This window comes from Cynocephalus volans, chromosome 3 (genome assembly GCF_027409185.1).
Source record: "Cynocephalus volans isolate mCynVol1 chromosome 3, mCynVol1.pri, whole genome shotgun sequence".
NCBI lineage: Eukaryota > Metazoa > Chordata > Mammalia > Dermoptera > Cynocephalidae > Cynocephalus > Cynocephalus volans.
In genome coordinates, this window is record NC_084462.1 from 48,616,325 (window position 1) to 48,760,503 (window position 144,179).

Genomic DNA, 144,179 nt, shown 5'->3' on the forward strand with positions numbered 1-144,179 from the left:
ATATTCCTATAAAACAATAAGAAAAAGACCACCAAGGCTGTAGAAGAATGGACAAAGTATATAATCATAGAGTTCACAGAAAAAGAAATACAAAATGTCCTTAAATACACATTTTTTTTAAAAAAAAGCATGCTTGCTCTTACTCATTAAAATAAGTACAACTCAAAACCACGAGATATCATTTTCCACCTTCTAGATTATCAAAGTCAAAAAATTTACCATCACTCCATGTTGGGGATGGAGGCAGGTAGCTTTAGCAATATCTATTAAAAATTTAAACATACAGGCTCTATCACCCAGCAATTCTACTTTTGGAAATTTATCATGCAGATGTACTGACAGGTGTGTGCAAAAAAGTATGTATAAGAATGTTCACTGCGGCATACTGTGATATACCAAATTACTTGAACAACTTAAATGCCTATCAAAAGGGATCTGGTTCAATAAGTCATGACAGAGGGAAACAGCGTAATACAAAGCAGCTGCTAAAATGAATGAGGCAGCTCGTTCATGCATCGATAGGAAATGATCTCCAAGCAGGCAGCCACTGGTATGAAACAATACATTTACACCTTGGTACTTACATACACATAAAATATCTCGGGAATAGTACACAGTGACCCCCTGGCATTGATTCCCTCTAGAAAAAGAAACTGAATAACTTGAGGATGGAATGGGTGTGAGAGTTTTAACTTTTTGAATTTTATACCTATTAATAACAAATAAATACCTTTTCAAGGAGCAGAAATTTAAAAAATACAGCAAATGAAATACAAAGACAAAATAGATGGTGTTTCCTGATACATACACCCTAATCTTGGATGTGTTATTTGGAAGAGTGAAATGAGCTTGAACATCCACACTTTCACCTGTGTGCCTTGTGACAAATGTTCCTTTTCGTACTTTGGACAGCCTACTATTGATAAAAAGGTGTCATAAGTAATATCGGAACAGAGCAAGTGGACCTTGTTAATTCATCACATGTGTTATTAAACTTAGAGCTTTCCACCTCTGTATACCATAGCAACGGAGTAGAACAAAAGACAGGCTAACTACAAATTCCAGCTCCATCCACTACTTCCTAGCTGTGTGACCTTTGGCAACTTTCTTACCCTCTCTGAACTTATTATATTCATAAATAAGAGGAGTCCTTTTACTTAGGACAAGAGTACTAAAGAGATTATGAATTTACAGTACATCACTGGACATACAGCTGTTCAACTTTGTGGCAACACCCAAGAGGAAAATGTCTTTTAGTTTTCTGCTTTTTGTATTCCTTCTACTTACCGAAGTTAACGTTCAGATATTGCCAAGTCACTTTGCTTTCTTAGACCATTATTTTTCAAAAGTCATAATGAAAGCATAGATCCTTTCTTGGGGTCTAGCTTGGACTCAGGCACTAACTTTCAACATGATCTTGGGAGAGTCACTCTCTCAACTTCAGTTTTTTTCATCTGCAAAAAATGTAATAATTATAATTATATCATTTTTCTTATAGGGTTGTAAGTTTCAATTGCATCTGAAAAAGCATATTCACACATAGCTATGGAAAGTCAAAGCCTTTTAATAAATAAGCCAAAGTAACTGACTTATCTCATATGGTAAGTTAATTTCACAATGAGTAACAGGCTGGGGACATTTTGCAGGGAAAGTCAAGCAATACACACTCCACCATCCCTATTCCTGAAATAAGCACTCTTGCAGCAAACAGGCTACTCTTGCAAAGTCTCCTTTACACACTGATGTACATTCCTATTTTAACAGGTAATTGACAACTAATTGTGTAGGCAGTTGTCTTGTAGAAATCTAAACAACAGCTGCAATAGGTCATGATTGGATCTGGAGCCCATAGGGAGCAGTGACAAGGGAGGAAAAAGAAGATCATGATTATTCTCTAGGATTCACAGCCCACAGATGCACAAAGGACACTAGGGGTGGGGAGTCCAGGACCCTCCTGCTGCAAGGTGGTCAGACTAGTTTAAGGGAAATTTGAACAAGGACGACTTTGGTCTTAACTGGGCAGGAAAGGTCACAGCCCATGACAGCTATCAGGGAGGGCTGAAGGCCAGAGTGCAGATGGTCTCAGGTGACTGAGCAGAGCCCTAGGGGAAATTCTGTTATATTTTATTTCTTATCTAACCTAACTGGATCTTTTGCTTAGTCTATAAGCATATATATTTTACTACCTAATACAGTTGGTTATCTGTTAAATCTCCACATTTAGTTACACTGCACTCAAAAAACTAATATGAGATTATTTTCATATTAATACTTTGCCACTGAGAGTCACTATACTGCATCGACTTTTTAGGGTAATCCTAATTTCAAATATAGTATCATTTGACCCCCTGAATCATCAAGATACTTTAGGAATTTTAATACTTGCACAGCTTCTGACTAGATTAATTAATTCAGAAAGCATTACCTTAAAAAGTGTATGTATGTTACAAAAATCTCATAAAAGAATCAATGTTTGAAAAATATCTAGTTACTCAAAAGACCACCAACACTTGCTTTTCAGCTTCAAATGTCAATGGGTATGTCCATGTCCCATGGTCTTATTTACCTTGGAGTAGAATTATTTGGACAACCTCCCACTATAGAAGCCCACATGATTGGAGCTGCAAGGCTAAGCCTGCTGAGTACAATACAAGAAGAAAGTAAAATTTTTCCCGTCGCTCCTGTAAGCACTATTCATTGTGCCTGTCAATCAAATCATTTAAAATGTCCCATTTTGTTTAATTATTATGTTTTATCTTAACATCAAAATGAGTACAAGGGGCAAGGGAAGAAATGCATGTTACAAGAGAAATACTCTTCACCAAAATTACACATGAGGGAAAAAATACTCATGCACCTATATTTTGGTTCAGAGAATATTCCAGACGGTAGCCTGAATGAAAGTGTCCAAAGTTCATAAGTTAAGGCAGCGGCCGGAATGTCAACACAGCCTGGAAGGACTGTGAATGTCAGGATAAGCAGCAGGCCTTTTTGGATGACAGCTCAATGTGAAACAAAAAACCAGCCTCCATCCAGCTCACCCTGCAAGGGTGTCAACATCAGAAAATGTTCCATCACACAGCTAGTAGAAGCACAGCCTGATGGACACCAAGCCTGACCTTGCTTCCCAGGAGACATTCCCTCCAGGTCATGGGTGAGGGAGACTGGCAAGGGTCACTGAGGGGGGCTTGCAAGTACAGCTGCTTGCTCAGAATCCATCCCCTAATCAACAGGACTCAGCCTCGAGGGGTTGTCATGCCAGCCCTTTCACTCGCACTCACTGAACAGGCGAAAAGCAAAGCCCAGAGAACACTCCCGTTATTACAGATCCAAAGCTGTCTGGAATGAAAGCACCAAGGAGAGGATTAAAACAAGGGTCCAGCTTGGATGGGGGAGCCAAGCTAGCTGGTTGTGATGAGCCATACTTGATTCCTTTATTGCAAAAAAAAAAAAAAAAAAAAAGAGCTCTGCTAAACAGTGGTGCAAAGAAAGGAAGAGATAGATGATGGATGGATAGATGGATGGACAGACAAATGGGTATATAGATAGGTAGATAGATAGAATGATAGGTAGTATATTTAGTTCTATAGCTATGCCTTTATATCTGTAGTTATATCTGTATCTCTCTTTTTATACATGTAGCCATGCTTGAGGCCCTCCAACCCAGGCAGTGGCTTAAGCACATTGACCCCCTTTTACATGATCAGAGATGTTTAACTTCCCTAGTTGATTGCTTCAGGATGAAATCCTGCCTAATGACTTCCTGTGATATGCAGAATCCTGCAGGGTCCTGGAGGCACACACTGGACTCCCTAGTTTATTGGGTAGCTGGCGGCTGCTTAGATTCAGGGCAAGGGCAGTGACACTTTCTGTCTCTGGAAAAGGAGCCCTTGGCTGCACTGTGCCCTGTGCCTTTAGCAGGTATCTCAGTGTCAGAGGTATTAAGGCTCATGATGCTCTTTGCTTCCTTCTGTCTGTATCTTCCTTCTTGCTGCGCACACCAGCCCTCTTTCTCCGCACTTCACCTCTCCCTCTCATTAGATTTATGGTCAGTGACTACTAGGTGGCCTGGAAGTGGACATGTCAAGCTGAGCCTGCAAAACTAGCAGTTTGTGACCTCTTCCAGCTGGAAAGAAGTAGGACTTGGTGGTGGTCCTTCCATGTGGAAAAAAGAGATATGTTTCTCATACATTTGTCTAAACCGATTACACACATGTAGGTAAATTATTTTTGACACCTACTACATTTGTCCTGATTTGTTGTCCATCGTGGAAAAAAAAAAAGAAAAAGAAAAAAATTAGTAGGGCACGATCACATGCAATTCTACATATTCACATAGGATTCAAAATTAGAGGAGTCAAAAGAAACTCAGGTCAGAGCAAGTTGCCCTGTTATACTTTCTGTATTTGTGTTCTCTGTTTAACAATAAGAATAACAGCCCAAATGGTTTAATGGTCTAGGGGCTACTTATATCTTTCTACATGTTTTGATTTCTTAAACGTTTAGTAGAGCAAAAAGGTAAGTGAAACTTATCAGTAAAAATGATATCGATAATAGCTAATATGTATATAATCTCATGGGGACACAGAGTAGACCCCGGCAGCAGACCCCAGAGTCTACTCCATTTAAATACCACTATAATGTGTACCATTATTTTTACTGATTGGTCTGGGTAAAGCATCAATCTGAAGCCTCCATTGTTTAGCAGACTACTAAAAGGCAATTACAAACTAAAGCATATGTTTTGCTCATTTATTTTCATTTTACTCATATTGTAGGTAAAAGGCATTAGCACTATTTTACAAATGAAAAAAACTGCAGTGAGAAAACCAGTGAGAGACTATCCCATAATCAAGACAGGGACATTTTGGATTAGGATCTTTGAATTTAGTTGCAATTTCATGTAAAAGAACTAATTCCATCTTCTTGCCCTGAAACAGGAAAGAAGAAAAGGCCAACTTCTTGTTATCAAAGCAATAATTTTGTAGGAGAAGGATCAAAATAGAAGGAAAGAGAGGACCAAACTTGACATAACATAATGCAGCTTAAATATCTCTTAACGATAGACTTCCAGCAAACTTCATTCCCCTGGGATCCTAAATTTGAAAACAGACTTAAGAAAGAATGTTACTGTGAGAACTTTAATGAGTAGAAAACTTTCTTGATCCTATAAAATCAAAAGAACAAGTTTCAATCATCTGACCAGTGAAGACTGCACTGGTATAAATGTGAACAGGAAAGAGAAATATTCCCAAATAACTGTAGGTAGATAAGTACCTCTGCTTTGACTTTGAGACAAGATTCTTTCACTGCCCTACTTGTTTGTCACTGAAACTGCCTGCATTTCTCAGGTTTTGAAACAATGAAACAAAGAGTTAAATGACCTACAGCCTGGTGATGGTAATGACAAAACTAGTTAAGAAGAAACAATATTGTTACTTCATTTGCAGTATGCAGAACAGTTACTTAAATCAGCGTAACAGGTCACCTAGAGAAATGTGTACAAACTGTATTCTGTGGAACACTAATCCATCAAAATATTCTAGAAAAATATGTTGCTGATTGCAGTACATTTAGGAAATGCCATACACTCTTCTTGGAATCAATCCATTGTGAACTACTCTTCAAAATTCAAAGAGCATGTTCAACATCCACAATTATTATTAAAGTAATATTAAACAACTGTTAAAAGCTCTAAGTCCTGTAGTAAAAGGAACTATAACTTTCTTTTAAAATTGTGTTTCTAATAATAATTTTTTTTTCCAGTTTATGCCCATAGACATCACACCCATTCTGGGAAAGTCTTCATTTGGGTGGAAAGAACACTGAGGTAGAGAGGTTTCTCCTTTCTCCTTCCTCTTCTATAATTGTTTTACTATGAGGATCCCCTCAAGCTCATAATAGACTTCCTTTCTATATGCCAGAACTTACAGGGAAGTATAGTTTGTACTGCTGCTTCTGTATCTTTGGATCAACCTGGGCCACTTAAACATTAAGCTGCCCATGGTAGCCCCAACCCTAATATTTAGGCACCTCAGGGCTATTGATTTAGAAAGTTCTGGACCTTCTGGCTTTGATCCTGCCTCGAGTCTCTGCCTCCCTTTCTAGAAATATTTTTTCCCAGTTGCTGGTCTTTTGCCTTTATTTGCCATCCTTGATCCAAATTTGCCCTTGAACTTAGGTTTGCTCTTGATGATTTGTGGTGGTTGTTTTTCTGCACCTAGGCTTGTTTCTATCCTCTCTGGCTTTGACCATGTCAAACCACTGTTGGCAACTTGTCTGATAAAACCTCAGGTCCAAGATCCAACCATAGCATTGCTCTCACAATCCAGTACCCATCTTGAAGTAGAATCAGACATTACTGTTCCAATCTGGAAATGAAATTACTGCACTAGTCATCTGGAGAGATATCTGGGTTTATTATGACTGCACGTATAGACAGCACTATAATGCTAAGCACAACACAGCTTCCCTAGTCCTCAGTTTATTTGTCTATAAAATGGTGACTTTCTCACCTAACTTTCTACAGCACAGGAAGGGCAAAGTTTTGCTACACAAAAGCATTTTCTTTTATTAACATGTGTCTTTGCCCTCTTCTTCTAAAGCTAGCTGTATACACACACACATGCATACATGTATATTTAATCAAAATATGTGTGTGGCTCTAAATAGTTTGCATAATGTGTCACACACACCATTTTCATTGAATTCTAATAAATCCAGGTGAAGAGGTGAGGTAGAGACTATGATGGCAAATTTCCAGATGAGACAACTGAGACCCAAAGAAATTTAATGAGTTGCTGAAAGTTGCACAGCTGGTAAGAAAGGGGCTGTTCTGAGACCCCAGTGTCCTGGCCAGCAGGTGATTTCTTTGACCTCCTCAAGAAGCAGCACATTCCATCCAGGGCTGGTGACCTGGTGATGTTCTTCAGCAAAGCAGGCCTAATTACACATTTTCCACACCATGCATTCTTTCTAAAGAAAGGAAAGATGATCGCTAAATATACCACTGCTTCCTCCCAGTCAAAAGGAATGCAAAAACAAATGCCTCCTCCTGACTTTTTCATCAAAAGCTGCCTTACCTCTAAACACCCATATGTTTGAGAGGTAGCAGGTAAGATAAGTCATGGTTTATGAATGCCTTACTTTGGGAGGTAGAAATAGAAAGCCAAAATGATCATTCATTCATTCGTTCACTGATTCATTCAATACATACTGTAAGCTACTCTGTGCCATATGTTCTTGCAGACACTGGTGATACAGAGAGAATCAAAACTTAAAGCTTTCTTATTCACATAGAGCTTACTTTCTTGTGGGGAACCAGATAATAAATATATAAATACACAAATAAATGAGATGAATTTTTATATGAAGAAGTCTAAGAAGAAAACATGACAGCATGGTGGAGAGAGTGATGTTTGAAGGTGGTGGGGGCACAGCAAACATCACTGACGAGGAGGCTCAGGAAAGGCCTCTGTGAGGCCAACAATTTAAAGATGCTGCTTGGAACCTTCCAGCCAAGAGAGAGGCGAGTAGCAAAGAAGAGTTGGACCTGGTATTAGCTAGTGTAGGCTCAAGTTCACCACACTGGACTCCTACAATTCTGGGTCAGAGAGTGATTTTCTAAGTTCATCTGGAAAAAAAAATCAAAAAACATCTATTAGAAATTAACATTCATAGATGGCAAACAGCTGGGAAAAAAAGGAGTTTTGGAGGAGAGAGGGAAAATAGAGGCTGATCTTATGTTCTACATTTGAAAATCTTCCACTTTCACTGTTCAAAGGGAAAGAGCAAAAGGGGTTGGTGATGGTCCACACACCCAGCAAAGCCAAGGTCAATGGTGGATAACTCTGGACCCCATTAAGCACGCTCTTGTTTATATACTTGGAATACTGACTGCTGAAGAGTTTTAAGCTATTCAATAAACGTCTTCTGTCATGTTCATTTTCAAAAGTATATAATTTCCTATGCAAACTGTAACATACCAACTTTCAAAGGAAGTTGCTGTGGGTAGGTGGTGATGGCACTGTGTTTCCTAACTGGTGATTAGCAAATTTATTGCATGATAAACCATTTTCAGTGAAGCTTTGAAAAATAAAAACATGCTTCTTCCTGAGTAATTAGTTGCTCTTTACCGCCAACAAACTGTAATTTTTATTCCTTTTACACAAGCCCATTTATTAGGAGAGAGAGCGCACAAGCATTTATGCTTTTGTGTTTATACTGCAAAGAAGACATGGCATCGAAAACCTGCTATGAGAATTCTGAATGCCGTTATATTTTAAAATCCACATTAATTATAGATCCACTTATTCTTAGAAAAGACAGGAATTGCAGCAGGGTGGCGGCAGGGGGAGGGATTCTTGTATAAATTGCCTCCCAAGGACCCCACTGAAATTTCCATAACATTCACCACATGACACTGATGTGTGAAAATTGACATGAAGATTTGAAAATTGGGACCGAGGGAGCCCAAGCATAAAATAACTTCAATTTTGTGCTCTCTCTGTCTCTCAGAGGAATAACGCGTAGGACTGGCCAACACAACACAAACAAGTGAAGGGGGAAAAAAAATCCGGGGAGAAGGATAGGAGTTATTAAGGAAAAAACACACTTCTCACTCACAGAGAGAAAGGATGATCAATGGATTTAGTCACAGAGAAATTCAAGCAGAAAATTGCTGCTGTTTTTTATCTGAACAGCAGAAGGTTTAACCAAACCAGAATTCTCAAGTCTGAGGAAGGCATCTACAACTACCTGTGGACAAAGGAATGGGAGATGGGTCTTTGAACCAGAGGAAAATGGTCAGGTCATCTTATTCTTCAGTTATATAAAGATCAGGTTTTTGATAGAGAAGGCTTTGCATTTGAAATGCCCTAGGTCAAGGCTAACATCCATTACAGCCCAAAATAGTTTCAAAGTATATGAAATAAATAATGAGCTCAGTTCCAATGCCTGCCCTTGAATGAAAATAATACCCCAAGTAGTATGTAAAATGAATGTGAAAATGGTACACAGTCCATGGACAGTCTACCTTCCAAGAATGACAAATGTAAAATCATTACTGACAAAATGGAATGTTCTAGCAATTCCTCACCTGGTAAAAATATTTAAAGAGCAGCTCATATCACACTATTTGGACACTTGAACAAAACAGAAGGGGGAAAAAAAGACTTTGGCTGTCCTGGTTTACTTCTGATGGCAGGAAAATTGAGAACTCAATTACCTAAACTGTATAGTTTTGAGTAAAACATAGCTGCCCACATTTGGGGAATCACTTCAAAGAATGTCATCTCCAACGTCAAGATTTAAAGTCCTGTTAGAACGCACAGATTGTTCTATGTAAACAGGTACCTGCTATTCCTTTGAGCTAGAGGAAGTGGAGTAAACAGTCTAAATGTCCTCTAGAAAAAGTTAAAGTTTGTGAATGCTCTAATAAAGTGTAAAAGCAGATTTGGGGAAAAAATTAATGAAAGCACTCACCCCTTGGTAGTTATATGACTTTAGGCAAGTGACTTAATCTCTCTAAAGCTCAATTGCTTCAACTGTAAAAATAAGAAATGAACAAAAAACCCTACTTCAAGGTGGGTTGGGGGGAAAATCAGATAAGGTTTATAAGGTTTGCATCCTATACTAAGTATTGAATAAATATCAGTATTTTATTTCAATATAACTCTATTGACTACTCCCAACACTTTCTACAACCAAGCCAATAAAATCCCTTAGATTGGCATAGTATTTTAGAGTTGGCATACTGTTTTTACATTTATTTCTTATTCACTTGATCCATGTGTATTTCTTTTCTTTTTTTTCTTTTTTTTCTTTTTTTTTTTTTTGATCCTTGTATTAATTAGGGTAATACTAGCTGCCGTGACAGACAAACCCTGAAACTTTACTTTTGCTCTTATAAACATCCTACACAAGTATTCTCAGTTGGGACCCAGCCTTCTTCATGGTGATTTGTGGACCTGGATTTTTAACACATGGTTTTATTCCTTTCTTGGACCTTCGAACCTCTGTGTTCAGCTGACATTTGGGGAAACAGTAAGGAAGGCCACTCATGGGAAGTTTTTCATTGGTTTGTTTGTTTTTGTTTTTGTAAATCAAATTTATTCTGACTTTGAGCCTTAACTCTCCCTAGGGTAAGACATTAGATTTCAGTCTTGTTTGAACTGTGCTCCATTTCCACGCGGGTCCACACAGATCAGGGGAGTGGGATGAAAGGGCCTCTGGTCTATAGACCATCATCGTGGTGGCTAAAATTCTCACTGTTGAAGCTCATGAGGTCTATTTGAAGGAGTGTGGCTTTACTGCTCTCCTGTCAAGCACTGACATGGCGTCTTTGGCTTCTGTTCCCAAGTCACCTCTCGTCCTGTTCAGTCCACTCATGGGAGGATTTTCATTGCCCACATCTTTCCATTTAGATTGCATTGCCTATAAGTCACATGACCCCATCAAACCAAAGGGAAGACTGGCAAATGTCATGTCGTTCTGTGCCTGGGAGCAGCGAAACAGTCTCTGCCCAAATCTTCCTCCTGACAAGCCCAAGACCTACACAGAGTAAGCATCACTTCCTATTTTAGATATGAGTGGAATTCCGAACAGTAAGATGACTTCTCTGAAATCACAAAGACTCGAGCCTCGTTTCTTGAGTCATAGTTCTTTGATTTTCCTTCTACGCCCCTCAGCTTCGCAGAGAGAGAAAAGCTGGCACAGTGACGGTCACCAGGGATGGCTCATGCTTTCCTCTCACTCTTTTCTCCCACCCTCAAGCTCCCCAGGTCTCTTCAGCCAGGGAGGAAGAAGATGTGAAGACTCCTTGCCAGCAATATTTCAAGCACCTCATGTCTTACTTATCCCTCTGGCACTTGTATTTTATGAGAGCTTAGACATGCTTAATCATTAGGGAGGCCAGCTCTTCTGCCCACTGAAAGGAACTGCAAGCCAGCTCACCCATCGTGGAGGTAGAGGGGACTTCTCTTTTTCCCTTTTCCGGAAGAGTAACTGCTTCTCATTTCTCCCACATATTACAATCCCCAGAGGGACTGATGCACAGAAGTTAGTGACCAGACTGTTCCACCCTCCTTTCCCCCAGAACTATCCAAATATGGGGGAAAGAGCATATGCGTTTTCTAGAGGCCTGGAGATCCATCAGACACAGTTTTGAAAATGTACTAGGAAATTGCAAGCCTTTGTGGAGAAAGGCTAAAATTATCATCTCGTTAGGGCTTTAGGACCAATAAAAAGAGAGCAAAAAAAACTTCTCACACCTGTGCAGGAGAGACGTCCTCTTTTCTCATCTGGAATAGTTCTGAATAAATATTCCGGTGGTGTAAGGCTAAAGGCAACACAAGTTTACTGCTAAAGAGTCTAAGTTCTTTTGCCCAAAAGACAGTTATTTTCTTTCACCTCAAACAACTTCAGGATATTGCCCCGGGGCCGTGGGAGTATTTTGTTATTTTCTGTGTGAAATGTTCTATTCTCTGGTGGATGTGGGGAGATTGTATTACTGTCCACTGATTCCCTTAGTTGACACAGTGAGCTGTTCTGGTGACCTCAGCACTCGGGGTTGCATCCAAATGTGGAGCTTTTCGGCTGGAGGACCAAGGCAAAGCACGGATAGTGGAGGAGGCCACTGAAAGGCAAGGCACCTGAGCTCCTGAGCTCTGCAAGTCCAGGGATGGGTTAGGACACGTGTCTGTTGGCTCGAGTCCTGAAACACAGGCTGATATGCTGCTTGGCATAAGTAGCTGATAAAGCTCTCATAATTCATGCCATTTACCACTCAGGGGTCACCAGGGATTGAATCACATGAAATACGACTTGGTCTCAACTGAGTTCTCTGCAGGTCCATATAAATCTCCTTCTCGTGGTGAAAATAAGCTGGAGTGAGGACAGAGAAAAATTTGGCATTTATTTTATTTTATTTTTTCAACCACCATTAGAGCCCTGATACTTTTTCGAAGCACAAAAACTTCTAGAGAGGGATAGAAGCTATGAGAAGAGAGTTATGGTCTCAGATTTCACCAGAATGACTCTCCTCTGGGTTCATTTATTTTTTACTTTGTGCTGCATTAGGTCTGTGATTTTCCCTAAGATGATGATCTACAAGACTGGCTGTTTGCATGCTCTGGATCTCATTTATTAGGAATTGAGGTATGTAATGGTGAAAAATAGCTCAATGGGTTTCCTCTTTCTCTGGGGTATCTCCGCTGCAGCATGGCTGGCTGCACACATAGTCCACGCCGCAGAAATAAATGGAAGGGAAACTGGGCTCAGGATGCCAAGTGTGTGAGAGCCTCCTCCGCAACTGCTGGAAGTCTGCGACAGCCCCAGCTCCTCAGCTTTGCATGGGACTTGGACACACGAACGATCTGAGGTCATTATGGTGGCGTCTGCATAGACACATGTGAGCCCAGGCTTAGTCGTTTATTTTCTTGAAGGGGTGTGTGTGTGTGTGTGGTCTCAGCTCATAGGTCTGATGGGAGCAAAGCAGACTCCTCCACCTCCCAGTCTGTGAGATGCCTTTCTCAAATCACCTTGAGGACTCGCCAGCAGTGAGTGGAAAATCCTTGAGTGCTGCAGAGAAAACATTTTAAAGACTGAGTGGGAAGACAAGACTTAGAGTTTGACCTTTTAAAAGCTCTTTTTAAATTGCATTAATAATTTATACTTTTGCATTTCTAGCTATGTAAGAAACACCATTCTTCATTGACAGGCTTCCTCAAAACGTTTGTCATTCCTTTTTTCACATTGATATTCTGGAATACTGAAAGAGTGAAATGACTCCTCAAAGTCATGTGGCAGGTGCAGAGCAGAACTCCTGCACAACTTCTTCCAGATCCTTGTCTCCAGTCATTGCTATTGATCAATATTAATGTACTATCACTATGTGTTTAGCTTTTCTACTAGGCACTAGGAAAGTAATGCTTTTTTGCAAGAAGGACAAAGTGTTATGATATAGACAACTAGTATGTTCTGATGCAATCTGTAAAGTTACACACTAATGCATATATACATATGCAGAAAAGATAGGTTGTGAGAGCATGAGAAATACAGGGCCTAAGGCACTAATCACCCCTGTGTGCTATCACTGGGCGAGGCATTCTGTATTCTTTGACTCACACAGCTTCAGGGAGCCTCTGAGATGCTATGGGGATGTTATGAGGCCCATATCACCAATGAGAGAACAGAATCTCAGGGAAATTAACTGATTTGCAGAAAGCCCCAGTGCTCATCAGTGAGAAAACCAGAATTTCCACCCAAGCTGTGATGCCACACTACCTGGCTGACTCACAGATGCACCTATGGAAAAGGAGAGAGAAGGAAGGACAGGCAGCGAAGACTCCTCCACAAACCATGACTTAGTAAGGAGCACTAATGCTCAGCAATCCTGCCCTGCCAGGAGCCCAGGCTGCATGCCTACACTCACCTGCTCTTTGTTTTTAAAAGCCAGTGGAAACCCATAGGGTCATGTACCCTTGAACCATGTAACCCTTGAACCACAAAACCTACAGGGTCCACCTTTGTGTTACAGTTGAGGAAACCAAGAGCCAAATAAGTGAAGTGAATTTTTTGCAGAGTGGTATAGATGGTAAAGAAGTTAAGACTAATATCTGGGTCTTTCTGAGGACAAGCTGCTTTCTGCTCTTAGGAGGCTGAGCAATGGATTCTGCTATCTCTTCAGGTGCCAGGGTTGACTCCACTTTTCTCAAAGGTGGGGTGGGAGTTGGGAGGTGATCGATCTTCTTCCTTTACCACTCCACCACTCACATAAGACCCACGGTGAAGGGGACAGCAGCTCTGAAGAAGGAAACTCATAGATGAGTCAAGGTTATGAGGCATACCGAGCTTCAGGGAGAGACCCTCTGAAAGTTCAAGACCTTTATTGGGAATGCCGGCTATGTTCTCCATCTGATTCAAATGCAATTCTGTACTTGGTTAACTTCTTAGGTCTTATCTCCTGAGTAGCTACTGCCAGATAGCATGCCTGCCATCAAGTTGCTGCACAGGTAGGTAAGTGATACCTGGGGATGGAGAATGCTAAGCCTCTGACCTTCTGTGGCATTTGCAGATAGGGAGCACATCCATCACTTGGCTTCTGTCAACTTTCTCCTTGGTCAGGATGCACTGCTAAGAAAAGTCACAATGATGCACTGGTAACTTTAGCCAAGGGCAGTTTTACCTCTGAATACCTTAGCAGTTCCATAGTAATAATTTACTTTGCAAATTTTTAATCCTGATATTTTACCAATTCCCCACATAAACTGCATGGGGTTTCCTCTGTCTTTGAACGTTTAGTCCAGAGGTTCCCAATCTTAGACGCACATCAGAATCCCCTAGGAAGATTTCAAAACTTCTCATGCCCGCACAGATTTCTGGGTGTGGGGCCCAGGCATCAATGGTTTTTAATCCCTCCCAGGTGAATGCCCTTGTGAAGGTGAGGCTGAGAACCATGGTTCCTGTCCTAGCTCACCATCGTAATCAGCATCACGTGTGGAGGAAAAGGAACGAAGCATTTTGTGTGTGTGTGCAGACAGGCCAAGCATTTTACATACATTCAGAATTCACAGCGTGTCTGTGACATAAGCTTTATCATCCCTCTTTTCAAGTGAGGAGACTGATGCTCAGAGAAGTTAAACCCTCCACTCAAGATCACACCAGACGGGGCAGACAGCACATTCAAACCAAGTGCTGCTCAGTTCTCCCAACCTCATATTGGGTTTCTCTTATGTAAGGCCTCTAATGTGGCGCCTGGCACACAGTATGGAAATAATATGTGTAAAGCCCTTTTTTTTTCTTAATCTTAAAACTGTATGTTTTTTTCCCTATCTATCCTGAATAATTTTGCCAGACTAACCTCCCATTAGCTTAGTTCAATTATAATAACTTTAGTGGATAAAACTTTGAAGATTTTCCTTTTCCTACAGTATCACATCTAAATTTCTCTACCTGATGTTCAAGGACACATTTTATTTTTGTGTTTAATATCAGGATTCATTCAATATCTCCAAATATACAAATAGCGTGTATTTCTCCATGAGTCTATTTAATATTCCATGAAAATGCCCTAATTTTTCCATGTCTCTTCTCTACTTTTCAAATCCTATAGATGATGTAATTCAACAATCAGAAATGATTTTATGAGTTATCAATGAATCGGTAAAATGCCTGCATATAATAATGAAGTGAAAAAATAGCACCAAAAAGCATATAAATACCTTGGTTCTAATTATGTAACATAAGCATATGTATACATACATTGCATATGCTATTTTATTTGTCTCTATAAGCATACATTTTTATTTACACACATATATGCCAAATAATAGTAGTAGTTGCGTCTAGGTTATAGAAAAATTCTTACTTGCTTCTTTTTTTTTTTCAATTTTCTAAGTTTCCTACAAGCTTTTACAAAATAACTTTGTCTGATTTTATTGTAAAACTAAATAAATCCAGTCTACATTCCAGACACAAATATGGCCTTTCTGTAAAGTCTTCTTTGACAACCAACATAGCTGGTTGATTTCCACTTCTCTGAAGGCTTAGTGCACTCAGTACATACCTGGCGTATACCTTAGATGTTTTTGTGTTTCTCATGCAGAATTCATTCTATTGCCTGCAACCACTCTTCCCTGATTTTGCTTCAGGGGTCCTGCCATTCCCCCACTTGCTCTAGAGGAGTTAATGCTACTGTCTGGCTCCAGAATTAAAGCAGGTGACCTGGGCTAAACCAATTAAACCATTTTATTCATAGGGCCACAGAGATGGATCCATGACCAAATTTAGGCCAACAAACCTCAATCCCAGGACTTTTGTTTAATTATCACAGGTAAACTCCCCCTATATCACTGACTTCAAAGCTGAGCACGTGCAGCCCCAGGAGCTGCTGGCAGCCTTCTTTCCACCGTGAACCAAGAGCCAAGAATTGAGCCACATTGTGGAAGGCAGAGCATGAGGCAGAAAGGGACTAAGTCCTTGCTGAGTTGTGTTTGAGCTATAGCTTCTCTGAGACCAGCAGTGCCTAGGAACTGTTCTCTTGTGAAGCAATCTACTGCCTTTACTTTTTAAAATTCACTCCATTGGGTTTTCTGTCGCTTTGCAACCTGTAGATTTCTACCTGATATACTACAAACTCCCAAAATGTTTCATGTGTGTGATTTTTGTTTTTACAACCAAGTTGGCCTTCATTCAACAAACATTAATTAAGCATCTTCTCACAGCAGCCCAGACATCAAGGCCTGTGTGGATAAGATAACCTGGCCATCGTCTTATCCTGAAAGGCCTTGAGGTCTTGGCTCGTGGTCTTATATCTCTTATTGCACAGAGCTAAATCCCTGTAGATGCTCATGAGAGCTCTATGAGTACAGAAAATCTCAAGGACTCACCTTGAGTTCATTTAATAGGAGCTGGAGAGCATATATCTTCAATTTCAAAGTTTGCTTTTTAAATCTGACAATATAGTTCTGACTTACGACCTACAGATACCTTCTAGTTTTATGGATTATCTCCATATTATTTATTTATTACCAATGTTAATTTTTTACATTCTAAGATGTCACAGAGTAGCTGGGAGGAAGGGAGAGAGGAGAAAGGGGAAGGGGACAGAGTGGGAGGAAGAGAAATGGGGGTGTGTGGTCAAGGCCCATGACATCCCCCTCAATCCAGCAGGGGAGCCCAGGGGGCTCCATCGTGGCTGGGCTGGATGTGGATGTTGGGAGGTGTGGCCGAAGCCCTCACCACACCTCCACCCCAGGAGCCCAGGTGCTTCCTGTGGCAGCTCAGTGGTCGTCACTGGACTGAAAGTGGACTTTGGGGAGGGGCATGGCCGAGCCCCTTGGCCCTTTCCCCTTTCAGGCTTGGGAGTCCAGGGGTCTTCTAGCTCTTTTAGGTTTTATAGGTGTTCTTTGGTGGTGTTAGACCCATAATGGTTAATATCAGAACTGTGATCTGTGGGCTTTTTGTGTTTTCTTTCAGTTCTGTGTTGGATTATTTGCTTTTCCCACCACTTAAACTCTGCACTGGAACTAATTTGCTGTCCTTTGCTTACTTCTAAAATGGGGGAACTTCCTGTGGGGACTAGTACTTGAGCCCTGTGGTTGACCTAAATTGCTGCTTTGCTGCTGGTTCTCTGGGGAAGGTTTTTTGTGCGGTTCAGGTTTTAATTGCTGAACTTGTAAGCACTTATGGGTCTTGCGAGGTCCAGTACACCTGGGTTGTGTGGAAACTTTGGTCGGGCCTGAGTCTTTTCAGCAAACTGCATCCCTGCAGATCTATATTCCTGACCAGTCTCCACTGAGTGGTCCTGTGCTGACTGGGGGGCAGATCAGCTGTCCATGCTGTGCTCCAGTGTTCCCCTGGTCTCTGCCACTGCCTACCCACACTCCAAACACTTCCCATGGGGCAGGCCATCCACTGGTCCCTTGTAACGACTCACTGGCCTCTGAGTGACTCCTTTTCTCAGTTGTCTGTGGCCTTTGCTCCTATGTGTGTCCATGGGAACACTGTTAGTGGTTTAACTGGCCTAGGAGCCACCAAGGCTCTCCTCTCTCCTGCAGTCTCCAAGCATCTTCATAGGAAGGGCACAGCTGTGGCTTTTGCCAGCTCCTGCTCAATGTGCTCACCAGGGCCTGGCTTGAAATGGCCGGGGCTTGAAATGGTTGGAGTGATCCTTTCTTTCTTTCATCATGGCCTTTCATGACTTCATGAACTCCGTTAGTCTCTCCTCCTCTTCCCCTGAGCTCTAGCAGCCCCAGCTTAGCTGTCGTTGCTTCTTCATAGTTGTAAATTGGTTGATTGTGGGACAGGGTGACACTGGGGACTGTCTATTCCACCACCTTGATCAGAAGTCTATCTTCATATTATTAATATTTTCTAACAAAAATATGTATATTTCAATGACTGATGGCATAAATAATGTTTTTGTTTACTTTAACAATAATAATATTACCAATTTTTTTGCAATCATTTGCTCTTGTCTTTATATAATCCAATTTAGTTCAACTTCAGGAAGGAAGGAGGGAGAGAAGAAGGAAGGAAGGAGAAAGAAAGAAAAGAGAGAGAGAAGATAAAAGGAAAAAGAGACTCAAATGATCTTAACCACAAAAGCCCTCAGAAATACACTAAGAGAGAAGGAGATGAACAACAAATTCTGAAAATGATCTACGGCAACAATGAACATTTTAAAATTTACTTCTAACTTCAGAAAAGTTACATCAAATTAACTGTAGGCTTGCAATCCAACCCAGTGATCGTACCTCAAATTTACTAATCTTGGCAACTGAAAACAAAATTATAGGGTAGGAGCAACCACATAGAGCAACCCTTATTTGTAATTATCGTAAGTGTGGGACAGAGAAAAGCATCCGTGCCAGCTTTCTAAGAACTCATTCTCAGCCGAGAGCACCTGGGGCTAAATCGTGGCTGGTTCACAACATGCTGCTGAATAAAAGGCAGGCACAGAGCAGAAAATTCACCTTAGGAAACATGCTGGACACAATCATGGGTCTGACTCATGAAAGCATTTCCCTCCTTCCCCAGCTATTTCCAAAAGCAACCTTCACATTTTTCAATGGACAGTGTGGTGCTGGGGAAGGAGTGGGGACTTCACCTTCAAGCTGACTCTGACATTTATCCCTTTTAGACCATTTTCTAGCCTGTGACCTTCAGAAAACCCCTTAACCAACCAGGTCTCGTTTTCCTCATTTGTACATTGGAGGAGATATCAACTATCTCACAGATTTATTGGAAGATGAAATAAATAAAGTTATTTTACTTTTCTTTTATGAGGAAAAGTAAAGATGTATATCATGGTTTCTGGAAATTTTCAGTTCAAAATTAAGTAAATGAGTCATTTCTTGGAGTTGAATAGGAAAGAAGTCCAAAGATTAAACTTCTATCCAGGCAATATTACTCCTGGGAGAACTATTGTCTAAAATAGACATAAAGATGCCCACAAACTTTCTCTGCCCAAGTCTTTCCAAGAATATTCAGGAAGCAGTGAGACAGAATTTAGTTTAGGTACATTGCTGTGGTATTAGGATAAGAAAGGGATTTAACATTTTCTACTGAATCCCAGCTCATGCCAGGTGCTATGTTAGGTGTACTAAACACAACTTTCCTTTAATTCTCACCAGCAACCCTAGGAAGCAGACATAATATTTACATTTGCACAGATGAGGAAATTGAGGCTCTGATAAATTAAGTAACTTGCCAAAATTAATGTACCTTTTAATGATAAGAACTAGGATTCATATCTGGATCATTTTTAAATTAACTCTATGATTTATGCCAATATCATAAATATTTCTATAAGAGTCAGACTTCAAAATTTCTTCTGCATCAGTCTGCTTGGGCTGCCATAAAAAGCTGGGTGGTTTAAACAACAGAAATCTATTTTCTTACACCTCTGGAAGCTAGGAAGTCTAATACCAAGATGCCTACTAATTAATTCAGTTTCTGATGAGGGCCCTCTTCCTGGCTTGCATAAGGCCACCTTCTCATTGTGACCTCACGTGGTGGAGAAAGAGAGAGTAAGCTCTGTGGTGTCTCTTCTTAAAAGGACCCTAATCTTATCCTATCACATAAGGCCTTGCCCTTAGGATATTATTTAGTATTAATTAATGAACTCCTAATAAGCTTTATTTTGATATACAATGATCTTGGTTGTTAGGGATTCGACATATGAATTTTGGGGGACACAGTTCAGTCTGCAACAAGTATTTTGAATGAGTTTCCATTGCATACATTTGTTTTGGGACTCTGTACTGTGTTCTACCTCAGATATTCCCATTCCTCTTCTCAATTCAGTGAGTTACTAAATTCTACAGAAAATTCCACTATATCATCTGTCACATTATTCTATCTCCTTAGGTCCAACTTTCATCACTTCTCTCTTTGATTACCAAAAAAAAACATGCGACAAGTTCCTAACTGGCAGGCTTCATTTTCTCAAATGCATCTATCAGGTAGCCACAGCACAGGCCTCCCAGCTCAGATTCTCTGTTATAAGACTGTTCAATTGCTTAACAAATAAAACCCAAATCCATCCACTGGCATTCACAGTCAGGGTCCATTCAACCTTTTCGAGTTTATCTCTTCCTTCTAAAATTCTTTCCCTTCTCATTAATATAACTTGCACCTAGTACTTGCAAATCATTTATTGGCTTATTCAGTTATTTATTGAGTAAGTATTGAATGTCACTAATGGGTCCAATGGTGTGCTAGGCATTGAACTCCCAGTAGTGAATAATGCAGACACCAAAGCTACCCACTTGGAGCATGTTTGACCAGGAGTCAGAAATTAAGTGATCTCACAGGAATTGCTTTCATTCATACAAAAGAACTATTATTCCCCAAGTCCCAGCTCAAGTTATATCTTCATTAAAGTTGTCCCAGGAGAAAGCATTTGGAAAATACATATTTGATAATGATCTTGTGTTCAGAATTTATAAAACTAAACTACGGGAAAATAAAAACCACCATTCTAAAAATGAAGAAAAGATTCGAACAGACACTTTACCAAAGAATACAAATAGATGGTGAATAAGCCCAGAAAAAGATGCCTCAAATCATTCATTATCAGGAAAATGAAAATTAGAAGCACAGTAAGATGTTACTATGCACATAACAGAATGACCAAATTAAAAGACTGGCAATATGAAATGTTACCAAGGATGAGAAGCAGCAGAAATGCTCAGACACTTCTGGTAGAAATACACAACGGTATAACCACTTTGTAAAATAGTTTGCAAGTTTCTCAAAGGGTTAAACATACACTTATCATATAACCTACCAGTCTCAATCCCAGGCATTTACCCAAGAGAAATGAAAACATATGGCCACATAAAGACACACATGAATATTTAAAGCAATAAATTTTATTCACAATAGCCTAAAACTGAAAGGTACCCAAATGTCCATCATCTGATAACTGGATCAACAAATTGTTGTATATTCAAACACCAGAATACTGCTGATCAATAAAATGATCCAAACTACTGATACAACAACAGGGATGAAAACCAAAAGCATTATGCTAAGTGGGAAAAAAAAAAAAAAGCCAGAAATAAAGACTACACATGATTCCATTGATTTTATATTCTAGAAATGGCAAAAGTATAGTAATAGAAAGTGACTATCAGGAGTCAGGATGTGGACAGAAGGCATTCACTGCAAACAGGCACATGGGAACATTTTGGGGTGATAGAACTGTTCTGTATCATGTTAGTGATGGTGGTTACACAGCTATATATCAAGTTTTATCACTTCTTTCTCATTTTCTTGATTAAATTTGTAGGAATAAAGCCCATTTTAGAGAAGTTACATGATGAAGGTAGAAATAGGAGACACACCTTGATATTTGCCTAAATGAGAATACACTCATATGTGTTAATCTCTGTTAAACTTAACCTCTCCTTTCTGAGCTCATTAGGTGATTGAACCATGTTTATCCCTCTTTACTAGCACCTATCTGACTTCCTTAGAAATCATGAGTATATTTTCCCTTATGTCCGTGAGTTTATGAACCCCCAAGTTAGAAGGGCATGTCCCAGTAACTTTCATAACCACAATATCAATAGAGAATCTTGCACACAGAGTAGGCTGCAGTCAGTGGCTGATAAATTCAATTGGCTGTGCTCCACAGCTGTCACCTTTCATGTTGAAACCAAACCTTAACTCTGCCAAGTTGGAAGGAAACTCTTATATAACCCTCCAGTCTTAAAGAATCACTACCTTTAAATTCCCGAAACGCTAGCCTTCTTTTTGGCATTTCTCTAAATAAAGATTTTGGCTGAATGACCTTCTAGGAAAGACCAGCTCTACCGAATTCAAAGGGTAGAATGAAGCAAAAGTCAAGGGAGAGGGGAGTTACCTGGAGTCCATGGACTTTATGCCTTGTGATTCTAATGAGAGGATATGAGAAAGACATGATGTATACTCTTATATAATGAACAACTAAAATACAAATTAATATAGTTCTACTTTGATATGTGTATCAGGAGGTTTTTATAGTAGGGGCATGCCACAAGTGGACACATTGCACCTTCTTTTTAGAATGGTGTTGATGTTTTCCACTCAGAAAATACAGAGTTGTTATATAAACTGATTCACTTAACAGGGGCTCCTTAAGGATAGGACTGTCTTATTTGTCATGACACTCTCAGAGTCTCCCATGATATACAGTAGGCACTTAAAAATGTTTGCCAACTAAACAAACAATTGAATGAATATGTCAACTGACACATAACCTGCCACTGAGAAGCATAAAGCCTAACACTGTGTGTGCATACTCTGAGTCACTGAGACATGATGAGTGCAGTGGATTGAATTATGTCCCCCCAAAACTCATTGAAGCTTGAATTGCATCCCCTGAGTTTTATGTAGTAGAAACTTAGCCCCCACTGTGACTGTTAAGAGGGTGGGAAATCCTATTATGGTAATTAAAAGGTGGAGCCTTTAAGGTGATTGGATTGTAGGACTGGGCCCTACTGAATAGATTAAAAATGGTGGTCAGGGCCAGGGTTCTGAGGGCTTTAAAGGAAGAGGAGAGTCTGTCTCTCTCTTGCTCTTGCTCTTGCTCTGCTCTCTCTGCTTCCACCATCTTGCAATGTGAGATCCCTGGGTCATCGTCACCACCACCAGATGGACTTTGGACTTCCCAGCCTTAGAAACGGTAGGCAATAAATTTTGTTTTCTCTGTAAATCACCCAGTTCCAGGTATTTTGTTATAAGCAATAGAAACAGACTAATACAATGAGGTTTACGTCCTCCTGTTTATCTACACTGATTTCTATTCACCTGTATGTTTAGTTCTGGGCAGGGTGTATGGGGTAGAGATTGCCATGGTGGAAAGAGACAGTTAGCAAGAAGACTCAGGAAGAAGGAGGAGTAGAAGGTACAATATTTATTTAGATGAGAATATAGAAATTCATTTTTATTAAACTCAAAAAAAACACGCTATGTGTTTATTTGACTTTGATACTAGAATCATATCCAACTTTTTCTCTGTAACATCTTCTAGAATAGGCCAAAAATCTTGCTAATTCTAATTTTGATGGCTAATACTTACAAAGCATTTGCCATGAGCCAGGCTCTGTACCAAAGTTCCAGTCTTCACAACAACCCAAAAAAGCAAAGCCCACATGGCTTCTCTTTCCTTCCCTACCTTGTTTATCCAAAATAATCAAATGTTCTCTAACAATGGAATCCAAACAGTAATTTTTCTTCAGCGCAGAGGCCATATGAGAAATTTAAAACAACTTTCAATTCTAGGTGATGTATTAAGATCCACATTACCTTTGTTACCACAGACCTCTTATCCATACAGCTGTAGGTTAGTTTTCAATGCTCTCTGGTGATTCAGTGAATCCATATACTCTCCTGTGTCCTTAATCTGAGTGGATGGTGGCCTTCCATGATGCATGACTCTACAGGGTGCCACTCAAATCCTAGTTTATGGGGATGGTACAGCATGAAGCTATACAATGCACAGCCTGGGCAGTATTCAACACAGCAGCCCTGGGTAACAGACCTGGATTCTCTGCTGTGTTTTCTTTTTACAATCTGTAGGAATTTGTTATTCCAGTTCTTCATCTGGTAATGTAATCACAATAATATATAAACTTCAATGATTGAACATCCTGTGCCAGGTTACCTGGCTGGCATTATCTCACTTAATACATAAAATAACCCTAGAAGTAAATACAATTATTACTCTGATTTTACAGGAAACCAGTATATATGGGTGGCAAGCTGGAAGTACTTATGAAAGCCTGGAGTAGAACTTGAGTATTCTTATTTCAAGCCCCAATATTGTGATTGCAAGTAATCAGGCATTAGTTTAATATGCTCCTTATAATTCTTGGTCCTGACATTCATTACTTTATGCATTTTCTTAGATTGCTTGAGTCATTCATTCGGGCTGCATGGGAGCAGTTGCTGGGAGAAGCCTCCTTTCTTTATGCTGGACTCTTGTTTTTAAAAAATCTCATCTCAAAGTGAATGATGATGATGAAGCCTCCAGGACGTTAGAGGCTATTGTGCTAGAAGAGGTCATCAGGAGCCAAAACCAATAAAGCACAAGGAGGAAGTTTGGTATCTATGAACCAAGCCCTCAGCAAGGATGTGAAATTGTCAGGTCAAACAAGGACTTTGCTCAGCTAAAAAAGACTCACCCCCCAGACACCTGGAAAAGTTTTTCTACCTGGCTTCTCCTTGATAGAACTTTCGGTCTTTGCCATTGATTTGCCTCTTTTATTTGTTTTGCAGATATTTCAGCTCATGTTACAAATATGACTAAAGATAGAAAAATATCTCTCTCTGCTCCTAGGCATTCATTTGAAGTCAGGTGTTCTTTTGCCCACTTCATGCTAAATTTAGCTGATTAGTCAATTCAGACTACATTTGTAAGGGGTTAGAACCACAGCTTCTAGGGTACTTTTTTTTTCTTTTGTTCCTCTATAACTTTGGAGTTCAAGGATGTGAATATTGTCAAAATGCTTGACCTAGAAAAATAGTCAAGGTAATGCTCTATCCTGCTGGTTGGATTGGGGTGATAAATTACACCAAACATTCTCATTTTGCTTCTAGGACTTGGTGTTTCAGGCAGAAACTGGCTTCTTTCTCTTGCTACTGGCATTTTAAATTAAAAAGAGGATGATACAGCTCAAGGCATATTAACACTTCTTAAATGGGTCTTCTAAACTACTTTATATAATCAAAGGGATAGAAGTATTTTTTTTTAATGCCAAACAAATTAAAGCTAAGCAGAGCTGTACAAGAACTGGAATTACAACTTGGAAATGCAGCAACACAACTTAGAAATTTTGTTTTACTCAATTATGCACTCTGCATAGGTATTTTTTATTGTACCAGATATTTTCTCAAATGCTAAATCTAATTCTATAAGAATGCCCAAATCTACATACCATCATTTTAAGTGTCTACTGTTTGCATGTAATTAATAGTTTTTTACTACAGGATTAGGGTCTCAAATTTGCTGCCCAAGGGCCAAATCTTCCCCACTGGTCAAAGCCAGCCTACAAGCATGTTATGATTTGCCCACACAGCTTTTTTATACAAACAAAAACAAAAGATGAACTAACTTATATAAATCTGGAAACTGCATATACATTTTGGGTCTCTAGCTTTTCATTTTAAAATGAAATGGAGAGCCTAGCTATACTTGGATAGCATTCTTGCATCTGAAATTATTCATTCAACAAATATTTCTTGAGCACATACTGTTTTCCAGGGACTGTGTTCTAGGTGCTAGGCATAAATCGGTGAGGAGAAATAATTGCAAGCAAACATTCCTGTCCTTATGGAGTTTCCATTCTAGTGGACATCTATCTAGAGAAGAATAGTGGCTTTCCAGGGAAATGGGTCACTTTTCCCCACCATCATTTCACTAGTCTTACTCCTCATGCTTTCTTGGAATTTTTTTCACTAATTTGTGTTACCTTTCTACACTCCTATTTCCTAATTTCTGAGTTTTTACAGTCTCATCTAAGATGACTTATGCAATACGAGTTCCTACATAGCAGATCCCAGTAGTATACAGAGAGGCAGCCTGGTATGGAAGGGCACAGATTTTGGAGCTGGACAGCAAGGGTTAACACCTTGGCTCTGCTTCTTACAAGCTGTATAAGTCCATTTCTGTTGCTTATAACAAAATACATAGAAATGGGCAATTTATAAAGAAAATAAATTTATTGCTTACAGTTTCTGAAGCTGGGAAGTCCAAAGTCCAAGGAACACATCTGGTGGTGGTGACAGTGGCCCAGGGGTCTCATATTGCAGATGGTGGAAGCAGAGAGAGTAGAAAGAGAGACTCTTTTTGCTCCCTTTGTGAAGTCCTCAGACCCATGCCTCGACCACCATTATTAATCCATTCACTACTGCACGGCCCTACATCCCAAGCACCTCATCGAGGCTCCACCTTTCAATTACCATAATAGGATTTCTCACCCTCTAAACAGTCAGAGTGGGAGCCAAATTTCTAATACATAAAATTTGGGGGACACAATTCAAGCTTCAGTGAGTTTTGGGGGGACATAATTCAATCCACTACACAAGCTTTATAATCTTGGGAAAGTCGCTTAATGTCTGTGCCTCAGTTTCTCCACCTGATACATAGGGATGATAATGGTCACTAACTCATGAGGATTAAAAGGGCTAATTCTTGAACATGCATAGGAAAGGGCCTAGCACATGGAGAGTGTTTATCAAATACAGACTTTTACAATTATAGAGAATTCTTTCTATCTTTTTCCAGATAAGTTCAAGGGAATAGAAGCAAGACACAAAGCCAAGCTTTTCACTGTAGGATTATTGACTAAACAAGTAGCCTTCTTCAGACACCTGAGATACACACTCTGATTCAAATATTTCATCATTACAAAATTTGAATACTTTTATATTCAAATAATACATGGTCTTCCCACCAATAAATTCATAATATTTGAGAACTAGGCTTTTATGATTAGCTAGAGAATTTTGTCATAATTATAAAATTATTAGCTGTTTTCATGACTCAATTTTCACTTAGGACTTAAATGCAGTATTAACTTGCAAACACTCTCTGATGCACCCCAGCTGGCACATACCACGTTAAAAGAGGCCATTTGCTTTAACAAATAAGCAAAACAACACGAAACAAAAAGCCTTACTTTTCTCTTAAGTATATCCCTTCCTCTCCATTTCTTACGTAGTGTCAATTGTCATCAGTTCAAATTCAACCCAGCTAAAAAGCATTTACTATGTCAGACTCTGCTAGGTGCCTTATCTTAGTTCAACTTCACAGGGATCTTTATCATTATGTCCATTTTCTGATGAGAACAATGAAGCTCAGGGCAGTGATGTGACTCATCCAACTGCACACAGCTTCCTGTAGCAGTGTCAGGCTCTGGAGCCCAGTCTCCTAACTCTGAATCCCGTGTCCCTTTCACTGCACTCTGCTGTTTCCCCCAGGGTTGCTATGGGCATTGGTCCTCAGAGTGTGGCACCCAGACCAGCTGCAGCAGAATCATCTGGAAACTTGTTAGAAATGCTAAAATCTGAGAGTAGGAACCCAGGATCGTCTCTGCTGACCACCCTGAGTTCAGTCTCTCTCCGTCTGGGACACACCTGTTTAGCCCCGCCTACCCCTCTGCTCAGAAACCTGGAGTCAGTCACATTCCCTGCTTTGTGAAGGCCAAATTGCTGTCAGTTCAGCATCCTCCTTACTTCTACTCTAATCTATGTTTATCTTACATCTTTCTGCCCTCAGGCTGATCAAACTGGGCTGCTTACTTTGCTATGAAATGTTCACAGTTTCACCATTTCTGTGTTTATAAATATATTGCTCTTTCATCTCTATTGTCTTCTCAAACAACTCAGACTCCACCTGTTCCATTTAGGTCCCATTGAGTGCTCGCATTGGGAACTCCTATTGAAGCGTACTCAGCAATGGGACCAGGGCCCTGTCTCCCTCTGCAACCTCAACTCCTGACACTCCCCCTTTCATTCTTTTGCTACAGCCACGCTGGCCTTCCTCCTGTTCCTGGAACACACTGACCTATGTCTTACTGTAGACTCCTTGAATTGCTTTTCCTCCTACTTGGAACACCCTTTCCTCAAATCTCCCCATGGCTGGTTCCTTCCCATTATTTAGGCCTCGACTCATAAGTCATTTCCAGGAGAGGCTGTCCCTGACCTCCCACTCTACTCCCTAAGCCCCAAGCCTTGCGCTTTTCTCAGTGTTCTGTTTTATTTCCTTCACAACGCTTGTCACAGTCTGCATTCATCCTATGCATGTAACTACATGTTTGTTGTCTGTCTTTCCACAGCTAGAAGTAAGCACTCTGCGGGCAGGTACTGTAATTGGCTCATTCTTGACTTTGATTCCAGTGCCTACAACAATATCGGGCACATAGGAGGTGCTAAGTAACTATGTGTGCATGACTGAATGAATCTTCTAGAATCTGCATCACACCACTGGACCATTACTTCAAGCCTATCTTACCACAGAGCTGTTTCCATTTTCAGCATTCATCCTTGTTTCCTGCCCCTGGATCATGAGCTTTTGAGAGAAGCAAACCTGCCTTCCCACAGTAGAACACTGGAATAAGACCAATTTGTTGGTTTTCACATCTACCTTTTCCAAACTAATTTTAGTGCCTGTTTATTTGGTGCCCAGAATCAAACTGGGCAGATCACCTGCATTGTCATGAGCCTATTTAATCCTCATAAAACCCTTTGAGATTATCTTCGTTCCTGCCTCTTTTAGAGGCAAAGAAACCAAGGATCATGTGGGTAGGAAACATACTTGCTCAAGATCTCACAGCCAATAATGCTGAGGCTGAGATTGGAATCCTAGATCTGCCTTATATTTCCATCTATTTCATTTACTTTGCAAAAACGTTCACCTGTCTTACATTATAGTTGTAACAAAATGTAACAAAATAGAAATTTTTAATTAAATCAAAAGAACTGGCAAAAGAACAGTTGAGGAAAAAACATAAGAAAACAAAAAAACCTAGCCCTGCAGATTGGAAGCATTAAATATATGTCTGACTAGTTCTAAAATAGCAATGATCAGTTCACAATAACATCATGTGGGATCTTCTCATTGTTCCAGTTCTGGCAGCTTGTACCCCACCTTAGTTCACATCATCTACACCAGGAAGGTAATCCTACTGGAAGAGAATTGCAGAATGATAGCTCCTATGCCAGATCTTTGCAAACAATGGTAAAACCTTGTATTTATTTACTGCTTCCCAATGTTAAAAGCTTACATTTATTTACTGCTTTATTCACTGTTGACCTCTGGGACTTCAGCTTAAGAAGATGAAGATGCAGCACTTCATGGATGAGAGAATGGAGAGGCAGTGATACTACGAGTCTGCCTAAGATTGTGGCAATGCCTGAACATTCAGCCTGCTCAGTTCTGTTGCCTCCTTATTAAATGTTCTTTCTACAGCAAAACAGAGAACTGGTCCTACTGACAGGTGCTTGGTGGAAACTCTAACGCACCAGCACTTTATGAGGCCCTTTGGAGCAGTGAGGGCCAGACAGATCTAGGCTAAGCCACTGAGTCCCTGCACCTTGCATCTCTCTCTTCTCTTTGTCCTGCTTGCCTCAGGTCCTGATGGCTGACTATTGTTTCTTGGCTACATTTGAGACACTTCCACTGCTCGTGTGCCAAGAACATCCAGTATTTGGCATTGACTTCACCCTATTCCCCTCTGGTCTCATGCACTGCATGTTAAACCTGCCTCTCTGACCCATCTCCTCCAGCTTTTCCAGCTGCCTCATTTCCTCTTGCTCAGCACTGCTCACCACGCTTTATATCTCCATGTCTAAAATGTCTTACCCTAGCCTTTGCCCATCATGGAATCCTAGAGTCACACTCTGACATGCCAGTGATTCTACAGTGACAGCAGAATCCACCTCCTAGTTACCTGGCTGTCACTTGACTGAACAATAGTAGCCCTTCGTCTGTGGAATTATTGCTGGTAAATGGTGACAAATTTAAAAACCCAATCACAGCAGAGACTCATAAGAAAGAAGCATCATATATTAAACTTTTCAACTTAAAACCTATAAAAATGAATCTCTAATTTTTCAATCTTTTGATTTAGAGCTGAGGCCTTCTCTCTTCACATGGACCTGCTGTTCAGAGTTCTGCATCGTCATTCTGCATAAATCACACCCATTAAGCAGCGTACATGATTTTCAGTTTCTACAAAGTAGAAGAACTTAAAGACTTGCAGAGCAATCTCAGAAGAGAATCCATCTAAATTTTAATGATCTTTCCCAATCTTATACATTTGTCTAACTCACACCTAATTTAACAGCAATTACTTTTTAGTAAATCGCCTTCATCAAATCTTTCCAAAGCATTCAACTTAGTTTTCATAGACACAACATCTTACTTTCTTCTAACACTAATATTTCACCAGTTTACATAATGTTTAATGAAACTAGGCAATTACAGTAGCAGATGTGTCTGGATTAAATAGCAATGGTGACAAATACACCTGGCTCTAGGAAAACTTCCAGCTCCATGGGAAGAAGCAGGAGTCCACGGGTATTCTAGTGAGCAGCATACTGCCTGGTGGAAAAAATTGTTCACCAAGGTGTCAGAAGGGACGGGAGTACCAGTGTCTTATGGTGGGTCTGTCGTAAAAGTGGAGGCTGGTTACAAGAGGCAGGTGGCTATGGAAAGGTTTATCTCTTTCTGTCATAGAATCAGAAGATATTGGCAATGCTAAGAAGACTTCAAACAGTTCATATAATTCAGATTTTCATCAACAGTCTTTTTGGTAAAGTCCATGGCAAGTTATTCTTCCAACCTCTTCAAGTATACTCTCAGAGACAGCTTATGTACCAGCAGAACAGCCTATGTTGTAGTCGGACAGTTGTAATAGTTAAAATAGTCTCTTGAATAATGAGTCAAGAGTTTTTCCCTTTTTTTTTTTTTTTTTTTTTTCCCCATAGATGGAGCAGCTGCCAGACCTCATCTCCTCTTTTTCTTTCTCCTCCGAACACATTCTAGTTTGGGGTTATTTATTTCCCACTTGGAGCACCTTGCCCAGAAATGAAACCATTTGGCTCAAGACTGATGAACATGAGCAGAAGGCAGAAGACTCTTAGGACATTCTGCTTACATTCATGTGCCTTCTTACTGTATTCACTTCCCTTTTTAAAATAACTGCATCAGACTTTTGTCTCATATTTAGCTTTTGGCCAGCTTAAACTTCCAGATCTTCACCTGAATTGTAGCTGAAATATTATTAGTTATTTGTTTTCCTGCCCTGCTTTTCTTGTTGCTTTTCTTGCCACTGATTTTTAGCCAAAAGTTTATGTGTGTGTCAGTTCATCTGAGGCTGATGAGGTTGTGTTCACTGTTACTACTGCTCTGATGATAAGAACACCTGGTAAATGTTGAGTGGTTATGATGTACCAGGCACAGTTCTAAGCAATGCCCATGTATCATTTTATCTTCAAAACAATTTGTGAGAAAATACTGTCAAAAGACAAAACTACAGCAAATTTAGTTTAAAGATTTTAATTGGCTTTTATTTGCAATTCCAGAATTGGGTTACGCCTACTCTATAAAATAGTGTGAGTGTTTCAATGAGCTAAGCAGAGGAGGTTGGCTTTAGAGGCAAAAAAAGAGCTGAAAGTTTAAGCAGAGAAGAAAAAGCCAATCAGTCATTTCAAAGTTACTTTCCTCATAAAGGTTAAAGCAGCGGGGACTTCCTTATCATGGAGGCTAAAACTGGCCTGTTTGAGGATTTGGCTGTTATCTCTCTCACTCCTTATTTCTTCTGAGGTCAGATAAACAACTTAGTTTCAGCTCAGTGACACAGAACTTCAACATGAGTAACTCCATTTTGGTTTGGTCTTTTGGTCCTTGTACAGGAGCTCAGTTCAAACCAATGGCCTCTTATACATTTTTTTTTTTTTAAACAGTGCTATTTAACATACTCATTTCCCAGCTGAGAAAACTGAAGCAAAGACTATTTCAGTCTATTACTCAGGGTCACTCATGTAGCAACTGGTAGAACCGGGGTACAAACCCAGGCAAGGTGGTTCCAAAGACAGGGCTCTTTACTAGTAGATGAGTCACTACATCATGTCTTCATTCATCTGTCTTCTTAAATAGGCCTTTATGGACTGTGGAATAAAAACAACTTTCAAGTACCTTGCATTTCTTCAGCCCAAAAACCGGTAAACATTTTCCAAACATACCTTTATGCTCATTCTATCTCCTCTATTTTCTACTTGTTTCTCTGGGGGAAGATCACACATGCGGGTTCCATTATAAGGCACTTCTGCATTGAATGGATCTCAGGTGGGGGTGCCTCATAGAGTGAATAGGTGATGTGCTCTGGGGCCAAGGACACTTGGGTTCTGGCCTCACCTCCTTCTAGCTATGTGAGCTCAGGTCCTTAATTTGCTGACCTTTATCCTTTTATTTAAAGACTATGGAAAAGTCTACTCATCTGCTCAGACTTTTGTGAGTATCACATGCAATCACGTTGGTAAAACCCTTAGCTAAAAGCAAGTTCTGCAGCTGAGTCTCACACTCTTCCCTCCTCTCCTTCCTGATAGCAAAAGACACTCCCCGAATGCAAATATTCTCACAAAGATCTGAGATATGGAGAAATGCACTTTACTCTTTTGGAGAAAGAGGGTATGAGCTGTGACAAGGTAATATCACAGGCGGTTCTCTGGAGGAAAGAGAAGGTCCCATGTCCCCTGGCCACTGCTCTGCAGGGGGAATGGGACTGTGCACCTGACTGGGCCTGGGCAGCTGGACCCGCTAGTGTGGGCCAGCTCCTCTTCTGAAGTCAGCCTGCCGAGAGCAGGAGAGAAAGGAACACTTTGTACAACTCGAAAGAATAATTAATCATCTTGGCAATTACTTCAGTCTCAAATCAGCTTCCTACTGAGCTCCCTGACACCACCTCTCTTAATTTCCTGGGACCAGCAGTTCCACTTTCCTTCTTCAGGCGGCCACCAACCAGGGAAGCAAATTAAGGACATCTTCCTATAGCCCATTTGAGCAGATTTTATCCAAAGAAAATGACAATATTAATAGGTAACTGATTTTTCACTAATGACAAAAGACTCCCACCAAGAACCTGGTTTGTGTCCAATAATGTAATCTGATTTTTTTTTTTTCTTTCTTTCTTTCTTTTTTTTTTCTTTTTTGGATATAGGTATTTGTCTTCTGGAGGTGAATTTCTGTCCTTCTCCCCTTGTATAGCAACTGGATGCAGGCATTAAAAGCAATTAACGACTTTAGTTTATACTAATACTTCATTTAGATATCATGGAAGACGCCTTAAAACTTATGAATTTCTGAGGATTAGGGCAAAACAAGTGTTAGAAATTTGCATACAACCTTGCAATAATTTTAAATCTGGCCATCTCTCCCACAGGCCACATGCTGTGAGTCCAAGAAGAGAAAGTAAAGGGTGGGTGTCTCGGTCCTCCCTGAGGGAACAATCCTGCTCCTGTTCTAACTTTTTACTTTCCACGTGGTTTATGGTAGCTCTGTCATGTTTATCCCTGGGACTTGAGAACAGGGTTGGCTTATTCTGTTTGTACTTGTACTCGTAGCCTTATTTCTTAGACACTGCTTAGTACTCATATTTTAGCTTCTCCCATGCCTTCTAGACTGCTCAGGTCAGCTCTAGTCTCCATATTTTAATCTTGGCATTTACCTGCAACTGGGATATGCTCTTGACCTTTCTGGAGTTCCTACTGTTGGTACTTTATTGTTTGTTGGCTCTGTTTGGTTTTAAATATCTATTTGAAATGTTGCTGTTGTTTCCCTTAGATGGATTAACAAATATACTGAAATATAGTGAAAGATTCTTTATTGGTCTGTGCTTGTATGTTTGTTTTCCTCCAGCTTCAGTATCTTTCTTTCCTTTCATCCATATTGTAAAAGCAGGAAGAAAAAGTGGTGAATCTTTAAGTTAATATCAGCAAACTTCACCCTTATGTGTTGCCTTAGAGCCAATAAAAAAGTTTTCCAAATTCTATTTTGGAAATATGACAAGAGCTTCACTATTTACACAGAATCGACAAAGCTTTGTTAGTAGATTACCCTTTGCTGAGTTTCTTGGCATAGGTTTGAGTAAGGGGGTAGCATTCTCGGGTAGGCCTGTTTGTGCTCTGTACATATGAGGTACTGGTGCTTCTGTATTTGGCATTTAACATTTTCCAAAGCACCTTCACACTTATAATCTTGCCTTTTTTTTATGCCCCAAATCAACATATGTCTAGACATGGGAGGGCCTCATGTGGCAGATGAGACAGAAAGAATGATTGATCTAAAATGAAAAGTCTTTAGTTCAAACCATGGTGTTATGATCGTGGGTGAGAAACTTGACTTACCTGGGCTTCAATGTCATGTATAAAATGAGCAAGTTTAAGTTCTCTCAAGTTGCATTCAGCTCTAACATTCTACTCTTGCTTGAGGTCACTTAACCAAATTTTGGCAGGGTCTGCCTTAGAACTCTGGTGTCTTCATCCCTAGTAGCCACCCTTGCTATACCAGACCATATTATTACTATCAAGGTGGAACCTGTTGGCCCATGAGTGGAGGTGCTGAAGAAGTTTAAGGAGTAAAAGCATTGAAAGGAAGGATGCCAGGGGAGAGAAGGGAGCAAAGAGGGAAAAAGAAGAGAAAGAAGTAGACTGTAGACCAGTAGTTATGAGACAAGGTAATAAATGCTATATATGGTATTATGGAGACATAGAGAAAGGGAAAGTAATTCTTCCTGGAGAGAAGAGAGATGCAGAAAGAACTACAGAGAGGAGGGGATAGTTGAACAGTATCATGTTTCTAGGCACAAGGGAGAGGGTGAGTAGAAGTAAAATAATATAATAATTGATGCAAGTACAAATAACATCTATACACTTTGTCTTTTATTCTTTGGTTCACAATAAGGAGAAAAGTCATTTCAATGGGGGAAAATACCGTAGACATGCACAAAGAAAAAAAAAATCAAAAAAACCCCTCTCTTATGTAGTCTATGTTTACAGTAATGAATACCAAGAATTCATATTCATAAAATGGGCCCTGGGGATCTGTAAGACCCTACATTATCAAATAAAAAATCACTCAAGTTCAGTTTACACCAATTGCTGAAGCAGGAAAGTGGATTTTTTCATTTCAGAAAAGAATTTTGTTGGTAATGTTAATGAAAACAAAAGGGAGTTTTTCTTAATAATTGATTAACGATAACAGCAAAGTTCCAATTTATCTGGACAGCCCCATTTTATAAACATTCTGGATAACTCATATTTTCTCTCTGTATAAGGTGTCTTAGTTTGGGCTGCTATAACAAAAATGCCATAGCCTGGATGATTAAACAACAGAAATTTACTTCTCACAGCTCTGGAGACTGGAAGTCCAAGATCAAGTTGCAAGCAGATGTGCTGTGCGGTGAGGGCCTGCTTCCTGGTTAGCAGATGGTCATCTTTCTGTCATATCCTTACATGGAAGAGAGCAGAGAGAGATTTCTGGGACCTCTTTTATAAGGGCACTAACCCCATTCATAAGGGTTCCACACTCATGACTTAATTTTTTCCCTAGTTCCATAACATTGGGGGTTAGGATTTCAACACATGAATTTTGGGAGGATACAAACATTCAGTCCATTGCATAAGGGTACACAATGATTTCCAGTAAGAAAATGCAAAGGGTTGTAAAATTGTATCCATCCACTTAATCTCGTGTGAGTTTTATGAGATGGTTTTTACTACTGTTTTCCATCTTGGTGTGGAAAGCTCTCTTGTTCTAAATGACTTTGACAAAAACATTTTCCTGGTGACTGTAAAGAGATGTTACCCAATACAAGAAATACAAATGAGGGTGTCATGGGTGATCAGGCTGGGCTGCTGGCTGGGCCAGCCAGCCAGATTGCACAGGGTTCAGATTCAAGGACCTAAAACCAGGGTACGAGCTGGAGGACATAAAGAAAAGGAGGATTAAGCAAGAGCTTAGTCCATAAGGAACACAGAGGGTGAACACCAGGTGCACAATTTAATCACTGAGTTCAACCGCGATGATGAGGAAAGAGATGAAAACAGGATTGGTTGTCATTGAAAACTCTGACTCCAGCCCTGCACTACCTGGAATCAAATCCCTGGCCAGCTCATACTAGTGATACAACTTTATGCAGATTTCTCAATCTTCATAAAGCTCAGTTTCCTCATATGTAAATGAGAAAAATAATAGTGCCTACTTCCCAAGTTTTGGGGGAGGATTAAATGAGATGAAGCATGCAACGCATTTAGCTCGGTGTCCAGCATGCAGTGAGTATGTAATAAATGTTAGTGGTATCATTAATAAATGGGACACAAAGTCAGGGATTTAAAGCAAGATTGACCTAGAAAAAGAGAGGGAAAGTAAGTAAGGGTAGGATAAAGCAGGGGAAACTAGGCAATCACATCAAAGAGAACAGAAACATACAGAGCAGCCTGATAAGTCCATCCACTCACTTGCTGTGATAATAATGATAACAACAACAAGAGCCATCATTTTATAGCCTCGACTATGTGCCAGACACTGTTCTTAGCACTTTACATATATTAATCCATTTAATCCCCCCAACAACTTTATGGAGTAGGTACAAAGAAGCAGCGTTGCCATTTACTGAACTGCAGTTAAAGTCCAGTCCTGTAGCAAGAAGGTTTCTGTGAGAATATTGTCCAACTATTATTTTTATTTAGACATGTATCTTTAATCCTTAAAGGAAATAATCACCTAGGGATGGAGACCAAAGAGGTCAACTTAAAGTTTACTTGAACCACTTGGTATTAAAGAAAATACTAAAAACTTTCCACAAATAAAACTCTCCCTGATAAATGGCTTGAACAGAGAGGCCATGAGACTTCTGACTTAGTAGATGAACTGGACAAAAGATAGATAGCACAGCCGAATCTGGAGTTCCGATCAAGTTCTGTTCCTTAGACCCTGCAATGCTTGCCAGGCTGTGCATTTTATTTCATCTGATGTAGCTGCCAGAGTTGCCCAGGAATCAATGCCAAGGCAAAGAGAACACTTTTAAAAGAGATTTGTTGAAATTCTGTTACAAGGCTCTATAAACAATTCCTGTCTCCTTCCTGTATCCTGTTATAAATTGTAATCTATATTTTACCTACTGTACAAATATCATTATTCTTTTGAATAATATTCTCAACATCTTCACCTGATTGCATTTAAATACTTTTTGGCTTATTATTATGTCTTATCTATTTATTATTTTTTTTTTTTTTACTTGTTTGATTTGGTGGCACCTTTCCCCTTTCAGTAATCAGATGACCTCAGATGCCCTTTGAGTCACCTCCCTCTTATTCGCCAGTAGTTGATATCTCAATAAGATATCTTTTTTAATAAGAAATGAATGTGAAGTGGTTCGTAAGGTGTTTTTAAGGTTCTGGTAAAAATTGTAAAAAATAATAATAATGATGCTGTGGATTGATTGAGTTGTGTCCCCAAAGTTCATATGCTAGAAGCTGAATTCCTACTGTAACTGTTGAGGGTGGGAAATCCTATTATGGTAATTGAAAGGTCAGGCCTTGAAGAGGTGACTAGATTGTGAGGACCGTGCCATAGTGACTGGATTAATAATGGTGGTCAGGGGCATGGTTCTAAGGGCCTTAAAAGAAGAGCACACGAGAGGTTAGTCTCTTTCTGCTCCATTTTCTGCCACATGAGACCCCTGCATTGCTCTGAAGCCACCACTGGAGAAGACCCTCACGGATGTCTTCCCTGGACTTCAGACTTCCCAGCCTCCAAAACTGTAAGCAATAAATTTTGTTTCTTATAAATTACCCAGTTCCAGGTATTTTTGTTATAAACAACAGAAACAGACTAATACAAATAAGAATAACAAAACACCTGCTTGATAATGGTGACATATTTGGCTTAATGATTCTGTTGCCTTTTATCAATTTTGAAAATTTCACCATTGTTTGGGAAGGTAAATATAATTGAATGCCATTATCCTGTTTTAGGATAGTAAGAAAAGTAATTACACTTTTGCAGATATAAGAAAAGGGCTAAATATATGGCAGAAAAAAAGAGAAAGGTTTAGTTTATTTTTGCTTATTTAGACTCAGATTTTTACTTCAGCCACTTTTCCAGTCTTTCCAATACACCACTTTATCATCAGCATTATGCTAAAGTATTGGCCACAAATTAAATGACAATTAGGATGTATCTTTCAAGACACTAACATATCTGGATGAAAAATGAATCATCTCAATGTATTGTCTAAGGGATGCCAAACACGGAAATGGCTGGGAACAGCTCTGATGTTTGGTGTCATAGAAACAAAACAACCAGTGGATAATTCAATTGTTCACTTTTCAATGGGATATTTTGGCATTGCAGGGACCTCCTCAATTCACTTTCCCTTTAGAGGGCCTTGAGCTGGGATTTTAGCTGTCAACTATTTTTCAGGTCTGCCTGGGGAAGTTTGCAAATCCAGAGCTCCTTTCTCATGAGTGGGCAAACCTCAGAAGTCCAGCAGCAGCATGCCTCTTCTGAGACACAAGGATTTTGCCTATTGCCACGATGATGTAAAGCAGACTCACCAGCTATTGTGTTTATTTCTCTCTGTCTCTGTCATAGACACACACAGTCACACACGCTTATGCATGTACACAAGTCATCACATTCAGTTTCTACCTAACCCTTACTTAGGGGAAGCAGTCAATGTTAATTGGTTTCAGGAGCTGGTGAAAATCCCTTAGAGGATTCTGAGATAGATACCACAGGAGACCATTATCAACTGCTGTGGGTTGGGTGATCCCAGCCCTCTTACTAGTTATGCCTTGAAGGATCCCAAAGCAGTTCAAATGGTTCCTTTAGTCCTACAGGAGATGCCAATAGAAGTGGGACAGACAATGATGCCTCTGCACTGGCCCTCCCCCAGTCCTTTATCTAGGCAGGATCTTCCTCAGGGGACACCCTTTACCGAATCCACTTCCAAGTTTGTCACTGGGTCTGTTGGTGGGCTGTCTCCGCTTGCCCATAACTCCCCGGTCAGACCCCTGCATTGCTTTGGAATTCAGTATTGCCTCTCTCAGACTTGTCTATCATCTTTGTAGTCCCCCCAATTTTCCCAGTGTGTGACAACTAGTCAGTCTTAGTGCCCTGTACTGAATGCTTCTCTACCTCAAGCTGATGCATTTCCTTCCTGGTAAGTTTCAGCACCAAAGACACATTGTGTGTACACGTGCTTCTGCCTACTGTGCACACTCCAGCACAGCCCCATCTGTGCTGGCTCAGTCCTGCTTCCATAAGGAGCACTTCGTTCCTTAAAGGTAAGAGTTCACCTAAAATGGCTGGACAACGGGGGCAGTTGATATCATAGCTGCTGAAAGTCATTAAAGAAAAGCTCTTGCTGAATTGCAGATCTACAATTCCCTTTCAGAATCCCTAAGGAAGCTTTTGTGACATCTTTTATCACTCATTCAACAAGTAATCTGAAGGCCTACCATGTGCTAGGCACCAGGCGGAGAGCAGTGATGGGCAAAACAGAAAGAAGATCGCAGTCTCTATTTTTCAATAAAGTACAAAAATGAACACTGCAACTGTGGTAAGTTGTGTAGAGAAAGGTAGAAGCACAGGGTGAGAGGTGAGGGGGGCATCCTTCGGGCTGCCCTGAGGACATGATGGTTGAGCCCAGGATTGAGGAGGAAGGAGCTCACTGGAGGAGAGGGTGACCTGCTTCTTTGCTGCAGGGAGAAAGGGATGGAAGCAGCAAAGGTCCACTGGGACATGTTGGGAGGGGCTGGGAGAACGAGAAGGAAATCTACTTGAGAACCACGGTGACCGCTCCGGACCTCTGTTCTTCAGCAGAAGGAAACAGATAGTCAGGAACACCAGTTTTAACATAACTTAGGACAAAACTGGCCACCTGGGAGTCACCCTATAAATATTTAATGCTTAGTTAGCCTGCACTTAAAACTTTTCTAAACAATCCTTTCTGCTCAAGTTTCCATTAAAAGTGAGAGGCAAGTTGCATGTTTGGTGGGTGCAGCCACCAGAGCCTTATGCTGGTAACTCACAGTCCTGCATCTTCTACCTCAAAACATGAACTTGCATAAAAGGAGCTGTCAGGGCAAAGTTCAAATCCCAGCTGGTTTAGGAGATGGCATGAACCAGGACTGTCCCATGAAAGAGCATGCTCTGAAAAGAGGATGACAGGGAGCTGCTGTCAGTGCGACTGGGATCCAGTCAGGGTTCCCAATCTCCCCCTCCTGCACAGGCTGCTGTCTGCTAGCACGCAAGGTCATGTTGGTGCTGACTTTAATGGCCATTTCAGTTTCTCTCTCGAAAAAGATTAAAGTTTATTAGCGGTGCATTCTGATTTTATTAAACACTGAGTGGCCACTATCAGAAATTTCAGGAAATGAGGGGAATGTAGCGTTCGACACAGTACAAGCTCTTTTATGTTTCTTTTTCTGCGAAGGGGTGAGTTAGGGCTTCCAAAAGGGGATGAGGCAGTTTTAATAATAAAAAGAAAAAAATGAAAGGAGAAGGGGAGAAAGGTGCCTCAGTTGTCTCGGCAGCTGATCAACAAAGGAGCAGTCGCGAGCTGTAACCTCCTAGAGCCGCAGTCTGGAACATGACACATGTCAGCCTATGATAAATGGTGCAGAGTGTGTGCAATTTCAGGCGCAATGCCCTTGAGATGCGCAGAACCCTGATCGCAAATGTTATTGTTAAATTAAACCTTAAAGGAAGGATTGGAGAGGGGTGGCGGCGGGGGATGTACACACACACACACACACACACGCACTCGGAGAAAAGGGGGAACAAAAGGCAAGGTGAAGAAATAAAACTTTCTATTTTTCACCTAATTTTAAAAAATGCCCTGAAACCTGTCCCAAATATGAAACTTCTGTTTGCTTTTCCTTCATTCAGTATTCTGAATTACTCTGAGTGGCACGGCATAGCTAACTTATAGGCTCTGGTTTATATATGAGTTCTGTTCTTTTTACTCCTGTTTGGTCACCTTGCGGTGCTATCCCCCCATCCTGTGTTGGCATTCCGTTTGTGAGGCACACGTGGCGTGTGTAGGTGTGTGTGTGGTGTGTTGATCTAGCGCTTAAGTCTGAAAATCTCTCCACCCATCCCCCATCCTCCTATGCCTAGGCTGACTCACTTAATGAATGAGGGCAAGGAGGGAAAGCCATGCTGGAGGAAGAGGACATGAGTCTGAAAACTGTTTAGCTATGAAGGCTCAAAGTAATTAATGACATGAGTGACCTAAAAAGTTACTGGAGAGATAACAGTGGAAAATCCACAGAGGTAAATTAAGATCGGAAGAGCAAACATTAAGAGTTGGATTGTTTTCATGGAGAATGAAGAGTAAAAACAACATGTAAGATTATTGACTGAGCATCTTTATCATGTGGCCATACCTGTCCATCACAATCCAGAGTTCCCCTCATGGACTGAAGTGTCATTATTGATGTACAAGTGATTGGAGAAAGGGACTGGCTAGTGAAGAGAGGCATGGGACTGTGTTCTGGAGAGAATCCATTTCAAAGGATTTATTTACTTTTCCTCTCTCCACAACACATTTAGATGAAAGAATGTTTAGTGGGGGGAGGGGAACCCAAATCACAAAGACAGGGCACCCAAGGCTTGTTTTGTGCATTTTGGCCAAGGGTTGCCTAGCATCTTTGAAAACTCAAATCCTTTTTGGGTCTTTTGAAAAAGTTCACCCAGGTTTCTTGTTATTAAAGAAAATAAACATCAGACAAAACAGGACTTTATCAAAACTATAAATAATTCAATGCAGATGGATTTAAAAAGCAAGCAGATTTTCAGAGTGTGGAGCACTGCAGGGTTTGGGTGGAAACAGAAAGGGAATATAAACAGAAAAAAAGAAATGAAATTATGAACTTGTTGAGGAAAATAAATAGACACATAAAACTAATTGGAAAGAAAATAAAGAGGAACACTCGGAAAACAAGGCAAGCTTCCCAGAGCTCTGTGCAGCGGCATGTTGCCTGTATTCATTGACTAAAGTCATCCTCTCTGAAAGCATCTGTTGAGTTTAGGCACCAGAGCAAAAAGGGACAGGACCCTCATTTTATGTCAAAGAGCATGAAGCCTGGTGAGATTGGCTCTGGCTCAAGTTATTGTCAAAATTGTGGTCCGGGTTGCTCGTCCAGTGCTTTTTCTACCATAGTGCACCGTCAGTGGAGTTAACAGAGCACCTCAACTAAACTTAAAACCCAACTCACTCTGAACCCAGTACCAATTCATCAAGCAATAAAACAGTTTCAATGCTGTAACTCCTCTACTCCTTAAAACAACACTGCAGGAAATTCCAAAGCCAAAGGAAACTGAATCATGCATTTAATCAATACCTGTGGAAAGGATCAAAGGGGAGACTGGGTGTCTGACGATCTTGGAAGAAGTTACAATTTTATGAATTATGCAAAAGAAAAAGCTTCAGCAGTCACAAGGTTATGGATTTCCTCATCAAACCATCCCAATGCTGCTTTGCAGGAAGGAAGAGAATTAAGGAAAACTAGCAGCCAAAGCTTTCCCAGGTGAAGCAGAAGGCAGCCTCTGATTATTGCCCCATTAACTAATGTCTCAACCTCGTTTCACTCATGGAGTCCTGCTTGCCCACCTCGCACTAGCCCCTGTAGATATATAAAGCTCACTGACAATTCTTTATTGACTTACTAAAGGTGAATTCATCAAGTCTCACACTGAGTTATGTGTGCCAGGTAAGAGCAAAAGAGAAGTGTGGGTTTTTTTCAGGCAATATTAATAAATCTTCAGTGGAAGTCATGAATGGGATGCAAACTAGTTTGCAAAACGTGCAAAACTTGTTTTTAATCAGTCAATAAAAATTTTCCACTCTGTTGCAGGAATATTGCTTTGGTAGCTTCTAGTGATGGAAAATAAAAAATTCCAGCAAGAACCTGCCTTGTATCACACAGCTATGGCCAGGGGTCACATGGTACGAACATGACCACTAGGGCCTCCCCTCTTTATCCTGGTTGTTCTCAAGGAAGATGTGATCACACTGAGTTGGTAAGTGAGCCAAGAGGTGTCTACTAGAACTACCACACCACCTCCTTTCATCCTCTGGAGAGTCATAGGTTCAAACATTCACTGTAAAACACTGTGAGAAGTAACCAACAATGTTCTAAGAGAAGGGAGAACAACACTTTCTTCCATAAAGTTACCATGTCATTCTACCTTACTTCATATGTAAGTCATTTCTTTTCCAAAATCATAAGGGTAAGCCTCCTAAAGATTGTTGATACAAAAACAATACAGTCCACGTCCTGATTTATATGGCGTATAAGTGCTATTGCCATCCTTGGGAGCTTCCCGGCATCTCACATTTGGAATCTCAGATCCAGTCTTCCAGGAAAGCCAGAGTCTCAGGAGGGCATCCTCTCTGCTATAAATGACTAGGGTAGTTGCTACTAGCGTTTTTTTTTTTTTTTTTAATTACACATTTGCAATCAACTCCAATTTTAAAGAATCTCAAAGAGCAGCCATACCTTAACACAATTTAGAAAGCCTGGTAGTACTGACATGTGTATGCACAGTTTGAAAGAGCAGGAGAAGGGAACCTCACCAGGAGCAGCTATTACATGGTCATGACTGGAATATCACCCACCCTGAGTGAAGAGCATCCATTATAAAAAAAAAAAAAAAAAAAAAAAAAAGAGAGTTTTATTTTTGTCCCGTTGTTTTTTGTTTTTTAAAAAATCTATTTCTTAGCTCCAGTCCTTTTTGGTGCACTGCCAACATTGCTGACTAAATCTACAGCCAATCCAAATTCTACCCACTTAAATCAGCACCATAAAAACTTTCCTCTTTTAGGAAAATGGGAACTCGGCCCAGCAAGTAAAGGAATCAGTTCTGGCAGATAAGAAGCCGTTCAGAGTGGCCTTCTCACCGGGTCTCCAGGCTTCAAGCTCACCACTTGATTGTTATTCTTATTTCCTATAAGTTAATGCTCTGCCTATTTAGCATTGGTCATAAGGACCTTCATTCTCTAGTTTCTACAACTTCAACTTCCACCAGTATTCTTTACCAATTCTATCCTCTGGCCATAGGGAGCTTCTTTCTTTACAACAGCTATCATCTGTCTAGTCTCTTTCCTAACACTGGTTGCTAATACTGAAATGACTCTTCTGTTACTCATCTACCAGGAGAAGTTCAAGTTATCCATAAAGAACCTCCAAGATGTCTTGATCCTTTTGAGTCATGACTGCCTGCCTCCCATCTTCCTTTTTTCTCTCCTGCAATATTTATTGAGCATCTACTATGTTCTAAACATAGTGCTGGGTATTGGCTATACTAGTTAGTGGAAAAATGTGAGCCTTGTTCTTAAGGAAACTGCAGTCACCTTTGCTTCCTGTCTTCCTTCCATACTGCCATTGTGCTTGGATCATTCCATGTTAAATTAAATTAAAATTATTTACTCCCACATCTATATTCAAAGGACACAGTGTGCACTATGTGGACCCAAACTATGCTTGATTCAACTCCATAGTTTCTGTATCTGGTACAACATTCACTACAGATTTTTTGTTGCTGTTTTTAAATCTCTAATGTTAGGAGAGAGAAGGGAAGTCGCACACCAAATTGATAATAAGGAAGGTTATTCATAAACAAGATGATGCACAGTAAGGTTGACAGGATTGGCTGGGACATGGATTACTGCAGACTCTCTTCCCGGGCTCCAGTACTGGCTCTCTGATTGAAAGGACAGTCCCTGCACCCCAAGAAGGGGTCCAGATGCCTTGGCTCAACTTCATAAACTCTGCTCATTCCTATCACTCCACGCTGCTGCTGATGGCCTTACATTATTAGTGTTGACTTTCAATTAGTGTCAGTTTTCCAAAAATAATATTTTCAGGAAGCTTCTATTCAGATTCCAAAGAGGCTTGCCACTGAGATGAAAATGTTTGGAGAGATTCCACCACCCTCAAAGGAAAAGCTTAAATAAAAGTAAACAAGCAAACAATACACATCTTTCTCTTTCAGAATGAAAAAATATATATAGTTTTCTTTCTTATTATTGGCAATATAAAGCTGATGTTTTATTTGTTTGATTCTATATGCTGATTTTATAAAATCTGGTTATGATGTGCAAAATGACATTCCCATTTAGACAAAAGAAATTTCATCTAAATTGGATCAAGAAAAAAGCATAAGCTTATTTTGATTCAAGAAACAGCTGAGAAATTCTTTTATATTTATACTTATAGTGTCTACTTAGTGTTGAAAATTCAAGGAAAATTCAAGTGAGGATCCATACAGAGGATAAGGAGAGAAGAAAATGTGAGTGTGTGGTATATACATACACACATATATACACAATACACATACACAGATACATACACATATATACACATACACGTTCATATACAAAAATGAGTATACTTTTCCAAGCCATGGAAGAATAGTAATGCTTTTTGGTCAGATTGCTTTTAAAAACTTTTGAGAGGACACAGTGAATTTAAAGCTGTGGATTAAAAAAAAAAAAAAAAAAAAGCTCTGGATAAGTCATGAAATGGTTTATTTCGTTTTCCCTATGTTACCAAATATGTACCTTATTTTCAGTCATGATATTAACTTATGCTAAAATTTGATTATTTAGAGTATGTGTACGTACATATATATAATCTTAAATTCAAATATCATAAAAATTGAGGCTTTATTTCCTCCACCATATCATAAATTTCCTATCATAAATTTTATACAAGGCCCTAAAAGGGATACTTTATAGTTATGTCATATATGTATGTATATTGTTTCAGGGTATAAGACTATATACAAGACTGTCGCTGTAGACTGAATGTCCTCCCCAAACTCACTGAAGCTTAATCCCCACTGTGACTGTTGAGGGTGGGAGATCCTATTGCGGTAGTTGAAAGGTGGGGCCTTGAATTGGTGACTGGCTTGTAGGACCATGCCCTAGTGAATGGATTAATAATGGTGGTCATGGGTGTGGTTCTGAGGGCTTTAAAAGAAGAAGTAGTGAGGAGTTAGCTCTCTCTGCTCAACTATTCTGCCATGTGACATCCTGAGTCACTGTCACCACCAATGACGACTTCACAAGATGTGTTCCCTGGACTTCGGATTTCCCAGCAATAAATTGTAAGCAATGCATTTCCTTTTCTAACAAATTAAAGTGAAATGAAAATGAAAAATTTCATTTTCATTTTCTGAAACCGTAAGCAATAAGTTTCATTTTCTAACAAATTACCAAGTTCCAGGTATTTTGATATAAGCAACAGAAATGTACTAATACAACCCTTTATTTAAAGGGGTTTCCCTGAAGAACAAATAATAAGAGTTACAGAAAATGGGTTTGTACCAGCTTAAAAGCAGGACATCTGGATTTTAGTTCTACCCTTGGCATTGATGCTTCTCTCATTTTAAGTCGTCTTTTTAGTCTCTCCAACCTTCCATTTTCTCCCGTGCAGCATGAGTTAGTCCTCTAACCATACCCTCTTCACCAGGCTGTGTGAAGATAAAAATATTCATTGACAAGTATAAGTACTTCCTCTAGGCTAAACACTGTGCCATAAGCTTTCATTTACTTTCCTTCTTCACCTTGACAGCATCCCCCAGGAAATAGCTATTATCATCATACCCATTTTACAGATGACCTTAGAGAATAGTGAGGTAAAGTAGCTTGCTTGAAAACAGCAGAGACAAGCTTTGAAATAAGTTCTGTGTGATCACGGAGTCTGGACTTGCCATCATTACACAGTCTATATTGCAAAGAAAAGTGTATACATTAAGGCATTTCAAAGAATGTAAGCACTAATCAACGTGAGCAAGATGTCAGTGGCAACCTCTGTTCCCACCGTGCACTTGGTGTCACCAGAAGACAGCATTATACTTATTTTAAAAATTTTCTTTGACAAGGAGAGAGATTCTCCATGATAGGGAGACATAGTTGCTCATTTGATCTGTGATGCCTGAGGTTTAGGATGGGATTTCACCCTTGCTACAAAAAGCACAGCTAAAATATAAAAGCTGACAAAGATTGCATGTTAGATACCCTTGATTTCATGCATTTTTGATATCTCCATAAATGAGTTGATTGTAATTCTGGACTTTAATTCTGAAACTAAAGGCTTTCTCTTTGACCCAAAGCACAGACGAGGGCATCTAGTGCTGCCTTTTAAGAATTTGAAAGGACCTCTGGTGCTGCACATGAGTGCAGTCTACAAAGACATTTAACTGCTTGCCCTGTGTGGATCCTGGGCTTCCAAGCTACTAGCTTCAGCTATCTAAAGACACAGCTTCTATGGATGCCAAGCCTTGTAAACCATCTTCCCAGAGTTATATAATTATCTCCTCCAGCAAAAAGACAGCCTTATTAAGAGTTACATCTCCTCTGCTAGCTTCTGTGGTTCTCTCTGAAAGGTGCACTCCTCTGGCTGGAAAGAATGATTCTGCAGAGTGCATGATAAGGGAGGCTCAAGGGTTTAGTGGGAGAAGAGAGAAAGAGTGTGACTTGGGTCATGCTTATCTTTGAGTCCAAGTAACAAGAGCATCTTTATGACACTTTTTTTTAGGAGAAGTTAGCTTGGAAGAATTTTTTCAGAATCTGAGTTTCTTTTTGTAACAATAGAGAACCCAAGTACTTAGCATCAGTGGAAGATATGGTTAGATAGGAAGAAAAACCTGGTGACCTGCACACCATGACCGTGACTGGAGCAACATGGGAGTGGGCATGTAGCATCCCCTCCCTGGTCTAACGCCTGCTAGTCCTGGAGTTGCATAGGTCAGCGTTGCCTCTGTAGGAGTGCACCCAGTCTCCTCGTTCCAGGAACTCATGGGCTTACAGTTAAACATATTCTAAAATGAAAAAGTACCTGAAACTGAGATCATCCAGTCCTCTTTGTTGTTTTGTCAACACGTCTATGATCTCTTAGCTTTATTAAAGATCATGTGGGGTCCACATGTGTGCAACTGAGTTTCCAATGAGAAGAAAGGAAGATTCAGAGGTTCACTCCCAGTGTTGCTACAATCCTAGGATCCAGGCTTGGGAAGTTTGGGAAGAAACTAGTGCTTTTTTTCTTCCTCTCTTTTTTTTGTTTTGTTTTGTTTTGTTTTGTTTTGTTTTTCTTGGCCAGTCTTTTTTCCCATCTCAGAAATAAAATGATCTAATCAGTACTTTGGGTTTAAATACATGTCAAGGCCAACTGAAAAGTCAATGCCTCTGTTCTCATTTTCCCCTTCAAAGTTAGCCTCCCCTCTGTGCTTCCAAAGCACTTTGTCCCCAGGAGTCCTAAAGCATGTCTAATATGAATATGTGGTTATTTTTTGTATTTTCATCTCTTCCAACAGAATGTGAGTGACCTAATGGACAGAAGTAGTCTTATTCACCCTTCCTTGTGGATCCAGTTCTTAACCTGATATTCATCACATAGTAGTAATTCAATAAATCTTTGGTGAATAACTGAGTGCATTTATTAATCAATCTGTACATAGTCCAATCTGGTGAGAAATTATGTTGAAGCTCATTCTTTTATTCACACATCTTCCATATATAAAGTCAGGTAATAAATCTCTAAAATTTATAACTACATAGAATTGATTAAAATTTTAAAGTACTTTTAAAATTTATTTTATTTATTTGTCATTGACTCTCCTGCTTAAATCTCAGCCAGTGAATACTGGGATGACACCTAGCTGGGATAACACTTCTGGACCTTAAAGTGCTAACACATAGCAGATGCTCAATAAATATTTGTTAAATGAATGAGTAAATCAGGGAGTAAACAAGTTCATTAATGGGACCCAGTAACGAATGACCTCGTGAAAGGCTACTGCTGAGAATGAGAGGACTCGATGGGGTTTCTTCTAGCTGCCTGAATACACAAAGACTTACAAATTAATTTTGTACGAGAAGGTTTCAGGAATACCGATAGCTTTTGAATTCCACTTCTGTTTTAGATCTTCTGAAGGCACCATAGAAACAGGAGAGGAAAATCTTGTTTGGTCTAAGACCTGAAACAGTGCCTGGTACACAGTAGGTCCTCAATCAGCATCTGCTGCCTAAATGAATGACTGCTCTGAAAGTACTGGATTTTACATGGTGTGTTGTTTTCTATTTCCAGCCTAATCTGAAAGGCCATGTTCGTCAATCCCAGTACCATCCATTCATGGTATCTTTTGCCTGTTATTGTCATTTATTGAATCCTCCTACCCATCTCTATTTTATCTTCTATGAGTAGATGTGAATTGAAGAGTGGCATAGACTTTATCTACTTCCTCCTAATGATTGTTATTAATAGACTATTAAGAAAATGTTTTGAAAATCATCCTTTTCCTGGGGGCAGATATCTATCTAATCATAGGGAAGTGAGCGTCAGGGTACAGTGGCGCTTGGTGGTCTCAGCCCGTCAAACGAGTCTGCATGCTAAATCATTCCATTGTCCATAGTTCTCTGTTAGGCCCAAGCTATTATTACTTGAAAAAAGAGAATCTAGAACCAGGATTTCCACACTTTCATTTATAGCACAGAGGAAATGGGGGAAAGCATGTAGTTCCACAGTCATGTTCAAACAAAATCTGTCTATAGAGAAGAATACCAGGGATTGCCTGTGTCTTTACACAACAGGAAAAATTAACTCCAAATACAAGGTTTATTTAAATTTCTTAGAAACTTTCCATTGTTTGGAGAAATAATCAGATTCATAAGATATGCCACAAAAGTGTGCTACAATCAAAGACAGGGCTGGCTTAAATTCCTGTTTCTGTCTTTTTTAAGATGAAGGAATTTCACTCTCCTGAGCTTCATTTTCTCCTTCGTTAGAAGAAGTAAGTTACTATTCGGTAAATTTGTCGAATGGGTTAAGAGTCAAAATATCTCCAAGAATGTCCAGCACAGGTTTAATTCACCACCCTTCCCTTAAAAATTAGGAATCACTTTGATAGATTCTGATACATGTGCTGAAAGATTCTGGTAGGTGAACTGGGAGACATGGCTGATCATTTCAACAAGGATTAAGTAGAAGGAGAATTAGAGAATCAGACAAATTTAGAGACGATCAGAATCTAGAGGTTTACAAAAATTTTTTAAAAATTAAATATTGTACCTACTGCACATCATATAAAACAAATGAAGTGAGGCTGCCGTGATGGAAGCAGAGGAGAGGGTTCCAAAATGCCAACATTCGGGCTTCGTCCTGTCCCTTCAACCCAAAGCTTGTCCATCCACCCAGGAAGCCCCTCCACTGACCTTCAGACACCAGGAACCACCGAGACTCTTTCACTCATGTAATGGGATCCTCTGCCTCCCGCAGCCCATTGCCAGTAAGTTTTGAGACTAGATGAATGATTCAACTGGCTTTAAATGACTTGCCCAAGGCCACTGAGTTAATTAGTGGCACAACAAGAAAGAAACTCAGTTCTCCTCACTACCGATCTGACACTTGCAATCCTGCCATACTCTACGAGTCTGGGCAGGCTATGTTTTGCTCCAGTAAGAGTGATACCCTCTCAGTGGCTTAAATCCATGATTTATGTCTCACTCACATGACATTTCCATCTTTTTAGAGTAGTGACAAGGCTCTTCTCTACCACGTCCTCAATCAAGGAAGAGGTTCCATCACTGGGCATTTCCCACTGTTACAGCAAGGGAGAAAAAGATTTGGAGAGTTAAGCACTAGCAACTAGCTGCCTTTGCACAAAGAAGACACATATCTCTTTCCCCACGTGTCATTGGTCAAAGTCAGTCAATGGCCACACCTAAATGCAAGAAGATGGGTGGTGCAATACCAGACAGTGAGGAGAAGATCACGGTGGACACTATGCCACAGTTGCTAATCAGCACAGATGTCTTGTCTTTTAATTTTATGTTCTTTTAAAAAGGAATTTATTTTTTAATTGAAATATACTGATTGGACATATTTATGGGGTACAGTTATATTTCAATACATGTATACAAGGTGTGACAATCAAATCAGGGTAATTAGTATATTCATCATCTCAAAGCTATCATTTCCTTGTGATGAAGACATTTGATCTCTCTTCTAGCCATTTGAGAAAATTACAATCAATTATATTACAGCTTTATATTATGGTATTAAAATATAAATGTATGTCTTAAGCAAAGTTGTAGCATATCTATGGAATTATGTACACACCTCATGACAAGAGTAGCCACATCATGTGATGTCCGAACCAATTTAAAGGACTTTGTTGACCCCAACCTCTATGGTCCCAGAAGAACAGTATAACTTGGATGCTTGAAAAGAAAAAATATATAAACAATGACTTTTTTTGTAGTCTATGCACTCTTGTACAGTGTCATCAGTAGGATTACTTTGGTTGCAAGGGAGAATAGCTGATTTTAACTAACCAAAGGGAAGGGAAACTACTGAAAGGCTTTCAGGAACTCAAAGGATGGTGGGAGAGACACACAGTCCTCCAATGTGGCTGCTGTCATAACAAGGCATATACCTTGTGTGACACAAGACAGTCTCAGGTTAGGAAGCAAGAACCACAGTCAGACTTTTGAGCTGTAACAGTGTACTAAGGGCCAGAGTACAATGAAACCCACCTATTTTCCATCTCTTTATTCCTCTACTCAAGATTCAAATTCCAGCGCAAGAGCTTCCGGTTATTCTAATTATGCCCCTTGGCTAATAGAAAACTGTTTTCATTGAGGAAGAGGAGAAAATAAAGGAATTTTTAAGTGAAAACTAATATTGGGAAGCCAAAAGAACACAACAAATGCTCACCACACGTTTATTAGGAAGTAATGTACCTGTGCATCCAGAGGTACACACCTGCCCTTCCCAGCACAGGGCTGGTCTCCCTCTGACCCAGCAGCTACATTGGCTTATTCCATGGCTGACCACACTTGAGCTCAGCTTCTGGTTCCCTTCCTATAATATCAATTCAAAAGCAGCTTTCTAGCTTGACCATCTCTCTCTTCTCTTTTCTATTGCAAGCCCCCAAATGACTCTTTATACTTACAAACATATGTGTGTAGACTCTACAATAAAAGGGGAAAAATACAGACAAAAGTTCTTTTGAAGGATTAACCTTAATTAAAACATATTAATAGAGGAAACTTCATTGTTCCTATTTCTGTTCTTATTTCACCAAATCGAACTCTACTACGCAGATATTTCTCTAAAATAGACCTCTCAATGAAATTAAAAGAAAAAGAATCTCTTCACAAAATGCAAGTTCCGTGTTATTACAGAGCATTTTTTCCCTCATTTAGATTTCTTGCAATTCTTTATTCCATAGCAGAGATATAGCTATTTTGCAGTTTGGGCTTGTCACTATGTCAAACCACATATGCTGATTTTAAGCTCCCTTATATATATTTGCCTAAATAAGAAGTATACTTGAGTACAAAGTTTCTCCTAGAAATTTCTCATAAGATTAACTGTAGGGTAAAAATCTTCCTTTTATACTTTTAAAATTATCTCCATCATGATTGGAATCTAATAATGAGTAAAAAATTTTAAAAATACTATTTGATGATGAAAGAAAAATCCAAATAGAAATGATGAGAGACTCTTATGGAAATACCTATTTTTAAATATCTGGGGTGACTTTCTAGGTCTGAATTCCTCTTCTAAACCTCAGTCATCATCACACACTTGTTCTAATTATTTGAAGTATCTTCTGGGAAAGACTAGAGAAGGTACTTTGGGTCAATATCCAAAATTCTCTGTAAGATTCTTTAAAAATTATATTTAGATATTAATTACCAACTGCATTAAATGTTAAAGCAAACCAAATTGCATCTATCAATATCTGTCAATTAATATTAATATCTATCAATCATACGTGCATGCTTCTCTTTACTTCTCACCAACAATGAAATTTCAGCTGTACTCAGTGTTACAAGAGAAACTTCCCTGCGATCAACAGTTTCTCCTAAGTCAGAGAACCTCTATTGTCTTTCCTCTGGTAATAAATGATAATAATTAAAAGCAAATACACAATAATTAGTCACACTAGGTTTATCCATCTGGTGTACCTGTCTCCTATCACTGTGTCTTTGAACAGATGACAAGCAGCATATTGCAGCACATCCTGCTAATGGGTCTAAGTGGAAAATGGGGAGGTAAAGAGGTCACTGAAAAAAAGGTCAGCAGCAAAGAAAAGCACATTATTCTCTTTTTTAAAAAAAAGTGGTCATTGACCATTTAGCTATGTATGCTCCAGAAAACATATGTGCAGCCACAAGATAGTAGTAAACTAAAGAAGCTCAGCAGGCCTGGGAAGGTCTGTAGATAACATTAATTTCATTGTTGTTTAAATCACAATCATTGCAAACATCCTCCTAGCCACTATTTATTGCTTGCTTACTATCTGCAAGGTACTGTGTTCCATTTTAAAAATATTTTTCCCTACTTCTGACAATCTTGCAAGATAGGTAGTAAAATCATCTCCAATTTCTAGATGAGAAAATTGAGTTAAGGAGAGATTGAGAAACTTCTTCAAGACCACATAAGTACTGAAACAAAGATCAAAGGAGAGACATTTTTGGAGGATTTAACAAAGTATATTGAAGCTGCTTGTCAATCAATTATTTTACTTGAAGATTGACTTTCAATTGCTTTATTTTGGGGGGGAAGCCACATTTTTATGCACAATATAGCCTTTCAGAGCATAAGTTAATACAGCCATCAAGCCCTCCAAAAAATATAATGCCAAAAGTAAACTAAGTTGTATCAATGAGTAGGACACATTATGGATTTCACTGGACATGACTATTAAAAGTGCATTACAAGTGAATTCTTCTTTCTTTGCAAATACGAAGGAAATGGTCATTCATGGTAGCTGTTGTGTCTCACACGTACTCTTCAGGGAAGAGGAACAATATTACTCAATTTGGCAGCTGCCTCTATAAACTGAGAAATACCTACAGTATCTCTTCAATTCACCTACCATTCTCTGTATTTGGTTCATGTAACTCCAACCTCTATTCATGTAACTCCAACCTCTATTCATGTTTTCAAGATTTGAAATGCCCTCAATACACACACCCATATATACAAGATGAGCTGTCACTTGTCACTCTATCTATTCACACTCTCTGAATTTGTCATTAACTTCCCAAAAGTAAAACAAGAAGGTTTCTATCAGCTTTTTTTCCAGAAGGGAAGATTAGGCTATTAACGATAATCATCTCGTGTTGCCAGTGTCTCTCAAAAAGAATATTCTTTCTTCATCGTCATAAGGAGATCTGCGCATTATCTGAGGCCATGAGATGAGAAGGGATAAAAAGGTGTGGTTGGATACAAGACTCTGTGGGAATAAAAAATTTCATGAGTACATGTTTAAAATAGCTGGAATGAGAATAGTACCTCCACTTGCTCAGTATTAGAGGGAAATATGAGAAAAACAAGATCAGGGTTTTGCAATCAGTGTAAATTGTTATTCACCACCCATTGCTGAGTCTTAGCTAGTCTTTTGAAACACGGGGTTCTACAGAGGCACCAGCACCTGTTGCTGACTGTGCAGTAACAGCCTCCCCATGTAATCAAAGCATTCCCATCTGTGGTGAAATTTCCCAATTTTTCTTTTAAAGATCAGATCCTTCGTTGCTAATGAGCTAAGGGAGGGGTGCAATGTCTTGTTCGTTCTATGGCTGCAGTATAAAGCAGGGGGAATTAAAAATTAAAATCAGCTGAGGTTTTCCCCAGCTTCCAAGTCTGATGTTCCTTTCTTTCGAAACCTCTGTTTTGCATAGATTTTCAAGGTTTCATTCAGATCCAGACATTAGGAATATTGGCTTGCTTATGTTTCTTACTTGTAACTGTCTAGACATTGGGGGACAGAAGATACCCACAGCTAAAGTTGGGCCATGATCCTGTTCTCTTCTCTTTCTCTTAGTTCCATGTCCAATTTGATAGCCAAGAACTGCAAGCTGCATGCCCTTAATGTTTATTTAAAAATCTGATTTTTCTTCTTCATCCCTGCCCCTGGTGTCTTAGGACAGATCTTTGTTAATTCGTACAGATTATTGCAACAACCTCTAAACAATTCTCTCTTTGCTCTCCATTCCTCTCCACCCCCTCCTTTTCATCCAGTGTTCCTATTGCTGCCAGAAAGAGCTTTCTGAACTGTACCTATGATCACAGCACAAGACTGATGAAATAAGTTTTTATTTTTCCAAGAGTAAAATAAAAACTTACTAAGGGTACCCTTAGTGTTGACTTTAGAGACCTTGACTGCAACCCCCAAGTCCATCTTCACCTCTAGCCTCCTCTGCTCCAAATTTCTTGCTCCTTTTTTAATGAGGTTTTGCTGTTCTATGAGCAGTCCTTGCTTTCTCTCTGACCCGACACATTGTCCCTGTGGTATGTAACGCCTTGCTTCCTTGCTGGGGAACTCCTATTCATCCTTCAAGAATAGGAGTGGAAATAGGTTACAGTGCTCTTAGTAAATGCAATGTGGGTTGGTAGTGTTTTCCTGAGCCTCTGTGTTCAGTAGGATTATGATGCTGTGTCGGGTTGACGAGAATCGTGTGAAAATAGATTAGCAACGTCTTCCAAGGGTGAGGAAGGAAGAAGAGTTGGTCTAATTAAAATGTTACTCCCTCCATGAAACCTTCTCCAGCTCCCCCAGAAGGATTCATCCGTTCATTCCTTCATGTTCTTGGAGCACCTTAAACTCTCTATTCACAATATTTATATTATTATAATTAGTTCCTATGAGAAACTATATACTTGTCTCCTACATTAGACTGTGACCTTTTCCTGGGGATATATTGGACACTGGACACTCACTAAATATTTGTTGAGTGGCTGATGACCTTAACATAGTTCTAGAGCAGGGTTGGGCAAACTATGGCCTGCAGACCAAATCCAGCCCATCACCTGTTTGTGTAAATAAGGTATCATGGGAATAGAGCCATGCCCAATCATCTTCCAATCAGTATCTATGGCTGCTTTCGTGCTACAATAGCAGACAGAGCTGAACAGTTCATGACAGAGACGCTATGGCCTCCAAAGCCTAAAATATTCACTATCTGGCCTCTTACAGGAAAACATTGCTGACTCAGCTCTAGCGCTTAAGAATAAAGACTGAGATCCCATGTGTTGTACATTGTTTCTGAAACACAAGCTGGGAATTTCTGATCCATGGAGTGTAAAGTGTTCATCCCAGTTGAGAGGCCCCAAGGTCAAAGTTGCTGCCTGAATTACATTGGGTTCTGCAGCTTCCTAAATGATTTTTTTTTTTCACTTTCAGAAATGTTGCCAAGAGGATACTTCATTAATCCTAGGAATAACTCTGATCATCAAATAATCAATCCTATTGCATTTGTTAGCTCTTATGAAAATGTCTGGGTTCTGTGTCTGTAGACAACACTGTGCTTTTAAATTATTCCTGTCCTTCACTTTGCATCTATATGTTAATATAATAATGTTTAATAAAGAGCAGGAAGTGTTTCTCTAACAGTCATCTCCCTTGGTTTCCTCCTAGTGTCACTATAAGTCTCACCTTCTGACACAAGTTCTAACACGAGGTACACCCCAAATGACATAACTGCCACCTAAACATTAGATAGTAACTTTATCTGGCTGCCATGGAGTCAGACCACCTGTGTTCTAATCTTGGCTTCTCCAATAAATTACTGGCAGTTACCTTGGGAAGATCATGTATCTTTCTAACCCTCTGTGTCCTCCTCTGTAGAAAGGGGCAGCATGTCAGCAACCATCTCTGTGGACTATTGTGAAAATCGATACAGTTATCCATGAAGGACACTTGGCAGAGTCACTGTCATATGCACGCTGTTTGCTTTCTGTTTGTTTTGCTTTCATCATTCATGTCAACTCATCTGTCTAGTTTCTCCTAAGGAATTAGTTTTCTCAATGTGAATGGACCAACCACCAGGTGTCAAGGTCATGCCTATAACCTCTTTGGCTTCTGGTGTCAGAGGACCATGGCTTAGGGAAGCCTGGAGGGCTCTGATCTGCATCAAGGTGGGCTTGGAATGGTTCTGAGAGGTAAAACCAGCCTCATGGCAGCACACACCTCGGACAACAATTCTCAGGATATCTGAGCTGTCAAGTCTCCTCTGGAATTTCTTTCCAGATCTCAGATTGGAAGAAAATTACCCTCTCTTTCTAACAGCCAAGGGTGTCCTAGTTATAAGCTATGAGTCCAGTCTAGTCTGATGCACACATTTCTGCTAGGCCAAGGCCTCTAGGAACTTAAGTGACCGTATAATCTAAGTTCTAAGTATCTCCAATTCTAAGCTGACTGGCCCAGAACCAGAAAAAAAGAGGCCGAAAAAAGAACAGATGAATTGCTTTTTCCCCCTTGAGCATTATTTTTCTGATTCCATCCTGGAAACCAAGGAAAACATGTTTTGATTATATTTACAAATGTATCTAATCATCCTGGAATGTTGGAGCACATTTTATGTTTGAAAAAGGACATCAATAAAGTGCCTTCTGGGCATGGAACTTGCTTGGCCTTAGGGGACTTCCTCTGTGGGACATCAGGCACAAAGGCGCAGCCAGGACAAAACTGTCTCTCTCCTGCCCAGCACGTGACACCCCACATACATGTGTCTTCTCTCAGAGGCTTCAATGTGCAGCAGGGTCTTCTGATATTTGCCTCCTTAAAAGCAAACATTTATTGGAAACCTGGACAATTGCAACCACCTTCCAACTGCTGTCACTGCTGTGAGTTTCTCTCCCCTCAACCCATCCATCTTACTCTGCTACCAGAGCCATCTATCTAAAACACAAATCTGATCATGTCACTTCCCCTCCTAAAAACCATCAGTGCCTCGCTATTGCTCAAAAAATGGATAATGTCTTAAACCCTTTAGTAAGGCTCACCAGCATTCATGATCTGACCCACCAGGTCTCCCTGGAAAATCCATCCTTTTCTTTAAAAATTCAAACTCAAGTTATTCCTTCTTTGGTGTTCCATAACAATGGGCGCATGTGTTTAGCACTATAATACTTTAAATGTCTTAAAGTATGTGCCTATCTCTGCTACTTTCTTTCAAATACCATGAAGGCAGAGACTATACTAAATTTTTTGTATCACAGCTATCTGACAGCATGATTGGCAAAATTTAGGCTTGTAGAAACAGGGAATGAAGGAATGCAAGCCTTGTTGCTCTCACTGAATCCCGTTTGCACATTCACAGAAATTTCCTGTTATATTTTACTGGAACTTTTTGTCTATCTTATCCACCACTGTCTCAAGCTTCTCAAATTTCCGATGTGGAAAAAGTTCAATAGTGATTTGTTGAGGAAAAGATTAAGTTTCTAAAGGTTAAAAATTAAATACACCTGGACACTACACTCAGAGAACGTTCTTTCCATTCGGATACATAAGACAAGAGTCTGATGACAGGAAACAAAAATCTAATAAGGTCAGTTTTAAAGTGCCAAGATTTAAGAAGGAGGCATAAAATTGAAGCGTGACTGTAAGAGAGGAGGAAGAGATTACTTCTGGTTACTGGATTCATTTTTTTCAACAAATATCTATTGAGCACCTACTGTATGCATGACACTTGCTAGGGTCTGGGGGGAGGAAGAGGAATTAGACTTCTTCCCAGACTTCAAAAGCTCAAGGCTAAGACAGACCATTGCCATTCCACGGGGCAAGGGCAGTGAAAGAGGAAGCACAATGTGCCGTGGGATGGGCTGTGCGTCCTCTCTGATCATGCTCAGAGAACAGCTCCTAAACCAGCCTGGGAAGTGGGAGAAGGAGGGCGGGTGGGAGGACCTGGATATGCAGGACCGGGTTTGGAACAAAACTATGCTGATGTGGAAGGTCAGCCACCTCCTTAGTACTACCTGGAAACCAGGGGAAAAAATATGGGAAAGATGCCTAGTTTGGGAGTTCCTGTGACAGTCCTGATAAACAATTCCAGGACAGTTCTGTTTCTCTCACTGCTGTCTCCTGGCCCCAACGCAGCCACCCCAAACCATGGCTATCAGTACATTAAGGGCTCTGAGCAAGAAATGGAAAGGCCAACTCCAGAGAGAAGACTGGCCCCAAACCAATGTCATCAAAGGGCCCCAGCCTAGAAGACCAGGGAGAGTCATGTCAAATCCTAAAATCTCGTGAAAGCCACTCCAAGCCTGGCACTACTGACATGGGCTTGTGGAGGTACAGGATAGCATCTTCCCCTTGGAGCTGTTTTTCACTGTGCGTTGCTGTTTACTTGAAATAGCTGCTTGCTCCATAGACTTTGGCTTTTGTTTTTAAAAATCTAAACGTAAATTACACAGGAGTTTAGGAAACTCTCAAATTCCTTCTTATAAATTCTTTTTGAAAACATTTGTGCGTAGCCTCAAACACAGCCACTTATTTCTACCTTACTTACACAGAACTGAGCAAATAGTAGACTCCTGGCACAGGTTTAAAAGAATAATTCAATGGAATAATCTTATATTCAAGTCCCATTATGTGTTTGGCAATGAAGTTATAGAAGAATGAGTTAGATTGGTTACGTCTCTTCAAATAACCAAAAATCTAGTGGGGAGAAAACTGGGGAGAAGGTAAATTAAGACCACAGTAAGTACAACTACAAACAAATCACTATGGAAATTCAAAAAAGGAAGAAAAATTACATGTTTTTAGAACAATTAAGACAATTTAAGCTTAAAGGAGAAGGCAACACTGGTATTCCTGACCCAGATTTATGGTTAAACATTTCTCACTCATCAGCCTACAAATTGCTTTATTGAGATGTAAACATTAGTGTTTTCCCACACAATTTATCCCACAATTTAAATTGGACAGTAAAATAAGAAAGAATGAGGAGGAGGGAGGGTGGAGAGAAGAAGGAAACAACTTCTCAGAAGATTAATGCCTTAAAAGCCTGCCAACTTGCTCTATCGTCATCACGGAGGTTTCTAATAACAGTCACTGCTTCCTTCAACTCTGACCACATGCCACTCTATTTGTATATTTACTTAGCCTTTACAAAGTCCGTTACTACACCCAGTTCCATTGGTTCTTAACAACACTGTAACATACAATAACCACGTGGTTGTAGCCCCAAGCTCATTTCACACAACTGAGGGTCAGAGAGATTCATCCCTTCAACATGTAGAAGAATGAAAACAGTTTTCTAATGCTGGTCTTGTGCCTCCTTCCACTTGGCTCTGACCCTTCCCAGAGAGTGTTGAAAATTCTTCAGCTAGATTTGTCAAATGGATGAATAATTTTCCATAAAAATAGTTGTGAAAGCTTCTCTGAAATTACTTCACTGTATAAGAAACTTACCAAGTTCTACTTGTACTTAACTAAAATTGTCCTCTCTTCTTTTTCCTACCATCATGCTAGGAGTGCTACCATCATGCAGAGACTACTCTTTAGTTTTCCCATTTCTACCTGGAAAACAAGGGTTTGGGGTTAGAAGGAATTAAGTCCTTGAGAGTAGGGATGGTAGGATAGAATACATCAGCTCCCGAAGGAAAAAGGAAAGGTAAGATGATTTTACTAGTGTGACTCCAGCATCTAAGATGAAGCAAGACCAAGGCTTGTTAACGAGCATGGAGGTTCCCCAACTTCTGCAATGATCAATAAGCTCTGTCTTATGGATCTGTTGATAATGGCTGCCTGGATCCATGTTGAGAAGGAAGCTGGGTTCAATAGGAGTTCCAAATCAATTTATGATGGCTACAACATGGAGGGGTCACATGGTTCCATCCCAGGAGATCGTGATTCTGTCTGATTTAAGACCTCACTATTGGGTGACACATTTACACCTAATGATGAAAAACAAAGAAATTATACCCCTTTAGCCTCTGGAATCTTGTTCTTCTCTAGAATACTCTGATGACTTTAGGACTATAGTGCCAGTATCTTTCAGAGTATTTATCTCATAGGTGGCTTATTCAGTATCAACTTTATATCTACTCACTCTTTACTTCTTTACCTTTTAGGTTTTTTTTTTTTTCTGCCTATAAATTTTCTAGAAAAGGATCTAAAGTTGAATTAAACCAACTAAGAGTCAGAATAAGGAGACAAAATGATCTTTTCCTGTGATGACAAACTAATATTTTTAGCTCATAAAAGTAATACCGCTTATTGTAAAAAAAATTAGAGAATATAGGAAGTATAACAAAGAAAGTATTTACTGTAACATTACCCACAAAAATAACCACTAGTAATATCCTATAATGTTTCTTTAACATACATGTAATTTTGTTTTCTACATTTTTATATCCTATTACAACAGAAGTACTCTCCACATATTACATTATGAAGTCTTTGTCAATATACTTTCTGATAACCAGATCAACATATTTATACGAAGTCTTGAGTTTCTACCCTAGAAACGTACTTCTCCTCAAGCCTCCCAATCTAGTAAACTGTCACCACTATCCATTTGATAGCTCTCGCCCCAAACTGAGGTGCTGTCCAAGATTCTTTTCTTTCCTTATATCTCAAACAGTAAGTCCTATGATCTCTACCTCTAGAACATTCCACATCTCACCACCCCATCATCTTCTCTGCCCTGATCCACACTACATTTTCCCCCCAACTGATCTCCCTATTTCCTCTGGGCCCATTCTCCATAGGATCCTTTTACAAATCAGATCATGTCCCTTCTTTGTGTAACACCCTCCAATCACTGCTCTTTGCATTTGGAATAAAATCCAAATTCGTCGCCATGACTGTGGAGCCCCTCCATTAGCTGTGTCTGACTATCACTCTGCACATCTCCCACAGTCCTCCCTCTATCATTGTCTGAAATGATCAGACTGATGATTTGTTGCTCATTGGCTTATTTGTGTGTTTATATTGCCTGTTTCCCTTCACCAGCTCATGGGCTCTGTCTCATGCCTGTGCCTGTCTCATGGTGACTCTTCTGAGCCTCGAGTGATGACAGGCATATGGTTGGCATGCCATCAGCACTTACTAAATGGATGAATAATATCTCATGACAAATTGTTTCAGCTATCCAGTTTTAAAACATTCATCTACTCAGGACATTCATCTAGTTTCAAAAACATTGACATAATCTTGCCACGTTATTCTTCTGGTTCCAATCCTTACCCGTCTAATCTCGGCAGATCCCCATCCATCAACACACATAATACTTCAGATTTGACCCCATTGTGACTTCTCTGGCCATGGTCCGGGAGTCCCTTCATGTCACTTCACCTGCCAGGCAGACAGGACACCGCAACATGTCCGGGCATTTTTGCTGGCTACTCCCTTTGCCTGGAAAACAGATTCACCCTCTGCCCTACCCCCATGCTTCCATCTCTTCCTGAGGAAATCCTGCAGTGATCCCATGGAAAACCAGACAGACACAGTGCCTGCCCTCTGGGAACTTACACCCTAGTGTGACAGACAGATTGCCAACAAATAACCACACATATGAAAGCACAACACAACGGTCATAAAGAGATGTAAAGCCAAGGCACAGTGAGAGGTCACAGAAGCCATCTCTGAAAAACTGACTGTTTAATTAAGCTGAGACCTGAAAGCAAGTTATCACAAGCCTTAATTTTTACTTCTTCTGTGCTATGGGTCATATGCTCTCTTTATCATACGTAGGTGCCAGTTGTATCTTTCCTCTTAGCTTTTAAGCTGCCAAAGGGCCGATTTCCTGTGTGATTCACAGTGCTTATGCAGTGCACACACCGCCGTGTATGAGGACAGGAGAAGGGACGGTGGGAGTGTGCAGAAGGAGGGGGATGAAGGACAGACACTGTCTTTCCAGTTAGGTTCCTATGACTGAGCATTTGACTCTGAACCTTAAAATACGAAGGTAGCATTTGGTTAACCAGTCTGTGCTGAAACTCAGCAAGGATTTTATTACTGGTGCAATGCATTATTCTATTGATGTCAATAGCCTTAAAATCGGATCAAGCCGATGGTCTTTGCATTCTTCTTTGCTTCCATAACTCATACTGTACTAAAATGAAAGGATCGCCGGGTGATCTATCATGCCTTTGCTTTCTGAAAATTGATCAGTTGCCATTTAGCTGATACAACCTTGTCAAGTCCTTCAGGGCCAGCTCTGATTTGGATTTATAAAGCCCAGTTAAGTCAGAGCTGGCTTCAAAGCTTGCCCTGCACAGGAGAGCATGGAAGAATGCCATGCTGTGCAAGGCCCTCTGAGCTTGTGCCAATGGTGAGCAGAGGGGCCACCCTGGGCTCATAGCTAACAGGGAGGGCCGTGGAAAGGGAGACAGAAGGGGCAAAGGGAGTGAGGCAAGCTCCTCTCAGATGTGCAGCTCTGCAGCTCTTCCCCATCCTGCGGGTAGGAGTAGAGCTTTACCAGAGCCACCTGGACTGCCTGGAAGCCAGTTTAGAAAGAAGCACAGCCACCATCAGAGAAGGGAGCAGCAGCCTGACACCAGGTGCAGAGGAGAATGCGAGGACAGCAACAAGGTGAGGACAAGAAAGGTGAAGGGGATGGGAGCAGATATTTATTGAGCATCTACTTGAATGAACCCAGCACCCTCTTAGGTACTTGGCAAAGTCCTCTCTTTAATGCTTACCACAGTCCTTGAGATAAATATTAATAACCTCATTCCATAAATGAGGAAGTTGAAGCTCATTCCGTCCTGCTGAGTGACGCATTCAAGTTCACACCATTGAGATTCAAGCCATTTGGCTCCATTCTTAGAGAGCAGTGTCAGCATCTCATCAATGTCTCTCAGGCACCTGAGTTACACTGAAAACGTAGCAGGTAGTAGGTAGTTTCATTGCTAATAAATGGATTAACCCAATGAGCAAAAGCAGAAACTCTTGTCTTCCAAAATAAAGTTATTATTCATGCATCTTGGTGATATTAATGAGTCTGGAGAGAGAGCCCAGTTGGAGCATGAACAGAGCCCATGTCAGAATCTGCGACACTGGACCCATCACTTAACCATCCTGAGCTTTCTTTTCTAAGTCTGGAAAACAAAGACCAAACTACCAACCTCATAAGATTACTGTGATAATCAAAGACAATAAGATAACAAAACGCCTAACATACTGCCTGACACCACACATGTGAAAAACCTGTTTGCTATTTCCCCAATTTACCGAGAAGTGCATTGGGCTGAATGTAGTGGACATTTGAGTTCAGGAGGTCTCAGATCATGGAAATTTCTCCCTGCCCCGGCCCAGGCTACTCCTGCAGGGTTGAATCTGGCTTTTCTGGCGCATTTATCATTTTGATTTCTTTTTTTCCTCTTTACTCTTTAAGGTCCCAGTCTGGAATGGCTCAAGATCTTCTTTGCAGATAGGTTCCAATGTCATGTGCTGAGGCTGGGGTCCTCTACGCTAGATTTCAACCACCAACGGCCAGATTCTCTCTTCATTAAGATTTTATGTTTTTACAGTGCTGACATGTGAACCTTTGGATTGAAGGACAGACTTGCCTGAAGGTGGAGCACCCCTGATCTTGCTCATGTGAGTCAAAACCCTGTGGACACAGACAAGGGTTGGGAGGGTCTCAAACACAAACAGAAACCCACATAGATCTGCAGGAGGTGTGAGCTCTGGGCCAGACTATTTAGCAGCTGTAGTTTTAAACTTGCATTTCTAAAAAGACATAATTGTTTTCATACATCCAGGCACATCCCTGAATGGGGAGAAAATGCCAAGTAAAGGGGAGAAACTTGCCTGCCTCTATCACCTCCCTTCATCTGCTCCCGCCTGAGCTGCCTGGGTTGCCATGGTGACGCAGGGCTGACCTCTCACTTTTTACTCTTCCAGGAGCTAAAAAGGTAAAAATGAGCCATTTGGTCTCAAATGAAAATCAACCTCCCTCAGTTAAAAGATGTTAAATCGCTTTCCCTTCGTCAAACCTAATGTTCCGTAGCCAAGTTTAAAGGAAAAAAGGAAGAAGGAGGAGAGGGGGGAGAGGAAGAACGCACGCAAGGGATCTCAGGATCAAGCGAGAGGCTGGGCTGGCGCAGCAGCCACCACTGCAGCAGGGGACGAAGAAAGGGCAGCGGCGGTGGCAACTTCTCACAGCCCACAGGCGTGCACGGAGCTGCTTCCTCGGGCTTGCTCGGGCCCCTTGGTGCTGGCTCCAGCTCTTCCCAGCTGCCTGCCTCTTTTGCTCGCTTTGCAGTGATGCCTTGTGTGGCTGAATTGTTGGCTATTTTTTTTTTTTTTTTTTTTCTGTGCAGGAGAGTTGGGTCAGAAAATCGGAATACTGACCGAACCCGATCACAGTAGCACAAGCCGGTCATGAGCAACACGTCCCACGCAAGCACTGGCAGGGCACGTTCGTTTTCTGTGATTAATATGCCAGCATGGCACCCTCCAGCAACCCAGGCTGCTCTGCCAGGCTGCTGGAAACTTGACCACTCGGAGCCCAGCGAGGAGGACCACCCAGGCCAGGGATGCCTCCTGTCCAATGAAAAGCACAGGTTGGGCAGGTGGGAGAGGCGTACAGTGCGGCTCTGTATGGCAGACTTGGCCAGGCTGAGGAGCTGGAAGCATCTTGCTGCCCACGTCTGGCTTTCTGATGTGTGGCAGGGCAGTTGAAGATTGGTCCCTTCTCCTCTTTCCTCTCCTTCTCTTGGTTGGCAGAGGATCTGTCTCAAAGTCCATCCACCTACGAATCATGTGCAACAATGGCCAGGACTGTACTTTGGCTTCAGATGATCCATTGGTTTCATTTTGATGCAAGTTTCTAAGCATGTGGGCTAGAGCTGTCAAACCTTCCTCTACATGTGAATTACCCTTAATTATAAGCTAGGGAAGAACTACCGACAGACTCGTTTTTACTCCTTTAACTCCCTGAGAATGGTAATATTACAAAAAAATTGGAAAGAAAAAGAATGGGTGTAAAGAACACAACTAATACTTATTAGAAAGATTCCTCACAATATCCTGAACAAAATCCTAGGTTTTTCAAGAAGAAATCTCATGGACAGATCTAGGGGCAAACACAAAGAGAAAATTCATTAGAGATCAATTTCAATAAAGTCCCACATCAGAATAAACAAAACCAGGTTATAAAATTATAACCTGGAGGGGGAAAATGGTGCCCAAATGCATTTATTTATTCAAAGATGTATCTTTCAGTCATATTTTTTCAAATACTGATAGCATTTGGCAAAGACCTAGTTTAATAATCCTAGGCCTTATTAATATCAACTTCCTGGGTCAAAAACAGTCGCAGTAAGTGCCTTTCTCTGTTGGATTCAGGACATCTCTTGGATCCTACCTGAAATATGCTGTCCCTGAAATGTAGGGAGAAATCTCTTTTAGGGCCCCCCCACTCCCCCACCTGCAGCCACACGCCCATGCACACAGCCCATATTTTCTAATGAGGTCTCAGTCTCATGTCACCTTGCTCTCAGGATGCCAAGCACGTGGTCTGAAAACAGCACAGTTGCATCACACTCTTTAATTTGCTGGCATTTTAAAAGTGTAAAGGGTTAATGCATATAAGGAAGGAGAAAATCCTCTACCGTGCGTGCGTTTTGATCTGAGGTTCAAAACCTACACACAGATGAAAATGGCCAGGCTCATCGCTGTGCACAAGCCCTTTCTCTGCCTCCCAGCCCCTTTCCTTCCCTCTCCAGGATCTTACAGATCTCAGTGCGATTAGAGAGCCGCCGATAAGAGAATGTCCAATGGTATTCTACGGTTTCAGTGTAGTCTTAAGATTAAATCCCTATGAAAATAATATATCTCTTCTCTACTCCCCTACCCCATCCCCACTAGAAGCAGCTGCTTTTCACATTTAAATGTAGCAAGGGTAACAAGAGCCTCTTTTATCAGCTACTCCTATTCATAAGGCATTAAAATACATGCCATTTCTTAATCCCTAGTGCTGCTCTAACGGGCTTCAGCTTTGTGCTGAAATAGCACGTATCTTTTAAAAGTAGCTGATGGAAATCATCTTCCAAATCAAATCAGTCTCTTAAAAGCAGCTCTCCCCAAGGTCTCCACAGAACATAAATGGAGTCCAGAACACAGTGTGTGTCCAACCTCCTCCCTCCACCATAAAGGGCTTGAGAAACAATGCCTAAGTTTGTTTATAAGTAGTCCAAGTGACTTGGCAAGCTACAAGCCTCTTCTCTCCCCTCCCACCCCCATCGCATACCCATCTTTGCAACAACACAACTTGGCATCCTGCAGCGCCTCTTCTGGGAAAGGCATTGCTATATATGCCAACGGCATTTGCTGAGCAAGGTCACTTTCAGAGGCAGCTCTGTCTGAAGACCCCTTCTACAGGAATGGTGGGCAAGGGGGTGGAGGCATGGATCAGGTAGAAAATCACCTGGATTCCCAGTTAATCCACAGGCCTCAAGAGAAGCGCATGAAGGACTAGTGAGTTTCACAACCACTGACAGAGCTATTTTGTAGGCAGGTAGCTGATAGAAACTTACAAAGCAATATGACATATATATTTTATGTATATATGCACACAACTTGCACATATTTGTCTACATCAGATAGCACTGGTTCCCTACATAGTCATCTAGAAATAGCATTAGATGCATGTTAATACAAAGAGAACACTCAAAACACACACAAAAATAAATGACCTGAATTATAGTTAACTCTCATGGCTATATTTTTATAGAAATAAGGTCCCTAACATTAACCCTTTCTTTTATGTTTAATTTAAGGCTGGCCCTTTAAAAATAAATTATTTTTTAAAAAATGCTCAAGCTAACTGCCAAATATAGCTGGTTTTCTGTCTTTAGTAAAATTAGAGGCTTTCTAGTCTCTGATTTTATTACTTATGAAGAAGAGAAAAAGGAGGCAGAAATATTTGTTTTTGTATTTTGTGTTCAGCTTTACACACTTAGAAGGTTATAGAAGAAATTTTGTGAAAAAAGTCACATTCTTCTTAGCAACATTTTACTCAAAGTTTCCGTTTTAAAGTTAATTTTTTTTCTCGTAGCAAGTAAGTGTTGATAGAAGGGCTTTGTATTTTAAGTTCCTCTGGCAGGTATCTGTTTTTCAGCTGCTGTGAATATTCTTTTTTTCTAACTCTCTCTCTTCTTGATTTGAGGCTGAAGTGCTGATGAGTGCTTTCTGCTTTGTACAGTATATTTCTTTTTACCTATAAAATGTCACAAAGTTATAAAGTAGGAGGACTGTCTACATGACAAGACTTGCCCCCTCCCCCATGTGCGAGCCAAATGTTGAAGACTGATAGGAACAGAAGTAATGTGTGCAGAAATGAAATGTATGGATAAATATCATTTCACCCCTTTTGTGGAAAGTGTCCATCTCAATAAGGTTTTAAGGTTTTTAATAAAAGGAGAAAATTTTCCAGGTAATTATAAATGCCCTTTAATACCATTAAAGGAAAACTTAATTCCAATCACTGAGATTTATTGAAAAATCTTACTTTCTGGAGCAATGGCAATTGCTTCTGAATCATGGAACCTGACTGCCCTCTTCTGGTTTCAAAGAGAAACAGTAACCGCCTGAAAATAACGTTGATTATTCTATCACTGATTATATAGGCTTAAGTCTAGGAAATCTACACCATAAAAAATTTTATATCAGAAACTGAGCATGATTTCAATTACAAACTAAATGATCTAACTTCCCCATAGCCCAGCATACAACACTTCCTATTTTTTTGACAGTATTTCTGACTTTTGTACTATTTTTATTTTATGTTTGGAACTGTCATGTCAGAAGCAGGTGTTCAAATAAAGCTAAAGTGAGGAACCAGAATTACTTTGCTATTTCCACAACTTTCTAAAAACTGATATTGAGGTCAGCCAAGCATGCGTAAAGGTTTCACTAAGTTTGGAGGAGGAACTCACACTTATCAAAACCTCAGTAAGTAGCTTGTTAATAATTAACTAGACCACATTTTGGAAATTTTGAAAAAAGCGAACTACAACTTTTCTCTAATAAAATTAAAACATAATGAAAATAATTATTATGTAATGCCATCGTTAAATGGAACTTCATTTGGTGCTTGATAGGAGAATTATCAATGGAATAATCTTAGATTTGTCCATTTCTTTCTTTCCTTTATCTCTATTGGGTAATATGACCTCCTGTATCAGTACTATAATTAAGAAGCTTTGAATATCTTTTTTTGCCGTTTTACATCTGAAAAATGATATAATGAATTCAGGATGATTGATAATTCTGGATAGAGAATCATTAAATGCCAACAGAAAAAAAATTCACCCTCAGTTATAATTGCGATACTACGTCAAACAGATAGAGGAAATCCTAATTCTGAGCTCTATTAAAATGCACTTATTTCAATTTCCAGTTGCTATGTATGTCCTATTAGCAGCCTGACATTTTGAGTAGTACACTAATTCATATGAATTGGGTTTTAAATGAAAGCTTTCAAGTCAACCTTTATGGAACACTGAATGTGCGATAAGCCCAGAATTAGCAAGAGAATGAGGTGATACTTTTTCTCTAAGCGAGCTTCTGGTATGAAGGAGCAAAACCCGAACACTCCAAATCATAAAATGCTTTCATTTCAAGGACCTCGCCCATAAGTAAAGCACATGCCGATTTCATCATATTTTTCTCTAGAGACCTATTAAGTAGTTAGAAGCAGATATAATTCTAGCCTGCAATTAGAAAATTAAAGGGCAGAGGTTAAGTGTGTGTCTTGCCAGGTAGGTTTCAGCCAGATTCCTGCCTGTCAGACACCAGGGTTGGGGACAAATTCCAAAACATCAAAGAGGTCTACAAATACACATAATGGGGCAGAGCTTGCACAGGTCAATGTTAGCAAAAGAGAAAGCGAGGTCCCCCTACTGTCTGACTGTCCTCTAGAGAGGCTGAGAGGCCTGAAAGTGACGTTCCGGGTTCTAGTGACCCCTCCCCACTGTGGGTCACTTTTGATAGGTTGGGGGGGGGGGGCTGTTCATCCCCAGGCAATCTGACTCTAAGGGGCCTGCACTTTGCAGCTGTCAGGGGATGCTGATTGTGCAAAAGTGGAGAACTCAGGCAGTGGAGCATCATAGTCACCCTGCTGGGGAAACAGCCCCATCCTTGTGAGAGAATAAGGACCACTGCTTTTAGCTAGCTTGTTGACCAGACAACTCAGAAAAGATTCCCAACGTCATGTCTAGCTGATCCTGCTCAGATACCTCATTGTATTCATGGAAGAGCACTGGACAAGGAGTTAACTTCTTTCCAAGCTCTGCCACTTTGTGATCACAATGGAACCATTCCTTCTCTACCTCCGTTTACTCATCTGTAACACAAGGGATCCGGTGCTTCCTAAGACAACTTCTCAATTCTAAGTACATACATTATTACTAAGTCACTTGTCATTTCCATTAAACTAGATCACTAAATTAGGTACCCAACCATCTCCAGGAGCAAAGGGCACCAATTAATGGTGTGACAAAAATCTAAAGAGTTATGAAAATTTTTACATCAATTTTTCCCCTCAGATGCTGGATTGTACAAAGCGAGTACAAATTGTTAGATTTTATAGCTTGTTCACGTATGTAATAAATCTGGCATGACCTGAAACTAACTCTCTCTCTCTCTCTCTCTCTCTCTCTCTCTCCCTTTCTAAGTTAATAAGTTCATTGGTTTCTATTCCTACAGAAATCCTCTTCTCTCCAGTACTGGCAGAAAGTCAAGTCATTGTGGTCCAGGGCTTCAGAAGAAATCGTCATGATGGTGTCTTTAGGTATAACGTTAATGATGCAGTAGGGATATTTGGCCCTCTGGTCTGGGGACGATGCTAGGGGTGGAATTGACGCTGAATCCTTTGGAAACAGTCCTGTCAGGTACACTCTCCTCCCATTCTGCTGGTCAAAGAATTGTGACAATAGAAGCTGCAGGCTCAGCTGTTTGTTGTCTTATGCCAGTGAAAACTCCCAGAGAAATGACAGCTGTAGGAAAATGCGGCTAGAACTAGGGAGGCAGAGAAAGTGAAGCATCAGTAAAGATAAAGGACAATGTAAAACCTTGTGGCGATGGTGATGATGGAGGTTTTGCCTGCCTTAATGCCAATATAACACACATATCAGCATTTACATACTTGTCCTGATCCACCTAAATCCATGTGACTTCTGAGGGCAGATATTTTTGACTGCCCTGTTTATTTCTATGCCCTCAGCATGTAGTATAGTACTTGGCACCAAGTTGGAGTGTGGTACATATTTGTGGTGGTAGTGATGGTGGTGGAAAAGGTAGTGGAGGAGGAAGTGTCAGTGGTGGAGATGGTGGAGGAGGTGGTGATGGAGGTAGAGGTGGCTATGGAAGTGGACGTAGTGATGGTGGTGGTGGAGGTGGATGTGGTGATGGTGGTGATGGTGATGGAGGTGGTGATGCAGGTGGAGGTGGTGAGGACTTCATAAGATGAAGCTGTTTGTCACCAGAGGGGAGGAGCCAAAGTGGAGAGAGAAGTACAGCCAAGGTTTGGAGAGAGACAGACAGAGCCCCCATGAAATGCTTTAAGTCTTTGCTTCTAGTTGGGTCTACAGACAAAGGACTTCTTGGACTTGTAACTGCATGAACAAAAAAGTCCCCGTCTTTGAAAAATAAAACTCTGAATTACTACAAGTGCATTCTCTACTTTGGAAACCTCAGGTCCCTCATCTTCCTGGACCTATCAAGTGGGCTCTGGCCCTGCTCAAACTCAACCACAGCCCATGGCTTGTCCCTGCCTGGTCACCCTCACTGCAAGGTCCAGGTCCTCTAGGATGTATTGAAGAAGTACAACAAACACATCTAATTAATCTAATTCCCTCCTTCAACCCCAGAAGCTGCAAGCTAAAGCCTCCACACTCAACACCTCCCCCTCCCTGCCCCCACCTCACCACCTCTGACCGAGGCCCCTTCATAGCCTCAGCCACCCAGCTCTCCTCTGTGTGCACCTGTAAATCCACCACACCCACAATTTTTTTCTTTATCCCTCATTCTTTCTTCTTCCTGAAAAAATCTTGTTCATTCTTTGAAGGTCCTCAAGACCCCTTCATACCCATCCTTCAGATTCCATTCTTGGAAGCCCTGTTTTCCTCTTACTTCTTTTGAAGAATCCCACCCTGACCCCATCCTTTTTTTCCCTCATCCAGGCAGACTTAAGTGTCCCTCCTCCATGTCCCCTTGGCTTCTGGGGCCTATCTCTGCCCCAGCAAGAGGAATCACATTCATGTCACCATGTACTATTTGGGAACGGAGATTAGAAGTATACCTAGCATGGAGCTGCCACGGCATAAACAATTATTGGTTTTTTCCATGTACCATTTTTCAGGATGGCGAGCTATGTCCATGTTAGCACACTATCTGATATGACGGAAACTTCTGAATAAAATAAGTAAAGACTGGGAAACCAAGTGAAAACTGTTTCTCTGATCAAGGAATATTTCTGTGTAACCTGGACAGAAACATAAGTCCATTCATTACTTAAGAATGAAGAGAGATATTTGAGGCTTCAGGATTCCAGCACCAGGTCAGGGAGGGTGCTGTGGGCCTGCAGTCTGATGCTGGGTATGCAAGTGGGACAGGGCTGCTAAGAGACTTGTTGGAAGCCTCATTCACTTAGCGAGAATGCTCTTGTTGTTTAAGAGGCATTTGCTTTGTGTGCTTGAGGCTAGCTGAAGTTGTGGAAGGTTCTAATGCATCCTTTGGTGCCACCTGTAGAGAGACTATAGAAATGAGCAGAGAGTGGTTTTGTTGAGAAGTAGGCATTTAACATAGATGACACATTCTTGTTTAACATTTGCTAGGTTCATGGACTTGCATGGTTATTTGGAAGGAGAGGGATGCCAAGAATACACAAGATAGCTCTTTGATTGCCTCTGGTCCCAAGGCTGTCACATGAAGGCTCTGAACTCAAGGGTCACTAAGAAATGGTACTTAGGAGAGTAGGGACCATAACAAAGTCAGCCAAGGACACCCCAAAAGCCTTCTGCTGTGTGTGTCAATAGACACCATAATAGAACTCCAAGTTTTATACAATGAAGAGAAAACAGCTGACCTAGCTGTCTATAAGGGACCAGATAATAAGGGGCAGGAAATAAGTGCAGTGTCCAATTATACCACACAGCAGGGACAGAAGTCCTTTTCAAGATGATAAGTTACTTTTCATTTCCCTGAAGCCTTGAGATCAACAAGGTGGCGTGAGCTATGGGAGTGAGGGAAGGAATCGAGACAGCAGAGTTCTTGGTAAAGGCAACTGGGGATGAAGGTTGGGGTGGAGAGAGAGGAAAGAAGACAGCGGGGCTGAGAATTAAGTCTTCAGGCGAGTGGATGTGAGTTGAGGTGGGGATTTTATTGCTGTCTTTTTTCTTTCCTCATCATTTTCTTCATTGGGATTCCTGCCTCAGTATCAGAGATAAGTAATCACTCCATAAATGTTATCTCTTGTTCTTGTTATTAATATTACTAGTATGAAGAAAAGGGGGGGCGGGGCTGGCTGGTTAGCTCCCTTCAGAGAGCACGGTGCTGATAACACCATGGTTGAGGGTTCAGATCCCCAGATCAGCCAACCACCAAAAAAAAAGAATAGAAAAGAAAGTGGGGACAGGTGGAACAAGTAATAAAACTGAGAGTGTAAAATTGCTAGAGAGGTGAAGGCAAATGACCGACTTTCTTTACATGCCACACATAATGAGAGCACTGGAGAGAGGTGACAAGCACAGGGGAGTTGGGAAGAATTGGAAGGACCCAGCAATGCCAAGACCAAGGGCCGATCTACCAGGGAAATATTTACAACAGGGGAGTCATTCATTACTCGTGGCCACAATACTGGGAATACGTTAATCTTTCAACATCAGCAATTCGAAACAAAGAGCACTGACACTGAACTGTCATAAAAATTACATACAAAATCTTTGCTATTGGAGATTAGAGTTATCTAGGGCTCATGGGATTAACAAAGAGGGGAGCCAGAGAAACTTCAATAAGAAGAAAAACTATGCTTTCTTATATTATCCTTTTATGATGTTATTTGAACATTCTTAATTTAATGTGAAATTTCAGAAGACTAGGTCTGTTGGTGGAATAGGAGTGGCATGCATGCAAAATACTGAGCTTTGTGCTAACCCAGGACATTTTTCTAAGCAAAAGACTGAGGAACCAGAAACCACACATGAAAATCTTCCCCAAAATGTTCTTTGAAAGCAACAGCACATGGGCATGTGTGTGTAGCATCCGCTCTTTCCTCTTTTGTCACATAACTTCTGAAGCCCTACTCCATCATAGGCCATACAACTGGGGCTGAGGAGGGAGTGTTGAACCATGTATAATCTCAGCTTGTCTAGGAACTCCAAAAAGAAACTCATTAATTTCTAAACGAGAGCTCTGATTATTTGAGACTGATCATCTTTTGTTAGTCAAACTAGAACTTTTTTTGTTAGTGCTTTCATGACAGTCCATGAAAGAGCAGCTAAGCTAACCCTTCCTTCATAGCCCCTCTCATGGAGGCAGGGTCTAGACCCTGCCACATAACATCTCCTGGTTTCCAAGAAGAATGTCTAGTACTAATGCTGTAAGCTAGTTTCTCTTTGTTTCCATATGTTTTCCTAGGGGCTCTCTCATCACAACATGTTATACAACCCATATCAACATCATGTCCCATTTGGTCAAAAGGCGTTTCCAATCCAGTGCTTCCTAACCTCTTTTAGGGGAAGTATTACATGCAAGTTAACATTACCATGCCCTGACAGATCAAATGAGGAGGTCCAGCCAGAAAGCATTGAAAGTTCATGACAAACCAGGTCACTTTCTATTATATTTACGTTTCAGTAATAGGGTCCTTTAAGGACTCCTCTTAAAGACAGTTTACATATCCCATGTCAGCCTTTCTCTTGAATTCCACTCCAATCATATCAAGATTACTGTGCGTATGATTCTGTGGACTGTGCTCGGTTACATCCGGCAGGATGGCGGGTAGTGGGGGTGGGGTGTAGGGAACACCAAGGCAAAGAACTAGACCCTCCCAGGAGAACGGGACAGGAGCTGAGAAGTGCAAAAACGCTGTGCCCCACCGTGGAGGCCAGTAGAGCCACAGGGAAAGAAGTGGAGACGAGGCAAGTAGACAGTCGGCCCTGGGCAGGTCTCTCAGTGGGTGGAAAGCCTTTAGCCAGTAGGCGTGGGTTCAGGAGCCAGAACCTAGAATTTGAAAGACTAGTAAAAACCAAAAAGAACAACAAAAGTTAAAAGATCTGGAAGCAGGTACGTCAGTGAATTCAGCCTTAAAAACAGACTTCTTCCATTATGGGAAGCAGGACTCATACTAAGAAAGGGGAAAGGGAGAACCATGTGGGCCCAGGAACAACAAAAGAAATGTTTATTGTCCCAAGTGGACCATCAAGATCTAGGAGAGGAAGGCTGAGAGCCAGGGAGGAAAGAGGAAGCCAGTGGTCAGAAAAGGGCATTCTGAGGATAGACAGACTTATACAGCAGCCCAGGAGGTGAGGTCCAGCCATTCAGAAATGCATGGATGCATTATGCTGTGTGTGCCTGTGTGGGTGTGGTGCTGATGGTGAGAGCATAGAAGTAGAATCACTTAACGTTCACTGCCACAGGCGAGGATTCATCAGAGAACCAGGTGCAGGTAGCAATTTCACTGCCGTCGAGAGCTGCGGACAGAGATAGAGGAATCCTGCAGAGACGGCTCTCCTTGGGTTTACCCCACTTTCTGCACAAGCTCTCCCTAACCCCTCTGTCAGCTACCAACTGAGCTCTCTTCTTAAAGAGTCAAAATCCTCCGAAGCTCCTGGCTCCCTATTAAGTTAACTGTGGGTGCAAACATCCTTCACACTGAAAGGTTATTTTAAAAAAATCTCCTCCTATCAGCCTATCATCTTTAATTACTGAGCAAATGCTCAGCTCTCTTATAGATTGTTCTTGATTTTCTTTGAATTTTGGCTCAGTTCCTTCATGCAGGAAGTGTCTATTGAGTCCTATTATGTGCCATACACTGCCCTAAATGCCAGGAGACCATAGCGGAAAAGGCACGGTCCCTGCCCCATGGAGCTTCCAGTTTTCAGAAAGGCAAAATAGATTAACAGGTTGTTTTTGTTTGGTGTGACAGTAAGTGAGAGAGACCCCAAGGGAGTCTCAGGAGATGACTTGCTCAGGAATAGCTTTCCAGAAGGATCAAGTAGAAACTGAGATCTTTGCATGTGCTGCAGCCTTAATGTGGGAGGATCTGGTGGCTTCATGGAACAGTGAGCTATTTGAGAAATGGATTTTCTATTCCTTCAATATGATAATATTTGATAGGAAATTATCATAGGAATAATACCGTGTATAAGGCTCATGTTACCTGATCTATATGAAATGAAAATATGATTAATGTTCAGATATTTTCAGCTACTCTGAACAATGCTCTCAGAAGAAGATGTATAAGAGCCCATGATTACTGAAGCTGTCTAAGAAGGTGATCCCAAGGAGCCTAAGTAAGATATAAAATTTTATTACGCACATAAAATCTATGTCAAAATTAATGCAGTCTAGTCGTGAGAGGACTGGATCAGAAGTGACGATGCTCACAATTGGGATTCTTTCCCAATTTTGTCACCAAACATCTCGGTGCCATAGGCCAATCCTTTCTGTTTCCTCTATTTTCTCATTCCTGAAATGAAGGGATCACACTAGGTTTCCTTCTAGTTGTAAAGAGCCGTGAATCCTGCCCAGAAAATTATCCCAAAGATGGGGCCATAATCATTTATGATGAAGCTACAAAAAAGATGACTTAGAACATAATGTTCTTTTTGAGAAATCCAGTGCAAGGCAATAGACAGGATGTAATAAATTATCTGTCTTGGGATAAAAATAAACTCCAGCTAAATGTATGTGCTAAATACCTGGGTAAAAGTGCTTAAAGCTATTTGCCTGTTTATACTAAGGAAACAATGACCAGGCTATACAAACAGGTATGTCAATAACATATGTTGTTTCATTCACCTATTACTCAAAGGAAAAACAGACATGTGTCAAGAAGGTTGCTCTGTAGATGGCTTTGAGGAACAGGAATGAAAGTTTTCTCTGGCCAAAAATATCTCTCCCTGTCCCACTACAGCTCCTGAAATTCCCAACATGGTTTCTTGGGGGCTAAAGATAAGTCCGAACTCCTTAACTTTCTTAACTCTCCGAGCCTCACTGTACAGTGAGGATTAACACAAGTTACCGATGGAGAAGCAGACACACAGTAGGCCGTCAATCAACATTGGTTCTACCTGCGCCTTTGTTCTCTGAGCCCTTGCTCATGCTGTTTCCTCCAACTGAATGTTCTTCTCTCTTCTCTGTGTTCATCCAAATCCAGCCCAGGCCAGTCAGAGTTCTAGAGAAAGGTTACTGAGATCTCTCCGAACGACGAGGGGCTCCCCAGAAATTAGGCATGGAAAATAGAATGGAACCCAGACATCTCCAGAGGGCCCAGTCAACGGGCCCCATATGCAGGAACTGTCTGGACTGCACCCCACCACCTCAGCTGCAGCCAATATGACCGACCACCAAGTGGCCCCGGTATTTGAATGCTAACTCCAGAGTCAGAGTCCACAGACCTTGTGTCTAACTGGTGCAGTTTAAGTCAAGGGCTGGCCCTCTGGCTGCATCCAGTGAAGGTGAGGTGGGAGAAGATTCCTTGGCTCTATCAGTGGGAGGCAACAATGGCAAGAGGTGTCTAGAATTGGCTTTTTTTTTTTTTTTTTAGAATTGGCTTTTTAATTGATGGGAGGAATCCTGCATCCATTCACTCAGCACAGAAGCATCTCCACTCTAATGAACGTCAGGCCATGGGCTAAGTGCAATAGATATGAGTATGGACTAGGTGTGGGCCCTGTCCTCAAAGGGCTGCACATTTAGTTAGAGCTACCCTGTCTCACAAGAGACCTTCAGCACCTCTGCCAAATAGCAACTGTGTGGTCTGTATAAGTACTAAAGCCTTTGAAGCCAAGTCCCTAAGGTGAAGCATATATGATTAAAATCCAGGTGAACTATGTAAAACAGGTTTTAGCCATTGCTTTGTGGCCAGATTTCCAAACAGACAAGATCATGAACTGGAAACTCAGAGGATATCCATCAGGCAGTGTGTTGGGTATCTCTTACCTTATGAAAGTCAAACGGGCTTTCACTGAGAATAATTCCTATCCAAATGGCTGACCTAGACAAACTAGTTTAAGCTGCTACAAATGAAAATGCAAATAAAACATCTGCTTGTAACTGATTTTTTACTCATTATTTTAACTTCAGAAGAGAAAAGGTTAGGGTGTTTTTGGAATCATTTAAATGCCAATTGCTTTGATCATGTATGCTTTTCAGATCCCTAGAGCCAATGAACTGAGCTTTTAAGAGGTAAAATCCCTCCACACCTTAAGGCAAGTAGAAAACAAACAAGATGATAAGCTTAAGGGACTGGACACTCCAGGCAGAAATGTCTAAAAAAAAAAAAAAAAAAATGAGGAATTGGCAAGATATAATATACTGCAGCAGAAGGAGAATGAATGTAAGACATAACTCAAGGTAGGAGAGAGATGCAAGGAGAAAAAAACCTCATTCATGTCGAATATATCTTCTTTAGAAACTCAGCAGTCATGCTGAAATAAGTGAGTCAATGCAAGAAAGCCCCTTTGATTTGGAGATGCTTGACAGGTGCAAGAAGCCAAGGAAATATGGGAGGATCGTGCAACCTAGCGATAAGTACACAAAGAGCATAACACAGCTCAGACACACTGGGGCATGGAATGTGCTCACTGCTACTTCTTGGTCTTTTGGTTCAGTTTTCCAAATTTTTCAAGTGATATTTGATGTCTGTTATCTCTAGAACTGGCAGTCGTTTTGCCCAGTATAGTCATCTCAAAAAAAAAGGACGGGATGGAGCAGAGAATCAGACACTCAGATCTGTCACTTCTGGTTGTATGGCATTGAACAACTTACTCACAGTTTCTGAACAACTTTGTTAAATTTGTTCCATTTCTTAAAATGCAGCAGGTGTCTGTGAGGAAAGTTTTTGTGTATAAAATGCATGGAACACAATAGCTGATCATTAAACATAGCCATTGGCATAATTCTTATTAACCATTCTACAAAGGGTTTGGGGATTTTTCAGGGAAGGAGCCAGGATATTGACTTGATAATATTTAAATTTTGTTGGTACATCCATATCCTTTAAGGCATGTTCTTGTTTGAAATTCCCCACATGAAACCCAGCATCCTCTTCCCAAAGGAAAGCCTTTCAGATTTAGTCTCTAACATGAAACTTTACTCTCTTAATATCTTTTTTCTCCTGCTCAGCACACATTTACCTTTTTAATATTGATACTCTGATCCACTATTCTCTTTTATTTTACTTTTTTTAATGTAGTGTTTAGAGATGCCACAGGAATTAAGGAGGAAATGCAGTGAATCTTCTGGGGTCACATGTTCCTTTGGAATTTGATAAAAGCTGTAATCCCATACACCAGAAAATCATATATCTTAAGGAATCATAGATCTCCTTGGAGTTCCAGGAAAGTATATTAGGTTAAAGACTATTATTCCAGTGCACAAATAGAAATTTTCATGATTTTCCCCAACTCCCTAGTATAATAAAGGTGGAATTACTCAGAACCAGTTATTCATTCCCAAGAAAAATCATTTGTTTTGAGGTCTGGTTTGAAGTCATGTTCCTCGAGTACCTGTGGGGAGCATAAAGACTTTCCAGCGGGTGTATGATCATGGGAAGATTTAAATGAATCAATCTCTCAATGTTCATCTTCCATATAGCCTCTTTCTGAGAAGTGATTTGCCTGAAAATTCACTTGTATGTTTCTTAGTGTCTACTTCAGCAGTCCCCAAACTTAGTGTGGTTCATTGTCCTGAAGAAGGAAAATATTTAAATGTCAAGCAAAGGGAAACCTATTTAATAATTATAACCAAGCTACCATAAACCCATAACCCCACTGGGATTTCTGTCTTCCCCTCCATGTACTCAGCTGTCTCAGTGAGCTCAAGTATCAGAAACTTTGGTGTGAGAATCTGGGTTCAGCTGTTACTTGACAATTGCCAAATTTCTTTTCAGCTCTGCTCAATAGTCACCCCTAGGACAGGCCAATGACTGAAAAGCAAAGCTGCTCAGAACAGCATAAACATAGTACGTAGGTGACTCGAAGCTTTTAACTGCAGCTAGAATATTTTATGGGGCTACCAAATTTTTCAAGAGACACTGGATAAAACCCCAGATAAAAATTTTATGTGATATATTTCATATTCTCTGTGTTATACAGAGTTATTAAAACCTATTTTTAACAATTATCATTAAATGTTTATATTAATTACAGTCAATTTTCCTTTTATTTCATCCTATAAAAGATTTTAGAATTTCTACTTCCTATTTTATAAAAATAATGTGTGAGCTTTCAGACAGATTAGTTCTTACCAGCATACATCTTTCTCTCTTAACAATGGATTAGAAAAGTTTTGGTCATGATTTGTCTTATCAGGAAATACAATTCCAAGAAAAGTTTACTCATCTTTAATAATTGTCAGAATCTGTAATCTATCTATGCTGTTTACAGACAAATTGAGTACTACTAATAATTGTAATTATATTTCAATCCAAAAAATGTTTTAATAATTATGTTCACAGCAGACAAAACCTATCAAAATCTTTTTATATAAGCATAGATATTAAATATTCATGCTTTGTTATACATATGTATGATAGAGTGATTAGTAAACGATTTTCAACAAAATTATTCCACTTTAGGGTGACAATCTGTGGGGAAAGTAGTTCAAGTAGGAGTTCAAGAAGGGAAAAAAAGATGTAAAATCATTGATTTGTTTTTAAAAGTGAGTATATTTTTTTAAGGTGTGTTAGTGAATTTCAAATTATTATGGTATTTAGGTTCCATTGGATATATTTGAAAGTGCAAAATAATCATTTTATCTAAAAATCTACCATAATTAATATCCTTTGAAACTGTTTAACCTCATGAAGTTTTAGATGCCAATATTTGCTTTAGGAGAGATGGCATGTTTTGTTTCAAATTATTTTAAGGTGTAAACAAATAAAGAATTCTAAAGACCAGTGTTCTCAATAATGTAATAATGTGAGATAAATGCATGCTAATAATAGTACAAGGAGAATGAATAATAACACAGATAGTTGCATTCATGGATATTTATCTCAGTTGTCTAATTTTACCATTATATTCTCTTTCCCTGTATACAAGTTTGTGTTTTCCCCCTCTTTGAGCATGGCTTATTGCATGAAGAATGAATTTATAGGCAACATTTTGAGGAATTTTTCTAATTTATTTAGAGATCTTGCCAATAATAGCAATAGATTTTAATCATTCCTAAACAGACTTACTATCCTGTGCAATCCAAATTCAGAAAGTTATTGCTCTTAGAGTCACAAGTCTGTGATTGAACAAGCTTAAAATAGTCATGTTGACTTACTTTGCTCCATTGGAAGCAGGATATGAATAGTTTTCCAAATGTATTAATCATTCTTTCGAGGGCCTTTCTTAAGCACTGACTCTCATATAGGACCTTACTGAAAGCACCAAGAACACACGGGTGAAATGATCATAGTTTTGCACAGAACCTTCTCAGGCTGTGGGAAGTGCTGTGTGGCTGGAGAGGTGAGGGCAATATAACGTGATCTCACAAGAGCAGGCACTCACTTCCCAATCACATTCAATGCAACAAACGAAGGAAGGCTTAGGGCACAGGCAACATTTGAGTCTGGAAAGATGCATAGGATATGGACATTTGGAAATAAGTGAGGCCAGTCAAGGAGAAGTATTAACAACTTGAATAAAACCAAGGGGTAGGAAATATCATTAAAAATGTAATTAACAGTAATCTAGGATCTATCATGCACTACATGCACTACATATTTTAGCAAAAGTTTTACATTTATTTCCTTATATGGGTTATTTTCTATGGTCCATTTGGCTATGTTTTGCAAACTGAGAGTTGCAACATTAGTGGGCTGTGCAATCAATTTAGTGGAGCACAACAGGCATTTTAAAAAGAAATGAAACAGAACAGAATAGAATAGTAAATTATTTGTGTGTACCACATGAAGCAGGGGTCATTATCAATTTCTGAAACTTTTATTTCAGGGGTGTGTATGTGTGTGATATGAAATACTATTCTTATTGTCAACTGTTGAGCAAAAAGCTTTGAAAAAACTCTGGGATAACCTTAAATTGAACAAAAAGTTCTAGGTGGAAAAAAGATTGGAATGAAAGTTTGCAGCCCATTTTCTCCCTTAAGTCATTAATGGATGGTGCTGTGTTAACTAAATTAAAGAAAACAAGAAGAGCAGGATATTTGGAAGAAATTAGCTCATGAGGGAGTTTTGTGACACGTTGCACTAAGATGCCTTCTGACTCTAGCTGGAGACTTGAAGGAAACTGGTGACCCTCAGGAGAGAGGTTTTACCCGCAGACAGAAATTTGGACAATATGAGCAAAAAATATAGTAGATTGAGGATACCCAGCATTTTCCAAAATATTAAAGAAACTTGAAGAAAATGAGGCTGGTTGCCCTGAAAAGATAGTGGCCTAAGAAAAATGTCTCATTTGGTCAATTCGTTTGAATGACTATATTCGAAGACCCCAAAGGGAATTGAGATGGCACGTCTCCAGATTTTTAAAGCAGTATATCCAGCTGGATGTCCAAAGCACATGTGCTAGGCCAGAAAAAAAAGGGGCATTTTCTTTGCATTTTTTTGGCATTTCAATGTCTCTGAGGCTTTTATCATTGAGTATATAATTGAACAGGTAAGTGTGGAGTAAAGCCATGAAGTTCTGCTAAGCACAGAGCTTTACAAATGTCATTGTCACAAAATATGTAGCTAGGGTTGAGATTCACAGTTCTTAAAAAAAAATGTCATTGTCACATAGCATACTTTCCCCTTGGAAGCTAAACTGACCTAGCAACCTTACCTGAGGAAAGCTCTTTCCAGATCAGTGGAATACGAGCTACATTGCGATTCCCGGGCATTCACTAACATCCTCTTAATAGGGGACAAGCAGTGCCAGATGGGTACGTTTCCATCTCTCACGTAGGCCCCCTGGGCTGCTGGCCACAAACTGTGCACACATGAATGTGTCCAATGAAAGGAGACAGAGAAGGTTGGAAAGTTGGGGATGCTCACTCAGATCTGAATTTCAAAGACACAGGGTTAATAGCAAACCCCCAAGTCTTTTGAAGACTTTTATCTTCACACCCTTTTTTGCCCTGAGTTTGAATACGACATCTGCAAGGTAACTGCAAAAATAAGAGGTTTGAAGTTGAATTCCAGAACATTTAGCAAATGCTTGTTGCACATTGTGGCACAAAGGAGTTGAGACGATGTAACATGGTAAATTTTTGAGATATTTAGTTTATATTTTCTCCCTGCATTTTCTCTCTTGTTTGATTCATTCAAGCAGGCCATAGGCTCTGGGTTTCATTGTATCAATGGAACTGTGTGATAGGGCAGAAAGCATTTCTGCATTTTCTTTCCAAAAGTCTAAACCCACAGAGCACATTATATGGAGTATTTGAGAAAGAGCAACATGGAGATATACCTCTAGGGGAAGAGAGCGAAAAATGTTAATTACTGGAAAGGGACACCCAAAGACTGGGGAAATATAATGAGTTCTGGTAAATGGAAATCTCTGCCCTTCTACTGGACACACCTCTGAGGGGAATGGCTATTACCCTCACCAAGAAACTTGGTGCCCTAAGCAGCACTTCAAAGTGTCACAGAGCCAGTGATCCTGAAGAGATTGTGCAGGCTGGAGAAAGTAGGGGGATTCTTAGCAGCAACAGAGAAGTCGGGACCCATAACTGACATGTGGTATGATAGAAGATTCCAGAAATGTGGCCCTACTTCATATGGGAGGGAAGGATGAGAAAAGGACCCTTAAGAACAGTTGGCATTAATCCTTCCCATAGTACAGGGGGATTGGAACTTATTGTTAAAGTTGATTTACCCAAAATAATTGGATCTGCTATATCTGCCACATTTTGGTTTAGGACTGATAAAGTTTGGACATGTTGTCCCCCCCAAACTCATGTGGAAATCTGATCCCCAGTTTGGCAGTGCTGGGAGCTGTTTGAGTCATGGAGGCAGATCCCTCATGAGTGGATTTGTGCTCTCTATTGGGGGTGGGGGTAGTGGGTGAGTTCTTGCTCTATTAGTTCCCACGAGAGCTGGTTGTTTAAAAGACCCTGGCACCTCCCCTCTCTCTCTCTTGCTTCCTCTCGCCAGTGTGATCTGCTTGTACCCACTAGCTGCCTGCCACTTTCCACCATGAGTAGAAGCAGCCTGAGGCCTGGGCCAGATGCAGCTGTCCCAGAATCGAAAGCCAAATAAACCTCTGTTCCTTATAAATTACCCAGCCTCAAATACCCCATTATAGCAACACAAAAATGGACTAATGCAGGGACTGAGATTGGTACCTATTGCACTAATTTGTGGTGTTGGGTATTGGAATGTCCCTTGATGCTAATTATCACTCCCCTTACACACACACACACACACACACACACACACACACACACACACACACACACACACATACACACACACACGTAAACACACACACACAGATTCATGCACACACCTGCAAAATTAAGGGGAAAACTTTACTCTGAACAGTCTAATGGTCACTCTGGCTATGTATAAAAGAACAAAGATGCAACAAAGGAAAAAAGAAGGTCAATAAAATGTGTATGTCTTGCAAATCTCAGGGATTCAAAGGCCACCATCTTCCTTAATTCTTTAGAGTCCATCAACAATCATTTCCCTATATAACATTAATTTCCTTTGAGAAATTCCTGTGCACATGTGTAGGTCTTGTGAGGTTGGGAGGACTCTCAGCATGGGAGTGGAGGGGGCTGCTCACTGCTCTCTGGCTCTGTGGAGCTGCCTGTCTTGATGGTGTGACTTCTGCCAGTTGTGCAAGGTATTCACACACTGGTTGATTTCTACCAGAAGAGTCAATTTTAGTGTGACAAAGAAGACCCAGGCAACTTCTTCTTTGGCTTAATCTCCACCCTTTAAAGCTCAGACACCACTTCTTGAGTACATTTTCAGGACTGAGTTTCTGCTTGTTGGCCAATATATTTGTTTTCATTGCTACAATTGACTACAGACAGTAGTTTACAACAAGAGAAATTTATTCTGTTGCACTTCTGGAGGCCTCAAGTCTGAAATCAAGGTGTCTGTAGGTCATGCACCTTCCAAAGGTCCTAGGTCTCTGGTGGCTGCTGATATTCCTTGGCTTGTGGCCATGCACTCCAATCTCTGCCTTTGTCTTCACGTGGCCTTCTCCTGTGTCTGTCTATTCTACTCTGTCTCTTATTTACCATTAGATTTAGGACCCAGATAATCCATGATGATCTTATCTCAAAATCCTTAGCTAAATCCTCTACTACATCCTCAAAGACCCTTTATCTAAATAAGGTAACATTTATAAGTACCAAGAATTTGACGTGGATATCTTTTGGAGGGCCATCTTTTAGCTACCACAGCAAGTATTGATGTCACTGTCTACAGTATCCACAGTCATAGTGTCCTCCCTGTGACCTGGCAATAGAACTGGGCTGAGGGGTGGTTTCTACAAAAGCTTACCCCTACTAGTCCCTGTTTTGTCAAGGCTTATATCTCCACAAGTTTCCTCTCACCAAGAAAAACTAATTCTCTTAAATCAGTAGTTACCAACTATGCCAGATATAAGGAGACTTGTACTTGAAAAATACATTATTGTCTTTAAGTCATGCAAATAACAATTGTGCAATCTATAAAGTCAGAAAATATGCATGCACATACACAAAAAGAACAAAATTTAACATACCATAATTATACCAATTAGTACAACACTACTGTTAATCTTTTAAAAATAGCCTTCTGTACTTTATTCATCGGATAGTGTCATATGATAGGTCCCAAAATAATAAATCACTAAATCCCTTAAATGCTTGAAATATTCTGTTATATTAATAAATTATAGTTCACAACTTATTCCTTTCCTTATTGATGGGAAGTTAAGTTGCTATTTGAAATCATGCTTTAAAGAAAGATCTCAATGCCTATGTTTCAGATCACATATATGAGAGCCTCCTGCCACAGAAACCTAGAATCAGAACTGTTGGGTCACAGGCTCTGTGTATCTTGAAATTCACATGACTTCACCATTTGCTGTCTAGAAGGTTGTGCACATTTATGTTTCTAGCACCAAAAGCGAAGGTCTCATTCTTTCTTCATCAATTGTTATCCCATCTTTTCCATGTATCAGGTTCTCATATGTATGTGAGATGTACTGTCAATAGATTAAGAGTATTGCAGTTTCATATTCTCTGTTCCACTAATCTAATGGTCTGATTCTAACAATACTCCAACAGTTTTATAAAGAGACCTGATGTTCGATTGTGTAAGTGCCTTTACATTCTTCTACAAAATCTTCAAAGTGTTTCTCTTCCTCTTGGTTTTTTATTATTCCATAGACATTTTAGAATCAGTTTATCAAATTTTATAAAACCCAAATGATATATTGATTGGAATCATATTGTATTAATTTCTGGAGAATTGCCACCCTAACAATAAACAGTGAGTCCTCCTAACCATAAACATGCCATATTTATTTATTTAATTAGATGCTTTATTTATTTTTCATAAGATCACATAATTTTCCTCATAAAGATCTTAGGTACATATTTTGTTAGTTTTACATCTTGGTATTTATGGATTTTAATACTATGATAAATGTTACTTTTTAGACAATTTTATATTCAAATAGTAGCTCATGCAAAATCAACACTGTTGACTTATATATTGACAATATATCCAGCAACATTCTGAATTCTCTTTTGGGTTCTGATATTTTACATGTAGATTCTCCTGGATTTCTTTAAGTTGGCTGTCATCCTATGTGGATATCTTTCTTGTTAAGCCTTATAATGCTATTTCCTTTTCTAACTTTGTTGCAGTGCTGGTAACACTCAGTATATAATATGTAATAAAATCAGTAAGAGCACATATTCTTGTCTTGTTCTTAACTGTAGAGTGAATGATTCTAATATTTCATCAGTTGATATGCTTCCTAAAGTTTTTTGAGAAATACCCTTTATAAGGAAAAAAAAGATATATTCTATTTCTACCCAGCTAAAAGTTTTATTTTTAGTAATTTATGATTAGTTTTTGAAATTCATCAAATAAAGTCCATACATCTACTGAAATGATAAGAAGCATTTTCCCCTATATCTATTAATTAGGTAAATTACATCACTGAGTTCTTTCTTTAACATTATTGTATCTTTGCATTCTGGATAAAACTTTACCTGATCATGAAGTTCTTTTAAATACAATGTGAGAAACCAGGTATTAAAGCAGAGTTAAGATGTAAAAGTTTTTCTCCTCTGTTCATAAATGAGATTGACCTATTAATTTTCTCTCTCATACACTCTTTACCTGATTTTGGTATCAAGGTTATATCAGCTTCATAAAATGATTAAGGGATCTTTCTTCTACTCTAACAACTTGTATGAGATATAGATTGGTTTAGTAGAAATTACCATTGAAATATTTGGCTCTTGGTGTTTTATGGGGGGATCATTTACAACTGGTTTAATTTCTTTAATGTGTACAGGTCTAGACAGGTTTTCTCTTTTCTGAAGTCCATTTTGATAGTTCGAGGGTGCCAGCATTTTTTCCCTCTGTGGGTTTGGGTTTTGGTGTACTATCATTTGTTTGTTTATTAATATTATTAATTTCTGCCACTATTTTCATTATTCCTTTCTTTTTTTTTCTTTTTGTATTTCATATATCTGTTTACCCTAACGATTAACATTCAGTTTTTCTTCATTTCTGATTGAGTGAAGGAGATGAATTTTCCTTTTGCTGATTTAATTGCATCCTACAAGTTTTGATAGTTTTGGCTTTTTTCATTCTCGCTCAGTTAGGAATATTTTGTCATGTCTGCTATCTTACTTTGAAAGGCAGTGTATTTTGCAAGAATGTGGACTCTGAACCAGGATTGTTGGGATACTAGGTCCTAGGTTGACATCACTATGATGTTACTTCTTTTTGTCTTTTATGTTGTTATGGGGAAGTCTCAAATTATTATTACTGACACGTGATGTTTGTATGATTGTTTTAGGCTATTTCTTTTGTCTTTGGTGTTCTGCACTTTCACTACTACCTGCGTATTGATAATGTCATTTATTTTTCTTGAGACTTGGTAGGCTTCTTCAGTCTGAGAATTCACGTGATTCATCACTTCTAATTCATCTAGTGTCATCTCTTTTAATACAGTTTTTTCCATTCTCTCCTCTTCTTGATATCCCGTACAAATGCCTTTGCTTTCTCATTAGTATTCCTTTATTTCTAAGTTTCTTAACTTTCCTTTCTGTGTTCCATCACATTATTTCTCTTCACTGCATTCTGTGTAGATTTCTCAGAACTGTCTGCTTATTTTTACTAATTTTTTTCATCTATCTTCCATTTGCTGTTTAGCCTGTCCACTGAGTTTTACATTGTTAATTTATAAATGTTCTATTTGGTTCTTTTCCAGACTTGCCCATACTTTTTTTAATTATATCTTTTTATTTCCTCATGAAATCTCTACTACATTTAATCTTTTGTCTTTTATTTCAATCATTATTTCATCAAGTTGATGTAGTGAAAGTTCTGTTGATTTTTTTATTTGTATTTTTTTTATTGTGAGTCTATAAAGAGCTCTTTCTTTTTCTTCACAACTTCTTTACAGCCTGAGTTGTTAATGAATCCCTTCAGAATGAAATTATGTTGATTCTCCCAATTCTCTAGGGACAAAACAATCCAGGATCAAATTTTATATGAATTGCATAAATCATGTTAGGAGGTAAATCCAGACTTTAAATCTGTGTCTTTCCCAGGTTTCAGGAATGCTTTCTCACATGGGATATTTCTTTCCCCCAGATCCCTAGCAGAACAAGCATTCATGGCAAATTTCTGGGATTTGGGGCAGGTTATTAATCTGACAGGAGTTGCAGGCCTTCAGGTGACCCAACTACATACAGCTTCATCTCCCCACATCTGGTAGGCCTGATGCTCATCACGTTTGTGGTTCAGTGGTTAGACCCCATGCTCCTATCATTATTGGCACAGGCATTCCAGGGCAGCTATTTCTTCAGCTGGCACAATGACCACTCTGCTTCTCAGTTCTCTCTTCACTTCTGGCACCTGTAAATCAAAGGAACTGTGTATTTACAATTTAATAGTTCATCAACTATCCCTCAGTGTTTGCAGTTGAAGGGTTTCAGCGCTGGTAAGCCCACTACTTGGCCAGAACTTCCTAAAAATTATTGAACTGTTTAAAATAGGATAATGACTGATATGATCCAATTTGTGTTTTTAAAAGATCACTCTGGTTTCAGTGTAAAAATTTGAGTCAGGGAAAGGGCAGACAGCGAGTTTAAAGGAGATGGCACAATTACCAGCTAGAAGATCATGGTGGTAGTTCAGGCAAGAGACGAACAAAGCCTGGACACAGGTGGTGAGACCAAAGAGAAAAGCTTGCATCTGTAAGAGATTTGCAAGCACCATAGATAGACCTTGTGCTTGCTGGTGGAGGGGAGAGAGAAAGAAGAGTTAAGGATGACTTCCAGGTTTCTAGCTTGAACAAACACTGGTGGCTGGTGAAATCATGTCCCAATCTAAGAAACACTGGAACAAGTTGGGTTGGTAGAGATGATAAATTCAGCTTCTGGGTATAATGAATTTGAGGCTTGAAAAAGATTGCCAAGTAGTTAATTCTGGTAAAAGCTTAACAATCCTTTATTGTTTGGCATTAAGGTTGATTTTTTTCACTATTGTAAACAATGATACAATGGACACTTTTACAGATTATGAACATAGTGTGATTACTTTCCTGGGATAAATTTTATTGAGAATCGCTAAATCTATGAGTATAAACATTTTGAAGTTTTTGTCACATATTGCCGAAATAATTTCTGGAAAGTTTAAAACCATTTTTATGCTTGTGGAGTAATCCATCCTATGGATGCACTAAAATTCATGCAAAAGGTATTTCAATAATTTACCATTCTGGACATTGTTTTATCTTTACATAAATTTTTAATTCTGTTAATTGAAAATATTTGTAAAGTAAAATTCTCAAGTCAAAAAAGGCATGGGTTTATAAAAGTAATAATAAGGACAGTCAGTTTGTCAATCCCTTACTATGTATTAGGCGATGTGCTTTTTTATTGATATTATTTTAAGCCTCACAACAATCCCGTGAAAAGGGTATTTCAATCTTGGTATTTAAAAAAGCAAAGACCAGATTGGTTAGGTAAATTATTAAATTAGACCAGTTAGTGGAATGCAGAATTAGGATCCAAAGCCTTGTCTATGTAATGTCACAGCCTTTCCTTAGTCTTACAAAGTATACCTCAGTACTAAATGACCCTCCGGAAAGGGTACAATGAAGCTTATACAGAATTGCATACACTAATATTGAGTGAAACTTTGTTTCCTCACCCTGTCACAAACACAGTACATCTTTCGTTCTTTATCTTTGACATTTTGTAGCCAAAATATATCATCATTGTTTTAATGTATTTATTTTTGCTCCCAGTGCTTTTGAACATTCTATCATATATTTACTGACTGAAAGAATTTCTTCTTTTGTGAGTATCTTTATTAAGTATGTCCTTTTCTCACTTTTAATGATTAACTCTTTTAAACTTAATTTTTAGTGATATTAACCCTATGTTGTTCATAGATATCAAATATTTTTTGATTATCAAATATTGTAGATTATCATTTGCCTTTTAATTTTGTTTATTGAGGGTATTTCTTTTTACAAAATAGTCCTTGTCAATTTTTGAATATGCAAATCAATGAATATAGTTTTCTTTGTTAATTTTGGCTTTGTTATCATGCTTAACGTGTTCTTCTCTACCACAAGAATGTTATCCCATTTTAAATTTTAATATTTTATTTTTTATTTTTTAACATTTTTATTGAGGTATAATTCATATACTATGGATTTCACCCATTTAAAGATATAATTCAATGTTTTTTAGTATATCCCCAGAGTTCTGCAATCATTACCACAAACAATTTCAGAACATTTTTATTACCTCAAAAAGAAACCTCACATTCTTTATCTATCACCTCCCAACCCTCCTCCATACCCCATTCTTCAAGTATATGGCAACTATTAATCTTATTTCTGTCTCTATAAATTGACCTATTCTGGACCTTTTATATGATTCTGGAATCACACAATATAAGGTAATTTGTGATTTCCTTCTTTCACTTAGCATAATGATTTCAAGGTTCATCCATTTTGTAGCATATGTCAGTACTTCATTCCCTTTATGGTTGAATAGTACATATAATTATAATTCATCATATGATTATATCACATTTTGCATATATGTTAATCAATTGATGGGCATTTGGATTATGTCCTCCTTTTGCCTGTTATGAATAATGCTGCTATTAATATTTGTATACAAGTTTTGTGTGGACATATGTTTTCAGTTCTCTTAGGTATATTCCTAGGAGTGGAATTCTTAATTCAAATGGGAACTCTGTTTAACTTTTTGAGGAACCACCAGAATGTTTTCTAATAAACTTAAATGCTAATCCATATGTAAATTATTTTGAGGACATAGTATGAAGGGCTTCATTTTTTTAACCAAATGACTTGTGAATAATCTCAATAATATTTTTATCGGTCCTTAATTTTGCTGCTTATTTGAGATGTCCTATTATAAATTAATGAAAGTTTTAAGATGCTTGCATAGATGTAAAAAGTTCTTATCTGGATGCATCCCTATTTCTTCTTCCTGTGATAATGCACTCTTGTTTTAATTACTATAGTTTTATAGAATATTCTTCTATCTTTTGGAGCAAGTTTTTTTTTTATAACTTCTTTTCAATAAATTTTAAGTATTCTTCTAATTTTTTTTATAGATAAATTTTGGATTGTTTTTTACATTTCCTGTAAAATATAATAATATTTTTAATGAAATAACAGTACAATGACTTATTACTTTGGAAATTGTTTATATTATTGAATACTACAAATAGAGAAATAGTTCTGCATTTACTTGTATTAGTCTTATTCCATCTATTACAGAAAAGTTCTACCCTTCTCAAAACAAATCCCATACAATTTTTATGTTTATTCATTGATGTACAAAATATTTCTTTATATATTTTCAACTTTTCTGTGATTATCTAGAAATTACCAAATAATGACAAAATATTTTCCCCCAACGTTAATAGGAATACATCCAAGGTTTCATCAACATCTGTAATTTTGATGGTAGGCTTTATATCTTTTTACCATATCAAGGAAGGATTCTTCTTGAATCAGTTTGAGAATTTTTATAAAGGATGGATTTGGGGTTTTATCAAACAGATTACAGAATACATTGTGAGAATCAAATTTTTCTCCTTTGACTTATTCTTGTAATAAATTATTTTAATAACTTTGTTAGTGTTGAAACATCCTTCAGTTCAACTCAATCTTATTAATATTCAATTTAGAACATTTGCAACTATATTGATGGTGAACTAGAAAAGTATGTAAAGTTGTGTTTCAGATTCAAAGTTATGCTAATAGAACAAAGTGAATTTGATCACATTTCCTCCATTTTTACTCATCCAGATATTAAAATGGAAAAGGAATTCTTTGCTCCTTGAAGGTTTTCTGGAACTCACCTAATAAACTATCTGGACTCAGTGCTTTATTCTTTGGGGATAATTAAATATTACCCGGACAGGTTTATACATTTTTTTCTGGAATCAATTTTGGTCATTTTTGTTTGTTTGTTTTTCCTAGTAAGCATCCATTTTCTGGGATTGCACATGGAAATTCTTTCATCTTCCCAATCTCTTCCATAGCTGTAGTTGCATCCCCTTTCTCATTCCTAATATTGCCCATTATTGCTTTTGTTCTACACTGAATGTGGTAGGAGTGTGTCTCTTATTGTGTTTTCAAAATAAGGTCTAGAATTTACCAATCATACCATTCAAATTTTTTATCTTTTTTCTTTTCTAATTGTCACCGCTTTTAACTTAGCCCTCAAATCCTTTGATGACCTTTTTACTTTCAAAAATTTCAGAATACCCATTTAATTACAGTAATGCTTTTAGTGTTTACTAAAAGAGTAAATAGTAATCAGTAACGTTTATTGCTCACTTACTATGCCCCAGGAACGCATCTAAACACATTACATGTGCAAGTATTATCTTGTTTTATCCTCATAGTCATCATTTGGTAAGAATTGTTATTTTCTCCATTTTATACATGAGGAATCTGAGGCTCAGAAAAGTCAACCTGCCCAAAGTTGCATAGGTAACAAGCAGTAAAACTAGATCTCAAATAATCTGATTTAAAAGCCCATAATTTCAAACAAGCAGTTATGAATTCAATCATATCTCTTAGTACCTACTATTGTTTTTCCTTCATTCTTGCTCTGTTTAGAATTTTTTTTAACACAAAAATACATTAAAATCCCATGGAATCCCAAAACATTCTTATTCCTTTATTTGATTTCACAACTCATGAATGTAATAAGTACTATATTGACATTTTATCCTACAAGTGAAGAATGCCCAAAGAGAAAAAATATACTCTACATGCAGTATTGGAAGAGATGGAGGGGGCTTTGCAAAAGCTCTTAAACCTTGTTAGAGGTTGCATCCTGCGGTTAACCTCAAAGATAAACTTCATGTTCACAAAATGCCAAGTGCTCTTGGATTGTTGGAATAGATATGATAAAGAGTACAGTTCATGCTATTAGATTAGAGGAAAGCTGTTTAATGAATTACTGCTATAATATATGTCCCCTTGCTATGAAAAGTGTTCACTTATATGCAGTAATATTTCTTTACCACTGTAAGTAGGAATCTAATAGAGCTAATGGTTTGGATTTAAATTAATGATGCATACATGATGTGACGAGGATTTTATATACTCAGTTCTTGAAATATTTGTCAATATTTGCTTGAGATTTTTGCACACATTATATCAGCCTTTGTGCCAGTGGTGGGTGCCTAGACACACAGATAGATGATTAAAGAGGGGTTTCATTTATTTGGGATTTTTAACAAATAAATAGCATTTCAGATTGTTGTTACTAACATTTAGATAGCAACACTTTTAGAGATTACTTAAATTTCTCTTTTCACCCTGCAGATGCTGAATAAAGGCAACATAACATCTGATATTTATGAAATGCTATTTTTCAATACATATTAATATTTGTTGATTAACAGTAGGAATAGTTATGAAAGTAATAGGATGTCTTTTTTCTGTTGGCATCTTTTCCAATGGTGGAATGAGATCTCAAAGAAAGCTTTGTGTATGGGGATTGGGAGGAGATGGTCATAAATGAGGCCACCATGGTGCAAACAGAAAGACATCATTTAAAGAACTGAGAAACTCTCTAAAGTCCACAGCCAGTACTCCATACCAGCACATCCCCATAATTCAGTCCCATTTCCTATTATTTATAGAGTAAACCCTAGAATTATAGACTGGAGAGATTTAGGTTGCCTAAATCCTTTCAAATGAAGAAACTGAAGCCCAGAGAAAGAAAGTGGTTTGTTTGAAGCCACACAGTAAATTTGTGCTAGTTTTAGAAATGGAACCTAAGTTTCCTTGTCCCTGTTACCCTACTCTCCTGCACAACCAGGGCTAACATTCAGCTTATACAATCAGTATAGTCGTGCCAATCTGTGTTTATGCTGACTGATGATGGTTTTGTGCTATACCTACTGTTCAATATTTTGAATACCACAATGACAACACCTATCTTAAAGAAAAGTTTGCAAGATGAGTTTGGAATTAAAAATAAATCAATTCAGCCTGTATTCTAAGGTTCATGGAGCATTACTCTTGACAATTTCAGGAACCTGTACAATATTCTTTAAACTGCCTGCCACATGTGCGCACAAAAAATACCAAAATAACTCATCATGTTTTCCAGCACTTGCAGAGCAACTCCGAACCTGTTCTTTGTAGAGCTGTGAGTGTCAGTCTCAGTGAACATGTCTCTGTCCAAACACCCAGCTGCCTATCAAATGGGGGATAGAGTTTTCTGCATCTATGATGTTTAGGCACTCCGTATCTGCTCTTCTGTGTAATCCAAATATTCCTATCATTGTTTTTAAGTCTTTCTATAACAAATATGGCCAACAAGACTGGTGATCTGTGGGTAGCATGTAATCCTACTGGGACAGGCCATCAGTATAGTGCACCAGCAAGACACTGAGTTGAGTATCAGGTGCCAGCAGTCAGGGGAAGGGGGACAGTAGCAGCACTTTCTCACCCATAAATTGGGGGTCAGTTCAATTAGTGACTTTCAAAGGTTTGAGTGAAATGTATGAAACAAATAAAAATGATTCTTATTTGGTGGAAGTGGGCATGGATGTGCCAAGCCTTGCCCACCTGGTTTCCTGTTCACCCTCAACTTGGGGTACCCTACAGGAATCCACAGGTTGGAAATCCCTGGACTGGATGATTTCTGAGGTCCCTTCTGTCGATAACAATCTTTGATTCTGACAAAGGCTATTACCAGGCATGGTGGCTCAGGAAAGGAATAAAATAATTAGTCCAAGGCAATCATTCTTATTAAAGTATGGTGCACTCTATTGGGCATAACTGTGAGGCGAGACCTCCATAAATATAAACTTGAACTATCAGCCCCAGCTTTGAGTCCCTACACCCAGAATGTGGCTCCTGTTCCTGCTCTTTTCCTATTGATTCACCTCTCCCACAGACTCCATACCCTGAAAATTGTGTTCTACTTAGCAAAACAAATTTCCTCTAAGCTTTATCCTCTCTCTCCCTTCAATTTATGCTTTGCGTAGAATAGATTTGCTAATATTCTCTGCCCTTCTTAAGTGGTTTAAAGAAGCAAATTTACATACTTGTTAACTGAACAAAAAATAATGTCCTGCTTTGATATCTTCCCATGGAATAATTTCTGCTCACAAGCAGTATTTATACAAGACTTCTTCTGAACTGGGTGAAGTCATCGGAAATATAGGTGAAGGGAGTGGGGCCTCCAACAACACCTCACGGTGACCTATTGTTTATTGTGGGAAACAACTCAGAGCCAGTAATTCTGGTGACTGGGTGTAATTAGTTTCACTCTTCAGATCCTGGGAGTCAGAGTAATTTCAGTTAATCTCAGTAACCTTACCCATGCCTGCCAAATGAGATTAATGACCAGGATGTTTTTATCATGTATCTTGTTTTCCTTTTATATCATTCAAAGTGAGCACCAAACCAGCACAAATATCCTTCAACTAAATAAAAGATGGGAAATCACAACATATCAATCATCCTGATACTAACAACCACTTATGTACCAAATTCTCCAACCATGGGTCAGAAGATTAACGTAAGTGCAAACTCACTAGAAGAAATTTTTTGAAAGTCTATGGAGGGGTAAAAATGAGGGAAAAGCACCTTTCTCCCCTCTCACTCCCTAGCCCACCCCTCCAAAAAGCAAAGGGCAGTGGACACCGTTGTCCCAACTGACTCCTTTGTGCTTTCAGCACACTCGTCCACCCCCAGATCCCTCCAGAGTATCCCCCCCCCCCCCGAGTCCTCTGAGGTCCTGGGCAGTCTCCAGTGCAATAGTTATCATTGATTTTGATGCCATTAGAGACACATCCCATTTCAGGAATGCTGAGCAGGCCAGGACACCATGACCAAAACTTCACTACGGAGATCTGTTGTGGGAGATGCTGGTGCTATATCCCCCATTTTCTTGGATGATTTCAACACTGCTAGGGCAAGTGCTCATGAAACCTCCATCTCTGTGATGAGATGAACTTAACCCGCATGGTCAGCCAGGCCAGTCTGAGAGTAGGGACTGAAGGAACACAGATTATGTGGTCTCCGTCCTCCAAACAAAATGCCACATGGTTCAGGGTGTCCACAGGGACATGCTTCAGAAAGTGGATCCCTGCCAAGGGGGGATGGGACTAGTGATTACTTCATTAATTCACTGTGCACAAGACAGGCACTGAGGGCTGGGGACAGGCCAGGGAGATGGGCAGAAAAATCACGGAATGGTGAGAAGTGTGGCATGGGTGGAGGTTAGGGCATGGGGGTGGAGTGTAGACAGAAGCTGAGGCTGGCTAGGAAAGGGCTTTCTGGGTAAAAGTTTGCATGGGTGTGTGTGTGTGTGTGTGTGTGTGTGTGTGTGTGTGTGTGTGTGTGTGTGTGTGTGTGTGATAAGAATGACAATCAGATGGCCACATCTGTCAGTGCAAAAGATGGAAGGACCGGAGTGGAACTGGTGGCAAGAGACCAGAAAGAAGACGATGCCCACAGCACAGCAAAGGCACATGGATCTGAACAGACATAGGGGACATAGGCATAGGAGGGGCTACCAGGGTCCTCTGGCTCACGTTGCTTTTAAACATACCCAGTAACCCACAGTGTGACTCAGTGCTGGGGGGGCCAGCACACAGTGCACAGAAGCCCAGAGAGAAGCACTCCCCCTGCCCTGGCTGGAGTGGGTGAGAGCTGAGGAAGAGGAACAGATACCTGAGCTGAGACCAGAAAACTGCACAGGTGCGAGCTACACAGAAGGAGCCAGTGGGGTCATTATGAAGGGGTCAGAGGAGGCAGTGACCCAGCCACTTCAGGCACAGTGACAGTTTCCCAAAGGCCTCCAGAAATGGGGTGGAGGAGCCCCTGACTACAGGTATGCTCTGAAAGACAGCAAGAACTTCCATGCTGACCCTAAAATTGACAGGGCCACTGTAGGGTTCGGTTCTAGAATGTTCCTATGTTAAGTGCAGGGATCAGTAAACACACAGATGTTAGTCTCTGTGAGGAAGGTGATTCGGGAAACACTCTTCTGATATTTTTAAAGGTATCTGTGAGGGAAAGAATTTTCTGTCAGTCAGGAGGGGAGTCCCAGCTGTAGGGAAAGAATGCTATACCTTACCGAAAGCAATTAGAAAGAAGAACAATACGATGTACCCACAGGGAGAAAGAAATGCTTTAGATCACTGACAACTTTACTTTTGAGGTGAATATTCCCTATTCCTGCTAATATGCTTGTCAATGCTGGAATTATCCAAAATGGTACATTCCATCAGGTCTTAATAAGGGCTCACTTCAGGACAATTTCTGAATTGGTTTCAAAGAATTGCTTAATATGTTTCACTTAATTTGGCCAAGGGAGAAAAGAAATTTAAAACTTCCATTTTACAAAAAAAGGTCCCCCCCCCCCGCCCAAGATATATGACTTAAAAGGACAAAATGAATTTCATCTTCAGAATATAAAATCAGAAATCACACGTGGAAGGGTGTCCCTGGGTCCTAACGTTCCTGGGGCAAGATCACAAACCTGAAGTCTTTTTGGATAGTTGCACCACTATTTGTTTTGTGCAATGCTTGGAGAAGAAAACAGGTGCTGTGATAAGATGGGAAACAATCTTTCAATACCTGGACACACTTGTGCAATATTAAAAAAAACATTTTAATTAGTTGCCAGGATTTAAAACTGAGGAGATTGCACATGAAAGTACAAATTTCAGCCTTCTCAGGAAGAGTAACAGTGTCCAGCAGCAGTGGCTTGGACAGGGGTCGCGGTTGCCTTGGGGCAGGGAGCAGACTCTTCTTTCCTCTTGCATCTAGTCTGCCATCTCACCCCACCCAGCAGCTTTAAGCATGAACTGCCTGTTGTGACCCCTTCGTCTACACCCAGGCTTCCTCCTTTGGGTGCCTCTCTCCTTTTCCTCAGCCTCAGAGGTCAGTGACAAATGAAGGTGGGGAACTTTGAGGATAAGAATGATTTTTTGCAGAATCTCTTTGGTCTCTCCCCTCTCCCACTCCTCCTACCAAAACCCGCCAGCCACGCCTTCCCCAGGCTCTCAACCTGGCATCTCACATACTTTGTTCTGCTTTGAAGATGAGGATGATAGACAGGAAGGAATGCGCATCAACAATCCCAGTCCTCTCTATTCAGCCTTTCTACCATGAACACATTTCAACAGATCATGTTGATATGCAATTTACACCACAAATATGAACAATTTTTATTTGTCAACTAAAAAGTGTTCTTTAAAAATCTAGAAAAAAGAATCCCATTCATATTATCATTTTTAGAGGGCTGAATTTTTTTTCCCAGCATGCATTAAGGCAACACAAAGGAAGCAAAAAATGATGCTGTATCACAAGACTTCTGGACCAAAGAGGAAGCTGTAGAGACACTGAAACCTCTGCTCTACTAGCCAGAAAGCCAAGGCCAGAGGCTGTCTGAGCTCCCACCTCCCACCCCCCACCCTCTACCAAACAACTTTCTATTTAATTAGGAAGCCAGAAAAAGGCTATTTCTCATGGTTTGCCCTGTTTGTATACTGGACACTTTATAATTTTGCTCTCTCCGTTTTTTATTCCTTTTACCGCCTTTGTGTTTATGTGTATGTGTATGCTTTTAGGCATTTTCTGTTTTTTTTTTTTTTCTTTGAAATCCACACTTTCCAAGGACGATGTATTTATTGAACAATGATGCCATAAAACTTCGCCATTTTTTTTTTTTTTTTTTTTTTGTCGTTTTTTCGTGACCGGCACTCAGCCAGTGAGTGCACCAGTCATTCTTATATAGGATCCGAACCCGCGGCGGGAGCGTTGCTCCGCGCTCCCAGCGCAGCACTCTACCAAGTGCGCCACGGGCTCGGCCCAAAACTTCGCCATTTTTAAAGCCATTTCTGACATATCTGTATCCTATTTCAGCTGCAAATCCTCAAGAAAATAACTTAAGTTGTTATTATTAATAATATACCAGGAACTGAGTTATTCGGAATAGGGCACTTTTTAATTTTGTACTATCACTACATGCTCCTGCCATAACTATTCCTAAGGATTGGCTCAGAACATTTTACTCCCACCTGAACACAGACGTGTGAGATGCTGGAACATAGTAGTAGTCAGTACATTGAGGGCTTAATTATATAATGAAACCTATTCTCTAAGCCCTCCTGTTAGATCCCTGATGCTTAGTGGAGAAGGCATTACCTAGCAACAGTTACTAACAAACTGCAGGAAAAATAATAAGGATTGTGTGCTGCATCTCTCCACTGAGTCAAAATCGACGGCAAATTATATTTGCCCTTTCTTTTCATGTGGAAAATCTATTGTTTACAGGCAAGAGGTATAAAAGCTGCACATCTGAGTGAATGGATACTTTGAACCTTGGTTAAAAATAAGAGAAAGCACTAAAAGTTAGGGACAGGAATACCTGCCACCCTAATGTTACAAACCATTCTTGTGCATTCGAGTGGGATTACGGTCATTAATATGGCTATTGGGAAACACGACCTTCTGACTTTGTATATCTGCCATATGGATGTTTGAGATCCGGATACTGAGCCTCCCTGAAAAAAATTCTTGCAGATACACCACCATCACAGACTGGAAACACCAGAACCTTTTGTACATGTATACACAGCTGCAAACTTGTCAGTTTCCTGCTGATTACACCACCACTGTAACTGGTAACTAATGGGGAAGAACTCAGTTCAATCATAGTTAGATTTTTCCAGCTCTGGGCTAAGGGGTAGGGGTTGCTCGTAGCATGGACAGTTAGCAAAATTAACTTGCCAGTGTCCACTAAATAGTGGTTTTATGGAAAACTTGATGGGGGAATTTAAAAGTGTTCCTTCTGATAATAAATATGCTAAGGCAACTTTCTTCCATTTTGAAAGAAAAAACACCAAATATTAATATTATAAGTATAATTTTTTCTAATAGGTGTAGTGTCTTTATTGAGCAAGAATTTGGCTGCCATTCTGAATAAAAGTAATGGAATAAATAAATGTCATACATTCAATGTACCCCTTTGGTCAAAAAGGTGAAAATGTGATTATACGTTCAAAGGCATAAAACTATTTTGTTAAAAGACAAAGTTATCAGACCTGCAAAGAAAATGTTCTTATATTTTTAAGACGTTCAATGAATATATGTAGTGATGGCTATTTAAGAGCCTTGCTCCACAGAAATGATACTTTTCGGGGACTTTATTTCTAAGAAAATATAATTGTTCCCTTTCTTTGCTAGAAATAAAACATAAACTTTCAAATGGAGGTAGAATATTCCTTTCTTTTGTGGTACATGCTGATAAACATACGTTATTTTTAAAGTTCTGCTAGTCTTTCGAAATATACTTCATTTCTATTTATGTGTTTGGATTTGCTTATGTGATGAATGCATGTATGCGTGTAGAGACACATATAGACACACACATATACTTTTGGTCTTTCTAACACTTTGGAGGTTTTTGAAAAAATTTAAATAAAAAGGTTAATCTGATGTGCTTAAACGGATGGCATTCTAACCTTCAAAAGCATGTGTTTATCATGAGTTTCCACCACCCCAAATAGTTTTGACCTAAGGTTACAATGCAGGCTCAGACTATTTCAAAGGGGGTAAAATGGATGATAAGCGAACACTTCATTATGGAATCTCAGTAAGTGTAAGACTCTTCAAATCCCCAAGAAGATTTTTCAGCATATCCAGAGAGTGGTGGAGGAGTTCAAACCCAGAGGGGACAGTCAATCAGAGTCCTGCTGTCACATAACAAAGAGCTGAGCCCATGGCCTCCTGCGTCATCATTTTGCTACCACATCAGCTGGCTGGGGTCATTAGAATACCCGGGAATTCACCCAAGGTGATGCATCATCAAAGGTACAATTTTAAGTCTTAATTGAAAACTCTCACCTCTCACAAAAGTCCGTGCCCTCTCCATCCCAGATGCACGCAGAAGCAGAAGAGAGCCGGAGAAAGGGGTGAAGGGAAAGATACTTCTTAAAACCACATTCTTAGAACATTAAAGAAAGCAGCGTATCTACAGCTCTGAGCAAAGTTTAATTTTTTTGTAGTCATGGAAATTGTAGGTTCAGAGAAAAGAAAAAAAGAAAAAGAAACATCAAGAACAGCAAGGACTTCACATCATCGTGGCAGCTCACACGCAGGTAAACCGAGGCTGACAGTAAGTAATGAATGAAGAGGCTCCCAATCGGATAGCGGTTCACTATTTCAGTGCATAAATTACCCAGCAGCACAGCATTTACACCCCTGTAGCCAATCTTTAGTTTTACATAAGGATGAAATTCAAAGGAGGCCTCAGCCGTGGTCAGTATTGACTAAATGAGGGTCATTCATCATACACACGCATTTGCACAGCACATGCACACTGTTTTCTGTGCCTTCAACTTTTCCTTCTTCTGAAGGCCAGCTTCCTGCCCATTACATTTTTAACCCGTGGATCCCTGGCTGCTTCTGGATTGACACCCGCATGAACACATGCAGTGGGTCCCTCTGGCTCCCTACCCCCACTTCTACCCACCCCACCCCACCCTCCAAGAGATCCAGGGAGAAAACTAATTATGTTTTTCTAAGTAGGCAGACTACTTCTATTTAGCAGAAGATGGGACCCTGTGTTGACCTAACACTGAGCGTTTCAAGTAAACTGCCAGAAGCCCCATCAAATTGCTGAGAGTAATTTAGAGTATGAAATGTGTTAAATTATTCAAAGGGCTGAATAAGCATAAACAGGCAGTACAACAGGAGAGATATGCACACCCAGCAATGCTGGACTGACATTTAATACATCATATTAGCACCCCCGTTAGTGCAAATCACCCGTCTTAAGGCATGCGGCCCTGCACGTGCGCTCACACAGAGCCTCCTTCTAAAGCAAGACTTACGCTGTTTCCACTTTCAATAATTTGCCCCAGCCTCCACAACTGCCTTCTATTCTGTAGCATGCTATGTTTATAACTCTCCCAAAACAGTCAAGATATGCTTATCTTTGAAGAGTAAAGGCCTTGGTTTTCTCTCTGCTTTTAAAGCCAGTACATGATCTAGCACTGTCTCTAATATCCAAAGGAACTTGATCAAAGAAAAAAAAGAAAGATTAAAATCTCTCTGCTTGAAATCCTGAGAAAGTACAAACTTCAGGGTCCTAAATTTTGCATTTCCCAAACTGGAGGAATTCTTAGAATGAATTCTGAAAGGGTTCCCATGGAAAGAAATCGGTAGCCTTGGTAAAAACACAGAAATGTTGCTTCTGTTTTTCAAAACCAATGTGGGTAATTCATTCATTCATTCATGACCTCAACACATTTTTATTAAAGATCCACCACATGCCAAGCCCTGGGTTTTGGATAGGGGATGGAGTAAAGGATGGGATAGAGAAAGGTGACTCTCAGAGATGTCATAGCATTGTGCTTACCATTGAAAAATGGGTTGTATAGGAATGAGGGAGCCCAGAATAATGCCAAGGCAAAGCTGTAATGCCATAACAGATGTGTGTGGAGAGTCACATCAGAGCTCAGAGAACACAGCAGCCAAACTCATGAGGGAGATGGGACAAGCTCCTCTAAAGCCTGCAGACTGAGGCTCTGGGGCCCTCTCCGGGTCCTTACCTCCATACCTCTCAGGCCCATCCTCCATGCTAAGCTTGCAGCAGGCTCCACTCCTGAGGCCACTCAGAGAATGTGCAAGATAGTGGCCCCCTAACCAGCATTCAGCCTCTTGTCTCTGATGAGATGGTCCTTGCCCAGCCAGTGGTACCTGCTCTCTTCTCATCACCTCCTTCTTGCTTTAGACTTGTGTCATTTCCTCTGCCATAGTCATGCTGGAGGAGCCATCCATGTACCACAGACCTTGGGGACACCCAGAGGCCTCTTAAGAGGCCTTGCACCAAGCAGGCAGCAGGATATGACTTCCACAATGCTCTCCTCTTCTGGACCACTGTAGAAGCCTTCAGCACCATACCAGAAGCCCGAAGTTTCTGAACCGCCATCATAGAACACAGGGATTGATAACATCATGCCTCTCACCTCTGTTTAGGCCAGTGATGGCCAATACACTAACCGTCCATGATCAATCAGCCTCATCTGCTGTGTTCAACTCCTTCCCAAGTCCCTCCTCCAGGCCTCCTGCAAAACCTAGCTCTGGTAGCAGCAAACTCTCCATTATTTCTTTGAATTATTTCCTCAAATGCTGGGCCCAAGATCTCTGACATCTTGAGCCCCACTGCCATTGTGACACCACCACACCCCACACTGCAGCTTGTAACATCAGACTTCCACGTCTGTGCTATCTGGCTTTACCATTCCTGGGTCCTCTTTGTTGCTACCATCTACCAACCTTCCAGCGACTCTGCAGCTCACTGAAGGTGTCAGCTCCTGGCTTTCTCTTCCTCTCCCTCGGCTCTGTTGTCATTTCGGATGTCTTCCACATGTACATAGATATGTCATACAACATGAGGACATTCCAGCTCTCAGATCTCCACATCCCTGAAGATCTCCTCTTACTCCAATTCAATCTTCCACTCCCATGCCACATTTTGTCATCACCTATAAAATAAATAACTTATGCATGTCACTTACCAAACATGACTTATAATCTTTAAGTTAATTTGCTCAAATACTCCCATGAAATCAGTGCTTAAACCACATCGAGATGTCTAAACCATTGATCCATCACTTTCTCACCATGCATTAGCATCTTCTTTTCTTTTTCTTTTACCTTTTTTGTTTTACCATGGAAATATTTCTTATTAAGGTATAATTGACATACAATAAACTACACAAATGTACAGTGTATAACTTGATAAATCACAAATAAAATTGCTATGAACATTCATGTACAAGTTCTGGAATGGCTGGTTCAGATGGTAAGTGTGTGTTTAACTTTTTAAGAAACTGGCAAACTTTTCCCAAAGTTGCTGTGCTATTTCACATTTCCAGCAGCAGTGTATAGGCATTCCGATTTCTACACATCCTCCCCAAAACTTGGAATTTTCAATTTCTGTTTTTGTTTTCAGCCTTTCTGTTGGGTGTGTACAGCACACTCCTTTTTCCACTTGTCTTCATATGCAACTTGGAGCCCAGGGCTCATTGTGACAAACACTCCCTTTCAATGTCTCTCATTTCCCTTGTCTTTCTTCCCCTCCACTGCACTCATCCATCTATTCACTGTCTTTGTGTCTCTACCATTGCAGCCAAGTGGTTTTGCAAAAAATCACTGTGTAAGGCTGATGGTTGTCATTATAAAATAATGAACTCCAACCATAAAAAGTGGTGATTCATGGTGAACAGAACCTCGTTCGTGTTTCTCTGTGCTGTGGACTTACCCACAGTCGCACCTCAACCACACTACTAGACCCACTGCTTTTCCACCTGTCTCATCTTATTTTCAGTTAATAATCTGGTATCTTACATCATCGTGTAAATGAAAGCCGTCATCTCTCTGTCACAAATCCACCTGGGTCTGTATCGTCCTGTCCTTCCTCCCTCCTGAGCTCTGGACCGTCCCTGATCATGGAGTCTCATTGAGAACTTTGCTTCTCCAGTGACACCCTCCCTCTCTCCTGGCCCCAATCTGAAACATCGCCATCAGCACACAAACATATCTGAGCATCTCTCATTCTTTAAAAAATGCTCCTTAGGAGGTTTTCAAGATGGCGGCGGCTGCGGCAGCTGGCGCGGAATAGCTGAGGTGGAAAAGGCGGCCACTGGGCTTCAGGCAGCCAGGAAACTTGTGCACCTTCCTCTCGCCATCTCTTAAGGGAGGACTGCTGCTGCTGGCCGGTCGTGGGGGGTGACCACCACTTTGCCCTCAGCAGGAGAGGCTGCCTCATTTACAGGCAACAGCTTTGAAGTGTGGAGCAGGAAAAGAACTGTTTCTTAGCCGCAAAAGCGAGTCTCTAAAAAGGGAACACGGCGCCAGGGCTGCTGTGGATGCAGCCAGGATCCCAGAGGCCGGGGCCGCGCTGAAGGCGGTCAGCTGCCCTATTCAGGATTCGAGGTTTCAGGCCGGCATTAAAGAAGATTCCTGGGAGTGCCCGAGCCGCGCTGCGACTGAACAGCCTGAGGCGGCAGCAGCCGAGAACGGAGAAGGCGGCAAACCAGAGGCAGAGAGTGAGCGCCCGACCTGGCACAACCCTGTGAGTGACCGCTGGACCAGCCCTGTTTGGGGGCTGACGACCACCCGGCTCCCGCCTGCATCACCAGTTCACTCACCGCCCTGGGGTGCTGGCAGCTCCGCCCGGCTCGGCCCTCACTAAGCCTTCCCACTTGCTTGAACCGGCGCGGGGCTTCCCGGAGCCTGAGGGCCGGCCTCCCCTCCCACTCCCTCCGCAGTTCTCTGGCGGGGCTGGTGGCAGGGGGCGTCCCCGGCCGGTATCGGGAGGGCAAGGAAGTACGGGCGGGCCGACTGTCACTCCACCACACCCTGGACTCTGGCCCCGGTAAACTTCCTGTTACTGGGAGGCAGTTACCATCTCTGTGGCCACCAGTTCGGAAAAAAGCCTAACCAATTTCTGGTTGGGAATAGTGTGGTAGGAGAGTTCCCAGGTCCGCTTGAACCTGCCGGAGAGCTGGCTGCAGGCGGGCGCTAGACTCGGTTTATACCGGGGGGATACAAAGGTGAACAAGTCCCGAGAAAGATCTACACAGTGCTACAAAGGCACCCAGAGCGACCGGTCGTCCGTGCCTAGCAGAAACCTGGTAGACTTCCTGGGCGAGGCGGTGCTGAGCAGGGTCTTGAAGGCCCAGCTGATAGACGAGAGGTGCAGAAGACACGCCCCAGCCCAGCACAGTGCGCACAGAGTGGGGAGACGTGAGGCCAGGGAGGCGGAGACTCGACAGAAACCACACACCCTGTGGGGTCACCACTGCACGATCCAACAGCCTGGGCCAGAGCACACGGAACAGGGAGAAGTCCTGCACAGGAAGTGAAAGCTCAACAGCAATCACACACCCTGTGGTACGTGATCCACCAGCCCAGCAGAGTCCAAGCTGACCAGAAAGGTGGCTCCCCGGAGAAGCCCAAGACCGGAGGCTACGACACACATAAGGCACTAGAGGCCAACTGAGCAGCCACAGAGGTAGCCATACGAAATTGGCAACCACAGCAACATCCTAGTTATTCATTAGTCTCAAACTGGTGGACTGTGAAACCCCCTGCCACAATGAATAAACATAAAAAAAAAAGATACCAGAAATACAAATATTCAAGAAAGTACGCCACCAAAAGTTAATAAATCTCAAACTCTAGATCCTATAGAACAAGAAGCCCTTGAAATGACTGACAAGGAATTTCGAGTGATAATTCTAAGGAAACTGAATGAGATACAAGAAAACACAGCTAGACATCATGAGGAAATGAGGAAAAGTATACAGGATCTGAAAGAGGAAATGTACAAAGTAATCAATGTCCTGAAAAAAAAATGTAGCAGAACTTGCTGAACTGAAGAAGTTATTCAGTGAAATAAAGAACACAATGGAGAGTTTAACCAGCAGGCTTGTCGAAGTTGAAGAGAGAACCTCTGAACTTGAAGATGGGCTGTTTGAAATGACACAAGCAGACAAAAAGAAAGAAAAAAGAATCAAGGACATGGAAGAAAATCTGAGAGAGATATCAGACAACCTTAAGCGCTCAAATATCCGAGTCATGGGTATTCCAGAAGGGGAGGAAAATGGAGATTCCATTGAAAACATATTCAAAAAAAATAGTGGCAGAAAACTTCCCAGGTATAGGAAAAATCACAGATTTTCAGATCCAGGAAGCTCAATGATCTCCAAACGTATTCAACCCAAAAAGGCCTTCTCCAAGACATGTCATAGTCAAATTGGCAAAACTCAGAGACAAAGAGAGAATCTTAAAAGCTGCAAGAGAGAAGCGTCAAATCACCTATAAGGGAGCCCCAATCAGGCTAACATCACACTTTTCATCACAAACCCTAAAAGCTAGAAAGGAATGGGATGATATTTTCAGAATACTAAAAGACAAAGATTGCCAGCCAAGAATACTCTACCCTGCAAGGCTATCCTTCCGAAATGAGGGGCAAATAGTATATTTCTCAGACAAACAAAAACTGCAGGAGTTCACTACCACACGACCACCCTTACAAGAAATCCTCAAGGGAGTACTGGGTTTGATTCCTGAAAAATAACTACCACTGCCATAAAAACAAAAGAAAAATCAATACCCACTAGTATAATAAAAATGGCATCCATGAAGAGAAAACAAACAAACAAAAATGCTATCTACAACCTAAGGAACCAACAAACACAGAAACCAAACAGTAAATCAGAAAGCAAGGAACAAAAGATACCTAAGACAACCAAACAACCAATAAAATGCTAGGAATAAATCAACACCTTTCAATAACAACTCTTAATGTAAAAGGCTTAAATTCCCCAATCAAAAGACACAGACTGGCTGACTGGATCAAAAAGGAGGACCCAACTATATGCTGCCTACAAGAGACCCACCTCACCCATAAAGATTCACATAGACTAAGAGTGAAAGGATGGAAAAAGATTTACCATGCAAACAGAAAAGAAAAACGAGCTGGAGTAGCTATTCTTATATCTGACAAAATAGACTTTAAACTAAAAACCATAAAAAGAGACAATGAGGGATACTACTTAATGATAAAAGGACTGATCCATCAAGAAGACATAACAATCATAAATATGTATGCACCCAATGTTGGAGCAGCCAGATTTATAAAACAAACTCTATTAGACCTAAAGAAGGAAATAGACACGAATACCATAACAGCAGGGGACCTGAACACCCCACTGTCAATATTAGACAGACCATCTAGGCAAAGAATCAGTAGAGAAACACAAGATCTAAACAAGACTCTAGACCAACTGGAATTGGCAGATATCTACAGAACATTCCACCCAACAACCTCAGAATATTCATTCTTCTCATCAGCACATGGATCATTCTCCAGGATAGATCACATATTAGGTCACAAATCAAGTCTCAATAAATTCAAAAAATTGGAATTATCCCATGTATCTTCTCAGACCACAATGGATTAAAACTAGAAATTAATAACAAATGAAAAACTGGAAACTATACACACACATGGAAATTAAACAGCATTCTACTTAATGACATATGGGTCCAAGAAGAAACCAAGCAGGAAATCAAAAAATTTATTGAAACTTATGAAAACAATGATACATCATACCAAAACCTGTGGGATACTGCAAAAGCAGTATTGAGGGGAAAATTTATTGCATTAAACGCTCACTTCAGAAGAATGGAAAGATGGCAAGTGAACAACCTAACACTTCACCTTAAAGAACTAGAAAAACAAGAACAATCCAAACCTAAAGTTAGCAGATGGAAAGAAATCATTAAGATCTGAGCAGAACTGAATGAAATTGAAAACCAAAAAACAATTCAAAAGATCAACGAATCAAAAAGTTGGTTTTCTGAAAAGATAAATAAAATTGACAAGCCTTTAGCATGGCTAACAAAAAAAAGAAGAGAGAAGACTCAAATAACAAAAATTAGAAATGAAAAAGGCGATATTACAACTGATTCATCTGAAATACAAGGAATCATTTGAGACTACTGTAAACAACTATACGCCAACAAATTTGAAAATCTGGAGGAAATGGATAAATTTCTGGACACACACAAGCTCCCAAAACTGAACCATGAAGACGTAGAAAATTTGAACAGACCAATAACAATAAAGGAGATTGAAGTTGTTATCAGAATGCTCCCAACAAAGAAAAGCCCAGGACCAGATGGATTCACAGCAGAATTTTACCAAACATTCAAAGAGGAATTGACACCGATACTTTACAAACTATTCCAAAAGATTGAAACAGACGCAAATCTCCCAAACTCATTCTATGAAGCAAACATCATCCTGATACCAAAACCAGGTAAAGATATAACCAAAAAAGAAAACTACAGGCTGATATCCTTGATGAATATAGATGCAAAAATCCTCACTAAAATACTAGCAAACAGAATACAGCAACACATATGTAAAATTATTCATCACGATCAAGTGGGATTCATCCCAGGGAATGCAAGGTTGGTTCAACATACACAAATCAATAAATGTGATACACCATATTAATAAACTCAAACACAAGGACCATATGATCATCTCTATAGATGCTGAAAAAGCATTTGATAAGTTCAGCACTCATTCATGACAAAGACCCTCTATAAGTTAGGTATAGAGGGAAAGTATCTCAACATAATTAAAGCCATAAATGCCAAACCCACTGCCAATATCATCCTGAATGGGGAAAAGCTGAAAGATTTTCCTTTAAGAGCAGGAACTAGACAAGGATGCCCACTTTCACCACTCCTATTCAACATAGTGTTGGAAGTACTAGCCAGAGCAATCAGAGAAGAGAAGGAAATAAAGGGCATCCAGATTGGAAAAGATGAGGTCAAACTGTCCCTGTTTGCAGATGACATGATCCTATATATCAAACAGCCTAAAACCTCTACAAAAAAACTGTTGGAATTGATAAATGATTTCAGCACAGTAGCAGGATACAAAATCAACACACAAAAATCAGTAGCATTTCTTTTCTCCAACAGTGATCATGCAGGACGAGAAATCAAGAAAGTCTGCCCATTTACAATAGCCACCAAAAAAATAAAATACTTAGGAATTGAGTTAACCAAGGAGGTGAAAAATCTCTATAATGAGAACTACAAACCACTGCTGAGAGAAATTAGAGAGGATATAAGAAGATGGAAAAATATCCCATGCTCTTGGATTGGAAGAATCAACATAGTGAAAATGTCCATACTACCCAAAGTGATATACAAATTCAATGCAATCCCCATCAAAATTCCAAAGACATTTTTCTCAGAAATGGAAAAAACTATCCAGTCATTTATATGGAACAATAAAAGACCACGCATAGCCAAAGCAATGCTGAGCAAAAAAAATAAAGCTGGAGGCATAACACTACCTGACTTTAAGCTATACTACAAAGCTATAATAACCAAAACAGTATGGTCCTGGCATAAAAACAGACACACTGACCAATGGAATAGAATAGAGAATCCAGAAATCAACCCACACACTTACTGCCATCTGATCTTGGACAAAGGCACCAAGCCTATTCACTGGGGAAGGGACTGCCTCTTCAGCAAATGGTGCTGGGAGAACTGGATATCCATATGCAGGAGAATGAATCTAGATCCATACCTCTCACCGTATACTAAAATCAACTCAAAATGGATTAAGGATTTAAATATACACCCTGAAACAATAAAACTTCTTAAAGAAAACATAGGAGAAACACTTCAGGAAATAGGACTGGACACAGACTTCATGAATATGACCCCAAAAGCACGGGCAACCAAAGGAAAAATAAACAAATGGGATTATATCAAACTAAAAAGCTTCTGCACAGCAAAAGAAACAATTAACAGAGTTAAAAGACAACCAACAGAGTGGGAGAAAATATTTGCAAAATATACATCTGACAAAGGATTAATATCCAGAATATATAAGGAACTCAAACAACTTTACAAGAAGAAAACAAGCAACCCAATTAAAAAATGGGCAAAAGAGCTAAGTAGGCATTTCTCTAAGGAAGATATACAAATGGCCAACAGATATATGAAAAAATGCTCAACATCACTCAGCATCCGGGAAATGCAAATCAAAACCACACTGAGATACCATCTAACCCCAGTTAGGATAGCTAAAATCCGAAAGACTCTGAACGATAAATGCTGGCGAGGTTGCAGAGAAAAAGGAACTCTCATACATTGTTGGTGGGACTGCAAAATGGTGCAGCCTCTATGGAAAATGGTATGGAGGTTCCTCAAACAATTGCAGATAGATCTACCATACGACCCAGCTATCCCACTGTTGGGAATATACCCACAGGAATGGAAATCATCAAGTCGAAGGTATACCTGTTCCCCAATGTTTATTGCAGCACTCTTTACAATAGCCAAGAGTTGGAACCAGCCCAAATGCCCATCATCAGATGAGTGGATACGGAAAATGTGGTACATCTACACAATGGAATACTACTCAGCTATAAAAACGAATGAAATACTGCCATTTGCAACAACATGGATGGACCTTGAGAGAATTATATTAAGTGAAACAAGTCAGGCACAGAAAGAGAAATACCACATGTTCTCACTTATTGGTGGAAGCTAAAAATTAATATATAAATTCACACACACACACACACACACACACACAACTGGGGGGGGAGAAGATATAACAACCACAATTACTTGAAGTTGATATGACAAGCAAACAGAAAGGACATTGTTGGGGGGGAGGGGGGAGGGAGAAGGGAGGGAGGTTTTGGTGATGGGGAGGAATAATCAGCCAAAATGTATATCGACAAAATAAAATTTAAAAATAAATAAATAAATAAATAAATTTAAATAAATAAATAAATAAATAATGCTCCTTAGACCCCAGAGGGTCCTCCAGCTGCTATCTTGTTTCTCTTCTCTCTGCCACAAGAGACTCCTTGCCATTGTCTGCAGTAGCTAGTCTCCGTTTCTCTCATTTCATTCATGCTTCAGTCCATTGATGTGTCTTCCACTCATTATTACTCCACTGAATTTTTCCCTCCTTAGTATCACTAATGCTCCCCAAGTAAAACCCTGTGGACTCTTTTCTGTCCTCTTCTCACTGAAACTCAGTGATACTGAAAATGTTGACTGCTCCGTCCTTGAACCACTGTCCTTTGATGTCTGCCCCAATACAGTCCTGACTTTCCTCCCACATTTCTGATTGGTCTTTCTTTGTTTCTTTCACTGGCCTCTCCTCCTTTGTTAAACCTCTAGCTTAGTTTCCTCAAACCATCATAGTAAAACCCAGCTCTACTCTGTTCTTAAACAATCCCACCCATTTCAGCTCTATACTCTGTTCTTAAACGATCCCACCCATTTCCGAGGATGTTGGTATCACATGCATGTGGGTAACTCCCATATTCACACAACCAGCTCGGCTGGCCCTGCCCTCTACATCCAGGTGCCTACTTAGCTTTTCATGTGGGTGCCTCACAGCGTCTATAATACAAAGTGGCCAACAATGAACTCCTTGTGTTCCTTTGCAATCTGACCCCTGTCTCTATCCCAGGCTTCCTCATTTCAGTGGCTTCCACCATCTATTCAGGTGAGCAAGGCAAACTCCTGGGTGTCATTTTAGATAATTCCCTCTTCCTTCTTAGCACCCCCCTGCAACCCTAGCTAGTGTATTAGAAAGTTGTATCAATTCTACTGCAGACTGTATCTTCAATCCACCCATTTCTATCTCCCCTTCCACCATCATAGCACCAGCTCCCCTCTATTCCTTGCCTGGACTTCAGCAATAGCTTCCTAATTGATGACTCATGTTTCTTTATTGCATTCTTCTATCACGTCCAGATGATCTTTTAAAAATATAAATCAGATCATGTCCCCAGACTGATCAATTCCATGCTTTCCATTGCACTCAGAATCAAATTAAACTCCTTATGTTGGTACATGTACCAACATCTGGCTCAACCTGCCTCTCTGACCACATAGTTTGTGCTGTCCTGCACATGCCTTCTGCTCCAAGGACAGGATCTACTAGTCCCCCACTCAGGCCAAGTTCTTTGCAATTTAGAAAATCAGAACTCCTTGTCCACTTTTCAAAGGACCTTTGTCCCCTGGGTCTTTGCATGCCTGACTCCTTTCCATCCTTCAATCTTTTTGTGGCTACCTGCTCACATCCAGTATAAACAGGACCCTCATTATGCTCTATCTCAGAAACCTGTTTCCTGCAGAGCACTTAATTGCAATTTCTTGTTTATTGGTTTATTTATTAGATACTTATTTTTCTCCTTCACTACTCTATCAACTCCCTGAAGACCAGGACTTTGGTAGCCTTTCTTAAAATTGTACACTCACCAACTTGTCCCTCACTTGGATACAATGCACAATTGAAAGGGTTTTTTTTTTTTTTTTCTTGGTTATGAATATTCATGAGATACAGAGCTGATTATCACCCCTTGTACCCAAGATGTGAAGGCCAGATTCTGTTTTGTGGCATAAACCTTAGCAAAAGCACTTTTACCATGCTTAGCCACTGAGGGCTTACCAAACCCCCACCTGACACCTGAGTAAATATTAAGCTAATAGACACCAACAGGAGGCAGAGCTTCTAGTCACATGGCCTAGATTTGTGGCTTTTGTTGTTGCTGTTTATAATGCATTAAATCAATTAATTATTTTTCCATTCAGTGTCTTGTTTACTAACTTTTACATGTTGTATTATGGGTTCTTTTCCCTTAAAAATAATTCATCCCAAGTGCACATGAGTTTATCATATTTTTCATCATTTTAAATTTTTTAATCATCTCTACTAATTATAATTATGATTATACCTTTTCTTAATTTCATTTACATTAATTCTAATCAGATTTGATAGAGTGAATATGTTTTTAAAACATTTAAAACGTGTGCCAAGTATAACAAATACGCTGTGAATGGCCCAGACTTATATGACCTTAAATTATTTCTAGAATCATCTTCAGTTGTGGGCAATGCTGCTGTATTTTCACTCTGGAATATAGCTTTGCTTGTTTCTATGAAAATATATAAAGTGAAAGCTAGTAATAGACTCTGGATCCAAGTTTACCGAATTGACTACAAAGGAACTGTTTCCTGGTTAATTCTGCATTAACAGAAAGGTAGGGAAGATTTAATGAAACTTCACAAAGGTCCAACTTTGATTCAACAAGGAGCTGATCTTTATGCGAGTAAAAATCCGATATTCTCTTTTCCTGTGTCTCCTCTTTCTGTCTCATCTTTGCAGTCTCCCTTCTTTCCCAAAATCTTCTCTCCTCCTTTCTGCTGCAGAGACCCTCATCTCCTCCCCTCACTGGGCCCTTCCTCCCCTGCCCATCTCCTGTATTCGCACTGTGGCCCCTGAATTCTCATCTTGTTTCTGACTTGTGTGTTCTACAGGGTTAATCTGCTTATCCTTGGTATTAGCTCATTACTATAATGCTTGGTTGCTCAAAACTTTCATTATAAATCTTCTTTGTTGAAAGCATATCCCATGACTTCGAATAAATTTTCTTCTATAAAACTCAATGTTTTAACAGTTTCCAAAATATTTTATAGTATATCTACATGTTAGCTAGCTATTGGGCATGTAAGGACTACAGAATTTCAATGTGTCAACCCAACTTACTACAGTTATTTTTTGCATTAAAATTAATCTAAAATACTTACATAATAGTATATATAGCCAGTAATAACATAGTAAAATTATCATGTTATAATTATGTAATGTGCTGAAATCTTGTGCTATTATGACCTCAGAGAACTAAGTATTTTTGCTTTGTTTATCCCTTTGGGTTTACCCTTTCATTTTTTGTGTTCTAGAACCTGGGCACTGTGCCATGGCTTGTTTTCCTCAAGTCAACATCATGAGAATAATACAGTATTCATGGAAATACATTGTAAAAGAGAAAAAGAAATAAAGTAAGTCTTTGGAGACAAGGATAGTCTTTATGTTTCTTTCATAACCATAAAGTATAATGACATTACCTAAAAAATAATGTATACTTGATGCATAGCTCATAAAGAATATTCAATAACGATTGTTAAGCAAATGTTTTGATAAAAGCACACAAGAAGTAAGACTTTGTGCAGGAATTAAAGGTCAAATAGTGGAGCTAGATGGCACAGGATGTGGTGGGCATGCAGTTCAGGCAGAGCAGGTCCTCAGTGGGGAATGATGTCTCGTCTGCTCTTGAAGGTGTTATGTAGTTCACCTGCTTAACGGTGGGGCGTAGGTGGATGGGCCGGAGATGCCAGGCTTTGAAGGGTGATGGACAGCCAACATGGCATTTTGAGCAAGGAAATGGCATTATACGATCTGTGCTCTAGAAAAAATAGATTTGGCAGCACTGTCTCCACTGCTTTGGATTAGAAGCCAGGGAAGCTGAGGGACAAGGGTTTTATCCAAAGCAGAGGCAAGCAGATGGAAACAGACACCAGAACTGAAAGCCATGTTGTCTGAAAACATCAAAATCAACAGATGTTGATTAACTGCAACTCCTGTCTTTCACTTAGAAATACACCATTATTCGTGGTCTTTAGTAAGAACAGATACTTAGGTTCCACAGTGTTTTTGAAATCTAGTGGGAGCTGGTGTCAGGGGTAAAGGAAACTGTGGCTGGGCAGGGATTTGTGACTCCCCCACCCCTAACTCGCTTCCTCCATTATCTCTTCCAGTTGGAAATGTTTCTACCTTTGCAACAATCTCACATTCTACCAAGTCAGGGCTGGCAGACAATTCTCTGTTGCTTGACTGCCCAATTAAAACAACACCTTTGAAATCAATACAGTGAGTTTATAACATAGAAATAGAAAAAAATACCCCAAGAAAAGTGGTGGAAACTCCTATTACTGGACTTATTAAAAAGTGGATCAGACAAACCCTTTGCAGCGTCCTGCAGGGACCAGCCCAGCACTGAAGGGGTGAACAGGGGCTTTCAGATGTATGCTGATGGCTGCTAACAGAGGAGTGTGGAGACATTACTTTTCTGTGGAAAGCTGACTATAAGCCACTCTGGCACCCACTTGGACATTGCCACCTTCTTTAAAATGTGTAAATGTACCTTCTGAGGGTCAGAATCCTGACTAGCTCATACCCATGCAAATGCAGGGTCTGGTTTCTCTCCCCCATGCTCTTTCATACATAAATACATGCACTTTGCAGTGTCCAGCCCCTCTGGTTTATGGGGGCAGGATGGATGTTCCACTCGCATCATTCCAAGTTGGTTCACACTGCAATGTGCTTGGTTGCCTAGCTAATGGCCAGCGTCTCTTCTCCTCTCCTTGCTGTCCTCAGAGTCCCCTCTTCACTGTCCCAAGTGCAGAGCAGCCTTTCTTCCCATTCTCCCAAGACACCACCATTACTAAGCCATCCATGTGACCTAGTGAGGGTGAGGGCATATGTAGTGGCCATCAGAACAGATCACAACAGGAATCAATGTTAACATGAATACTGGATGTCTCAAAGCTCCCAGCCACACCTTCCCTTGGATGGCTCCTTGCTGTTTTGTGGTAGACGTCTGCTCTCCCCACCATGGGTCTTTCCCTTTCTCACTCCTCTTATCTCTCTCCAGTCCTTCTGAAATCCAAACCATGTGGACAGGCTACAGATTTTACATTGCTATAACTTTAACTAACAAATACATTTTCTTTGTTAGAATCCTCTCCTTCACCACCAGGACAGGGAGGAGGGCATGGGGCTGACGTAAGGTCCACCAACGGGTTCTCTTCAACCTGGAAGAGCCGGCTCCGCAGACATCTGGGAAGACACGTCTCTTTCCCCTAGAATGTCATAGTCATTTCCTTCTCCTTTAAAAGCTTTTTTTTGGGGGGGGGGTATTTTTGAAATTTTAAATTTAAATTTAAAAATATTATCCTCACTTGATTTTAATTCTTTACTATTAATTCTTCTAGTTCAGTCCTATGTCACCAGTAGATAACAAACAAATTGTATCTGCTCACCCAGATGGAAAGGGTGGTCTTTCCTCCAGACCATAACCCTTCGCTGAAATTTCTTGTCTCTAGGACTCATGGCTTCTGTTTCATTACTCTGTGTTTTTCCTTCTTGATTAGTCAAATCCTGACATGTTTAAGTTTTTGACTACCTGTCAAATTCTTGATGAGGCAAGTTAGGGTCACTCATTCATTTAGAGGGTGTTGTTCTTGCTCCCTCTGGGTGAAAAGAGGGCATGTGTTTGCACCTGTGCCTGCCTCTTCCACTTGGGTGTTTTCCCAAGCACCTGCCACAACCCACAGTAAATGCTAATCACTATGGCCTTGAACCTTCTAATATCCATCCCTAAATATGTTAACATAGAGAAAAGGGCTTTAGATCTTCAAAAATTAAATGCACAAGTAACTAAGGTAAAAAAAATTTTTTGAGAAGCCACATTTCAACACCAAACTCAGTCTGTTTTGAACAGATAAACCAGTAACTTAATTATTCCCAGATTGTAAATTAGGCGTCTGTGACCCGTACTCTAAATAATACTTTTATGAGTTGAAGAAAATTCACTTGAAACTAAGTTGAAGCTTCATGGCTGGGAGAATCTGACTCATTATAAATTAGAGAAAGAATGCATGTATTGATAGTTATAACCTTACCAGGTTATAACAATTTGTCTGTTGGTTAAACGCAGTGTCAAACTTACATGGCAGTTTCTTTTAAGTCTCTCTTTAATTTTAACAATAAAAGAAATTGGAGTTTTGATCCCATATTTCCAGATATATATAAAAGTGCAATGTCTTCAGAAGTCATTTGATCATTTATTGTGTAGTGCATTTTTTGGGATTCCCTTTGATGTCTCAGGTTGATTCTTCAAATGGAAATTCAAATTAAATTTAAATGAGACAATCTGATTTCCCAGACGTGAGAGAGTATTCACAAATATGAAAGAGCAGGCAGAGCCGCAGTTCAGTTGTTCTGCTGGAAGGGTGTGGGGGGAGGGGATTTGGTGGGTGAGTGGGGGAGGGGTGGGCAGGAGATGGGGGAAGTAGCTACACTTAGTAAGAGACTCAGCTTGAAGAGCTGAGGGCAAAGCCCCAGAGCACACTCCATTGAGAGTTGGAGTCTAGGCACCCAACAAAGATGCCACCGCCACAAATTCTTATTACCTCTTCCTGCTCCGTGGTTAGTTACAATCTTTCATTCTAAAAAAAAAAAAAAAAAAAAAAGCCAGTTGTCTTCCTAGCAGCATTGCCTTAAGCAATTACTTTGGGAAGATTAAAGGTGGCTGCAAACTTTTTGCTATTCTTCCCAGTGAGATGTGGAGTTTAATTCTCCACCCCTTGAATCTTGAATCTGGATTGGCCTTAGTGAGTTATGATAGAAGTATGACTTCCGAGGCTAGTTATATAAGGATTTTTGTAGCTTCCACCTTGGTCTTTTGGAACACTCTTTCTGGAGAAAGTCAGGCACTAGCAGAAGAGATTCAGCTTCCAAAGACCGCCATGCTCTTAGGAAGCCCAAGCTAGCCACGTGGAAAAGCCCCATGCAGAGAGACAGATGCCTGGCCAACCTCAGCTGCCCCAGTTATCCCAGCCAGGGTGCCAGGCATGAGAATGAATTCACCACCAGAAATGAAGCCACGGATACTAGGTCCTGGATATATCATCCCAGCCATCTCTGCCTCTTCAAACCACTCCAGGTGAGGCCATAGTCCTTGTAGTATGGAAAGGAGCCTTCTCTGTTGGATCCCATCCAAATTCCTGAGCCACAAAATCATGAGCATAATAAAATGTTTGTTGTTTTAAGCCACTAAGTATGCATTCATTTCTTAAGCAGCAATAGATAAACAGAATACCCCTAAACTCACAGGCCTCCAGTCCCTCTCCTGTGAAAAGTGGGGACAATAACACCTACTGCAGCAGATGCTCACAACTAGCCACCCATAATGTCCTTTTTCCCCATCTGCCTGAGCACATATTGTCCAGCTAAAAGACCACATCTTCCAGACCTCCTTGTAGCTAGAGGAGACTGCGAGACTACATTCCAACAAAAGAGAAGTAAGAGGAAGCCAGAGATCACACATCTGGACAATACTCTTAAAGAGAGGGAAAATAGCCTTTACTTTTTGCCCATTCCTTCTGCTGAGAATATGAATGTGATAGCTGGCACTCAAGCAGCCACATTGAACCAGGAGGCAATGTGCTGAGGATCACAGAAGAGCATTTGTGGGGCCATCCAGTCTACTGCCCTCTGAGTTCTTTTATATAGCAATAAAAGCAAATTTATCTTGCCTCAGACACTGATATTTGGAAAAGGGGGGTAAGGGCCTAATTGAAACAGCCACAGATACCTTGCAGGGTTGATGAGAGGACTGAATGTCAAATTTATGGAAAAACTTCCTGCCTTAAATTTAACAAATGACATTGCCCTCCCTGTCTTCCTCTCACATCCTTAACTGTGCCAGCACCAATGCTGGTGCATTCCAGTCTTTCTCAAACTGTTTGATCTTCTGCAAATTATAGGCAATAAATACATTAAAGCTAGGTGGGTCGGGGGCCTGTCTCTACAGACGGAGTGGCTCAGGATCACTTCAAGCACAGGAAAGGGAAATACACCTTTCAGTAGCCTGTCTCCAGAATTCCTGTAAGCAGAGAGAAGAATATACTTATAGAAAAGTCAAGAAACTATGGGAATAGGAGAAAGTTGGCTTATATTAGGATTCTTGGAGCACCATTTGTACTTCCAGCTAGAGGATCCAGGCAGGGAGTTTCCTTACCGTGTGGAGGATGAGATGGGCTCGAGGATATCACATCGTGTCAGGGATTTCTTATTTTCCATGATGTTCAATCTTCATAGCAAGAAAGCAAATGAGGCTGTGATTCCCACTTGCTGATGAGAAAAGGAGGCTTAGACAAGTCAAGTCAGTTGTCTGGGATAACAGAGGTGATGTTTATGAGGTTGCAAAGCCAGTCTACAGGGTTCCTAAACCTGTATTACTCCTGGCCTGCCCTTTCCCCAACAGTGCCTTCTGCAAGAACAGGGCCAGAGCAGCCAAAGTGGCAGCGTCTGTGTGAACCCGCCCGACAGGCCCTACGCGAATCGTATTTGTCGTCTCTCTCCTGCACTTTCCTGCACACTTGGGGATGGATTTTCATCCCCCTTGCCCTCCGACCTGCAGCCCTTCTCTCACATGGCTTTCATGGCAAATGTTCTAAACACAAATCCAACCAGGCTTCTCTTCTGCTTAAAAACCTCCCCAGCCCTTAGGCCCAATCGAAGGTCAGCATGACATTTATGATCCATGTCTGTTTCTTGTTGCTCTCTCTTCTCCCTGAACCCTGCTCTGTTCCCATCACTGGGACTGCTCCATGTTCCCTGATAACGGGTGGGCTTTGTGATATCCCATCTCTTTTCCAGATACTTCCCCACCCTCCAGCACATTCCTACTTACCTGTCAAGTCTTTTTTTCTGCAGGGTCTTCCTGACTTCCAGCGGAGGCTCTCTTTTCTCCTCTCCTCTGAGCTTCTGTGGGTTTATCATCGGAGCACATACTCATTAGTGTTGGTTGTATAGATTTGTTTGGGCTCTTTGCCCAAATAATCCTCTAGGTTTATTGGCTTTTATGCTCTCGATGTCTAGCACCATGTTGGGATGTAATAGATGCTCAGTAAATTTTTGTCCAATAAGTAAGTGAATTTGCAAGCATTTGGGCTGCTCGATAAAGTAAATATGTCACTTAGGGGATTTGTTGCCAGTCTGCACACTTCTAGTAATTGCTATATATTTACTATCTAATAGTTGAGAATAAATACACATTATATCATTTCTCTAAACAACATAGCTAAATCAGGTCAGTTTAATGCAATCTATAAATGACAAATTTGAAAAATGCCTCCCTCTATAAAACTAATTTGAGACAACTACTGGCACAAACTTAATGAAGTTTGAGAATAAAAAGAACTTCAAAGTGTCCTGGTTTCCCCATAGGGGAAGTTACTGAATTGCATGAAATAGTTGCTGCTTTCTTTTAAGTGATAAATTTGAGCATCTTGACAATGGTGGGGAGAGAAATTGAGAAAGGCAGAACCAGAGTGAGAAAGGATGGGTAATACTGAGTTGTCACATTTGTGCCAGCCATGGTAAGGCTAGAGCATTGCTGCCTCCACAACAAATGTTATCTCAAGGGGACCTTGAAAGAGATCCTTAAGAACATCTAAATTACATGGTTGCAACCATAAGGAAAAAAAAAGAAGAAATACATATTTCATTCATTTATTATTGCGCAAATGTTAAAATTTATGCTCCCTTTCTATTACAGTCAATATGACAAAATACAATAATATTTTATTAAAAAATTCCATACTATATAGAAAATATAACATGTAACATGTGGGTCAACTTTTTTTTTCCTTTATTATGCAGATTATTAAAAAGTCCACAGGAAAACTTCTAGAAATACCATGAGAGTTTATTGCTGCTAACTCTGGAGGTAGGCAATGTATACCATTGTTCTATCTTTATATAGTATGGGGGAGGGCAAACTAATTTTAAATAAAAATCGCACGATTAATGGCAGAATTGTTAGTTACTGACTAATTTTAACTGTAGGTATTTAGGTCAAATTTTATCAACGACCTCAAAATTGAACTAAAAATGTTGGTCTGTTGTCAGGAACTGTCCCTGTGTTGTTTGTATTGAACTCCACCTCTTCCAACACACGTATCTTCTCCAGTGATACCTGTGAGATGCATATTATCATTTTACAGACGAAAAAATGGCAGCATAAGAGTAGTTACCATTTGCAAGTTCCACACCCACTAACCAGAGGAGACATTGTGCTAAGACAGGGATGTGAGCACAATGCACAAGGGTCCTCGTCCTCGTGGAGATTTTCTTTGGCAGACATTGTTGATGAATAGTGACCCTCTTCTCCTCCTAGTCAGGGTGCAACTTCACCATCCTCAACAGAGCACCAACACCAACCGATCCGAGAGGGCTTTACTTGTCATTCCCAGAGCACACCATGCTGCTTCCTGAGATAGGACTCTTAAAAATACCAGAGACCAGGGTGACAATAGGCAAGTGGACATGGGATGTGATAAGGCACTTGATCAACCTGGGGATGCCATCCTCAGTATGGTGTGTTCATATAAAGGAAGGAGCTTCTACAGCCCAGAATTATAGTAGACAATGGAACACATCAATTCCATCTGCTCTGCCTGCCAAAATTCTAGAGTTCCTCAGGGACACTTCCCTCAGCCCAATGTCACCACTTCTGGGAATCCTTCCTGGATTCTCCAGCCAGTTGATCATTTATGCTCTGGGATCTTGAAATACTTTGCCCTCTAAGTGTTTTCCATAAGTGGCCCATAGTCAATTAGTTGAATGTAGAGTTCCTCTATGAGACACGTATATCCAAGCCTGTCCTAGAACATGGCCCCTGCTGCTGCCGCAGCTCTTACTGCCATGTTCCTCCCTCCCCATACTCTAGGATTATCTAGAATACAGACAGGAGTGCAGGCACTCTCAGCAGCATTACTATCTGTCCAGTTCTCAGCAGGTGACGGGGTGCAGCACGAGTCTGGGAAGGCTTGCTTCGCCACAGCTTGCAGTATTTTCTGTCTTGGGTGTGCCCGTCACCCCACTCTCCAGGGCTGAGCCTACACTCAGTAGTCACTGGATGCTGCTGGCCTGGCTGAGTGCTCTGAAATCCTCACATCTCATATTCAACACTGAGCCTTCCTGAAGGGAAAGAGGATGAACTTTCTTGCTCTCTAAGTCACCATTTTTTGCCACTAACCATTTTCTCTCCCCACTTTTTGTAAGATTTTTTCATCTTTCAGCAAAGAATCCTTTCCACTTAGTCCACTTGCTCCCAGGGACCTTCTTGTGACATCAACCCTTCTCTGGCAGGGATATGTCATTGGCTTACCTGACTGTGTGCGTTTGATAGAGTAAAAGCAAAACACCATTCGGTGGTCTTTAAGGCTTCATGAGACCTAGACATCTTTTATCCTGTGACCTCATCTTCTGCTACTCTCCCTAAATTACCACACTACCTCAGTCTCTGCTCTAGACTTCTTGCTGAATTGTGAACATACCACACACACCCTCACCCCTGAGAATTTCCACTTGCCGTTCCCTATAGGTGGAAAGCTCTTCCTCCAGGGTCTTTTCCAAGCATCACATTCTCAGAGAGATCTTCCCTAACCAACAATTGAAAATTGAGCCCCTCATGTTCAGGCTCCACTGATTTCCCTTTTCTGCTTTAGTTTTCCCCATTAAAGATCACTATTCAACATTTCATATAGTTCACTTTTTTGTGTTTTATCTGGGTCCCCCACTAGAAGGAAAGCTTCAAGAGGGCAGATGCTTTTCTCTTTTTGTTCATTGCTGTAACAGTGTCTGGCAAATAGTAGATACTCAATAGACATTTGTTGGATCAGTAGACAGGTGGATGGATGATTGGATAAATGTGTGGATGGATAGATGGATGGATGGAGAGATAGATGGATGAATGGAAGATTAGATAGATAATCTAATGGAGGGAGGTATAGATGGATGGATGAATGTATGGATAAATGAAGGGAAAGATAGAGAGAGGGATGGATGGATGGATGGATGTACATATCTGTCTATTCCTACCCTCAACTTACACGGACCATAGTAGCACAGAACATCTGAGATTTGTCTAAAATTGATTGTCACTACCATACCTTCAGACGTGCGTAAGCCCTTAAATTCCATTCCTGCTTTAGAATTCCAGTCCCACTTGGAAACTTTTTTCCATGTGTGTTTCTGTGCCTATTCTTCTAGTTCTGTGTTCTCTCCCTTTACCAGGATGTACAGAGATTCTATAGTAGTGGATGCTCTTTTAAACAGCAAGATCACAGCATCTGCATTTTAGTTAAACCCTGTCTCCATATGAAACCACTCCAGACTAAACTAATCATTGCCAAACACCCATAAGAGTGTGGTCCTCTTAAAATTAGTATTCTAATCACTAGCAGTAGTCTGGGGGGTAAATTAGGGACAGGGCAGTACAATTTAAGAAGTCAAAAATAAAGCTGCCTTCCAAGGGTTAAACTAATTAAATCAACACATAATAGGAGGTGACAGAAATGACTTTGAGGCTCAGGGGAAAGTCACTTCACCACAGCCTGGTTAGTAATATTAACACATATAAAAAGAAGAATGTGTCATCACAGGGAGGTATCAAATAGAAAACGGAGCGGAGGGGGGGAAATGTGTCCACGCTCCTCCGATAGTGTCTAGCAGCAATTCTAATAACTTTGTGTAATGCTTGATTTATGTCAACTCTGATATTTGTATTGGTTTATCACAGTAGCTCTCAGACTTGATGGGCATCAAAAACCCTGGGAGGGCTTGTTAAAATACAGATTGCTGGGCCTGATCCCAGAGTGTCTGAGGCAGGAGGTCTAGGGTGGACCCAAATACTTGCATTTCTGATAAGCCCTCAGGTGATGCTGCTAAGGCTGGTCCAGGGATGACACTTTGAGAACCACTGGTGTAGGTGGAGGTGTCATCAATGCTTTGGTGAAACCCAAAGCAGCAACCCAATTGTATCTGGCTTTCAGAGAGTTTTAGTGAACTCCCCTTTCCAACCACAACATATACTATAAGTATGAAAATGGGCATAAATCAAACACAAACATAGTTACAGGCTCTATAAAATGTGAAGTACTTACAGGCTTGGAATTTCAATTTCAACCTCTGTGAGGCTAATTATCTCACCCCAAGCACTGAGCCTGTCTCTGTGATTGCTGCCACCTGGTACATAGTAAAATCTAGATATTGGCAGACAGATTATTTAAAGTTTTCCCCAGTATAAATAGCAGTAAGAGTAGTCCAAAACTTTATGATTTTATCACACACAAAAAACTGTACTTAAGATATTAGCATTATTTCCTACTTATTTGGTAATTATGAATTATGATTATGTTTATTAATTACTGTTAATCTAAGCATTTTTCATAATACTATCTGACACCCATGGTCCACGTGCTGTTCAAAGATGTTTGCATATAGTAACTTACTCAAGACTCTCCACAACCTCATCTTCGTTTTGCAGATAAGAATACTGAGGCTCAGAGAGGTTAAGTGAATTTCCCAAGGTCTCACAGCTCCTAAGTGGCAAAGCTGGAACCCCATGCCAGGCAGCCTGCTCAACCATCTGTACTCTTCATGACTACACCCTGCGGTTATGTGATAGTTCAGTAAACTGTAGCAAAGGCATGTAAACATCAATTGTTCACTAGATATTAAGTTTAATTTAAGAATTGTTAAGAAAACTTGCACTTGGATAGACCATCTTACACAGACAATCAAGGTATGAACAGTTCTCTTGTTCATGTTAAGCATCATCTGTAATAATCTCCTCTTTAATATTGCTTTGATGTCTTTATCTGCTTCACTAAATTTCTTTGCATTTTTCCGGAGAACATATTGACTCTAGCTAAATCAATCTTCTGCCAACTTAAACATATACTTCTCCTTGATATTAATAATAATAATAATTGCATTATTACAATAAAGCAAACATTCACTGAACTGTCTTTGTGCAGCTATTAGGTTAAGCACTTGATTAATCTTCATAATAGTTCAAGGAGTTAGATGCAATTTATTTCCAGTTCATCAATGGGAAATCTGAGGCTTGTAAAGTTTAGAATGACTTGCCAAAGATCCTATGGCTAATAAGTGGCAGAGCTAAGGTCTCTCTTCTGCCTCGTAGGTGCAAGCTTCTAGCCATTACACCTCCTGAGAATTACCCACACAGACTTCAGAGAAGGGAACACCAGAGGCAGAGTGTTGACATGGAGGAGAGATACAGCACAAGCCCTACCCACAGCCCTGCCTTCTCCAGGGCCTTTTGTGATTCAGAGCATGGTGTATCCATCTCTGGAATTTACTGTGCCCTCTGGTTAATGAGGGAGCAGCCTATATGATTTCTGAGGTCCATCTCAAACCCAAAGCTATGTCTCCCCTTCTGGATTTGTATTCAAGCTATCTCCCATCGTCTTGACTTTCTTCCCAACTTATTCATACAGAATACCTCCTGGGATGGTTAATTTTATGTGTCAATTGGACTGGGCTAAGGGATACCCTGACAGCTGGTACAATATAATTTCTGGGTGTGTCCATGAGGCTATTTTTGGAAGACATTAGCATTTGAATGTATGAACTGGGTAAAGCAGAAGACCCTCCTGAACATAGGTGAGCATTATCCAATCTGTTGAGCGCCTGAACAGCACAAAACACAGAGGAAAAGCAAATTTGAGTTCTCTGCTTGAGCTGAGACACCCATCTTCTGCCCTCAGACATCAGTGCTCCTGGTTCTCCAGCTTTTGGACTCAATTTCCACCATCTGCTCCCCAATTTTCAGATCTTTAGACTTAAGCTGAATTACACCACCAACTTTCTTGGTTCTCTGTCACGCATAAGGCAGATCATGGGACTTGTCAGCCTTCATAACCATGTGAGCCAATTCCTATAATAAATCTCTTTATCTACCTATCTATCGATCTCTCCATCTGCCTACCTATCTACCTATATCCTATGTGTTCTGTTTCCCTGGAGAACCTGACTAATTCATCTCCACCCATGGGCCTTTCCTGACTCATCCCCCAACTTTCAATCCCCAACACACAGACACTTCAATTCTCTTACTTTGCATTCCATCAACACTTAAAGGCATTCAATAAATGCTCCATTATTTCACTATGATTCAAATATGATTTTGCATTTTCTCTACTTCTTTTTTTCTATATGTATTTTCTTCCGAACTTGTCAGTAAACTCTTCCATGAGTAGAACCTAGCCTTTTCTTTATTCCTTACCCCAAAGATTTCTAGGAAGTTAACCAATAAAATTGTAAGTTTCTTAAGGAAGAACTACTGCTTACAGTTCATTGCATCTCCTACATCAAGTTATATTCCAGTTTCTTCCAAAGAGTAGCTGATGCACTAGCATTTCTTAAAAGGCACTGATTTTTATAAGCAAGCTGCAAAAGTGATGCTGGCCATCTTCTCTCTCACAGAGGAATTTTCTGGAAACATGTTTCCAAACCAGAGACCTGAGATTTCTGAATATTTGCAGTGCTTTTCCTTGCCATTTGGAAGGTCTGAATCTGAAATGTTTGTGTTACTTTTTTTCTAACCCTGTGAAGGTCAAAGCGAATATAGGACTGGGAGGCAGAGGGGACTGGTGGGAGAAGGGACATAGATGGAAAAAGAAGATTTGCTGTCAACATTCAGATTTAATATATGTTATGTGCAGCAGGATCCAGGAGATAGAGACTTTGCCAGCTGAGGTTTGTGATTCCAGAGGAAATAGCTGTTTTGAAATTATAGGAACAAGGAAACTTTCAGGCCGGAAGGAGAGCAGAGAGCCCCTGAGCCCCTCTGAGTTTCTGCTGTGACAACTCCTCCTACCAGGCCTGTGAGCCTTCCACTTGCTGTTTCCCCAGAAAAACTAATGTCGGGGAAAAATAAAACAACAACAAAATTTGTATTGGGTTTGTCCTTTGGCTTGATTTAAACTAGTGGTTACCGGTTTTGCAAGCTTAACTCGCCACACTGCTACCCCATGGAACTGTCCCGTCTGTCCCGGTAGCAGGCCATGAAAGATTTCAGAATCAGCTCCTTACTGCAGGCATGAATATTTTGTTCATTAAAGATGTCGCATTTTAAACTCTCCACCTCCCACATCCAGCTTTAGGCTTCTCCCACACAAATGCCTCTCCAGACTTCTGCTTCCTTTCCCTTGCTCTTAATATAATAAAGAATTCTTTTTTAAAATACAAAGTAATTAAAACTCTTTATGGGTGAACTCACCCTTTAAAAGGAACCATCTTATGGAGGTGGCTCCATCAAATTCTAAATCTGTTTTTTTTTAAATCCAACATATTATTTTTCTGATTTTTGGCAGTAAGAGAACTAATTTTGTTCCAACACAATATGCATGTGTATTTTTTTTTCTCCTCAATAGGTTTATATTTTCAAGATACATTTGGGTGAAAATTCCTGTTGACCAGAACAAGTCAGAGACAGATTAAATAGTTACTTATATTTAATTTTTTTTCCTTGTGTTCAGTTGTAATTTATGTTCCCAGATAAATAGAGTGAGAAACCAGGACTGGGGAAGGTGAGAAGAAATGATAATAGGAGACAAATGGAGTTGCTTTTTTTTGTTTGTTTGTTTTTAATTGCTTTGCTGTTACTTGGATGAAAAGAAACAACCACCTAGACAACACACTCAAGTCCATGTCTGCTAATCGGGCTGTGATGTGTTTGACTTTAATCTGTGCAACCAGCCCCCTCTCCGGCCTAGTGCAGATGCCATGTCCTTTTAACATCACCAGCCGCTGGCCTCATTCTCATCCCCTGAAACATGTTCCCTTGGAGGAACTCATAACCAGCCAGGACAGGAGAGCAACCCCAGATGCAGGCAAAAGCAAATCGTGCCTGTGTTGAAATAGCTAGGCAATCTTATTTTCAACGAGGTGTTTTCATTTTCCTTGATTTGGGGTTGCATGTAAACGAACTTGTGTTTAAGAAATAAGCATGAAGAAAAGCAAGGATAAGAGCCGAATGCTTCCATTTCAGGAGCCATTTAACACTTGTCACCTGGGCGGGAGCACACAGTGTGCACTTTCCTTTCCCATCGAAAGAAAGTGGTGAGAAGACCAGTTCCTTCAGCACCGTTGCTGCCGAGGAACCCACGTGTTTACAGTCGTCAAGTTAATTCCTCAGTTACAGTCATGAGAATGATGAACATAAGAGGTTTTTTTGGAGCTGTTCACGACAGAGCCCCACAATGGAAGATCCTATTGGCATCCAGGCAGAGACCAGAATTCGAGAACATACACAGGCAGAAAGTTTCTCACAGGTGGAGTTGACTCTACGCCCCTCTTTGACTAAATGCCATTTCTTCTAAGGGCCAGGGAAACCACAGTTAGCCAATTACTGATAGCTCTGCAGTTACCTCCAGGTTGCAGACTCCACTGTTTCGCTTCCTGTGGAAGACTAGGAATAAAAACCTGAAAAGCCATAGAACCATATGCCCTTAGGGCTCTAAAGGACTGTAGATGCCATCTCTTCTACCAGAGACATGTTACTGAGGAAGAAATGGAACCAGGAAAGAGTGAGTGCCTGGTCAAGTCCCCAGCCCCGCAAAGCAGGGCTGGGCAGGACCATATCGCCCGTGAGCTTGGCCACAGCTCAGGGTGCCTTCCTGCATCAGCTCTGTCCACGTGGGTTCTCTCTGATGAGGCAGAAAGCCAGCACTGTGGGCCACGGTGACAGGTGAACAGTGGCGAGAGAGGCTAGAGGTGGGCGGGGGGAGGGCAGAGCAAAATGCAGGGTCCTGGGAACTGTGTAGCAGAGTCAAGAGGAAGGGTAGAGAGGAAAACTCTTCCATTTCCATCCTCCACCCTCTCCCTTTTTCCCAGCATTGCTATGATGGCGAGAACTGGTTAAACTACATTTTGAGGCTTTTTTTCCTTTTCCTTGGATAGCAATAATTAGTCGCGTCAAGACGACGACTCAGATGACAATGTGATTTCAATGAGAAAAAGTTGAAGAATAAACTATAATTATTTGGACAGTCATTTGATCAGGTTTTCTTTTCCTTGTCACATTTTAAATGATTTATGAAGTTATATGTGGGTGTCTGCTGAAGAGGTTACTGAACATGTTTTAAAGCCTTTTCTTTTCCCCTTATTCTTTTCCATTTCAAGTACATCACGGTTTGTGGGATTTTTCTTTTAACTCTCAGTTTGCTTTCAATAGAATCATAGGCCAGCTAATCTAATTTGAATTCCAATGTCACTTGCTCTTGATGTTAGCCATCTGAAAAAGTAGCATTTTTCTTTCCCAAGTAGCCTGAGATTTATGCTATTGCACCTAGCTCAGCATTTCCTAAAGTTAGTTCCTTGGAACATTAGACCAGTAGAGATGGTCTCGGAAAAAGAGGCCCCTGGTTTAAAAAATAAGAAAAAAAAATGGAGAAACAGCATAAGTACATCCTCCACTTAGAAATCACTTGCTACTTTGTATATTAAATGTTCTGGGAAGCTCTGCATTTGATACACCTCTTTGTGTTTAATTAAACATTTCTCAAACGAATTTGACCCAGGGTCACCTTATTCTCCTAAAATTTATGAATATTGCTTGGGATCCATAGAAAACACTATGGGAAATAATTCACTTAGCTGATAAGTTCACAAATTCAAGTGTATAACTACGATATACTACCTCCTTCCAAATAAGGAAAAATAACTTGAAAAAGAAACATATTAAGGGAGAGTGTTCTGAAAAATGGAATTACTCTTTTTGACCATGGTGGAAAATCACAGCTTTAAAGCAGACTTCTTAGAAAACTTTCCCTTGAAAATATTGTAGAGAGAGTGACTTTGACATAGATTAACAGCAATTCTAAACACCCATTGTATGCCCTTCTGCAACTCCTAAAACTTGCCTTGTAATCATAATCCTGGAGCAGTCCTAGATTCAAACAAGTCCTGCTGCAGCAGATTTTAAGTGGCAGCTAGAAGAGTCATTTATAATCACTATACCTGGAGTTCAGAACATGGATGCTTGTGCTGGTTAAGAAAGGTCAAGCAACAAGGTTGTGTCTATGAGCAAGGCGGACTAAGGTCTTTGAATGGCAAGGGAATTTTTTCCCTTTTATCTTTTATTAAAGGGATCAGGTGTTTGCCCATGAGAATTACACTCCAAGCAACTTGCAGTTCTATTCTGGAATATGCCCATAAACTAGAGATATGTCTGTTTAAATAAACATAAAATCATGAATATCCTACAGCCAAATGAGACAGTGGCATTTAGGAGTAAAGGCGGACAAAATCTGTTTTTTTTTTTTTTTTTATTCTTTTCTCCTTTCTGAATGAATGACTCCACTTTGAGATTATCCAGATTTTTCAAGAACAAAGAACAGAAAGTTCTATAAATTCTGATGTTTACTTGGGTCACTGGGTACAATTTCTAATTTGCATCCTGCAAAAAAGCTCATGAAAGAGGAAATTGATTTTTTTCAAAATACTCTAAATAGTACTCTTGAAATGATACAAAACTTATTACAGAATTCAGGCCAGCATCCCTGCTTGAAATAATGAGCATTCTTTACTTTTCAATGTTCAGTTGCACTCTCGTATTCTTCAAGAAGGGCTAGAAGGGAATTATTAGTTGCACTAGCCTCAGTGTTCTTGTGTCTACTTATTTTGAAACCTTTCATTTGTAGCGACAGCTGCAAGGTGTCCCTTCAAGGATTTTGCTTTTTTGATTTATACTTTTATACACTCAAATCTCAATTGAGATATCCGAGCTTCATTCCATTTTCTGACCTTACACTATCAAGCCGGAGTGACCCCCAATCTCTTAGGACTGGGCTACATTCCAAACCAGGTTATGGAAGAACAAGGGCAGAGAATCAAAGCCACACATCACCCTGGTCCCAAGGAGACACTTCATGTAGAGCCGAGTGAAGGCCAGCCAATCCGCAGACCTCATTTATTTGCCCATGTGAGAATTCTCAACTCTCCACCCTGTGAACTTTTGACATTATTTTTGAGTGTGTGTGAGTCCTGTTTATACCAAACACAAAAGCCAGACAGATGCTCAGTTTGGCATGGAAATTGGCCTCATGGAAATAAATGTTCTCTCTTTTCCTTTTTTGGGGGGTTGGGTGGGGGGGTGAGGATGGACACTGCTGAAGTGCATCATAGTTGCTGACATATTAGTGAATATTCCATGCATCTGTTTCTGGTCATTGTTCTCCTCTTGATACACCTGTCATCATGCCCATGCAGTGAGGCATTTGAGATAATAAAAACCCCTGGGAGCCCAGTCAAATGGACGTGGTGGTCAATAAGGCTATGGGCTAATGTATCTGGAAACCAACTGGGCATGAGTGCTTGAGCACTCTCATGCCCTCTCCAAAGCCCTCTTTAGGAGGATTGCTTCCACTTAAAAAGTTGCTATTGCAGATGGAGAGGGAAATAGACTGGGTCCACCTTCCAACAGAAATCTTTTCAAAGTGCTCATTCCCGCAAGACACCCAGTTTGATTTTCAGAAGGAAAAATTAATCTGGTTATATAGATTTTAAAAATATTATTCATGATAGTGTAAAAATGTAACTTTCACCAATTCACAATATATCCTTGTTTGTGAAAAATGGATGTTAAGCACTAAGTCTGGTGCCTAGGCGTGGTAGGCATTCAATACGCTAAGTTGCTCTTTTGGTCGTTATCGCACTGAGTCTAGTAACACCCTGAAGAAATAAACATGTTTATATCCTTCTTTTGCAGGTAAGGAAATTTGCTCCCAGGGTCTGAGTTGCTGGTCTCGCCCACATCACAATCCAGTAAATGAAAGAGCCACCCACCTCTCCCATACCAGTGAGAAGTAACAATGAGGTCCCCACAGAGGCCCAGGGTGAGCACAAATCCTTGTAGTGGGAACCAGATTCATTGTACATTGATGGCAGTGGCTAATAAACCACTAAATGACCCCTAACAGTTGTTTAAATAACAACGCATTTGGGTATAGGCTATTTCTAAACCCCAATTTATGTCCTATTGAAGAGCCACCCTCAGCAGCCAATGAATGAGACCAAATTGGGAACAAAGGAAAATAGCATCCTCTCTCTTTTCAATAGTGCCTTGTCAATGTTGTAAGTGTCAGTTGAATTGTCCTATTTATAAGACCTTTGTTTTTCTTTACTGTAAACTCTTCAGGACAGGATGCTCCGTTGCCTGGTGCAATTCAATATGACTGGAGCTTGCCGGGGTCTTGATCTCTACATACTGTGCACCGCAGGAGTGATTTATAAACCACAGTCCCAGAGCATCCCAGGAACCAGAGTGAATTGAGGCTTCTAAGTGAACACAAGTGCTATGAATTCCAATGTTAGTCCAGCACAAGAAATGTCCCCAAACTCATTTCCTGCAAGTGAGAACGGGGATGTGGTTATGGGGAATTAGGGGGGATGGCAAACCCCATAAGGAATGAGGTTGGTACCCAATTAGCTTCTTTTCGTATTATGGGTTTAGGGAGGCCAAGTAATCCCAAGATGGCTCCAGTCATTTTCACGTTGGCAAAGAGGAACAATATCGCTTTTTAATAGTGTGAGGTCGGAGGAAAAAAAGGGCAAAGGGAAGAGAAGGGAGTGCAAACCATACGAGGACTGTGAATGCACAAATTCCCTGGGCATGAACATTTTTGTAAAAAAAAAGAAACAGATTAAAAAATTAATAACTTCGATGTGAGATCGATAAAAATTAATTATCATATTGTAGTCCATTTTTCATAAGGCACTCAGTGCTCTGAAAGTAATTTCTGACATTGATACTGGAGCAAAACTGAAATGCACAATTACCAACAATTCCTTCTTTGAAAAAATGCTTTCCTGTTCAAATCTCAATGTGTTTTTTCTTCCTGTCTTCTACACTCAACCGTTTGGTCTAAAGACAGTCGGGGAGCTAAATATATATTAATTAGAACTCTTGGGGCTGGCATCAGTGAGATACAATTATACCAAACGGATGCCATTCCGGGCTCTTGATAGCTTCATTTAAATTCCTGAATAAAACATGAAATATCTTTAATGAGAAATGAATATAGTTGTCAGGAGGGACTAGTTTTGATATTGTTACTAGTCGAGATATAGAAGATGAAGACATAATGTGAATATCTTCCATTTTATATAAAAATGATGGTTGTTAGAAAAGACATATCCCCCTTCCGAGACATCATGAGTGCTGCAAAATCAAAAAATTATAGAGCCTCACGGCACAGTCTCCTCCCAAGAATCTGCAGCATTTGAGTTTCTGTGAATTTGCAGAAACGAACATGTTCTGTCTGTTACCAGGAATAGGAAACATCTCGAACCGCATGGGTGAGAGTAAACACGTGCCACTCCATCGAGCAAATCACTGCTTCTTTCTAAGCAAGAGTCGGGTGAGATTTTACATAAACATATTTTGCTGAGAGAATAAGAGATAAATAGATGAGCTACTGATCTCAAATCCCTGTTCTCTTCAAGGCAACCACTGCTCAGGACCAGAGGAGGGGGAAGGAGCAGATTGAAACGGGTTAGTAAGATCCCACTCTCAGGGAAAGGGGAGCCACGTGGCTTCTCACACGCCCCCCTCCTCCTCTTTGATCACTGGCCCTGGGAAGCCCAAGCCCGAGGCCCTGGCTCCGGCCAAAGCCTATTCACCTGTTGGGCTTCGGACAGGATTTTCTTCTTTTCTTTCCAGGGTTTTCCCTTTATTCATTGTGTCTTCCATAATTAAAACAGCAGCCCAATACCTCGCATGTGGGCAGTACCTGTCTTAATCCCAGGTGAACTTCAAGCACTTTAGAAATGTTACCAACAATACCTGGGGCTTGCTATGCCTGCCAGCGAATTTGTGGGGTCAGTTTTCCAATCTGGGAGACTGGGAGGTGGGAGGGGAGGAGAAGCTGCAGACAATTGGTCTGGAACGAAATGGGAAGATGAGGATCTATTTTTCTCCCTATCTCTCATCACAGTCCTGAGCTATTGTAAAAGGTAAGCAAAATACCACTCAGTTCTCTTTTTCTCTGACTCACAGACAAGGTACCTCTCTGCCTTTACAAAGTAGATGGAGAGGTCAGGTGAAGCAGCTGGGTTGATCAGTTGATCAAGATCTCATTGTGTTATTTAGCACCGTGTTCATTGGTTCATTGGTGCGCTGTGAGGAAATTGAGATAAGGTCAGCTGAGTTACTTGCCCTCTCAGAGCTAATTGGCAGCAGTTTCCAAGCAGTGCTGCTCAATGTGAAGCCCTTGGAGTTCTGCACCACCCAGCTCTGCAGCTCTCTGGGGTGGAGATGAAGCTGCTGAGTTTCTAACCAACATTGCTTGAATAGAAGGATCTAGCAGGCTGAACTGGGGCGACTCTCTCATGCCTCTCTGTCTTCATTTGCACGCTCTCTCTGCAGGACTAACCTCCTTCCAGTTCTGTCGGGACACCGTTGTCTTCTGTGCAGTGCTTTCTGAACACTTCTGCTTCCCTCCTAGGGCCCCCAAGAGTCTTTAGTGCATATTTCTCACCAAAGGACATACAATAAATTTTTTTGTGCCTATCGATTTGTCTGTTGCTGCTTCACCCACTAGACTGAAAGCTATTTGACAAGAGACCATACATCTTGCATGTCTAACCCAGTGCCTACCACCTAGAAAGAGTTCAAATAAACATTTGTTGAATGAATGGATAAATAAATAAATGTTGGAAATGGGTAATATAACCTGTCGAAATTTTCTAAGTTTATACTTTCCTGTATAAAATAAATCTGAAGGTTTGCTTTTCCCTTGCTTATATAAAGCCAAGAAATCCAGATAAATAGGAAAAATGCATTAAATTGTGCTTTCTCCTTCCATAAAATTAAGTAGTTTGACTAATATGGTTTTCCTTTTCACTAATGACTTGTATTTTCCAAAATTGATTGAATCAGCCATTTGTTTTGATCTTGTCTTTCTAGTTTTTAAAACTGTTCTACAATGGTCTTTTTGTTCAGGGGTGAATCAATAACAGCAGTAACAGTCTGAGCTGTACAGGAAGTGTTACAAGTGTTTCACATGTGTTAATTCAATCCATCTTTACACCTACCCTGTCCAAGCAATCACCATGCCCAGTGGAACAGATACAGGAACAAAGGAATAAAAAGGTTAGTTGTCTTGCCCAATGTCCACCATCCTTGTACAAGGATAATGGTCTATTCCTTATCTCTGCAAAAATCAAGGCAAGAATAGGAATGAGAAAATTGCATGAAAAAAGAGTAAATTGGAATACAGAAAAGTTCCCTTGTGTATGATGCATTAGAGTAGGTTGTTCAAATAAAGTTCCTTTGTTTGAAATAATTTAACATAAAATAACAAAGAAAATATCTTCATCCTGATTTATGTTTGAATTTTGTGTACTTGGCAGCCTGGTCAATAGATTTGGAAAGTTGGCACCCTATTTCTGTTAATGGCACCATGTTTTCATCTCTCTCATGTCTGCAGGGTGGACGTTTAGTTTAACTGTGTGGTTCTGGTTGAAAGTATCCTTGCTTCATTGCCAGTTGGCTTTGGCCTTTATGTCCTAGACTCACCCTACCCCAGCCACCTGGACCTTCCTCTTTTAAGACTCTTCATGTCAGCAACCTCTGCTCAGGCAGATGCAGTGGGGGATCAGTTCTGTAAATACAGACACACAGTGGAGAGAGATGCTTTCTGTTCCTCCTGATTCTTCAGCTGCAAACTCACATGGCCCCTTCTCCAGGGAAGTTGGATATCTCCTATTTATTCGTAGCCCCTGCCTCAGGCCTTGTAATAACAGTGTGGAGTATCACATTAGGGAATCTCAACATTGTGGAACTGGTGGATCCATGGGGATGGCATCACTAATCAATCAGGGCACTTTTCCCCACTGAGTTGCACACCAACTCAGGACCCTTTTTAAAACACTGTGCCTGGAAGCTGCTCCAGTTAAGTTAGAGTTGTCACCAAAGCCCATCCTTTGCCCCTGACCCCAGCCTTGCTTCCACAGCCTGCCCACCTGAGGCTTAGCATCTTTGACCGCCTGGACCCCTATGGTGGTGACTGATTTTAGCCCTGGAGCCCATTTGAACAGCAGCTGCTTTCCCTAGACCCAAGGACACACACTGGTCTTCTCAGCCAGGCTGGGATCCCCTTGCCCACACAATCCAGAAGTTTTTCTTTTTGCCTTTTTCCCATGTTTCTGAGGACCCAATATGACATTCCAGCCAACCTTCCCAATGTAGGCCGAATAGCTAAAAGGACAAAATGAAGGATGACACACCCAAGAAAGAGCAGCCTTTGCCACACATCATCTCATCCAGATACAGTGTGAGCAAGACTGTTGTTGGTCCTGTAAAAGTCTAATAATTAAAATAGCTATTGTTTAGTACACAAACCCTCCATGTACAACTAACTCAGTGCTATGCTCTAGATCCTCAATGAAACTAAAGGTGCTTTACAATCTGGTCCCACCTACCTTTATGGATTCATCTCTCACCTTGTTCCCCATGAACCATATTTCCGGCCATGCTAAGCTAAACAGATTCTTGCATGCTTATGTGGGTCCTGTGAAGTGCTGTTTTACAGAAGGGCAAACTGAGGTTTGGAATGGGAAGTACGATTGCACAATGAGAATACAGCAGAACTGGAGATCAAAGCCTCATTTCTCACTAAGCCTATGCTTTTAACCACTAATTTATACTAGGAGAGGACAAAAATAAATCTTCCTAAGTCTCTCCTGGTTTCAAAGGCTGGGAGGGAATATCTTCATGGCACAATGGCTGTGAATGACTAGATCTGTGCACAAAGGCTATCTATGGATACTTCCATTAAATGAGCTCACCTGGGGACAACTGGGCAGTTCCAGTTCTCTGTCAACAGTGATCTAGACAGGACATGTGAAGAATATGTACTTCCCTCTAGCAAACACATAACCTTAGGAGCTTAGCAGTCTGGCCTGGGGTACCAGGGAGTCTCATAATTGCCTTTTTGGGATATGAGACTTCCAGCTGCAGGTAGAAGGTTTTGCAGGAAACTGTTCCTCATTCTAAAGGCTTTCCCTACTTCCTCTTCTAAAGAATGAATGCGCTTATTAACAGGGTTGAATTAGGAGAGGTAGGGGTGGAGACAGGGCTGGAACTAGTTCAGGCAGAAAATTTAAGAGACAGCAAAAACAAACAAAAAAATCCTCCGTAATCAATATAAATAATATTTTCAGGTAATTTTTTTTTTTTTGTCCTTTTGTGTGACCGGCAAGGGGATCGTAACCCTTGGCTTGGTGTCGTCCGCACCGCGCTCAGCCAGTGAGCACACCGGTCATCCCTATGTAGGATCCCAAACTGTGCGGTGGGAGCGCCGCTGCACTCCCAGCACAGCACTCTCCTGAGTGCGCCATGCGGTCGGCCCTAGGTAATATTTTTAAAAACCAAATTAATGCAAAAATCTGTCACAATAAACAAATTATCAAAATTTCAAATAAACACAAGATCAGTATTACGGATGGTCTTAGTCTATTCAGACTGATATAACAAAATACCACAGACTGGGTGGCTTATAAACAGCAGAAAATTATTTCTCACAGTTTTAGAGGCTGGGAAGTCCAAGAGCAAGTCACCAACAGTTTCTGTGTCTGGTGCTGTGGATTGACTGAATTGTGTCCCCTAAAGTTCATATATTAGGAGATTAATTTCTACCATGACAGTTAAGGGTGGGAAATCCTATTAGGGTATTTGGAAGGTGGGGCCTTGAAGAGCTGATTAGACTGTAGGACCATGTTGTAGTGAATGGATTAATAATGGTAGTCAGGGGCGTGGTTCTAAAGGCTTTAAAAGGAGAGCAAATTCTCATGTTTCTCTCTCTGCTCTGCCATTTTCTGCCATGTGAGCCTCCTGCATTGCTGTATAGCCATCACCAAAGAAGACCCTCACCAGATGTCTTCCCTGGACTTTGGATTTCCCAGCCTCTGAAACTGTAAGCAGTAAATTTCGCTTTCTTACAAATGACCCAGTTCCAGGTATTTTGTTATAAGCAACAGAAACAGACTAATACATCTGGTGAGGGAACATTTTGTGCTTCAGAGATGGCCATCTTTTCCTTATATCTGTACATGGCAGAAGGAGCAAAGGAGATGTCTGGGCCTCTTTTGTAAGGGCATTAATCCCACGCATGAGGGCTCCACCCTCAGGACCTAATCACCTCCCAAATTCCTATGTTGAATCCAAACACCATCACCTTGGGGGTTAGGATTTCAACATAGGAATTTGGGGAGACACAAATATTCAGGCCAGAGCACTGATTTTTCCTTTTGCCTCAGGCTGTAATATGGGCTGAGCATGACATTGGATGGAGATAAATTGGGGCATGGGATTTAAATTTGGTGATCTTATAAAATCTTTACTACCCTGTCTCTTTCTGAGTCAGAGCCAATCAGGAACATTGTTTAAATCACACTAAGAGAAGGCGAATGATGCAGTTATTCAGTACTCTGGAGGACTGAATTCAGTGTTTATAAGTAAAAAGCAGTTGATCCTTTCTCCCACTGCCCTGGCACAGCCACTCTGAGACCCCAAACCTTCCTGAAATCCTGAGCAGAACCCCAGAGCTTTCCCAGTGGTCCCTCCTCAGTGAGTACAATTGCTTGGCCACTTTTGAGTAACAAGCTCTCTAGTCCAGGCCCCTATCAACCGTCTAAGCTCTCAGCCCATTTCAAACCTTTCCCCTCTTCTGGCTTCAAATAAAATCCCTGCACAGGAAACTGGCATAGGAAAGGAAGGCAGGGTCAGATTCTTCTCTTCCGTAAGCCACTTTCTCAACCACGTGTTCCCTGTCACTTAGGAGCCCTAGAGGTAGAACTTGGTGGGGAGAAAAGACGAGGTACATACAGGAAAAGGCTTCTCCTAGAATGGACAGTTGAAACCTGGCATCGATGGCTTGTGGCTGTAGCAGAATCCAGATGGTGAAACTTTGGCTCATGGGACCACTGATGTGGACTGCTGGGATCTTTGGTTAAATTCTGTTGTCCGGGGTCTCTGTCCTACAGTTTTCTTGATATGGAAAAAACATCTTTTGATGGCCACTTAAGATTCCCTCAGACCGGTTCATTCTTGTGTCACTGCTAAGGCCCTTCCTGTAGCCCTCTTGAATGGATTTCTCTCCATGAGACACAGTCTTCCTCTTTACAAGGTGTATTAGTCCATCTGTGTTGCTATAACAGAAATACCTGAGACTGGGTAATTTATAAAGAACAGAGGTTTATTTGACTTACAATTATGGGACAGCTGCATCTGGCACGGGCCTCAGGCTGCTTCTACTCATGGTTGAAAGTGGAGGGCAGCCTGAGGGTACAAGCAAATCACATGGTGAGAGAGAAAGCAAGAGAGAAGATGCCAGCATCCTTTAAACAATCAGCTGTCACGGAAGCTAATAGAGCGAGAACTCACTCATTACTCCCCCCACCAAGAGAGAACACTAATCCATTCATGAGGGATCCACCCCCATGACTCAATCAGTTTCCAACACTGCCACACTGGGGATCAAATTTCCACATGAGTTTTGGAGGGGACAACACATCCAAACTCCATCACAAGGGGTCCACAGCCAGCCCCCGAGGGACTTGGGCTCACTATTGGTCCAGCCAACCTCAGAGCACAGGCCCTTCTAACTGCAGCCCCGTCCTGTAGCTCCAAAGCCACCCGAGGGCAACTCTGCCCACTGCCATTTGTATTGACTGAGCACACAGACACTCCCAAGCAGGAGGCTCAGGTCAGACTTTCCAGATGGTTCTCCTATGATACCTATCGATTAGCCAAAGAGAAAGGGGAATATGTCCTCTACCCCATAGGAATGAGGGATGGGAATTACAGGGAGCAGAAACCACTGCATTGTGAAGAAATCCTTCAAGTTCTCAAATAACTCTTAGCCTTTCTTACATAGTCTAGTGCTGTCTCCATAATGTAACACCAAAAAGGGAATAAAAAGGATGTGTTTTTAACTCTCCCTAAGCAATACAGGAGAACTTTTATATGGTTGGATAATTCATTTTAAACATAAAGCATAAGATAAAAATAAGTACAATTCAATATAGCGTTATTAGAAGTAGTACTTTTCCTAGACACAGTGTGAAATTTTATGCAGTAAAAATAATAACACACGCACATACGTGGGTGCACACAAATCTAAATACAAATGGAAGAAATAAAAAATTAAATGGCAAGCAATGTTTTCAGATCATGTGGGGTAATTTCTCTCAGCCAGATGTACAGATTTTTCTCTCAAAGCTAACTTCAATCCATTAATTTCCTCCTATTACCCTCAGGCAGTGCTCTGTTGACACGACTGATCTGGTATCTCACCTAGTCTTTCTCTATGCATGCTGCCTTCCCTCTTCTAGGCCACCCTACGTATCTCTGCCTAACAAATATTCCTAAAATATTATGTTATCCTGTATCTTCCCTCTACAACCATCAATGGCTCCCTACTGCTTAATAAATAAATTTCAAATGTGTAGATATGGGTGGGGGGGGGGCCAAGGGCTTCAGCCACACACCCTTGACATATGCATCCAGCATAGCAATGACCAGGCTGCCACTGGAAGTCCCCTGGTCTCCTCTGCCAGAATGAGGGGGGTGCCACAGGCCTTGACCACACCCCCCTCCTACCTCTTCCTCCCACCCTATCTCCCTCTCACTTTCCCTCTCCCCGTTCTCCCCAACTGCTCCACAACATTTTAGAATGTAAAAAAATAAGAATAAATAAATAAATTTTAAAAATAAATATATAAAAATAATTTTTTAAAAAATGTGTAGACATGTTTTCACTCCATGACTTCATTTCTTGTCTTCTACATATAGAACATCTCCATTTGGGCCAAATGAATTGTGTTCCAAGATAGCCGCACTTCTCTGCCTCTACACACATGATATAATCAAGGAGATAAAGAGGATTCTAAATATTCATGCTGCTAAAAGACCAGTGAGAGGGGTAGTGCTTGATGTATAAAGAAAATTTGAACAATATTCATGAGTATATTTCTTTATATGTTACAATTCAATTGCCTCTTTGTACATCTATTTCCCTAATTTATTATGAATTTTAAAGGAGAAAAACTACACCCTTTTATCAATGTAAGCCCAGTGCCTAGTAACCAATAAATATTTGGAAAATGAATAAATGAACACTACTCAAAGTATAACAGAGATCAAAGGACTGTGTTTAAGGAACTAAAAAATAACAAATTAATATTAAAATATAAGTGCAAAACAAACAAAACAGACACAAAATATAAGGTGTGTGCTTTAGTCTGGGCAGGCTAAGTCAGCTGCATTAAAAACATCACCAACAACCCAAGGGGTAATGCCACAAAGTCTACATTTGTTCACATAAAGTCCAATGTGAACTCTCCTGGTTGGCAGTTTCTTGTGAGAATTTTCTCAAAGGGTTCTCTTAGCTTCCTGCCATCAGTTCACTATCCATTAAGTTTTCCTTAAAGTCTTTTTTTGGGTCCTCTGCATCCAACCAGCTGACAAGCAAACACTAAGAGAGTGAAGAAGGGATCTCCTGAGCGGGCCCTGTGGCTCAATTGGGAGAGTGTGGCGCCCCAGCGCCGAGGCCGCGGGTTCAGATCCTATATAGGGATGGCCGGTGTGCTCACTGGCTGAGCGTGGTGCAGACCACACCGTGCCAAGGGTTATGATCCCCTTACCAGTCAAAAAAAAGAAGAAGGGATCTCCTAAATGGGGTGTATGAGGAATGAGACTGGGTATTTCTGCTAGGAGCATTTTACTGGCCTTAAACTCAGGCCCATCCTCCATCTGTATTCAAGGTGACAAGAAAATGTGGTTTACATCATACATAGGAGGGTGAGGAAAAAACAGATTTGGTGAATCGCTGCAGTCTCTCCTGTACTAGATGTTTCCATGGAGTTTCACAAGCAAGCACAGAACTTCTGTCTCCATCAATCCTACAAGCTCAATCTGGACAACCTTGACTGCAGAGAGATTATATTAGTTATCAATTACTTCGTATCGAATTATCCTAAAATGTAGTGGGTTTATACAACACTTACTATCCCACTTTCTATGGATCAGGAATCCCAAGAATGATTTAGCAGTGGGGTCCTCAAGGCATCAGCCAAGGCTGAAGTCCTCTCTAAGTGACACAGGGGTGTTGCTTTGCTTCAAAGCTCATGCAGAGGCTGTTGACAGGATTCGGTTCCTTGTGGGTTCTTACACCGAGGGCCTCAAGTCCTTACTAGCTGTTACCTGGGGGCTGCCCTCAGTCCCCTGACGTGTGTGGGTCTCCCAACAGAGCTGCTTGCTTGACAGAATGAGTCCCCCAAGAAGAGCCCAGGAGAATGGATGAGCAAGTCACATCCATCACTTTTGCCATAATGTATTGATGGGAAGCAAGTCATTGGCTCCAGCTACACTCGGGGAAGGGGATTAAATCAGGGTGTGTATGCCAGGATGTGGGGATTACCATTTTAGAAGCAGCCTACCACAGAGAAAGTAGAAAAAGACAACTCTAAATGCCCAAACTATGGCAATTGAGTGATTGGGGAAAACATTTAATAAATGGGGTGGTCAAGGAAACTTGGTGTGTGACATTTTGGTGATAGAAGGGAGAATGACAGAGGAGGTTTGGGGAAAGATAGAAGTCAATAAATGTGTTTGCTCAGCAAGTGCGATACATGAGGTAAACTGAAGCTTTACTGTGCACATGAAAATTGCTCCCAAAATTTTTGAAACAGCTCAGCGGAACAAGACAATACAAATAAAGAGAAAGGAGTAATTTTTAGAAAAAAATATACAGTAGTCCCCCCTCATCCATGGTTTCACTTTTTGGCAGATTCAGTTACCTGGTCAACCGTGGTCTAAAAATATTAAATGGATAATTCCAGAAATAAACATTCTGAAGTTTTAAATTGCATATTGTTGTGATTAACGTGATGAAATCTTGCTCCGTCCCCCTCCAGATGTGAATCATTCCTTTGCCCGGCGTATCCACACTGCAGAGGCCCTGCCTATTAGTCACTTAGTAGCTTAGTCGCTTAGTCTCGGTTATCAGAGGGACTGTCACAATATCTCAGGGCTTGTGTTCAAGTCTCCCTTATTTGACTTTATAATGGCCCCAAAGTGCAAGAGTAGTGATGTTGGCATATTGTTATAATTGTTCTATTTTATTATTAGTTGCTGTTGTTAATCTGTTACTGTGCCTGATTTATAAATTAAACTTTATCTTAGGCAGATATAGGGAAAAAAACAGTATATATAGGGCTTGGTGTTATCCATAGTTTCAAGAATCCACTAGAGGTTTCAGGAGGTATCTGCTGCAGATAAGAGGTACTGCTGTATTACAAAGATTCCTATGGAGATAATCATATCTAGCCATAGATTTGCTTTGAGAATTAAATGAGATGATGCACTTGCTTCAGCAGTTCTCACTCAGGTGGGTCCTAAGAGTCTTTTAACAAGCTCATGGGTGATCTGGATGCTTCTGGTCTAAGGGCCACACACTGAGTAGCAAGGAGCCAGCAGTGTGCCTGGCCCATGCATGCTCAATGAAAATTGTCCCCTCGTCTCAGTGGTCCTTAAACCTGAGCAGGCATCAGAATGACCCTCTGGCTGTGTTACAACAGCTTGCTGGGCCAGAGCCCCAGAATTCAGAGGCAGCAGGTCTGGGGCTACAAAGACAGTAAATTAGAAAGTCAAGCCATCATACCTGCCCTCAAGAAGTTACAATGGATAACTTGTAAAGGCAAGTTTTTCCTCTCCTCTGGAGGAAAAGCTGTTTATAAACCCAGCTACAGTGAGTAAGTACAAGACACCTTGGAGCTATTAAAACATAGTAACAAATGTCTTAATTAGGGCAGGAGCAGGGAGCACTTT